At 37.7% G+C, this 127,252-nt stretch overlaps 7 protein-coding genes and 2 pseudogenes across 9 annotated transcripts; 5 read left to right on the forward strand and 4 right to left on the reverse strand.

The window, feature by feature from the left end:
* The first annotated feature begins 23,401 nt into the window (after positions 1-23,401).
* Positions 23,402-26,461, forward strand: LOC143552308 (uncharacterized). The gene is made up of 3 exons (XM_077042563.1): positions 23,402-23,620; positions 23,910-24,006; positions 24,733-26,461. Exon 3 carries the CDS (start codon positions 24,733-24,735, stop codon positions 26,404-26,406), a length of 1,674 nt encoding a protein of 557 aa, XP_076898678.1. The 5' UTR covers positions 23,402-23,620; positions 23,910-24,006; the 3' UTR covers positions 26,407-26,461.
* A 2,973-nt stretch (positions 26,462-29,434) lies between these two features.
* LOC143552291 (serine/arginine-rich splicing factor RS31-like) lies at positions 29,435-33,201 on the forward strand. The gene is made up of 5 exons (XM_077042552.1): positions 29,435-29,579; positions 32,078-32,190; positions 32,281-32,510; positions 32,601-32,846; positions 32,950-33,201. Exons 1-5 carry the CDS (start codon positions 29,474-29,476, stop codon positions 32,978-32,980), a joined length of 726 nt encoding a protein of 241 aa, XP_076898667.1. The 5' UTR covers positions 29,435-29,473; the 3' UTR covers positions 32,981-33,201.
* A 1,456-nt stretch (positions 33,202-34,657) lies between these two features.
* On the forward strand, positions 34,658-39,393 carry LOC143552309 (bifunctional fucokinase/GDP-fucose pyrophosphorylase-like). The gene is made up of 6 exons (XM_077042564.1): positions 34,658-34,967; positions 36,139-36,412; positions 36,495-36,856; positions 36,933-37,059; positions 37,148-38,134; positions 38,221-39,393. The coding sequence occupies exons 1-6, from the start codon at positions 34,668-34,670 to the stop codon at positions 39,339-39,341; spliced, it is 3,171 nt and encodes a 1,056-aa protein (XP_076898679.1). The 5' UTR covers positions 34,658-34,667; the 3' UTR covers positions 39,342-39,393.
* Positions 39,394-58,298: 18,905 nt separating this feature from the next.
* Positions 58,299-60,417, forward strand: LOC143552293 (protein LEAD-SENSITIVE 1-like). Its single transcript, XM_077042553.1, has 2 exons — positions 58,299-58,485; positions 59,585-60,417. The coding sequence occupies exons 1-2, from the start codon at positions 58,392-58,394 to the stop codon at positions 60,298-60,300; spliced, it is 810 nt and encodes a 269-aa protein (XP_076898668.1). The 5' UTR covers positions 58,299-58,391; the 3' UTR covers positions 60,301-60,417.
* LOC143552292 (aluminum-activated malate transporter 10-like) lies at positions 60,332-62,427 on the reverse strand (annotated as a pseudogene). Its single transcript, XR_013138626.1, has 4 exons — positions 61,817-62,427; positions 61,621-61,721; positions 61,388-61,531; positions 60,332-60,827 (listed from the first exon to the last, which is right to left on the reverse strand). The product of XR_013138626.1 is annotated as an aluminum-activated malate transporter 10-like (transcript).
* Positions 62,428-68,057: 5,630 nt separating this feature from the next.
* On the reverse strand, positions 68,058-69,246 carry LOC143552294 (dof zinc finger protein DOF3.7-like). The gene is made up of 2 exons (XM_077042555.1): positions 69,175-69,246; positions 68,058-68,984 (listed from the first exon to the last, which is right to left on the reverse strand). The coding sequence occupies exons 1-2, from the start codon at positions 69,196-69,198 to the stop codon at positions 68,349-68,351; spliced, it is 660 nt and encodes a 219-aa protein (XP_076898670.1). The 5' UTR covers positions 69,199-69,246; the 3' UTR covers positions 68,058-68,348.
* Positions 69,247-84,973: 15,727 nt separating this feature from the next.
* Positions 84,974-89,175, forward strand: LOC143552310 (exportin-2 pseudogene; annotated as a pseudogene). The gene is made up of 2 exons (XR_013138630.1): positions 84,974-87,955; positions 88,863-89,175. The product of XR_013138630.1 is annotated as an exportin-2 pseudogene (transcript).
* Positions 89,176-90,217: 1,042 nt separating this feature from the next.
* LOC143552311 (uncharacterized) lies at positions 90,218-93,167 on the reverse strand. Its single transcript, XM_077042566.1, has 3 exons — positions 93,086-93,167; positions 91,540-92,194; positions 90,218-90,862 (listed from the first exon to the last, which is right to left on the reverse strand). The coding sequence occupies exons 2-3, from the start codon at positions 92,160-92,162 to the stop codon at positions 90,391-90,393; spliced, it is 1,095 nt and encodes a 364-aa protein (XP_076898681.1). The 5' UTR covers positions 92,163-92,194; positions 93,086-93,167; the 3' UTR covers positions 90,218-90,390.
* A 25,416-nt stretch (positions 93,168-118,583) lies between these two features.
* Positions 118,584-121,036, reverse strand: LOC143552295 (putative protein phosphatase 2C 47). Its single transcript, XM_077042556.1, has 2 exons — positions 120,749-121,036; positions 118,584-119,657 (listed from the first exon to the last, which is right to left on the reverse strand). The coding sequence occupies exons 1-2, from the start codon at positions 120,863-120,865 to the stop codon at positions 118,710-118,712; spliced, it is 1,065 nt and encodes a 354-aa protein (XP_076898671.1). The 5' UTR covers positions 120,866-121,036; the 3' UTR covers positions 118,584-118,709.
* Positions 121,037-127,252: the final 6,216 nt, after the last annotated feature.

The raw sequence follows: 127,252 nt of genomic DNA on the forward strand, positions 1-127,252 counted from the left end.
CAAATAATAGTGATTATTCTGAGTTAGAAGAATATTAGAAGATTTAAAGTTGCATAAAGTGATGGTAGTGATTCTTACTTATAATCGTTGAAAGTAGGGTTGTCACTTTTACTTATAACATGAAACCCAACCCAAGAAAAACCCGTACCTGAACCCAAACTAACCTGACCCGAGAAACTCGAACCCAATAAAATACTAACCCGAACCTGAACCGAAGTAATTCGGGTTGGTTCTTGGGTCCGAATTCTAGGTTTCGGGTCAACTCGAAAATTTTTAGTTTTAAAATCATATGTATTTTTAGGTATCAAAGGCTAAGCCTTAGTCATTGACGTTATCAGGATTTAGTCAAAGTCGATTGTTTCCACATATTATGAATCGAATGTTTATTGTTTATTATTTTGAATATAAACCATAATAAGCACTTTAATTAAAACTTCAAAATTCACTAATCGTCTCTTGTCAATACATATGGAGATTACTTATTATATGTAGTAATGGATTTAGTTGGAATAAACCTAATTTTAATGTCATATATTGAAATGACTTAAAAGTTGGCATATATGAAAATTGGTTGAAAAAGATAAGGAAAGCTATGATATTGACAAGTAGCAAAAATGGTAGTCTTTTATTAGATAGATAGATAACACATACCCGAAAAATAAGTTAAGCAGATTAAAATTAATTTTAGATATTGATTAAAATTAAGTGATGACATTTATAATTTAAAGTCACTTAAAAAAAAGTATATTGAAAGTCACTTAAAAGGATATGAGGTTTGAATAACAAATAAAATGGGTGGGTAATGACCCATGTAGTATCCATATTTAAGAAAATGGGTTAAAAAATATGAGAATGGATGAGAGTGTGACAAGTGACATATAGTAATAGTTATTTATTAAAATAGTAAGATTTAAAGAAAGCTGTTTATATTTTAGTTCACAAGTAAAGTTTGATTATTTTGCAGTCCAAACTAATCTAGTTTGTTTTATTAGCATAGCATTCGATTAATACAAAGAAGTTGTTCACATATTTAGTTTATAAAAGGAAGTTGCTTGGATATTTTTTAGTTTAATTCATTTTAGTTTATTCGATTAGTCTAAATAAGTATAAGTTATACATATCTTCATTTATAGAACAAGTCGTTGGTATCATATTTAACTTTAGCTCATCTTTCTACACATAATAATCTATTGAAAGAGTTAATGTTGCAAATATCTTTAATAAAACTATAAAGAATTTCATTTTTCACCTCATGTTTTTTTTATCACTTTTAGTGATACCTATTCACTTAAGAGTTAAAGAGTTAAGAAGGGTCTACGAAAAAAAACATAAATGTAGTGCGCACAACATTAGAGTTGTTCATGAGAAAGTCGAGATGAGCTAAACCAAAAGTTTGTCCCAAATCATGTTCTCGATAATACAAGTTAATATATTTAAGGCGTAGAATACGAAATCAAACGTCCATTTTTTGCAGAGTGTAACCTTCGTTGTTCAAACAAAAAAATAGTTACATTCCTTTGATACATATAATAGAATAAATCATCCTTAATGGCTTAAAGCATATATACAAAACTCTCAAAAAAAAAAACAAATTATAAATAAAAGACTTATTCATTCAAAGACAAAAACTTAATTGCCGGCAGTGTGGAAACAATGTCATCTCATTTACACCGAAGTTGATATACAAAGTCTGTCATCTCTCAACAAAAATATATTAAACAAATATTGTATCCTCGTGACGTCATAAACCCAATTTGTGGTTTGAACTTGATAATAAACAAATTAATATTCAAAGTCAATAGTTGATATATATAACTTCAAGATATTAAAGTCAATCGTCAAGTCAATAGTTGATATATACGTCACGTTTAAGATGAACTATATTTTATTATATGTGAAATAAATGTATATTATAAAGTTGATTTTATCTTTAGTGTAAAAACTTAAAATTGTTATTAATGATTGTTTATTAATTAATCGACACTAACAAAAGAAAACCTCATACAAAAATTAAGAACATCTACAAAGTTACCAAGGGGTGACTAAACGACAACTTCAATGGTCATATGTGTGTTCGACTCACCCATGTCTGAAAACATGTCAACATATATTTTAAAGAAAAATTGGATTTTAATAATCCCAACTTAATGCAGTTGGCTGATAATAATCTCAATTTTGAAAGTAGCTGTCACTGGTCCCAACTTTCACACTATTTATTTTCATTGGACCTCCGTTAAAAAAAACTTAACGATGTTATGTTTTTTTTCCAAATTTCAAACTGTTATTTTAGGGCTTTTGATCGGAATGAGAATACGAGTCGATTGATGTAAAACTTAACTCGAAACGACGCTTCAAACAGCTTGAATTTTGTTAATTAAAAGTTTAAACACTGAAATTGAAGCTTCCTTTAATCGTTTGGACCACTGTTTGGAAGTAAGTTTTACATCAATCGACTCGTATTCTCATTCCGATCAAAAGCCCTAAAATATCAGTTTGAAATTTGGAAAAAAACATAACGTCGTTAAGTTTTTTTTAACGGAGGTCCAATGAAAATAAATAGTGTGAAAGTTGAGACCAGTGACAGCTACTTTCAAAGTTGGGATTATTATCAGCCAACAGCATTAAGTTGAGATTATTAAAATCCAATTTTCCTATTTTAAATGTAAAAATTTAACAAATAAAAACCAGTTATGCTCTTTCTTTTTAATTAAAAATTACAACTTTAGGTAAGATTTTATTATTATTTAAAAAGATTATATAGTATGTCGGGTTGTTTAGTTAGTATAACATGTATTCACGTGAAAGAAAATTGTGAAATGGAATGATGGAAGTACACCAAAACAATCCAACATAATATATTTTCATAAAACATTGTTTTAAAAATAATAGAATATTACTTCGGATTATAATTTTTTTAAGGTATATTGGTTTTTATCAGTCTCAATTATCGTCTTTTGGTCGCTCCTAATCCCAACTAACGAATTGGATGCTGACGGTCCCAACTTTTAACGTAGTTCTTCCCAATGGTCTGCGACTAACAAAATATTAACGTCGTTAGTTGCAAGTCGCCGGAAAAGTCACATTTTTTCCCGGAAAACACCACATTAACACCGCCACCACCACCAATTAACTCACCACCAACCGATTCCGCGATGGTTCTAGGTTACCATTGACCTCAATAATTGGGGCTTTTACTAGAAAAATATGCTTAAAGGTTTGATACAAAGTTACAAAGATGTTTGGGACAAAAATGTTGAGTTTTTAGGGAAAAAATGTGAATTTTCTGGCCAAAAACGTTTTTACGGCTGCCTACAACTACCGACGTTAGAATTCTATTAGTCGCGGACCATTGGAAACAAATACGTTAAAAGTTGGGTCCGTCAGGAGCCAATTCGTTAGTTGTGACCGGCATCGATCAAAAGACAATAGTTGGGATTAATAAAAACAAATTTTTTTAACATATAAGGTTGTGCCCTGATTTGTAAAAAAAAAAGATTTTAGTTCTTAATTAGTTTAAGTAATATTTATACGTGAAGCAGTGCAAAGGTAGTTAGGTATTATTAGTTAGCTTTGGGTGTTTCGATTTTAATATTTCCGGTTTCATCTCAAAACATATAATACGGGTTATTGATTTGTATGTTTTGGGCATTAAAAATACAAATTTAGGTTGGACCAAAGATGTATTTGACGGTCGTTTTAGGCTTTCATAATTGTAATTTGATTTTTCAATTTGTTATTCAAAACAATTTCAATGGTGGACCGAAGGACAATTATCATGGACCGATGACCCTTAATAACATTCAAACAAACATAAGAACTTTAAACATTCCAATCAATATTTCAATTTCCGAGAAGAATTAGAAAAACATATTCACGAAAAATGTCTTTGTTATGCAAATTTCCAATTCAATAATAATAATAATATTATTATTATTATATGAATCAAATAAAAATGATTTTTATCATGAGAAGTATATAAACAAAAACAAGTGAACAACTAAAGTAATTATGTTAACATAATTATTGTAGTTCAAAACTGTAATTAAACTAGTTATTTGTATATTTAGTAAGTTAATTATATTTATACCGGATCTCACTCAATAATAATAATAGTTTTCATTTAAGGCTATAATTAAAATGAATGGGTATCCAAAAATCCTACTATATATTAAAACAAATGAGTTTGCTGCCACATGGCCCTTGCCTATTAGACGATTTCCTATCCTTCCAAAAATATCCTCCACTTCTCTATTTTTCTTATAATTTAAATAAATCAAAAAGAAATTATATTCCTAATACTTAAAATAGTTAATGTATTTATTTAATTCAATATTCAATATATTCAATATTTAATATATTTCCGGTTTTTAGGTTTCAATCCTTTCCACTCTATTACACCCTTTCTTCATACTCAACCTTACCTAATCAACAAAATCAACCATCGGCTATTATTTCTCAGTTCAATCGGACAATGATAATTCTGCATCTCAATCGGACAATGATAATTCTTCATCTCAATCGGACAATGATAGTTCTGCATCCGACATATTCAATTTACACCGTCTTCCGTCTAAATAAGAGCGATTGTGGACAATGATAATACTTCATCTCAATAGGACAATGATAGTTCAATCGGACGATTCTTCATCTCAATCGGACAATGATAGATCCATGTCGATTGTTAATCAGATCTTCTGAGACGGTTGCCCTGCCGTCAATCGATGTTTTTTTTCCGGTTAGTATATTATATTGTTAGGATACTATGTTTAATTAACCTAGGTTAGTATTTTATATTATTCGTTAAGGTATGTGTAATTTACCTAGGTTAGTATTGTATATTGTTAATCTTAATCGTTAATGTTACTTGATATTTATAATTTATAATTCCTATGTTTCCTATGGTTATTAGTTAACTTATACTTCATTATATGTGTCATTGCAGATTTCAATTTCAATTACATAATATTTCATTGTTAAATTTTTAATGTATCATTGTTTCTAATTTTTAATTTTGGTATTTGTTAAATTTTTAATGTGTAATTGATTCCAAATTACAATGATATTATTTTGATTTGTATTGATTCGTATCATTAATAATACCTAACAACTTTTCAAATTCGAAATTTGAATTCGTAGTCAACTTAATTTCTAATTTTGTAAACATGAATTATATCAGGTATGACTTATGAGTTATTATGATTTGGTTATAAATAAATCCCTAATTACATTCTGCAAATTTACTATATTTATTAATCGGTTATAATATCGGTTATTATACAAATACAAATACAAATCTCTAATACATTCTTTACTTTTACTATATTTAGTAGTAGCAAAATAGTAGTACCAAAATAAGTTGATATCAATACTAATTATGAAATCCCTGATTGTATTCCCTAAATTAACTGTATTTAGACCTTTCCTTTTTTTTAACAATTCAAACTTTGTAACAAATACTGTTTATCAATATTTACTATCACCAGAAAAAAGATATTCACACACTTCTCACTTACTTAGTCTTCGTTTCATATTTTTATCATTGTCAAGGTTTTTCATTTTCTTTCATACGCATAAATATTTCTTTTCACTCATCTAAATGTTATTTACTGATTCTTGAATCTTTGCTTAAATTTTTTATTTGTTACACAGCAACATGGAAGCATCAAACATTACCTTGTTCAACGGTTTGGATGTTTCGAACAACGATTGAAAAGTTAATGGAAGATTTAATAAGACATATCTCAAAAGGTAGGTTATACAAAGTAAAGTTATTTAACTAAAAGAAGGCCAATCATGACATCATAATTATCGTTTACAAAATTTGCGGTCTTTTTTTTTTTCTAATTTTTTTCATGTCGGAGGACTATTTTAAAGAACGAACACGAGCGAACATAACACAGGCTTCATTCTTTCTGTTCGGTAAGGTCGTGTTTGTTCATTTATGTTGGTGAACGTCTAGTAACACGTTCGTTCTTTAATGTGTATTCATTTGTTTATGTTCTTTCAGTAAAGGCTTTTTATATTTTGATTATTTGTATTTTTTAATTTATTATCCAAGCGTTTAAACTTACAAGAACTTAGACCATTCACAGACACAAAGTTTCGTTAAGTTACATATTCCAAGTTATGTCTTTGGTAGGTAATGCTTTTTCTATACTGAGTTTTAAGAACTAATTTGTTTTATTGCTCTATTCTATGCATTTTTATTTTAATTTATTTATTTTTGACAGATGAAACACATTTTGGTTTGACCTGATGGTTTATTTGGTTAAAAAAACACAAGTCACTTGTGATGAAATTTCATCAAATGTTCATAACTTTATGAAATTGCTAATAGGTTACATACTCAGTTACAAATATTTGAAATTACTAATTGATATATTCGTTTGCTTTTTATAAAGATTCAAGGACATATCTCAATAAGTCTATGAAGCCATGTGGAACTCAAAGTTTGAGGATGTTGAAATATGGTGAGTAGCTAAAGTATTCAATTTTATTTGTATCACAAAATTACTAATTCTCATTTCTTTACCATCAACTTTTTGTAACTATAGGTATGAACTGTCTCATTGATTATATGGTTTCTTATGCTCCTAAGAGTATTGGTGTTTATGAATGGCCGTGATCCAAAAACTATGATGATGAAGTTCAAAGTTATTTCTTATTCAAAAGGTTGATCTTTATAGCAGTTACTTTTTTTATTTATTTTTTTTTGTATAGATTTGTATTTAAATTTCTCATTTACATGGTTTAGGGCACTCGGATTGATGACTTCATCTTAATATGTACATATTTTATTATTATTATTATTATTATTATTATTAGTTTTATTATTTTTTCATTTCATATTTTGTTAATTGTATTTAATCATATATACATAATTTAAATCGCAATGAGTGTAACCGTTTATATGTATTATATATTTACAGTATATGATTATCTTCCTTTATGTTAGTCCGGATATGGTGCAGCGACTCAATTATCGGACACGTCATAACCATGCTACCAAAACCATTCAATCGGGTCGTCAAACCCTTGGTATATCCCTCATACTTTCTACAACTCGATCTCAAGTTTATTCAAATGCACTATTGTTGATTATTGGTTGATTTTTGTTTGTAATAGGTGACAAGTTTATTTAATGTTTACATCTAACGAGTCTCTTTATCGTACCTTATTTACAATCTGCACTCATCTGGGAGTTTTGCGATCAACAACCTTGGCAGTTTAGTATATCCGAACTGTTTCGTGATCATCAACCTAAATTTAGGTTGTGTACTTATGTTGTGTGTAAATATGACTACAAAACGGGCTGTAATTTAAGATCAAACTTGACATTTCATTCCTTTTTGTGACATCTGTTGTTGTGCATTGCTGTCAATAATTTAGCTACTTTGTTTTTTTTACAACAGGAATGAATGTATTGAATATTACTGCTGCAACCAATTTATTTGTTGAATCTTACTATGATGTACCAATCCCAGTCCTTTTGTTCCTTAATTTGTAGTTAGCAGATGAATGTCTATGTTATGGCTCATGGTGGAGTTAATTAGTTTAATTAGGTACTATATTTTGAAGTAGGGACTTAGGTTGGAATTGTGTTCTTAGTTTACCAGACTTTGTTAGCAGGGATCTCTAAAACTGTAAGTTGACTTGACCAATTCCACCTCAAATAGGGCGTTTAAATAGGCTAAAAGTAATGTGTATGGTCTACCTTAACCTTGAGCACATTTTTTTTCTTTTAACCCTGGAGGGAAATTGGGCCAAATGAGTAATTATAAGAGCCGCTCTGGTTATCTTGCCATCGTTTTTAACATATATAAACTATTTTTCTTACAATAGTTCAAAAGAATAAAATATAAAAACATTTGTTATATTGTTGCGGTGACACACACTCTCATTCTTGGATGTTATTGAGAGGGGTGAAATTTTGTATCATATAATTCTCAATCAATACTAATATATTAATTATATTTCCAACTTTTTGTAACAGGGATATATTTGTCCAAGGTTTTGTGGAGAAGAAGTCAATACTAATCTTAGGGTTTTTGTCTACTTGCTTCCTTCTTTTGGTTTTCACCAATAACTAGGATTTGACATTTGAGATATTTCTTTTGTTAATAAATTTTGTTCTACAACACACTCTAAATTTTGTTCAAATTGTGCTTCTCAGTGAAGCTCAAATGATGAGAATTGAGAAACATGACGGTGGTCCATGGGACAACCCTTAAGTGATTTAAAGCCGTTAATAATCATGTTTTGAAGTGGTTTATTTTGTGGAATTAGTTGACTATGGTTACTCATATAATTGCAGGTAGGAGAAGATAAAGGATGTAATTACGAGAACGTGGGCGAAAACGGTGAAGAAAACGGAGTTGAAACGAGAAAGTTATGACGAAAACAAGGTGGCTTTGTTAAAAGCCACCGTAGCTTACGGTAGCCACCGTAAGCTACGGTGGGACCTGATGAAACTGGTCATCGTAAGGCAGTTTTAAGCCACCGTAGGGTTTTTGGAAGCCACTGGCCACTGTAGCTTACGGTGGGACTGACGCTGAAACTTGTAACAGCCGTATAAACTCGCTTTAGGGTTGGCTTTTGACAATTTAATCATATCTTTTCACCCTAGAGCAACCAAGAGGTGATTTTGGAGTTCAAGAACAATATTTTGAGTGTGGTAATCATTAAAGACTCGTTTTTGATTCATATGCAAACTATAATCGAAGGAATGATGAACTGAATCATGCTCGGCTAAACTCCTTATTGTTTTCTCTCGGATTGTAAGGTTTATTTATGAATGTTTTGTTGAATGTTTATGCAATTTCTGAGATAATAATTGATCTTATTGATTTCATTATTATGGTGTTTATGTATTGGTTGATAGATTGTTAGTTTATCGAATTTGTATTCTAAACCGTCAGTTCTTGGTGCTTTAAGTAATCGGGAGGGATTCGGGGTTGGATAAACTAATTGGTTTTTGAGTGATTACCTTGCGTTTTATAATCCAAGTACTTGATCCTCAATTATCGCAGTCGTTTACATAAACACGAACTTTATTTATTGTTCATCTCATTTAAACATTAACTTTGACATTCATAGAAACCTGAAACCGAGGGAAGGCATATTGTCTCATATTGATTAAAACTCGTTTATTGTTTTAGCTATTTTTGTTAATAAAACCAACAACCAAATCTTTGAATTTACTTTTTGCACTTAGTTTAATATAGTTTAATTATAAAACTACTTATTAATACATTTTCCACAAACTCCCTGTGTTCGATATCCGCTTACCGCTATCTAATTAGTTGTATTCGGTTTATTTTTGAGTGAGTCTTCGACCTCACATCAAATTTTGGCGCCGTTGACAGGGAGTAGTGCGCAACGTGTGTTAGTTTTAGTAGTTTTTGTGTTATTTTTGGGTTTACGCTGGTTGTGTTAGTGTGCAGGTACCTACAGGTGTATGCATACTAGAAGCTCCAACAGGTCATCACCGCTAGTTGTTGATCCCGAGATTGAGAGAACACTTCGAAGAAACAGAGTTTTACTTAGAGAGAACAAGCTTCTTGGCTCTCCAACAACATCAAACAACATGGATTCACCAGTTTCCACTTCGGGTCAACCAGTCCCGACTACACCTCCACCAAATCCTGGTCCACCGATCAACACTAATATACATACAACATCAAGTGAACTCCAACCACCACCCACAACTGAATCCATCAATGCTCAATTCACATATGCAACATCATCCACATTACCACCTATTACTAGCCTCTTTCCTAACTTTGGTGCGTCATCATCATCTCAACAATATCAACCACCACCCTTTCAACAATCACAATCAAACTACCAATACCAACCCCAACCGTTTATGCAGCATTCAAGAACACAAGGTGACGGATACGGATATGGGTTTGATAGTGAATTTGAGGAGTATGAAGTGGAAGGTCACTACATGGGAGGTGATAGAGGAAAAATGGTAAATCCGGGAACTTTTGGTTATGGTCAATGGCAACAACCACCACCGGTTATTCAACAACAAACACCGCTGGTCGTTCAACAAGCTCAACCACCAGCTCAACAAGCTCAACAACAACCACTAGTTATTGTTAATCAAGTTCAGCCACCACCAATTATTCAACAACCGCAAGGGCAACCTCTAGATCCACAATTTCAACAACAAATGCCCCAACCGCAGTTTCAACAACAATTTGCGCAGCTAAGGCCCGCTTATAGGCAAATGGGTCAACAAAGAGTACCAATGGGGGTACCAAGATAGCATGCAAGAGAGATGGTTAGGGGGATTGAAGCCCACTTCCGACCCATAATTACTAATAATCCATCTCCGGTGGTTATCCCTCTCAATCATCAAGGGAGGACATTTGAGGTAAGAACCAATTCCCTTCAAAGTCGTCCGAAGTATAAAGGTCTAGCAACGGAGGAACCTTACTTCCACTTGGAGGCATATGACTCCATTTGCAACACAATTGGGGGCAAGGTTTTACATCGGATGGTGTTAAGTTGGTTCTATTTTAGTTTTCATTGGAAGACAAGGCAAAGAGATGGTTTTACACTTTACCTTCCGCGTCTATTTATACTTGGGCCGAGATGCAACAAAGATTTTTAGAAGAATTTTACACGGCTCAAAAGACCAATGATGCGAGAAGAAGTTTGAGAACCTTCCAATAACAAACGGGGGAAATGTTTCATGAAGCATTCGAGAGGTTTAACACGATGATCAAGAATTGTGCTCATCATGGTATTGCTTTATGGGAATTGTTAAATGCGTTTCATGAAGGGTTAAGTATGGAGGATGAACGGGATTTGCGGTCGATCACTAATGGTACATTTGGTACCAATTATAAACAAGATGATTGGGCATATTTGGAACAAATGGCGGTTACCTCAAAGAGAAAGGCTCAAACCAGTAGAAGAGCGAGACCGGCGATCGGTAGACCGCAAGTGCAAGCCGTGGAAGAAGGAAATGTACAAACTACTAATCAAGTAATCAATGTTTGTACATATTGTAACGAGTTGGGTCATGCAATGGAGGTATGTACGGTAGGTCAAGCGCTGGTGGAAGAGGTAAATTCACTTCAAGGAGGAGGTGGTATAAATTACAACATGAAATCCAACACCTACCACCCCGGGTTAAGAAATCACCTGAATTTTCGTTATGGAAATCCGGCCACTCAATCTAACCCGAATTTTCAAGGAAGTCAAAGCAATTATGTCCCTCGCCAACAATACGATAATCAAGGTAATTTTCATGGCGGGAATAGTCAAAGGTTTCAAGGTCAAAGGGGTGGCGGTCAAAGTGGGTCAACAGGTCAAAGTTCATCAAGTGGAAATGAAGTCATGGACATATTGAAGATGATGCCACAAGACATGCAACGGAGAAATCAACTCAATGAAGCTCGAATGCAAAAGGATGAAGTTCGAGACAAAGCCATCCAATCATTGACCACTCAAATGGGTCAACTTGCAACCGATGTGGCGAATTTGAAGAAAAACAACTCGAGTTTAAAGAAGGGGAACAACGTGCATATCAATGCGGTAAGTCTTTTACCTAATTTTAAAATTCCTAGTGTTCAAAGTGATCCAACACCACAGTTTGTTGAGAAGGTGGTGGAAGATATTAGTGATAAGATTGAAAATGTGGGCAATTATGAAACAAACTTTCAAAATAACTCTGAATTACAACCGAATGAAACATTTTTTTGTGAAAATTGTTCTTGTGATAAATGTTTAAATGAAAAATTAACCAAAATAAGGGATGAGAGGGTTGTAATATTATTATCCTGAGTAAACTTCAAGACCCAGGAGTGTTTTTTTTATCAATCCAAATTGGTGAATTTAAAACTAATCGAGCACTGCCAGATCTTGGAGCTTGTGTTAGTATCATGCCTGGTAGTTTATATGATCAGTATGAGTTTGGTCCGCTACAGAAAGTAAACACCACCGTGGTATTAGCGGATCAAACCATGATATATAATGTGATGGTACATGTGGAGGATTTCTGTTACCCAGTTGACTTTTTAGTGCTTGATTATGCTAAAAATGTAACTAACACGCAACTCGTAGTCATATTGGGTAGACCCTTCCTTGCCACTTCACTTAATCACTTGCAGTGATTGATTGTGCTAAAGGGACATTGGGAATTAAATTTGGGAATCGTGATAAACGGTTATTATTATTTGAAAATACTACTGACACTCTTGTTGACAAGGAAAGCCTGAAGGTGGATTTTTTTTAACAAGTGTGTATCCTTGAGCAAGGACCACACGAAAGTGGAGTGTTTTGTGATTGACAGGTTAGTTGAGAAGAACGAGGCTGAGCATCAACAGAGTGAGAAGGTGGCAGAAAAAGGTGGCCAACCAAGGAAGACGAAAGTGAGACATCCACCTAACCTAAATGATCCAGGGTGGAGATTGAGGATGTTCGGGCCCGATCGTGGTTTGCCAGAAGACTGGCAACAATTGCTTGAAAAAGAGCGTGCTGATAACGAGAAGGCTGCACAGAAGTGAAAGTGAGACATCCAAGGAAGACGAAAGTGAGACATCCACCTAACCTAAATGATCCAGGGTGGAGATTGAGGATGTTCGGGCCCGATCGTGGTTTGCCAGAAGACTGGCAACAATTGCTTGAAAAAGAGCGTGCTGATAACGAGAAGGCTGCACAGAAGTGAGCCAGTCACCCACCTTGAATGTCATAAAGTTTCAAAACAGGTGGTAATTGTACATTTTGTACATTTTTATTTTTATTTTTCATTATAATTTCTAGTTTGTTTGTTATTAATGGTATTTTAAGCATACCATCTTAGCAAGAACCAAGTGTGGAGAAATTCTTATGGATTTCTCTTCGACACTGTCTTGGGGACAACGCGGGTTTTTCATGGAAGGAAGTGGAGTTTTACTTAGTGATGTCTTTGTTTTTAATTTTCAAAACCATACATTGGGGACAATGTATCCCAAGTGTGGGGATGAGGGAATTTCTTTTTCAAAAATTTTCAAAAATTAAAAAATTAGAAAAAAATTAAAAAATCAGAAAAATAGAAAAATTTTTAAAAAAATGTGTGTTTAAAAGAATCGGAAAGTGGTAAGATGGCGGGGAAAGGTTTTGATCCCTTTTCATGGTCACAATTCCCTAAATAACATGTGCCTAGTTATTTTTAAAAGGAGATTATGTAGTTTCTAATCAAGGTTAGCATGCTTTCGGTGTAATAGCTTGCATAACACGTTTGTTTACACTTGAAAATTGAGAAAGTAAGGCTTGGTGAAATGGTTGATATTCTCCGATAGAACTTGTACAATTAGTGCTTTTTGAGATCTTAGCTTGGCATGAGTGCAAAAGTGATAGAGGCACTTAGGTTAAGCCTCGTCTGGATGAGCGAGAGTGTGGGTTTTGGGGGGTTGGGGCCTCATACATTATACATATGAGGATGGTTATGTGAGGGGCGGGGTGTTGGTTCCTTTAGAAAACCTTATTGGGCCTATTCTTTTATTTAATCAACCCCGGTGTTATATTGTGAAACGATCCGACTTAATAGGTTTCTATGTAATTGTTTTAGTATTTATCAGTTAGAGATGTGAAGCATTATGTTTATCATGCTAGTATGTAATGTTAAGTATTATATTAGTTCAAAAAAAAAGAAAAAGAAAAAAAAAGAAAAGAAAAAAAAGTTTGTATTAGAATTGCAATGTTTATGTATGCAATGTTCAAAGCATTATATATTGAGTGAAAAAAAGAGAAAAGAAAAAAAAAAGAAAAGAAAAAGAGAAGTTAGTGATGTTTATAGTTGTTTATTTTATTTTTATTTTTCTTAGATTGTTTGTAATAAGTCGGATCGGATCGCTTGAGCTACTTTCGATATTCCCTTCCATACCCTTACACTTGGCCCCATTATAACCCGTTTTAAGACCTCTTGATTTGTATTCATGTCAATAAGCATTTACATAGGTGGAGATTTGATGATTGTACAAGCGTATGCGAGGAGAATTGATTAAATATGAAATGTATGGATGATCACCAATAAAAAGGTTAATGTGTAAATGTGTTATGTATAGGTAAAAACCGAAAGCATGTTAGGGTTGGTTAGAAATCTTCGGTTTAAATGGAAAGTCAAGTGAACTAGTGCACCCGATAAAAATAAGGGAATAGGGTATGACTTGGGACCGCAACTGAACCGGATTTGTGGTAAGATTGGTGGATACAAGTTGAAAATAATAAAGATTTTATGTTGAGATGTTGCTTGGGGGAAAGCAACGCTTAAGTGTGGGAATGTGACGGGTGGTCCATGGGACAACCCTTAAGTGATTTAAAGCCGTTAATAATCATGTTTTGAAGTGGTTTATTTTGTGAAATTAGTTTACTATGGTTACTCATATAATTGCAGGTAGGAGAAGATAGAGGATGTAATTACGAGAACGTGGGCGGAAACGAAGTTGAAACGAGAAAGTTATGACGAAAACAAGGTGGCTTTGTTAAAAGCCACCGTAGCTTACGGTAGCCACCGTAAGCTACGGTGGGACCTGATGAAAATGGTCATCGTAAGGCAGTTTTAAGCCACCGTAGGGTTTTTGGAAGCCACCGTACGGTGGGACTGACGCTGAAACTTGTAACAGCCGTATAAACTCGTTTTAGGGTTGGCTTTTGACATTTTAATCATATCTTTTCACCCTAGAGCAACCAAGAGGCAATTTTGGAGTTCAAGAACAATATTTTGAGTGTGGTAATCATTAAAGACTCGTTTTTGATTCATATGCAAACTATAATCGAAGGAATGATGAACTGAATCATGCTCGGCTAAACTCCTTATTGTTTTCTCTCGGATTGTAAGGTTTATTTATGAATGTTTTGTTGAATGTTTATGCAATTTCTGAGATAATAATTGATCTTATTGATTTCATTATTATGGTGTTTATGTATTGGTTGATAGATTGTTAGTTTATCGAATTTGTGTTCTAAACCGTCAATTCTTGGTGCTTTAAGTAATCGGGAGGGATTCGGGGTTGGATAAACTAATTGGTTTTTGAGTGATTACCTTGCGTTTTATAATCCAAGTACTTGATCCTCAATTATCGCAGTCGTTTACATAAACACGAACTTTATTTATTGTTCATCTCATTTAAACATTAACTTTGACATTCATAGAAACCTGAAACCGAGGGAAGGCATATTGTCTCATATTGATTAAAACTCGTTTATTGTTTTAGCTATTTTTGTTAATAAAAACCAACAACCAAATCTTTGAATTTACTTTTTGCACTTAGTTTAATATAGTTTAATTATAAAACTACTTATTAATACATTTTCCACAAACTCCCTGTGTTCGATATTCGCTTACCGCTATCTAATTAGTTGTATTCGGTTTATTTTTGAGTGAGTCTTCGACCTCAATTCAAAACATTATTATTAGATGTGGTATTTGGACCTCAGATAAATTGATTGATCCATGTTTTTATCTCCAATGAATAATAATTATGCTAACTCCACAAATCATTTTATTCACAAAAATGTTACTCCGTACAATATAATGTAACAATGTAAGTTTTAAATAATAAAGCTAGATTTTATGTGTATCGGGTCAACTCAACCTTTGACATTATGCATGCTGTTAATCCTAATGTAAATTTTTATTATTCTGAGTTGATGTTAGGTACAAAGTCTGTTTGTAAAACACTTTTGCAAATGGTGGCCTTGCTATCGGTAAAACTAAAGATTCATTTTGAGATCATGTTGCACATGCACAACTCCAATTTATAAAAGATCCACCCCCGTCCACCCAACACACACACACACACACGTAATGATACTATATAAATTAATTTATATTTCATTTAGGAAATTTCATTCTATTTTCTTTTCTACCTTCTAAGAGTATGGCATGAGTATATAGTATTTATTTTCTTCAAATTTAAATATGCATCTATCTATCTATTCTAATAAAAGCCTATCATTTTTGCCACTTGCGAATTCCATAGCCCTCCTCACTTTTTTTTCAACCAATTTTCATATGGTCCTTATCTTTTAAGTCACTTCAATATATGACATTAAATTTATAGGTTTATTCCAACTAAATCTATTACTACATATAATAAGTATTCTTCATATGGATTGACAAGAGACGTTTAGTGAACTTTGAAGTGCTAATTAAATTGTTTATTATGGTTTATATTCAAAATAATAAATAATAAACATTCGACTAGAAAATTCAAACAATTGTGCATACTGCAAGAGGGCAGGACACACAATAGATGAATGTCGAAAGAAGTTAGGAGTATGTTTTTCATGTGGAGAAACGGGTCACTTTAAGACTGAATGCCCGCAAAGAAAAGCTAGTCAAGATTAATGACAAGATTACATCAAAGAAATATCAAGATAGACTAGCTAACCTTTGTATATTAATTGTAACTCGTTTTTCAATCGAGAAGTTTTGTAATCAAAGAAGGGTGTTTAAGTCCCTAAGTTATAATAAAATATTAGCATATAGATCGTGTTAATACACAAGAATGCTTATATTCGTTACCTCTAAAGAACAATCAAGAGGTTTACATATTGAAAAGTTCATCCGAACTTATAACAAAGAAAACGTTGAAAAAATTATCATCTAGGAGGATGATATACCAAACGTTAGAAAATATATATGCAAGGGCAAGTATATTATCGAAAGGAGCTCATTCAAGAATATTATACTATCTACCTAGTAAGGTTAATCAAAAAGTCAAAGAAAAAAGCTCGAAGATATTCAAGAGATGTAATCGCTAAGTATAGCGAATGAAACTAAGCCAAGTGCAAGAGTACTGTTAGAATATAAAGGACGTTATTAATCAAGATCAAGGATAAGAGTGGATTCGATAGACTGAATCTAAACAACAACCTACTGGAAAAGATTCGATAAACCGAATCCAAACAACAATATAGTTAACATCGGCAAATGTTTAGAATACAAACGGTAAGGTAAATAGTTAAACACAACTGATCACTGTGTTTATCAATTTACAATTACTAATGACATTCTGAACCATTGACTGGTTACATCGTTCAAGGATGTAAGTTAGCAACAAAATAAAGACCCTAGCAATTCTGCAACAACATGAATAAGATTATATAGAATCTAATCAACATTTGAAAGGTAAGAACCATTCACACTTCAAACAACGAATCTTGAGGACGAGATTCATTCCAAGGTGGGGAGGATGTAACATCCCCAAAATTTTGATCCAAATTTGACAACTTAGGAAAGTTGAGGGATCAAAAATAATCTAAAGATAAGTAATGAGAAAATATTAAATAAGGAAATATAAGAAAAATAAGGAAATAAAAATATTTCCTAAGTTAAGTTTACATACATGAAATAAATTCCATCCCACATTGGAAGATGTAAGAAAGTGGAAGCATTCCACTAAGGTATAAATAAGGAATATGAAATCCATCCCACATGAAAAGTGGTAAAGAAATGGAAACTCTTTATAAGGAAGAGATTTTCCATAGTAATATTCTTTTAGGAATATCATGCACCAAGTAGTCCTAGCGGAACACGCGCTCGGGCTCGGGCGAGGACGAGGACGATGGCGATGGCGATGCGATGGCGATGGCGAAGGGCGTTGGGCGCAATGTGGCGCTTTGATGGCGCACTTTACACGCTCGCATCACCGCTTTAAAAGCCGGCTTAGTATTTTTGGACAACGAGAATTATTGGACAACGAGAATTAGACTATAAATGACAAGCTATCAAAGACGTGGGACTAAAAGTGAAAAATATTATTCAGGGACCCATCGCGCTACGCGATTAGTCTAAGGAGACGGCCATCGCGATACGCGATGGGCCGTGATGACTCAGGGACACGTGTCACACTCTGGTGACACGTGGCAGCAAGCCGGGACACGTGGCAGACGTGTCAGGCCACGTGGCGACACGTGACAACGTCTGATAACATGTGTCATCGCGATACGCGATGACCATAAGAAAGGGGAGGCCATGGACTCATTCCCTCACACCTTCCACACACTCTCTCTAGATTTACACACTCTCTCTACCTCGGTTTGCGTACCGAACATCGTTTTGCGTGCCACCGACCCGACAAATAACCTTGTAATCCGTGCCATAAACCCGGTGTTTTCCTCGAAGTGCGTGCCACTCAAGAAACCCGACATTCCGTCTCGAAGTACGTGCACGACCCAGAAACCGAACATTGCCTCGATTTGCGTGCTAAGAGGGGTTGATCAAGAGCGTCTCGATAAACGTGCGTATAGAGTAGAAGTGCTGCTCGTATAAACTTAGGAATATCTAACTCCAAATACCCGTGCAAGGTAAGGGGTTCCGCCTAAGTTATTATTTTATTATTATAAATGGCTTAGACCATAGTCGGAGGTATAGCCGAACCTTGATTACAATTAAGAATAAAATAACTTTTCTTAAGCAAAGGTTATAGTTAAAATATAGTTTCTTCTTGATTAAAGAAACGTAAGCAAGTTTATTCAAGGGATATGATTAAATAGTATTTATTTATTTTTAAAAAATATAAATATTCATACAGAAAGAATATAAAGTTAATGTTTTCTTCTTGAAGAAGAAACATAATATGAAAATGATAAACAAACAAAGGGACTAAAGGTCCAAATGCTTTGAATAAACAAATGTTTTTATCAAGGTTAAAGCTATACAAAACGGATTAAAGGTCTGAAGCTAGATCGTTGATCTAGTTATTTATACAAAGGTTATTCTCGTACTATAGGTCCGAGGTAACAAAACAAGAAGAAGGAATTAGAAAACATGAATCAGTATCAGAAACTGATTTTAAACAGAAAAGGTGAATACGCCCCAACCCTTTTATAATGAGTCTGAATGTTTAAAACTTTGTGTACAATAATAAGAAACGAACACTCTGATTAAGAGTATACATGTGTCTGGATCCAAACATACATGGTGACTCGACATTTCCCCGAGGCCATGCATATCATCAACATGCCTCTGAAGGTCTACGGAACTGTTCAGAGAAATGATATTGTGTATATAATTAATTGTACATGGTACTTAGGGTAATTTGATCCCAATTGAGTTGGGTGCCTAATGAGTAGTCACAAAGGTATTATTGTTGGTTCCACAAAGGTATTGAAAAGAGATTTTAGAGTCAGCGTTATTCACCAGCTTTGTGCTGACGTATTTTCCCCCATGTTACAGGGAACAAGAAAGGTTAGACAAGCAAGAAGGAGTAAAATATTGGAGTATAGTCATTAGATGCTATCTGATGGCTCAGATATTTTATTTCAAAATATTACAAAGAATTGTGTTTTCTAAAGAAATATATTTGAAACAATTGAACGGGTATTATAACCTGAGAGTTTAATAAGTTTTCAAAGTAATAATATTTTATTTAAAGACTTCCGCTGAAATAAAACCCGTAACTCTGATGTATTTACAAAACAGGTACCAACTATTGGTCACATGCCTAGGCCCTAAAGTGTGGTGTGACATTAGTATGTATTTTTCATTTTCCGGGCAATTACATTCATATAAAATAAACAAATCATTTTGTTATATTTAAATTTTCGGTTTTTATGTTGCTTGATTATACAATTTTTAGTTGTAAATATAAAGTCAATTAAAATTTGTCACACTCAGAATATTAATGACAACGAATTTATCATGATTAATCAATTTCAAATTGTAAAGATTCTAAGGATGATTATATATGGTTTTTGAGATAATCATGTTTTTTTGGATAAACATGAGCATATGTTCTCAAATGATATCATATTAATTGATTAAAAGGTATGATATTTTATGTGTATGGATAATTTTTTTAAGTATCATGGATATATATTATCATTTATTTAGAGTTGATATGTACTTGGAGAGCCTTTTTTTGCTACACGGACAACTATATATGGCTATATCAAAAGTTATAAGCAAGCTTATATGTTACTTTATTAAGAGTTACAAACAGACTTGGACTAAAGATTTTGATTTTTGATGAACAATGAATACCTACTAATACAATCACAAATGTAGTGTAAAAAGAAGTTTTTACCTATTTGTAACATATTTGTGTAATCTTAGTTATGTAAATTCTGTAATTTTAATTTTATTGTAATTGTATTAACAATATATGATCAATTTGTTGACAGTATTTCAATTAATGGTCAAAGTTTAAAATTTTCAACAATTACCCGTGTAATACACGAGCCTCAAACTAGTAAGTTTATAAATTGCAAATGTAACATCAATACATAATTGAAAATGTAAAATATTCAAATATAAATAAAATGTAAGTATTTATTATCAAACTTTTTAAGTTTTAGAATATTTTTTACTTAACCCGTGTATCATATGGGTTTATAGCTTACAAATTTTACATTTTCAACTTTCAATTATGTTTCTAAACATTATACTTTGAATGTTATTTGGTTTAACTTTGTGTTTGGCAATCATTTGTTTTCTTACCAGTATTATTTATTTACGACTAAATATCATGTTATCGTCCCAAAAAATATATTACAACTTATTTTGTCCTGTTAAATTACAGGTGTTAGACGATTTATATATTTCCACCCGTGTCATACACGGGTTAATAACCTAGTATATAATTATATAACACAAATAAAAAAAATCCGTTACAATAAGAAAATAATTAATTATCGAACTCAATATCAAAGATATACTATAAATTATATATATTACAATTTGAAACCTACATATGCATTATGGTTTGTACATTATGCTTTGTAAGTTGCATCTTACTTTGTTTTTTTCTATTTTTCATATATTTTTTATACTTATAACCAAATAGTTTTCATCTTTTACATTTAACCCCCTTCACTTTCAACTTTGGTTACTTTTCATCTTTTACAATTTTTTGGTTTATAAATCAATCTAAATTTTTCGAGTTAACACGTTGCGATGTGCGTATGTGGTTAAACGTTTTTACCTATATTTTTCCCGTCTAATGTCTGTGTTGTGTTTTACGTTTTGGTCTAATTTTTGCGCATTGACAGGCCAAACGGATTACATGGTTCTACGTTTTCAATTACGTCAACTTTTCGTTCAGTTATTTTTGCGTTCTTTTAATTGTTTGTTTTACGAACTTTTCCAGTGTTGATAGTTGTTGACGACGATGTGTCATTGATGCTACTTGACATGGCTTTACGCCCCAACCGCAACGCGGTGGCTCAATACTAGTGCTAAATAATTCACATTTAAATACTATTAAACAAAGACAACATTACATAGTTTTCTTTTTTTAATAATCAACACCTCTTATCTTGTAAGAGGTATTGAAAAAATTCATTCTTTTGAGACTCGAATCTTGACGTACTCATTGAGGTAACTCTTAGAAAAACGTCTATAAACACCTCTCCAAAGTGATAATGACTTACATAATAATTTTTTTTTGGGGTTATAAGAGTTCTATTAATTTTAAGATAGTGAGCAAATTAATATTGAACAAGTGGTCCTTTTAACAACACTATTTTATGCTAACCCAAAAGTTATTATATAATTATCCATCTACTTTATTAAGAGGCGCCATAAAATGAATAAAGAATAGGTAAGTACACCTTTTCATATACATAATAGCATATGTTAAAACCAGATTAATATGTGATTGGGTTGGTTCATCCACGCCTACGCCTTTTGCCCTTTTGGTTTAATTTTTATTTTAAAAACAATTATGACGCTAGCCAAACAGGTCTAGGATGTTTTTTTAGATAAATCAGGAGTGCATGTTGAAAGATGACGACTTATATGCAATATTATAAACAAAAAGAAGAAGTTATACGGGCCTAGGTTGATACAAAGAGATCTTACTCTTATGTTTTAGTCAGTCCTCGTCCAAACTTCGGGACAAGACATGTTTTGACAGAGGACTCTGTCGATTTCTCTTATTGACAATAGTGATACCTTATGTAGCTTATATAAATACGATAAATGTATAAATATGGGAGTGTATATGTGATTGAATGTGACAATATGTTAAAAGATTAAATCTTAAACTTAAAGAGAAGACCGAGAGTTAAGACTTATCTATCTTAGCCTCATGTAAAAGAAATATGTGAATATCTTAGATTTGAGATTATTTTAGATGATTTGGAAAAGCACGAAGAATGTAATGTGTCTAACTTGTTTCATAGAATGTGTTTATCATAGTTGTGATATTGTCAAATTAGTTTCTAGTTATAAACAATACCTTCTTGTTAAAATGTTGTCTTATCATCTTGAAATTAATTTCAAAACTTTGTTACGACATGAACATTAAAAATATGTCAATTGTCATCCGGATAACTCTTAAAAGTGGGTTTGCCCCAAGGGAATGTCCCAATAATTGTGACTACTTTTCACAAAAGTAATGGAAGATTCAAACATTGGGAGCGTCGTTTAGAAAAAGAAAAAAAAATCTAAAAGAGAGTAGCCTTAAGAAGTGTAACAAAATTTTATTAATTATGATTAAAAAACTCTATTATTATAATATTTATTTTGTTGTTTTATCATTAAAATCAATAAAATTTATTTGCTTCCAATAAATTTGTTATTCGTGAAGCTTAGTATTACTTCTATTTTATCAAAACTGTTAGTATGTTATTTATTTGTTTAATATCTTAGTTATTAAATGTTAAATATGATAATTAGGGTGTGTTTGTGACTTTGTGTACATAATTTGGCAATCTAAAATCTTTATTGTTTATGGCTCCCCAATCTGGATAAATAAATACTTAAAACGAATAAGGCCTTTACTTTTAAATAGAGATCAATCAATCAATCAATCATGCCCAGTAAAATCCCACCGACAGCAAAGCTATAAGTAGGGTCTGGGGAGGGTGGGATGTAGGCACACCGTACCTCTATCCAAAGGAATAAAGAGGTGGCTTCCAGATTGATTGATTGATACATCGGTTTCTAAATTAGTTTGTGTTTGGTACATCGGTTTCTAACCCGACCCGATGGTAAAAAAGAAAACCATTTTGACCTAAATTGATTCCAACCTGCCCCTACACGGCAACCTATATATTGGTTTGTATGTTCCCCTACACGGCAACCTATATATTGGTTTGTATGTTTGTTTCTTGAAACCAGTTTGAACCCGGCCCGATTTGAAAAACCAGTTAAATGGCTTATAGCAGTTGGACTCAAATGAGTCGTTAGATTACTGTTCATCGGCCATCTTTTTGTTTTTTTTATATACCCTTTTTCCCATATATGTTTAGCATAAATATGTATTAGTTTTGGTTGAATCACAACACTCAAAAACGATTCGTATAGGGCTAGAATATATGATATATCTACCCGAAACCGGTTTACATCGCAAATCAGTTTGGACCTAACAGATTTTAATTCACCCTTGACCAACCCGATTCGGTTTATAACCTTTTTGTACACATCTGTGGCTTTACCGTTATACATCGGCCCGTATATAATTCTTAACGCCCCGTTGACCAACCCGATTCGGTTTATAACTCGTTTTAAATGAGCCCAATCCAATACCCACAATCATCTCTCACTCGCATACCTCCAACACTCCGGTCAGTGTTTCCGGCGAAACATACGGCAGTTTCCGATCGCAATAGCCACCACCTGCCACTCGTGACCCGCATCTAAACACGAGGCTCAATTGATTCCAATAATAACGTATGATATGATATGATATGATACGATATGTGGGTAAGAGTTAATACTTGTTTTCATTCATGTACACCAAGTGTTCGATGAAATGCTTCAATGAAAATATAACTTTGTCACTTTAAAAATTATATTTTTATATCTTCTTGACAATCTGTTTAATTGTAATTTTTTTATTATCATATATTCATATGTGTCAACAAAACTGCATCATGGGTTAAAGTTAATTTATTGTGAACTGAGAGATGAAAACTGAAATACTAACAAAGTTTGTTTCTTTTGGTATATGAATGTGCAGAGCACCAAGAAATAAGCTGTTTTGGATATCAGCAGCTCGGCGTCGTCTCTACGCAACTTGTTTTTGTTTACAAAGTTCAACTGCAAAACATTATACGGTAAGTTGTGTTAATTAATAGTATTTTTTGCTTGCACTAAAGGTTTATAGATCATAATTGAATTGTTATTGTTAATATTCTAGTTTATAATTTTTTTGCCATTAAGATAGGAACTGCTTATGTAGAGTATAAAGAATGCTTATTATTTATGTATATGTTTGTCAAAAGAATTTTTTTTAACCATTTACTTCATTAGAATAGATTGTGAAATGGTAACAAACGTGACTGATTATACATTGTTCCATGGAGTCTTTAAAGGCTAGACTTGCATACCTTCATCCTATTCATGCTTTAGTTTTATGATAGCACCGTCTCTGTGGCTGTCTGTTCAATATGCTCCTTACCGTGAATTGTGAACTTTGCATGTTTTTTGTTGATTAAGTGTGATGGATGTTTTTAAGTCTCTCATTTATACGAAAGTTAACAAATGAATGAAAATGAACATGACTCGCAAAGAATGAAATAATGGTTTATGGTAATTCACTTATCTCTCCTCATAGTTTGATTCATCAAATGAAAGCAATAACGAGTATATAAAATAAGTGACGATGTTACCTTAAATCGTATGAAAAAAAGTGAATACTTTATGAGTACAAGTGTATATTTAGTTTTGATTTATATTATGAACGCGTAGGACTATATTATGTGGTGTTGTTCTTATACAATCTATTGTTTTCAAACATATGCTTCTATATTGTTTAATTTTATATTTGTTACACACACCAGATGGTTCAGCCAATGAAGATGATGATGGACTCACAAATCTCAAAAGCAGCTAGAAAAATCCATCATCTCCGCCACTACTCCACCACCAACTCCTCTAACGATCCCTTTGCCGCCCACCCGTCCCACCACCATCTCTCCGCCATCGAGTCCAAATCCCAACTTCTCAAATCCTACACTGTAACTCCTCCAATCAAACCTTGGCCGCAAAAGCTCTACCCTAAACGCCTTGCATCCATCATCACCCGCCAACAAAACCTTGACCTTGCCCTTCAAATATTCGACCACGCCGGTAAATACCACCCGGGATTCGAACATAATTACGAAACCTACCACTCCATCATCCACAAGCTCTCTCGTGCTCGAGCCTTTGAACCGGTCGAAACCCTTCTTTCCCAGTTACAAAAGTCGAACATCAAGTGCGGGGAGAATCTTTTCATCGATGTCTTACGTAGTTACGGGCTCGCTAGCCGTCCTAAGGATTCTTTACGCATATTCTTGCGGATTGATGACTTTGGTGTCACGAAATCCGTGCGGTCTTTAAACACACTTCTAAATGTTTTGATTCAGAACCGAAAATATGAGCTGGTGCATGCTTTGTTCAAAAATAGTCAAAAGAAGTTCAGTATCATACCAAATGTCTTCACTTGCAATATTCTTTTGAAAGCATTTTGTAAAAAAGGCGACATAGAAGGTGCACTCAAGGTTTTAGATGAAATGCCTGCAATGGGAATGGTACCAAATGTAGTGACTTACACCACTATATTAGGAGCGTACGTGTCCAACGGAGATATGGCGGGTGCAAAGCGGATGTTTGACCAGATTCTTGATAGAGGGTGGACTCCCGACGCCACGACATATACAATATTAATGGACGGGTTTTGTAAACAAGGGAGATTGATTGATGCGGTGAGAGTAATGGATGATATGGTGGATAATAAAGTGGACCCTAACGAAGTTACTTACGGTGTTATGATTGAAGCCTTTTGTAAAGCGAAAAAGCCCGGTGAAGCGTTAAGTTTGTTAGACGATATGCTTGAAAAGAAATACGTTCCGAATTCCGCTCTTTGTTGTAGATTGATCGATGTTTTGTGTGAAGTCGGGAAAGTTGAGGACGCGTGTGAGCTATGGAAAAAGCTTTTAAGGAAGAATTGCACTCCCGACAACGCGATATCGAGTACGCTTATACATTGGTTGTGTAAAAAGGGTAAGATTTGGGAAGCTAGAAAGTTGTTTGATGAATTTGAAAAGAGTTCAATTCCAAGTGTTATGACGTATAATACGCTGATTGGTGGTATGTGTGAGATGGGAGAGTTATGCGAGGCGGGTAGGTTATGGGACGATATGGTGGAAAAGGGGTGCGTTCCTAACGCGTTTACATATAATATGTTGATTAAAGGGTTTTGTAAAGGCGGTAATGCGAAGGAAGGGGTTAAGATTCTAGAGGAGATGTTGGATAAAAAGTGTGTGCCGAATAAAACGACTTATTCTGTGTTACTTACGGGTCTGTGTGAAGCAGGGGATGAAGTGCGAGTAATGAAAGTGCTTGATATGGATATGTGTCGAGAACTGATTGATTCGGATGTTTGGCAACTTCTTGTGACCAAGTTTGGTAGTAATGTTTGTAAGAAGAGAGAAGCTGTTATTGGTTCGATATCGGTCAACTCTGCTTCTTAGATGTCAATCCTACATGTGTTTTATATGGTAATAAGATTACTTCTGTTTTTAATATAGGGGTGTGCATAAAACCGAATCGAAACCAAAAAACCCAAATAAACCGAACTGAAAAAACCAAACCGAATTAGAAACCAGCGGTTCGGTTTTGAACTTTAGCAAAAACCGAAATATTGGTTTTGGTTTGGTTTTGTATATTGTTAAGAACCGGAATAACCGAACCGCACCAAAATAACAAAAATATCAAATTAAGTAAATAACCATAATATCTTAACCGTAACCGTTAAAATAAAATCTAACGATGACTATTTGTTTAGTTTTAACATATGGTTAAAAACAAATATATATGGTTTCTACATATGGTTAATAATTAATAATACTGGTATTTATAGTTTTGATTTTGAATTTTGAGTTTAAATGTATCTTTTATTAGCATTTTTATATTTGAAGTCCAAATATTCAATATTCTATTAATTATTAGTTTAAAGAAAAAAAATATCATGTCCAATTTCAATTTCTTGGGTCAACTTTTATTTTTTTTTTTGCCCAAAAAGTTTTGACTCGAGTAGCAAAACCGAACCAAAACCCAAAAACCTAAAACTGAACCGAAGAAAACCGAAACTGAACGGTTTTAAAAAATCATAAAACCGAAAGTTTGGTTTTCGGTTCGGTTTTAGTCAAAAACCGCACCGAGCCACACCACACAAACCCCTAGTTTTACATAGCAAAAAGGTACTTATATACATATCTATGCCATCTTTACTTTTTTGGTCCACTTTCTGCTAGTTGCAGTATTTCGCTTTAGGACAGTTGCACCGCCCCTACTAATCTGGATCAAGTAAGAGAGAATAAATGAATTTTCTCGGGCGGTATTCATCAAGAAGGTGACAACCCAAGGTGATGATGGTACAACACTAAACTCAGGCAATTTCGGGGGAGATTGGTGAGAAGATATGTAACGAGCAAGATGAGTTTCTTTGATCTTCGGTTGGTAACGTCTATGCAACATTAGTCTATTTGCTACGAAATTAATCTTGAAAGTTAATGCTCGCCAAACCATTGAACCGGATTGTAATTTTTTTTTCGTCATGGGTGGACATAAATGAAGCAATGACATGTCCTCTGTCATGCCTTTGCTTATGTACTATACAGCATGTTCTTTATGAAACTAAATGTTGAAATGAATGAAAAGATTTTATGAACTACTTTTGCTGGTTATGTAACAACACTTGTCTCATTTAGTTTTGACTTTCGAATAAGTTGTTAAATGCATGTAATCGCCGACTATTTAAGACAATTGGTGAGGTGGGTACAAGTAATTCCAAAGGACCCGACACGCTCAACAGGTCATGAAGCTTGTTTTAAGATGTATTTTTTTTAGCTGAGCATAAATTACAATATTTTTTTTTATGATTCATATAACTAAAATTGTTAAGGTTTTGCGTTCTCCTTAATAAGTTCTTCGCGACGAACTAAAGGGTGTCCTTATAAGCATACGCCGTGACCCATAATAAGCTAAATGAATGAGACTTGAAAGGAGAAAAAATGAAAACTTGTATCACATTGACGAGTGAACAAACTTTGGAGTGATATATAAATGCGAGGCTTCCTTAGCAATGGAAGACGCGAGCCAAAAGGATGCGAAGAGCCCTTATATGCATGCGCCGTGACTCATACATGGTGTTGCCTATGTACTATGTATCGAAATGAATGATAAGCATTTATGAACTACAACACTGGTCTCATTTAGTTTTGACTTTCAAGTAAGATGTTACTATGTTGTTGTACACTTTTACATACCTTTACATTTTACGTATGTAGCTTTATTGTTGTTAAGGCAAACTTGTGTATAGTAGTAATTTAGTAAAATATTAAGTAAAAATGTTAAGACGGTATGGTCGTTCCATGGTCCCCATCGACCACTTGAACATAATTTTGTTATTTATATATATCGTACGCAATCAGAAAATAAAATGTTTATGATAAGACCATTCTTTATGTGTGGTTAAATGGCGCCATCCTTGACAAGATGGTCTGTACACCACGCCAAAGAAATCAAGTGGGGTGCCAAAGATGGGGAGCACTATCCTCGTAACGGCATGAAACACATATAATAAGTAGGTCCACCCACTAACAACCAATCACATCTTTTTTTTAGTATACATGTAAACATAGATAGCCCATAACGTGTTAGTTAAAACTTCACTGCTTACGTGGCGTGACGGTAACGTGATTATGTAACTAGGGCTGTCGAAACCGCTCGTCGCTCGCTCGGAAAATGCTCGATTGAAAACGAGCCGCTCTGCTCGGTTCGGTTTGTAAACGAGCCAAGCAACGAGCAAAGGTCTGCTCGGTTCAGTTCAGTTCGAATGTTATTTATTTATTTTATATATAATTATATATGAACAAATAGATAAATATATAGACAAAACACATAAATATAAGCTTACAATTATTTTACCCCTTAAAATTTTTCATATTCCGTCAATTTTATAGTTTTATTTGTTCGCTTCAAGTTTTACCCCAAAAAATTACAATCTATTACACGTTTTTCTAAAAACTACTAATTTATTTATAAAATATATTATTTACAACTTTCAAATTTGTTTCTTCTTGAAAATTTTAAAGTGAAAAAGAAATAAATAATACTTGAAATCACTCGATGTTCGATCGAAAAATGCTCGACTCGATTTTAGCTCGTTTCAGTTTTTGCTCGATTTGAATTTCAGCCGTTCAGTTCGGATGCTCAAACAAGCTAAATCAAAAATCTCACAGGATCTGGTTGATAACTTGATATTATAGCAGGCCCACTATTAAACTAGAATTGAGTATCCATCCAGCCCATTAAAGTAAACTGAACCAACCAGATCAACGGCGAAGATACACGCCACGTGGTTTGGTAAACATCCATTTGCGTATATTAAATAACCTCCTTTCAGTCTCTCTCGTCAAACAAGGTATATTCTTCATCTTCAAACCCTAATTATTTCAATCAATCGTTCTACAATCTATAATTACTGATTAGTTGTATGTATGGGTTCATTGATAAGTTAATTTGTGCGAGAAGAGAATGAAGCCGGTTTTCTGTGGTAACTTCGAGTACGAGACGCGTGAGTCGGATCTGGAGAAATTGTTTGGAAGATATGGAAGAGTTGAACGTGTTGATATGAAATCTGGTATGTATGTCTTTTAATCGTTTATTTACATTCTATTCGGTTAGTAGTTTAGAAAATATATATTGCACAACGAGAATGCAAGTTAGGAGCATTTTAATTTACTTAATTTAATATTAATATTACTACGAGTTTACAATATGATGTAGTTTCTTTAAGACAAATGAATACTCCGCTTGTCGGAGTGTCGTGTTTATCTTTACGCGTTAGTATATTAAGAGCCAATAATTAGTTGGTGCCTACCGTCCACGGACAGAACTAACCTTATTAAATTACCTCTTAGTAGAGATAGAGAGAATTTAAGATGAGTAAAAGGATTGAAGATTATCCAGATATATTCCGGTTGTCGGTTAGGATTATGAATGTGCATCTATTACCGTATACGGCCAAAATCGGTACCGGTACTTGATTCTCATGTTTTTTGTTTCGGTTTTTTTTTTGTCGTTATTTTTAAGGGTCTGGATTGGTAGCAATCTTATTCCTAGATAGGATGAGTAACTAGTTTCTAATATTTTGTCAACTTAACTTTATGTTTTGACATTGTATAGTCATAAATTGGCATTAGATGGCTTCATATTTCATTGTTAAGCCTGTGTGTCAGTGTGTGTAGGTTAGATTTATAGAGTTTCTTTCTTTATTTGGTTCTTTATGAACTAATGGATTCCGATAGTTATTGGAATTTTCAGAGAACAATGATTATGAGCTTTTCCTGCTTATCTCAGTTTTAGGCTGGCTTGCTTTATGTGTTGGATTGGTAACTATCGTTGATGAATTTCATGCTTTAATTGGCCCAGTTGCAGTTGTAAATTAGACTATAATTGACTGTAAAACATAGATTTATTGATGCGCATCTGTCATTAGGTTGTTAATGTACGTTCCCTTTGGATAACTATTCGTAGGATTACTTTAAAACTAGAAATATCTATATTACAGTATTCGTTTCAAAAGAACTTTCATTTGAAAGTTTCAAAGCTAGTGTTCAAATGTATTTGTTGGCGCAGAACGAGATTGCAAGTTAGGAACAACAAAGTTTTTATTAATTTAATATTTTGATGTAAAGAATTTATTTTGGAATTTAATCTCCATGATATGACCTATTGTTAGACACTTGTGTTTAGGTCACATTATAAGGTTCCTTTCTTTATTTGGTTCTTGATGAAACTTATGGATTCCAATATCTATAGAAAATTTTAGAGATCAATGATTATGAGCTTAGCCTGTTTATCTCTGTTTGGGCTGGCTTGCTTGATATGTTTTTGAAACATAGTCAATGCAAGCAACCATTTTGTTTTTGCTGGTTGCTTGATTTTTTGGGTAACCGAATGATATTTGGATAGGTGACTATTCTTAATGTATTTCATGTTTTAAATGGCCTAGTTGCAGTTGTAAGACTACTCCTATAAGCAAACCATCCATGGCCACATGTCAACATTTTTATGGGCCTTTTATGATTTCTTCTTTTTTCTTTCACACTAGTTAGTTTTAACTATAATATTGTTTTTTTATTAACTATTAATAATTAATAATTAAGTTCTTAAAATAATCTAAAAACATAGTCTTGTACAGTTTTCTTTTTTTTTGTTAACACACTGGTATAAATTTTATTAAAAACAGAGTTTGTCAAAAAATATATTTTTTTAATACAAAATAAATATTAAGTATGTTTGAAGAATACAAATATTTTTTGTTTTTTAAATATTTTAAAATTAAATATATAATTAAATATAATATTATTTTTTATATTTCTGGTTACTTTTAATAAAAAAATCGAGAATTATAAATTATATTTATTTAATAAATAATATAAAGTAGTGTAGATTGGGTTGCGAATGAGTGTGGAAAGTTAAGTTGGGTTGGGTGGAAGTGAGAAATATATTTTATAATAAAGATTGGATTGGGTTGGTTTGTGAATGGGGATAGTCCAAATTAGACTATAATTGACTGTAAAACACTGATTCATCGATGTGCATCTACTTTTGTACATTGTATATTTGGGCATGATCCCTTGGGGGCAATAATGGGTAACCGCCAAGTTTAAATTACTATGGGGACGGCGTTTTTTAAGTGTTTATTTTGACGCAGGAACAGTCAACTAAAGGAAAAAGAGCTTGTATCATCACTCTCTTTCCACTAACGGATGGAATTCTTCCACCTTTCATCCATTCAAATCATTCAAATCACTTACATCATTGCATGTCACGCCTTCCATCACTTGTCCTAAAGGGCTCATGTTCTATCTTGCCATGTCTTCTATTTCTGAACACATGCTGTCTAAATGATGAAGCACACTTAGCAGTTAGCACTTGTGAAACGAGTTTAGTCTTAAATAGTTCCATGACCATCATCTTGATTTACTTGATCTTGCAAGGCCTCTCTACATATTTGCAGGTTTTGTAACTTTATTTAGTTAGTGATGGAAGAGATGCATATCGCTTGTGAAATCATTAAAAAAATATTATGTTTAATATTTCATTAGATGCCTTACTTTATTCTCCTTGCAGGATATGCATTTATTTACTTTGAAGATGAACGTGACGCTGAAGACGCTATTCATGCTCTTGATAACTCCTCGTTTGGATACGATAGGCGCAGGCTGTCTGTGGAATGGGCTCGGGTATGACATGAAACGCCATTTATTGTTGCTTTGTAGTGTTAGTACTTAGTATAACATAATGGATTCTGATATGAAAATGACATGTTGCAGGGTGAGCGCAATCGAAACCGTGATGGTTCAAAGTCAGTCGCGAACCAGAGACCAACTAAAACATTGTTCATAATAAACTTTGACCCGGTCCGCACAAGGGTTCATGACATTGAGCGCCACTTTGAGCCGTATGGAAAGGTTCTTAATGTTCGCATAAGGCGCAACTTTGCGTTTGTGCAGTTTGAAACACAAGAAGAGGCTACAAAAGCTCTCGAGTGTACACACATGAGGTTTGTACTTTGTACATTTGTTTTTAACTTTATTTTGATTCAAGTTTTTAAAAACCACCATTAATTAATAGTTTTTTTCGTTAATTGCAGTAAAATACTGGATAGGGTGGTATCAGTGGAGTATGCTCTAAGGGATGACGGTGAGAGAGGGTCCCGCTCAAGGAGCCCCAGAAGAGATTACGGGAGGCGGGGAGATAGTCCTTATAGGTCACCGAGTCCTTATAGGAGAGGTAGACCAAGTCCCGATTATGGGCGTGCTCGTAGCCCAGTGTATGATAAGTATGACGGGCCATCTTATGACAGGCGAAAGAGCCCGGCTTATGGGAGATACCGCAGGTAACATATTTTAGTTTTGTGTATTTTATTTGAAAAAAAAAAACATTAGACGATGATTTAGCGTAATAGTTGTGTGCTGAACTTGTTTATCTCTCTCTTACAGTCGGTCGCCTGTTAGAAGGTCAAGAAGTTGAGAGACCGTATAAATCGGAAATTGGCATGCGGATGGAGACTTGATACGCTGCATATTTCGACTTCTGTTCGTCTGCGTTAGTTTTATGTTTAATGTGTAGGTTTTGGAGTTGTTTGGTTTGGCTAGCCTTGTGTTTGAACTTTGTGGAGTTGGTGGTTGAATAGTGATTTTTATTTGTACCTCCTTCATATTAAGATTTTAGTTTTTTACTTCATAAGAATGGTCCATTAGTTGGTATATTTTAGGTTTTTGGATATGTTTTAAGTTTTAACAAAAAACTAAAGTGGCTTGTTAAATATAAACACAAAACATATAACAAACAATAATATCCAGTTACTTGATATAAACACAAAACATATAACAAACAATAAAATAGAATTAGTTTCTTTGCACTGGTGATACATTAGTAACAATAGTCATATAAAATGACATTATACTTGGTTTTGTTACTGTAGAAGGACTCAAGGTGTTTAGTTCAATTGTGAATGGATGGTCTTTTAATGCTTTGGATATGCAAATATTTTAGTTCTTTATTCTATATGGTTAAATATTATTGGTTTCAAAGTTGGAATTGTCATCGATAATATTTAACAAATAGTGTTTAATAAGAATGTACTAACATATAATAAAGTTGTGTCACTAGTCTTCTATTTCAAAATTTCAAAAATTAAATTGTATTTGGTAACACGTACACGTAATACAAACTTAAATTATTTATTAATCACTTTAATAAACTAAATCACATATGTTGAATCAACAAGGCATTATATTCTACGATCAATATTCAATACCTTATCTATAACAATAAACCCTCCCAACAAGAAACCCAAAAAGTAAGTAGGGGTGTGTATGATTTAGTTTGGTTATTAGCCTCAATTAAAATAATCAATTGATAGTTTAGTTGGTTAGTTTTTCAGTTTTTGTTTTGATTTGGTTAATTTTGATTACCTCCAACAAGAAACCCAAAAGGTAGGCGTGTGCACGGTTTGATTCAGTTATAAGCCTTTCGGTTTATTCGGTTAGTTTGTCGATTTTCGGTTTGGTTACTAACCAAAATCAACCTTGGGCTAAAACTTTTGCTTTTAAATACACGGAATGAGAATAAATGAAGTTAAAAAATAAAGATATATATATATATATATATATATATAACATAAAATGTCGGTGTAATATGAATGGTTTGGTTTAGTTAATTTCGGTCAACCGAGGGTACAAAGAAAAACCGATGACTGATTTTTGTTTAGTTTGGTTATTGTTAACCCCTAGCAAAAAGGGCACAAAAAGAGCAAAATACATGGAATACGTGTATAAAACATGAAACAAAGGTATAAAAACCTGAAAATATACAAAAATTATAATATAACGGTTCGTTTCAATTAGTTTTGTTAACCAATGGTATTAAAAAACCAATAACCAATTTTTGGTTAAGTTTTAGTTAACGGTTCGATTATTAACCAAAAGTCACAAAAAGATACTTCAAAGATTCTTATCACAGAGGTTTCGTGGTGTAGTTGGTTTATCACGTCAGTCGTAGGTCTCCGGTTCGAACCCATTTTATCTTTTATTTTTATATCCAGTTTCACTCTCACACAGTCAAACAAACTTGTAATCATCAATTTATCATCACTACCGACATTTTCCCCAATTCAAATATCAGCAATCAATCACTGAATCAAACCACTGAAACCATGAGCAAACAACAACATTTAGACTTGGAGTCAGTATTAAGAAAGTCATGGTACCGCTTACGCTTATCCGTTCGTTCACCGTCTAGGGTTCCGACATGGGACGCTATCGTTTTAACCGCTGCGAGTCCTGAGCAAGCAGCACTGTATGAATGGCAACTCAAACGAGCTGTACGGATGCGCCGGATCTCGGACTCTACTGTTACTCTTGCTGTACCCGACCCGGATGGGCGGCGGATCGGGTCGGGTGCGGCCACTCTCAACGCTGTTCTCGCTCTAGCCAAACATTATAATAATTCTCAGGTGTTATTATTATTATTATTATTGGTTTAATTAGGGTTTTGTTAGTGGTTTAATTCATTTCCAAATGCAATTAGTGTATTCGAATCGAATCTTAATGAATTCAGCAGTTGAATTCGAATCCAACTTCAGAATTTCGAATTCGATTTGAATTCAGTAGTCGAATTTGAATCGAATTAGAATTTAGCTTCGAAATGTCAAAATTCGACTAATTTGATTCGGTTCGAGTTCGGTTATCGAATTCAAATTCCGTTAGACTAATTGAATTTCGAATTTCGAATCGAATAAGAATTTGTGATTCGATTCGGTTTGAGTTCAGTAATCGAATTTTGAATTCTGCTTCGAGTTAGATTCTCGCTTCAGGTTTTTGTTTTCAAATTGGGTAATCGAATTCCGACTGGAAGTAGAATTAGCTTCGAGTTTTCAAATAATTCGATTAGAATTTAGAATTTAATATTCGATTAAATTGATTAGATTAAATTGAAATAATTTGATAAGTATTTATTTAATATTCAAATAAGATATATCAGTAATCGATTTTCGACTGGAATTAGAATTTAGCTTCAAATAATTTTATTAGATTAAATTGAATATTCGAATTCGATTCGTTGAACACCTCTAGAAAACATAGTAGATCTGTTGCAGTTGATATATGAATTATGATGATTGCTGTTGCTGTTTACGGCCGTTTATGTTTGTTAATGTTTGTTCATTAAAGCTTTTTAATGACTTTTCTAATTTTATCATATAAATTTAAGCAAAATTATTAGCTATGAAACAAAAAGTATACGAGTATTATGTGATTAATTTATATGTAAATCTAACATATAAATGTGAATGTAATAAAAAAACACCAACAGAAGCTTGGTAGCTGTAATGAACTGTTGGCACTAACTATTTTCGGTTAGTTAAGTCAACTAAAACAATGTTTGTGTTAATTTGTGTTCGTCCGTTTGTGTTTGTGAACCGAGCAAGTTCATATCCTTAGTGAGCTAACCGTTTTCTTGCCCGATAATACCTTAATGAACGAACATGAACAAGACCTTGTTTAGTTCGCTTCGCTTACAACCTGTCTTTTAAGTGCCTTTGTTCAGTCAAATTCCTGAAGTTTGATTCTTCATTCTTGCTACTGCATTGCAGCTGGCTTTAATGGGATAACATTTATACTCGGCAGGTAGCAAATGGCTGCGATGATGGATCTTATATGCCCCATGAAAGCTCTGAAACTGAAGTTTCTGCATCAATGATTAACTTTTTAAGGAAAAAGCATATATTATTGCTGCATGCAGGCGGTGACTCTAAGCGGGTCCCATGGGCAAATCCCATGGGGAAAGTCTTCTTGCCTCTTCCATATCTTGCAGATGATGACCCTGATGGACCCGTACCCTTGCTTTTTGACCATATACTAGCAATATCTTCTTGTGCTAGACAAGCTTATAAAAACGAAGGTTACTTTCTTGTTTATATCATAGCATATTATTAATCAACATAGTCAAAAGATTGTTTACGTTGGTGACTTATATAATCCAGGTGGACTGTTCATTATGACTGGTGACGTGCTTCCGTGTTTTGATGCATCTGCTATGGTTCTTCCAGATACATCCTGCATCATAACTGTTCCCATAACTCTTGATATTGCTTCCAATCATGGTGTTATTGTGGCATCAAAAACTGGGGATTCATATGAAAGTTTTTCAGTTAATCCTGTTGCAAATCTGCTTCAAAAACCTAGTGTACAGGAACTTAGTAAGCACCATGCAGTACTTGATGATGGTAGGACATTGCTTGATACTGGTATCATAGCGGTTAGAGGTAAAGCTTGGGAAGATCTTGTTGCACTTTCTTGTTTGAGCCAACCGTTGATCTCACAGCTTCTGAATACTAAAAAAGAGGCAAGATTTTAACTCCATTTTGGTCATTTTTGATAAAATTGACCATAATATCCTACTTAAAATGTCACCTTTTCAGATGAGTTTGTATGAAGATCTTGTAGCAGCTTGGGTACCAGCAAAACATGAATGGTTAAAGTCACGACCTTTAGGTGAAGAACTGGTGAAAAGATTGGGGAAACAAACCATGTATAGCTATTGTGCTTGTACGGTTAATCTTATCTTATGCCATAAAACTTTTAATAATATCATCACAATGAATATTATGAAGATTTTCTTAAAATGTCAATGCAGATGATCTGTTGTTCTTGCACTTTGGCACTTCAAGTGAAGTTTTAGATCACTTAAGTGGGACTGGTTCAAGACTTGTGGGCCGCAGGCATCTCTGCTCTATTCCTGCAACAACAATGTCTGATATTGCATCGTCTGCTATTATAATTTCTAGCAAAATTTCACCTGATGTATCAGTCGGTGATGATTCTCTTATATATGATTCATCAATTTCAAGTGGAGTACAAATTGGTTCACTATCTGTGGTAGTTGGTGTCAGTTTACCAGAAAAAACTGATAACTTTCTTCTTCCTGATCGGCATTGTCTTTGGGAGGTACCTTTAATAGGCTGCACTGAATGGGTGATCGTGTATTGTGGTCTCCACGATAATCCCAAAATTCCCGTTTCCGAAAACGGTACTTTTTGTGGAAAACCGTGGGAGAAGGTTCTAGAAGATTTGGGAATTCATGAAAAGGACTTATGGAGTTCTAAAGAAAAATGTTTATGGAATGCAAAAGTTTTTCCTGTTGTTGCATATTTTGATATGCTTCGTCTTGCAAACTGGCTTATGGGGTTAGAAGATGATGAGAAAAATGATGGATTTTATGATTTATGGAAAATATCTAAACGGGTCAGTTTAGAAGAGTTGCATAGATCAATTGATTTCCCACAAATGTGTTTAATTTCTAGTAATCATCAAGCGGATCTTGCTGCTAAAATTGCTAAAGCTTGTCTTAGTTTCGGTTTGCTTGGTAGAAATTTATCTCAGTTGTGTCAAGAAATTTTGCAAGTGGAAGACTCGGGAGAGAAAATATGTACAAACTTTTTGGAATTATGTCCAAATTTTGAGTCAAAAAGTTCCAAAATTGTCCCTAAAAGCCGATCTTATCAAGTGCAGGTTGATCTTCTTCGTGCATGCAACAATCATGAAAAGGCAATTGAAGTTGAACACCAAGTATGGGTTGCTGTTGCTGATGAAACCGCTTCAGCAGTGAGATATGGTTTTAAAGGTTAGCACAAATCTATTTTGACTTTTAGAGGTCAAACTTATATAGTCACTAATTGTTTTGAATGTTTTCCTGTCTTTGTTTCACAGAGCACCTCGTTCAATCCTCAAATCAGACAGCTTCTAATGGTGTGGATGGTCATGTGGGTCAAAGTCAAACTTTCGTCCACAAAAAAGTCAAAGTTGAGTTACCTGTTCGAGTTGACTTTGTTGGTGGTTGGAGTGATACTCCACCATGGAGCTTAGAACGAGCTGGATGCGTTCTCAACATGGCAATAACCTTGGATGATTCTCTCCCTATCGGAACAATTATAGAAACCACACAAACGCTCGGATTATTAATCACCGATGACGCTTCAAACGAGCTATACGTACAAAACATTTCCTCTATTGTACCCCCGTTTGACGATAACGACCCGTTTCGGTTAGTTAAGTCTGCTTTACTTGTAACCGGCGTTGTTCACGATACGATTCTGAATACCATGGGCTTACGGGTCAAAACATGGGCTCGAATACCTCGTGGAAGTGGGCTGGGGACTTCCAGCATTTTATCCGCCGCTGTTGTGAAAGGGCTTATCCGTCTTATTGATGGAGATGAAAGTAACGAAAACGTTGCCAGACTCGTGTTGGTACTTGAACAGATAATGGGCCCTGGCGGTGGCTGGCAGGATCAAATAGGCGGTTTATACCCCGGTATAAAATTTACCACCAGTTTTCCAGGAATACCCTTACGTCTTCAAGTTATCCCGCTTTTGTCATCTCCAAAATTAGTTACCGAGTTGCAGGACCACCTGCTTGTCGTTTTCACCGGTCAGGTTCGGCTTGCACATCAAGTACTCCAAAAGGTTGTAACTCGGTATCTACAAAGGGATAATTTACTAATATCAAGCATTAAACGTCTCGCTGAGCTGGCAAGAACCGGGAGGGAGGCTTTAATGAACTGCCACATAGACAAACTTGGAGACATAATGATGGAGACTTGGAGGCTGCACCAAGAACTTGATCCTCACTGCAGTAACCAGTTTGTCGATAATCTTTTTACTTTTGCCGACAGTTATTGTTGTGGGTACAAGCTTGTTGGTGCTGGGGGTGGAGGGTTTGCATTACTACTAGCGAAAAATGCCGAAAATGCCCTCCAGTTGAAGCGTGCGCTTGAAGAAAACCGGATGTTTGATGTTAAGGTTTATAATTGGAAGGTTTGTTTGGATTAGATAAAAAAAAAGGTGTTTTGATTCATCATAAGATGTTTTGTGTGCAACATTTGTAATCTTGTTACCTTATAGTATTAATTTATAGTGTGGTGGAAATAAAGATTTCACAGTAGCATGAAATCTTTTAGGCTTGTATTTTGTGATACCAATGTGTTTTCTTTTTAATTTGGGCTGAATAAATGGCTATTTAGTATTTACCAATCTTTTGTTAGTGTGGGCAATAATTAATGGCTTGAATATGAATATTTTTAATGGGTTTATAATTTTATATAGGCAAAAGTTAAAATAGGTAATGCCTACATGATTTTCAAACTGTTACAATCCTATCAAATTATCAGGTTTCCAAGTTAAGGACATAATATGCTTATATGGTTTTAAAAAGCTAAAAACCGTGTCATGCACACCTCTACTTATTAAACTAAGTCAATGGCTCGTGTATATCTTCTTTTTATTGACATTGAAGATTAAACATCATCACCGTCTTATTCCTTTAATAAAAAGCTTCATCTCTAGGCCTGTCATCGTCTTTGCCGTCCTCTAACTTCTTGTGTTTTGATCAATATAGCGTGTTTCTTTCTCTATTTCAATTTCGATTTATATTTCTCTCGAACTAACAAACCTATTCGCACTTTGATGTTGCAAAACTTTATTCTTTATTTCCTTCATGAACAGTTCTTGTGGTTATGTTCGTGTTGTTTCCAATTTTTCAAAAATTAAATAAGCATGACTACTGAAGAAACACTAATTGACCCCTGGCAGATTACGGATAATCTGGGGGTTAAATAGATGTTTCCCACGAGGGTCAGGTCCGGCAAAGAAGGATGTTCTTCAGATGACCTGCAAAACAAACACCGTGAGCTCGTCACTGAGAAGGGGGGGGGGGTTCCTCCTTGTGACCACCCTCCGGCGTGAGAATCAGACTAGATTGCTCTGAATATAAGTGTATATTAAGAGATTGCTAGAAAAGATAAGATGTGATAAGGAAATGTAATGTGTCCATACCATTCCAAGGTGTTGGAGTATTTATAGCCGAAGGTAGGTTTCCAAGCAGGTACAGCCAGCTGTAGAATTTTCCTGTTCTACCAACTATGGGCTACGCACGTGCCATGCTGGTTGGTGGGTAGGCAGCGGCTGATAGTGACCAGGCCGGCTGTGTACTATTCCTTTTCCACCAACTGCAGGCTATGTGCGTGCCACGACAAGGGTTGGTGAGTAGGCAGCGGCTAATAGTGACAAACAGTACTAGAGCATGCTCCTCGTACTGTTTGTCGGTGAGCTGTCACCCTGTGATTGGTTCATGGGCTGCTTTGGTCAGATCTTGTTTATTTTGTCCATACCTTGGCAGGTATAGTACAAAAGATCTTCCAGAAGCATACAGACTGGCTCATTTGGGCGGGAGTATTCCCCCTTGCTCATTCCTTCAGGTGACACTGAATTATTGAGTTAGTGCCTTGTGCGTGTAGCCTTGCTATTAGTGCGGGTAGCCTTCCCTGATGGCTTGTATCCGCAGCTGCGGGGACAGGCGGGATACTTCACCATTGGGAGGCTTTCCCTGCGGGAACAGCTGGCGTACTGCGCGTAAGGTCTTCATCTCTGAGCATGGTGGGTCTTGCGGAACCAGTTGGTCCTTGCGCAAACGTCCCTCTTCAAGGTGAGTCTTGCGGGTCCAACTGGGCTCTGCTGGAACCTACCTCTTCAACTACTTTGCTAACATGAATAAATTTGACTAATCGAATTAGATTAGATTGATCATTTTTAAAACGACCTATTCCAGTCTAAAGTTGATTTTGATGTTCTGATTTGATTTATTGTCTTTGATTATCATAATATTTAGTCATTTGATTGTTTTTAAAATTGCATCACAAAGAAATGAAAGGAGGTAAGGAAATAAAGAAATGAAAGGTTTTTAAAAGAAATAGAGAACTCTAAGAGCCTAAAGCCTACAAAACTAACATGCCATTATACTAGGGGCTGACATAAAGCATGAAAGACATGTCAAATCAAAAAACCAAAAATGCTGCAAACAAAAAAAAAGCCAAAATAGGTGGACCCATGAATTGTTAATAAGTGAGGTGAACTTTGGACTTAATCAAGGGGTTTTGAAAAGTATTTGGTTTTAAGGTTGTCCGTGGGGATTCTTCCCGCGGTTTCCCTAATGTCACGCAGAAATTCCCGACTTTTCTGCTTGATCTTTGGGTATGATGCGGGTAGGTGTGTAACCTTCTCGCAAGTCAGGAGCGTTGAGTTCCACTTGTATAGATTCTCCATGAGGTTTTGGTAGTTTTGAACATAGTGGTCAATTATGTTAAAACAACCAATTCCATCTTGGAGCTTCAAACAATCTAGTTCTCGACGATCCCACTATGCGGGGATGTTAATCCCGTTTCCGCAAGCATGGCCCAGAAGATCCTTCTTGGTTTCAATTCCCTGCGGAGTGCTAGGTATGTGAAAGGTTTCGCCTTGACACTGTACCCGCACTCGTCTTATAGTTTCTTTACTTCCAAGGTATTCCTGGCTTCAATTCCCTGCGGGTGCTAAGTATGTGAAGGGTTTTGCCTTGACACTGTACTCGCACCTGTCTTACAGTTACTTGGTTGCCAAGGTAAAGGGTATTTTCCCGCTTACTTTTGAATCTTTTTGAAATTCGAAGAGTTGGTGAAAGGATAAGAACAGTCCAAACTGTTGAAACGTTATCCGACGGTTTCTTCTGACAGTGTCAGGACGTGCAGGAAGTTATGGCGACGTGACAGTATATGGTCATTCCAGGCGCTTTTTCAGGCGCGTGGGCGCGATTTTTCGGGCGCGTGGCCGCGAAATTAATGGCACGCGTCCTTTCAACAGCTGTTGCCAGCTTACTCTTTGCCACGTGTCATAGTTTCATTGCACCTGCGATTTCTCTCTCTTCCGCATTAAATTCATCGCATTAATTGCGATGAGTATATAAAGGGCGAGAGGGTGCACCTTAGTCCACACTTTCACTTCTCTCTTCATCTTCTAAACGATTTCCGGCGAATACTCACTATTCTGTCGAGCATTCTTCTGAAATCGTTGTTCTGTACATCCAAAACATGTCTTCTACCCGTGATTTTGAGGCCACTGCCGAGGAGTCTGAGTTGTTCGTCGAGAATCCGACGTCGACGTCCGAAAAGGACGACAAGAGCACTGCTGGCGAGTGCCAGTGCGCTCTTCCTATTGACCTCTACCAGTACATCGTCCGGAAGTTCATGCTCGAGCCTTTCGAGCCTGAGTTTCCGGAGCCTCATCAGACGGTGTACGATGCCCCCAAGGGCAAGATAGGGGTGTACGTTGCATTCTTCGTCTATGGGAATCTGAGGTTCCCATTGACGAAGTTTGTGTACCGTGTTCTGGAGAGACACGGTGTACACTTGACGGAGGTACACCCAATGGCGATCGCGAAGATCCGCCATTTCGAGTGGGTGTGCCTCATTATGGGTGTAGAGCCCCATGTCGACCGCCTGATGACCTTCTACTCCTGGAGGTGCATCCAAGGGTGGTACACTCTGGTCAACCGGATCAAGGGTCTGAAGATTTGCGCCACCGAGCGCAGTCTTCGGTCTTGGAAGCGGGAGTTCTTCTACATCTCTGCCCGTGTCGTCCCTATTGCGATGACATTCAAGAACGGGAGAGCACTCCACAACCTTCACGCCTCCAACTACCAGGAGGCGGAATGGTTCTCCAAGATTTCCCGGATCCAGACTCCGGTTTACCGGTTTGCGGAGTCCGGGATGGTGATGCTCGGGATGAGCCGGGTATGGAAGGATGCCGGCTCTGAGACTCCGCAAGTGCCGATCGTCCTCGAATACGGTTTGAACTCTGTCCCTTACGGTATGCTTTATTTTATTTGCTAGGTTAGGGTTTTTGTTCTAACCATCTCTTTATTTTCAGAGGGAAACGACTTGCAGTCTCTCTTGCAGCCGCGGGAGGCTGGTCGTCCTCGAATACGGTTTGAACTCTGTCCCTTACGGAATTCCTCTAATTTTGTCATCTTCTGATGAGGAATCCGCAGATGGTCCTTTCTTGGCGAGGAAGAAGAAGGCTGCCGGCGGGAAGGGCAAATCGAAGGTTGCCTCCACTGCCGATCCGGTGAATCGGTCTGACTCAGAGACCGAAAGTGAGGAGGTGGCGGGGAACCCTGGTGGTGAGACCACTGTTCCGGAGGTTCAGACGGCTGTCACCTCCGAGCAGCCCCGGACGACGACGGTGACCGGCGTGAAGAGGCCGGCCCCATCGGGTTCGTCTCCGCCTGTTCGCACCTTCAAGCTCAAGAGGACTCGTAAGTGTAAACTTAATAGCTTTAACTTCATATCTTTCTGGCATTGTTTTTAATGTCTTGTCTTCATGCAGGCGTGGATGCAACTGCATTCCAAAGCGATGCGGGGATGAGCGGTTCTGGACCCATGAAGGTAGGTTTGGTCAACCTACCCGAGGCGATGACCCAGGCGGCTACGCCTGCTTGGAGTACTGGTTCAGTTGCTCATCCCGTTGAGCCAACTGTTCCAGCTGTAACCTTATCCCCGTCGGCTGTCAGTGCCATTTTCACCGAATCCGTCACTGAGCCGGCGGTGATTTCTCTTGCGGGTTCTTCCGCAGCCGCGGCCACGGTTGTGAGTTCACCTCCGGTGAGTTCACCTCCGTTGGTTTCCACCGCGGCAGCCTCCACCGTGTCTCCTCCGGCGCCTGCGACTACGGCCAGTCCTTCAGGTACGTTTGGGGTTGGGGCGTCTAGCCAATCCTTGCCTCCTTCCCGTCTCCTTGACCTTTTGGATGGATATCCCTTAGGTTCAGGTGATGGGTTTGGTGGCTATCGGCCTGTTGTCGACCCTACAGGTGCGTAGGGTTATTTTGGCCTATATCCCTTTCATCATTTCTTTCTCTTAACTGTTTTTTGTTTTATTGCAGTTCGTGATTCCAACGAGGTGTACGCTCCTCGGTGGAAGATCCGCCGGGGAACGACCCTCCGGACTGTTGAGGACTGCGTCGAATGGGCGCGTCACGCCGCCCCAAGCGGTGCGCTGGGGGAGGCCATGGCCAGCTACCAGGAAGGTAGGCTGTCCAACGAGCTCCGAATCCTTCTCGCCCGGATGCAGCCGCGCGTCGAGCTACTTTGTCGTGAAAACGACAAGTTGAAGACGGCGCGTAGCCTTGAAGTGGCTCAGGCGCGGGCTATCCGGGAGGAGAACGCGAAGCTTGCCGCCGTTGCTGCGGAAAAGGAGAAGGCCTTCAAGGCCCTTGAGGTTGACGTTCAGGCTCGTCTGGAGGCCCGTTCCAAGGCTGCCCAAGCTGTTAACGAACAGCTTCGGCTGGCCAAGGAAACTGCATGGAACGCAACCGAGAGGGCCACCAAGGCTGAAGCTGCTGCTGAGCCTCTACGCATCGAAAATGAGGAACTTAAAGCCAAATTAGAGACGCTCCAGCAGGCTCATGATGCCTTGGCCATGGAAGATGCTAAGAAGCTCCAAGAGATCTTGGACCAGAGGGGGGTGCTTGACCACACTGAGCGTAAGCTAAAGGGCGTCGAAGAGGCTGCAGCCAAAGATGTGTTGCTTGCCAACCTCACAAAGAACGAAGCCGAACGCGCCCGTAATGAAGCTCAAGCTGCCCTCCAGGAGGCTCTGGTTGCCAAGGAATGGCTTCTTCGAGAAGCGTTGTCGCAGGTATGCGCAGCTTCCTAACTTTTAACTTCTTTACGCTTTTCCTTACTCTTGAGTTTTTGACAAACTTCTGTTTTGTAGGTTGTGCATCGGGTGTTCACGAACACATCATATGACGATGCGATGAGCGCAGCCCTCAACGCTTCTCATGAGGATGGGGAAAAGGCTGGCTTCCTGCTTGGTCTATGGTTTGTTGAACAAGGCATCCCGCCTTCCAACTTCCCTCTTTACAATGTGGATACTGAAGCTACGTACGACCAAGCAGTGAATCAGTATGCTGCCTTCCCGTATCCGGTGGTGGAGAAGGTGAACGAGATTGCTGCTGCTGATGATGGGCTGGCTATCCTTAAAGCTTTCCTTGAACCACACACTCTACTGATGGTGCGGGTCCAAGTGGAAGTGGTCCTGAAGCTTGATCCTTTAGATCCCTTTCCACCATTAGAGTAGATTTTTAGTTTTGTATAGCTTCTTTTGTATGCGGGTATGTACCCAGCAATCTTTGTAATATTTGAATTTTGATAGAAAAAAGATTATTTGCTAACGCCTTGCCTTGTTTATTTCACGCATATTTTGATTTAACTTAGCAATTTCTTTAGTACTTAGATAAGTTAAATTTTCAACGTGGCAGGTAATAAGTTAAAGTTTTTGCTTCCTCTTTCGTGTTGTGCGGATAAGACCGTCACTTGCACTTAGTAGGATGGCCAAACTTTACCTATATCTGACCTGCGTGGAAGTTTTCCTCATCTTTTCCTTTGAAATTTTCTAAGTGTTTTGAATAAGTTAACATTTCGACGCGCGGTTGCCAATAGGTCAATGTTCAGTTCCCTTTATCATGATTGTGCGGGTAGGACCGTCACTTTCATTTATTGGGATGACTAAACTTTACCTATAGCTGACCTGCGTGAAGGTTTTCCTTAGATATTTTTACCGTTTTATGTGTTTATGCGGATTTTGCCGCCTTCCACACGCAACGACTTACTTCTTCCCATATTTATGCGGTGAATACCGGCATATCAGCGTGGGAAGTTCATAAGTATAAAGGTATGGCTATCAACACAATGTGAAAGGAGAATCATTTCCATTAGAAGTGGCTCTAGGCCTTTTCTTTACAAGTTTGGAATTGATCTACATGTAACATTTGCGTAATTGAGCTCCATTCCATGTTCTTGGGATAGGAGTGCCATCGAGCCTTTCGAGCCGGTATGCGCCTTTTCCCAAAACTTCTTTGATAATGTATGGTCCTTCCCAGACCGGTGCCAGTTTTCCTGGGTGCTCTTGGTTTGAAGCCTCGTTGTTACGCAATATGTAGTCTCCTACATTGAAGTTGCAGAGTTTTACCCGCGTGTTGTAGTACTTTTGCATTTGTCGCTTGTAGTTTTCTTCACGCGCTGCGGCTAAGTCTCTGCGTTCCTCGGTTAGCATAAGGTCTAACCGTCTTTCCGCATCATTGTCTTCTGGCTGAATCAAGACCCTTGGTGAGGGTAAACCAATTTCGACTGGGACCATGGCTTCAGTGCCATAAGTGAGGCTGAACGGGGTTTCTCCCGTACTGGCCTTTTTCAGCGTTCTGTTTGCCCAAAGGACGTGTGGAACTTCGTCTACCCAGCCGGATCTGTGTTCCAGGAGTCTTTTCTTTATGCCTTCGACGATGCTTTTATTTGCTCTTTCCACCTCACCGTTACCTTGCGGGTGTGCCACTGAAGTAAAGGTGTGGGTGATTTGCAGTTCTTCTAACCATTTTTGTAGCTTCTTGTCAGCAAAGTTGGTGCCGTTATCACTCACCAAAGTCTGTGGAAGTCCAAAACGACAAATAATAAATTCCCAAATAAATTTTTTAATATGTTTTGCGGTTGTTTGGGCTAAGGGTTTTGCTTCTATCCACTTGGTGAAGTAGTCGATGGCTACCACTAGGAACTGAACGTTTCCTGCTGCTGTAGGAAATGGGCCTGTCACATCGATGGCCCACTTCTGAAATGGCCATGAAGAGGTGACTGGAACAAGTTCATTCTTCGGACGATGCGTGTTGGGTGCGTAGAGCTGGCAAGACCTACACTTTCTGATGTATGCCAGCGCATCCATATGCATCCCCGGCCAAAAGTATCCCGCGTTGTTTAGCTTAGCTACGACAGCGCGTGGACCTGCGTGTACTCCACAGATGCCTGCGTGTACTTCCCTTAGGAGGTAGTCAGCATCTTGGTTGTCCACGCATCTTAAGAGTGGGCCAAGAAAGTTACGTCTGTAAAGGATGTCATCAATGAGTTGATAGTTTAATGCTTTACAACGTATTTTTCTTGCCTGTGTTTTTGACTCTGGTAGTATACCCGCTGCAAGATAATTTATTATTGGTGTCATCCACGTTTCTGTACCGGTTTGGATGACACAAATTTCCTTGTGCGGGACTGATGGTGCTTCAAGGAGTTCAATGCGGATGTCCTTTCCCAAATGGGTGAAGGCTAATGATGCAAGCTTGCTTAACGCATCCGCAGATTTGTTTTCGCTACGCTTGACATGTATGACTTTACAATCATTAAAATCGCGCATAAGGGTTTTTGCTTGTGCGAGGTACAGGGCCATTGTGTCGTTCACGGCCGTGTACGTTCCGTTTATCTGATTGGCTACTAACATGGAATCTACGTGGGCTTCCAAGTTTTTCACTCCCATTTTACGCGCAATTCTCAGCCCTGCCAAGAATGCTTCGTACTCGGCTTCGTTATTCGTACTTGGAAAGTCCAGTCGAATAGCGTAAGTGTATTCTTGGCCTGCTGGGTTGGTTAATTTCAGCCCTGCGCCTGAACCTTCGTTGCTGGCTGCTCCATCAGTGTAGAGTCGCCAGACATCATTGATGTCCTGTGCTGGGGAGGGTTGAGCCTCCTCCTGGCACTCTTTCTCCCGCAAAGCGGGGACTTCTGCAATAAAGTCGGCCAGGACCTGGCCTTTCATAGCTGGTCTTGGCTTGTACTTTATCGCATATTCCCCCAACTCAATTGCCCATTTGGCTAGACGTCCCGATAATTCGGGTTTGCCTAGAACGTTTGCGAGTTTGAAGTTGGTGAGAATGGTGATTGGGTGACCCTGGAAATATCGTCTCAGTCTGCGTGAAGCTTGTACAAGTGCTAAGATTATTTTTTCCAGGGTGGAGTACCGGGTTTCTACGTCTGTTAGGACACGGCTAACATAGTAGATTGGCATCTGGATGCCTTTCCGCTCTGCTAGCAGGACTGCTCCGGTTGCTCTATCTGTGGCGGAAAGGTATAGGATTAATTCCTCCCTCGCTTCTGGTGCTGTGAGCGTTGGGAGTTCAATCAAGCGTGACCGAATCTCCTGAAAAGCTGCTTCCGCTTCTGGTGTCCAGCGGAAGTGCGTTTTCTTTAAACAGTTCCTCAATGTTGACACGAAAGGAAACGACTTATCCGCATGGTTTGCCAAAAAAGCGGTTAAGTGCAACTAGTCGTCCATTCAGTGTCTGAGCTTGCTTGATGGTAGTAGGTGATTCCATTTTGATAATGGCTTCGACCTTTTCAGGGTTCGCTCTGAAGCCATCTTTAGTGACGATGACCCCTAAGAACTTCCCTTCTTCCATCCCAAAGGAACACTTGCTCGGGTTGAGCTTCATGTTTATCTTCCTGAGCGTGTTGAAAGTTTCTTCGATGTCTTTCAACATCGCTTCTGCGTCAGGGCTTTTGATGACCAAGTCATCCATGTAGACTTCCAAGTTCCTCCCAATTTGGGCAATGAACTCTTTGTCCATCATGCATTGATATGTGGACCCGGCATTCTTAAGTCCGAATGGCATCATTTGATAACAAAATGTGCCATCGGGCGTCCGAAAAGCGATTTTGTCCTGATCATCAACGGCCATGTGGATTTGATGATACCCCTTATACGCATCCAGGAAGCATTTAAGGCGAAACGGTGCTAACGAATCTACCTTAAGATCAATTTCGGGTAACGGATAACAATCTTTGGGGCATGCTTTGTTTAAGTCTTTGAAATCTATGCACATGCGCCATTGTTTGTTATTCTTCGGTACCATAACGGGATTTGCAACCCATGTTTGATATCTGCTAACGCGTACGATGCCCGCGTCAAGGAGTTCCTTGACTTGGGTTCTACACGCGTTAGCTTGTTCCGCCCCCATTACTCTGCGCTTTTGTATGACTGGCGTAAAAGCCGGGTCACACTTCAGCTTATGCTCTGCCTTACTTCGAGGTACACCAGTCATGTCAGCTGGTGTCCATGCGAAGATGTCAGCGTTTTTCAGTAGTAAGCGTTTGAGTAAGGTGCGCGTGGGATCAATGACTGTTGGGCCAATGGTAACGGCCTGGTCAGGGTATTTGCCATTGAAGGCCCATTCTTCTGGTTCGGTGATGGTTGGTTTAGCCATATTTGGTTTGGGTTTAGATGAGACAGATGCGATGCATACCTGGGGAATGCCGGTGATCATCGCTACACCCTCAGCTGTTGGCCATCCCATCATGCCGTGGACTGAAGATACCACGGCGTTGAATCTTGCCATCCCGTCTCTCCCGAAGAGAATGTCGTATGTGTGGTGTGGCTTCCTCATTACGACAAAGTCCACATCTTCTGTGCGGGAGTGTTTCCCGTCCGAGATAGTGACGGGGAAAAATAGGATACCCAGGGGGGTGTTTGTGCTGCCGTCGAACCCTTCCATCGAGGCGCAGACCGTTTCCAGGCGTTCCTTGTCTTCGTCATCTAGCTTGTCGAAAAACTGCCTTTACATCACCGTTGACGAGGCGCCGTTGTCAGCAAGAGTGCGTGAAGTGATGTAGTGCCCCAGCTGGCTTTTGATGACGATAGGGCCTTCTTTGCTGGGTCCTCCTGGCACTCGCGGGAAGCGCACCTCAGCTTCCTTCCACGCGCATGGTTCTGTCGTTCGTCTTTTTCTTCCTGTGATGTTAGTATGAACCATGTGGATGCCGATGTCAACGGGCTTTCGTCCATTGCCTTTGTACCGTTTCTCATTCCTCCCTCCATTCTTGATTGATGCCACAAGGTGTGCAAGTCTTCCATCCTTGACGAATGTTTCAACTATATCCTTCAAGGATGTACACTCCTCTGTACTGTGACCCTTTGTCCCGTGGAAGTCACAGAATTTGCTCTGATCCGCATTAGGGCGTTGCCGGATCATTGGAGCTTTTGGCCATGAGTTTTTCGGTGGCAAATATCTCCGTGACGCTTTTGGTGAGTGGCGTCCACCGGTGTTTTCGGCTTGAAGGGTGCGTGTTATCCCTTCCGCCAACAAGAGGGCGAGAGCTGGATGAGGTGTCAAAGTTTACCCTTGACTGCCAAATACCTAGCTTCCTCTTTTTGTTCTGCCGGGCGATCCGAACATTGTTTTCTCTGGTCCTCTGCGTGTAGAGATATGTACTCTGGGGAAGGTCCCTACCCAGTTGCTTCTCCGTCTCGGCAAAGCGCTTGGCCGCCGTCATGATGGCATCCCATGTGGATGGCATGCCGTCCTTACCCGTCAACGTGCGGATAAGCTCTGGGTATTCAGCACCCTGGATGAAAGCGGCGCGAACAAGATCTTCACTTATGTCGCCCAGACTCAGCTTTTTGGAGTTGAAGCGAGTGATGAAGTCTAGTAAAGATTCATCCTCCTCTCTGACGCAGTTGAGGATCGTCCACTGTTCTTCAGTATATTTCCTCTGTTGACTGAAGTGTTGGCTGAACTTGTGCTGAAAGTCCGCCCAATCATAGATGTGGTGGACCGGTAAACGATCGAACCACGCCCTGGCCGCTCCAACCAGCGTCATCTGGAACATATAACACCACGTGGGTTCCGTCCAGCTGCTGACGGTTGCCCCCGCTATGAATCTGTTCAAGTGATCATCTGGGTCGGACATACCATCATAAGTGCCGATGTTGGACATCTGTTTGGCACTTCTCGGGGCGATTGCTTCCGCAATGTCCCTTGCAAACTTGGACTTTCCCGCATTTTCGGCAGTTGGTCTAAAGGTTTTGGAGAAGTCACGTGGGTTTCCTCCCGCGTTCCTTGGTTTGAAGGTTTCTCCAAAATTCCTTCTTGGTTGGAAGTCCGTTTCCTTACGCTTCCCTTTCGCCCTGTGGCGAGGGTTTGCGTCGGTGTCGGATTCCTCCCGATCATCGTCCGAGTACTCGCACTCACTGTTCATGTTGAGCTGTTGTCGAGTACTTCCGAATTCGTCAGCCTGTTGGAGTGAACGCAAACGTTCATCCAACTCAGCTTGGAACTCTTTCTGACGTGCTTCGGCCCACGCCTTAACTTGATCGAGTGTTTGGCGAGGGAGCCTCGCCTGTTTCTCCAACTGGGCATCAGTGAACCCCAGTGAAATATTGTTTACTGCACTTGCCCCGGCTTGGGTAACCGGGGGTAGTGTTCGTAAAATTTGTATAACCGCCGGTGTTCCCCCCAGTAGCTGGGGTTGTGGTTACCGGGGTTTCTTGGTCACTTACTGGCCTTGGGACCGGAGTAACGTTAACCATTTCTTCAGAAATTTTGAAAAAACTGAGAATTAGTTCAAGCTTTTATGCACGGATGGCGCCAATGAAGAAACACTAATTGACCCCTGGTAGATTACGGATAATCTGGGGGTTAAATAGATGTTTCCCACGAGGGTCAGGTCCGGCAAAGAAGGATGTTCTTCAGATGACCTGCAAAACAAACACCGTGAGCTCGTCACTGAGAAGGGGGGGTTCCTCCTTGTGACCACCCTCCGGCGTGAGAATCAGACTAGATTGCTCTGAATATAAGTGTATATTAAGAGATTGCTAGAAAAGATAAGATGTGATAAGGAAATGTAATGTGTCCATACCATTCCAAGGTGTTGGAGTATTTATAGCCGAAGGTAGGTTTCCAAGCAGGTACAGCCAGCTGTAGAATTTTCCTGTTCTACCAACTATGGGCTACGCACGTGCCATGCTGGTTGGTGGGTAGGCAGCGGCTGATAGTGACCAGGCCGGCTGTGTACTATTCCTTTTCCACCAACTGCAGGCTATGTGCGTGCCACGACAAGGGTTGGTGAGTAGGCAGCGGCTAATAGTGACAAACAGTACTAGAGCATGCTCCTCGTACTGTTTGTCGGTGAGCTGTCACCCTGTGATTGGTTCATGGGCTGCTTTGGTCAGATCTTGTCTATTTTGTCCATACCTTGGCAGGTATAGTACAAAAGATCTTCCAGAAGCATACAGACTGGCTCATTTGGGCGGGAGTATTCCCGCCTTGCTCATTCCTTCAGGTGACACTGAATTATTGAGTTAGTGCCTTGTGCGTGTAGCCTTGCTATTAGTGCGGGTAGCCTTCCCTGATGGCTTGTATCCGCAGCTGCGGGGACAGGCGGGATACTTCACCATTGGGAGGCTTTCCCTGCGGGAACAGCTGGCGTACTGCGCGTAAGGTCTTCATCTCTGAGCATGGTGGGTCTTGCGGAACCAGTTGGTCCTTGCGCAAACGTCCCTCTTCAAGGTGAGTCTTGCGGGTCCAACTGGGCTCTGTTGGGACCTACCTCTTCAACTACTTTGCTAACATGAATAAATTTGACTAATCGAATTAGATTAGATTGATCATTTTTAAAACGACCTATTCCAGTCTAAAGTTGATTTTGATGTTCTGATTTGATTTATTGTCTTTGATTATCATAATATTTAGTCATTTGATTGTTTTTAAAATTGCATCACAAAGAAATGAAAGGGGGTAAGGAAATAAAGAAATGAAAGGTTTTTAAAAGAAATAGAGAACTCTAAGAGCCTAAAGCCTACGAAACTAACATGCCATTATACTAGGGGCTGACATAAAGCATGAAAGACATGTCAAATCAAAAAACCAAAAATGCTGCAAACAAAAAAAAAGCCAAAATAGGTGGACCCATAACCAAAGCTACTAAAAGACAAAGACAAAAGTACAAGTTGGACAACTCAAGCCAAAGTCTTGCATCGACCGACTAGGAGACTTGTAAGGGTAACACACCAAATAAACCGCATCTACAGTTACAAGACGATACATCTACCTAGTAAAGACAAGATAGAAGATTTGTCATTTTTAAACCTGAAAACTTGACCCGTGTTAAACTTTGTTATATTTCGGATCCATTATAATAATATTTTTCATGTTATAATCAAGTACCATACTTGTCTTGTTTTTTTTTATTATATTTTAACGGTGTTTAATTCGCTTATTTTATGCTCGAAACCAACCCAAACCAAAGTAAAATGACCATTTTTGTCCAAAAACCAAACTTTTCCCCAACCTCTAAATCATATTTTATTTATTAATTATTTTATTTTCTTTAATTTATTCTTATTTTAAAATCAATCAACCACGTTAAATGCAAAAGTAGTTATAAGACGGTTTATTGGCCAACCATCCATGTAAACTTGTCCCCTTCTTCTTGCTTATAAATGCCAATAGTTCTCAACATTTTTCAGCTGCTCATCTCTTTCTTTCTCTCAAATTTTGGGATTTGTTGTAGCAAATTAAAATGCTCCTGCCTAAGTTGATTTTAAAAGTCAAACAGAACATTTGTCTGTTTTTCATTTCGGGTAGATTTTTGTTGAGTTTTTTGTTTATTGACTTCTTATAACATTATAGGAATGATTTACTCTATTCAACTTCATTTGATTAAGGGGTTTACCTTCCATTAGCATTTTAGTGTTATAAAGATATTTTGGTCAAATTTGGGATTTTGACACATTTAAAGTTTCCATTTTCTATTTGATTTTTTTATTGATTCTTGGACCATGAGGATTTTTGTAATAAGATGTAAACATGTATTAACATCACATTATGAATAACATAATTGTTCTTCATAAAAAACCATTTTAAAACACCAATAACTTAGGTTTTAATGGTGTTTCAGTTCTGGACATAACTTAGAGGATAAGAAAATGAGTGGGCTCTATAAATAGTCTTATTATAACAATGCGAGATATATACATCAATAATATACATTTTTCACTTTTAATTGTGTGTTCTTATAGTTACTCAAGATTCCTCATAAATCTTATAATCTATTCCAAACTTAGGAGTCGATCATGACCTGATCCGGTAAGTTGGTTATCCACGCTTCTTGAGATATAGTAGCTTTGTTGCTTCCATTGTTGAATTGATCTCCCCATCAGAAAGACTTGATCCGGTAAGTTGGTTATCCACTTTCGTTACGAAACCGATTGCTATTACACTATTGTTCGGACCAAGAAAGCATACCCACCCCAAGGACTATGGGTATTCAGCAAGCGTTTCTAAAGCCATGAAAGTGTTAAGGGTAGGCACGATCCGAACAATGCCACACTTCCCAACGCTGAGAATTTCTACTTCTTTAATTAGTTTGCATAATTCTCCTAATATGTCTGTGTGTCCACAACTTGACATATTTTCTTGATCACTACCTTAGTCAATGCAAAATGGCACCACACCCAAGATTCATTAAACCCCGATCTAAGTTTCACGCTCGTCTGAATGGCAAGAAGTTGGGCCACAATAACCTTAGAATCTCTTGCTGGGTTTTAGAGTACGAAAGAAAAAAGTGCTCCGGGCTGGTAAGCTTGTCCATTAATTAAAGATCCCAACTTAACGTTTCTAAAGTAATTTCATTAACTCTTGTTGTCCAGCTGCCCAGAGTAAAAACAACATTACTTGTTGTAGCCAACTTACCATTGTTGCCCAGTGTTGTTGTTAGCCCACCTGTGGATATAAACCCGCAAAGAATTAGCATCCTTCTATGGAAGCCTAAGCCTTCAAACCCTTTCCAATAAATTTTGTGCCATGTAAGATCTTCCGACTTCTTCAATACATTTCACCATTCAACAGTGAAATCGGGACACATTGAACCCTTCTTCATTCAAACCTGACATGGGTCAAATGGTTGTGTATATTTTTTTTAAGGCATCGATACTCCTCCCTAGGAAGCGCTAGAAGATTCACCTGCAGCTCTGCAATAATATAAACTAGTAAGATACATGTCATTAAAACCAAAAATATAAACCAACTAAATGTACCTTATTAGTACATATGGTTAAATACTTGAAACCAAAATGTATGTAAGAAAACAATATCCATGAAAATTGTTGTTAGTGTAATCTTCTTTGAAATCATTCATGCAGTCCACCACCAAAATTACATGGTCGAAACATGACATCTCTTTAATAAGGTCTTCCTCCGAAAAGTCACCACTGCCAGAAAGATGTACTTGTTCCTCAGTCTACTTGTTGTCTTCCTCAATTTAGTTACAACCGTTGTCTTCCCATATTTTGCGAGTCCAAGAACTACTATTGTTATTTCATTTTCTTTTCTACTTTAAAGAAAGGGAAGCATTTATATAAGTTGTTAAAAGATGACAATTCAATCATTAGATTTATATAAAATCGTGTGATTTTTATCAGCTTTATCTTGTTCTTCCTCTTCAGCACACTATGGATTTGTAGGTCTTTTAGGGAGCTGATTTTCATGTACTAATTCCAAAAGGGTTGAGAAATTTGTTCTAAACAAAAAATAGACGAAAGAAGGGGGCTGCAAGGCTCTGAACCTTTTCAGAAGTTGTTCTCTCCCAAGGGTGCTAAGCAAAATTGTATAACTCCCTTTTCAAGATATTTACATACTAATGGAGACATTTTTTTTATTAGATATGGGATTGTGGACCTGCAAATCGTGTATTTTCATTACAAAACACAGATTTGAGAAAAAAAAACCAGATCTTTGAATATGTAACCAAAAAGTTATAGATCTAGACGTCGAGCCCGGTAAGATAGGGGTGTGTTTTTTAGACAAAATCCCAAACCCTCTTTGTTTTTGCATTCTATAACGAGTCGACGACTCCAGATCGGCAGATCTAGAACGACGTTTCAGATTTGTGAATATTTTTTGGAGCTAAATTGAACAGATCTAGAAGAATTTTCTAGATTTATGAATCTTTTTGGGCTTCCATGGAACATATCTAAGATCCGAAAAGAAAATCGAAGATGATTTTTCATTGTCGTTTCCCACGGATGGCGTCGATGAAAAAACAATGAATATATCCGAGTTGGATCTATGTCGATGTTCTTCGATTTTGAGCACGAAAGAAGTCACGCCTCGATCTATTTCTCAGGTTGCTCCGAGACTGCCCTGAGAGAGTGAGGGAGTGGAGGTGACTGTCAAGAATTTCTTCTTATTTACAGACACAAAAAGCGGTGGAGGCCAAAAGTCCCTTCAAATGAGAGATGAAAACCCCTTATATAGGGAACTCTATGGCCACTATTATGAAACCCTAACCTTAGTGGCCGAACCCGGTTAAGAGTTACCTCCATAACCAGGGCCTTATTTAATATATAATAAGAATATAACAAATACAACATGTAATGTAATAAGTAAGTGTCGTATCTAAAGTTTAGGACCTAACTCCACAATTGCTATATTTGTTACAATGAAAATGAAGGGATATATAATTGATTTAATAATGGATATGGCATGAAATCTTCAATGTATGAGTTATTAAAATATATTTTTGTTATTGTTACGACTTTGATCAAATGAGTTTTGACGAGTTCCAAGATATAAATTGTTTGAACTACAATATCTATTTTATTGCTATATTTGTTATGTATGATTAAACTTTAAAGTAAACATAAATTATTAGCTGAGTGCACGTGTGATGCAGCAGGGTATCTACGTAATATAACAATAAACGCGTAATCGGTGTTACTGTTTTCAGTAAGTGTATGACTTCACAACAGTATGTGCGTAACATGGCGATAGTACACCGGTAATACATTGGAAGCTTAATCGGTGTTAGTAAGCACGTCACACAACGAATGCACGCGCGCAATCAGGTGTCGGTGCACACGCAACCTACATTGAACGCATCTTGACCCGCAACTTGTTTCGCCTAACACTGTTCTAACACGAAATTTGTTTGGACTTGGCCCCTTTCGACCCGAACCCGTCACGACCCAAATCAAATTAACCTTTTTGTATAGACTCATTCCAACCTTAACCTTTTAGACCCATGACCCAAACGGCTGAACCCGCCCGACTCGTTTGCCAGTCCTTAATGGTAATCACGTAACACTTTAAAATTTTAAAATGAAAAAAATATAGCAATATCATACTCGAATTTAAGAGAAAAAAGATACTCGTATTTATGGTATAATGTTTTTAATTTTAAAAATATTAACATGTGAAAAAGTTATAAACGTTTAAAGGTCATGGGGGTATTTGGTTTAAAATAAGGGGTATATGTGTAACTATTTTATAAATTAACAAAATGTTATTAAGATTAAAAGACCAAACTGGTATTATTTTTGAATAAATTAAAATACATGATTTTGCTTAAAGACAAAATTATCAAAAGACAAAACTGCCTCTAAAATATCTTAATCTTAGACATTATGGTTTGTACTTAGGTAACACGTTTAGTAACTCTTAAAAATTAAAAGGTCTCTCACTCATAATTTATATATAATATAGATATAGATTAGATGACCTTCACGCAATCTTAAATGTTTTTATAAAGGTTTAAATAGAGATTGGTACCAATACTATGTAATGTTGAACATAATTTAATTTCCTCTCTAATACAAGTTATGAAATTGAGTTAATTAATTAATTTAGATAACATATTAAAAGTAATTATAGCTTGTTAGATTTGTAGATATACATACACTAATACACGTGTGTTTTGTTTATTGTTTAATTGAAAGTTCGAGTACATCTCTAATTTACCGAGTCATGGTTTATGTAAATAAGACATGGACGGTTTCAAGTAAACCTACGCAGGTATCCAGGGTAATTCAAGTACACAATCACTAGTCCCTTGTTTTTTCCTTTTTCTTGGTTGATGGAAGTCATGGAAGGGTGCCGAGATGAATCTTATCAACCAATATCGACATTTTCTAACCGCAAATAAATCAATTCTCTTTTTAACAAAAACCAAACTTATTTCTCAAACAAATAATCCAACTATTTTATTTTGGGGTTGGACGCAAAGCATATATCTTTCTTTTCTTTTCTTTTCTTTTCTTGTGTACCAAAACAGAATCAATTCTTTTCTTTTTACAGATGTTCAAAAACCGTAGTGCAAAGCTACTTGTAAATCGGATCAACACTTGTATAGTTGTATCCTAACAAATTCAGATTTGTAGCGAACCGAAAAGGCAAACCGTTATATTATTATATACATATGAACAAATTAATATATTAATTGGGACCATCATTCTTATTTTCCAATGTTCTTTCATTCTTAATTTTTTATATAATAACCCACCACCTACTACATTTGATCATAGTTGTTAGATCAGTGTCCTTGGCTACCCAATTTCATAATAATAATGTGGTTGACTCATGACTACTGATACACTTTAATTTAATTTGTCCCCAATTTCACTTCACAGATCAAAGAAAATAATAATGGGGCTTCTTTCCAACAGAGTTGAAAGGAATGAGATTAAAGCTGGGGATCATATCTACACTTATAGAGCTGTCTTTGCTTACTCTCACCATGGTACCAATTTATTACATCTTTCTCTCACTCGCACACACAAATTGTATGTAACAAACCAAGTAAACCGTGTCAAGATATTGTCTGCTTAGCCCCCAGATGCATTACTCATTCAGGACCTCATAGTTTTATTTTCACTCGACGAATTGCTCGCCCTGGCAAAAACGCGTCTTGGTAGAGAAGGTTTTCACCCCTTTATGTTCTCGGTCTCAACCCCCACATCGGTTGAGAACAAGTATACATTGGGGTGGAAACCTTCTCGACTGTGACGAGTTTTGACAGGACGGGCAATTTGTCGGGTGAAAATAAAACTATGAGGTCCTGGACGGGCAATGCATCTGGGGGCTAAGCAGACAATATCTTGACACGGTTTACTTGGGATGTTGAAATCACGTTAAGATACACGTTAAGATATTGTCTGCTTTGCCCCCGATGCATTGCTCATCCGGGACCTCATAGTTTTATTTTCACTCGACGAATTGCTCGCTCTGGCAAAACGCGTCTTGGTCGAGAAGGTTTTCACCCCTTTGTGTTCTCGGTCTCAACCGATGTGGGTCCCACATCGATTGAGAAAAAGTATGCGTTGGGGTGGAAACCTTCTCTACCGTGACGTGTTTTGCCGGGACGAGCAATTTGTCGGGTGAAAATAAAACTATGAAGTCCCGGATGGGCAATGCATCTGGGTGCAAAGTGGACAATATCTTGATACGGTTTACTTGGGATGTCGATTGACGATTGTGTTTTAATTTCTCATCAATTTAGAATGTAGGTTTTGTTGTTAAGCTTAATGACTTAAGTTGAATTTCAAATTGGCCTAACTGGAAGTAAGTGTAACTTTGGTTTATATAAACTTTCACACATACAAAAATATAACATGAAAAATAGACAAATACATATTTATCACAAAGCGAATCGCTGGTGGACCAAGACGTAACATGCCATGAAAAAATTTAAATTGTGCCCTCGGTAGACTTTTCGTGAAAATATCCGTCAATTGAAGCTCGGTTGAAACGAACTTGGTGTATAATGTCCCGGATGAGACAAGTTCGCGTATAAAATGATAATCCTAGTCTATATATAAAATGATATTCATATATTGCAGGGATATATGTTGGAGGTAATAAAGTGGTCCATTTCACTCATTTCAAACCTAACACTGAGACTAACTGGAACATCAACACTCCCTCCGGTTCGTACGACGAAATGACCAAAATACCCTCATCGTGTTCAACATATCCAGACTGCGGTTTCAGACAACCCAAAAGTGGAGTTGTTCTATCCTGCCTAGATTGTTTCCTTAAAAACGGGACCCTGTACACCTTCGAGTACGGTGTAACCCCCACCACGTTCCTAGCCAAGGTACGAGGTGGCACATGCACGACCGCCACGTCAGACGATCCCGACACAGTCATCCACCGAGCCATGTATTTGCTGCAAACCGGATTTGGAAACTACGACGTGTTTCAGAACAACTGTGAGGACTTTGCGTTGTACTGCAAGACGGGTATACTGACGGTTGAGAATTTGGGAATTGGAAGAAGCGGGCAGGCGTCGTCTTTGTTTGGTGCACCGCTGGCGGCCATGCTGTCGTCACCTTTGAAGCTGCTGATCCCGAGCCCGGTTGGCATTGCTACTGTGACTGCTGGTATGTATTGTATGAGTCGGTATGCTACTGATATTGGAGTTAGAACTGATGTCGTTAAAGTAGCTGTCGAGGATTTGGCTATTAATCTTTCGTGGATGGATGGCTTAAAAGAAGCACTCGAAAAAAATGAAGCGTCAAGCTCAAATAATAATAATAATAATCAAGGTAAATAATTAATCTTGATTTACCAAACATTATTAAGAAGTTTATTTGTTGATACTTGGAACTTGTGTTGTTATTTATGATGAAATGTGAAATATTATTTCTGTTAAAAAACCGTACAAACGCATAATTATACGTCTCTGATATTCTAGTTAGGGACGTATAATTACAAATTCTGCTTGTGCTGCCATGTTTTCCACTTCAACAACGATGTTTTCTACGCGCTCTGTAATTTCTATCAACAATGTTGCTAATGTGGCTATAGGAAAAATGGCCATAATTGGCACTGTAAGTGTTTCCTTTGACGTCTTTTCTCCACCTGCTTCGTGTTCGGTCAGTAAAAGTGTTTGCTTCGATAGAGTTTCGAACACGTTCTTGAAACTTTGAACCGCAAAGTTCATCTCTTGCACAAAAAGCTGTGTTTTGGTTGATTTTGTCATGTTTTAGTTGTTGTAGCTAGTTCTTTCAATACATTTGATGAGGTTGAGCTTAGTGTCATGCATACTTCTTTCATATGTTTCTTTAGCAACTCGGGCGCCTGTAAAATAGTGTCAAATCATATAAATTTACACATTTATAATCAAACTAGCTTTTATCCCCCGTACTACGTGGGTTTTACATTATACGTTTATAATATTTATATATTTTTTGGATTTTAATTTTATTTATTGTACACAAGTTAATAATATACTTAGTATTTGATTATGCAAGGGTTTCACAAATAAATTAGATGTTTAACCCGGTTTAAAAGCTATTTGGGTTTGATGAAACCCATGACCCGTTTATTTTTTTTACTATAAAATTGTTTTTTTATTATAAATAATACATATCTTTTTTTTAAAGAAATCAGATCTTAGTTTTTAGTATATCTCTATTTTATAGGATTTTCATATCAAATATTTATTGAGATTAATTTTTAATTTAATGAAATGTTATAAACCGTTTAAGGAATATCTGGGTTTGGTGAGATTCATATCCGTGAATTCGGGTCAAATGCATGAGAAACCTCAATTTACAAATAATGCAATCGAGAGCTTTTAAAGCGTTCATTTATATATATTATAGATAGGAAATGATATTATTAAGAGTTTTGCTTACTTCAACTTCCGAGTTAATGAAACCGCTTAGAGTTTCAATGCAGTAAGCACAACTACGCATCGAGGCTCCAACTTTTAAGTATTGTTTCCATGGATGTCTAAACTTGAAACGCCCATGACCGGGTTCCCATCTAGCCATATTCGCCTGCACAAGTTAATAAATAGTAATCTATACAGACGCTAAGAATAGACATATCTCAAGGCTAAAATGAATGTAACTAGTTATAAGCATACCATAGCTTCTTCACCAGCCTTTGAATTAAGCACAAATTTGTAACCCTCGTGTTTTCGGTTGAAACGTTCGTCGTTTTCTTTGAAATACTCTGTTACACATCCTGCAATTCACAAAACAAGCAAACCTTATGAGTCATACACTCGTCTTGCAAATGTTCAACGTGCTAATGCACTCGCAAACGAGTTTTATTCATACCGTCCAAGGACTCTGCGAGTCTTTCTAGGTTTTTATATACGAGGTTATGAAGCTCGTTGCCAGCCCAAACAGGATAGAAAAGCATGCTTGTGAAAATGCATATCGACGTTCCAATCGCAATGGTGGCCACTCGGTTTCTAGCTAGTTCCAATAGTTTATCCACTCGATAACTCGACACTGACACGAAGCTAAACGTGAGGATGAATACCATCACCCCGTAATCAAACCGAGCTTTTACAGATGGTATGAATCTTGAGAAAGTAGCTGCTGCAGCTGCATAAACTCCATATGGTTTACTCATTAGTTTCTATATCATTAGTTGTATAATGTATAAACTCACCTAGAATGGTTACAGAAGCTTGAAGAATCACAGGCTCAAGCTGTTCACTACATTGGTTAGCAATCCAGTGTACACCGACCCCGAGTGAGCCCGCTAGAAATGTGGCACTTGCTCGATTAAACGATTTAGCAATCGTTGCACCTACATTGATAAACCGAACTTAATGGATGCAAACTCAATAGTATTAATAGATGTTACAGTGAACTGCGGTTTTCGTCCCTGTGGTTTGTTCAAATATGCGGTTTTAGTCCAATAGTTTCAAATTTGCGATTTTCGTCCATGTAGTTTCATTTCACTTGCAACTAAACCCGGATTCATTAGCCTTGTTAAGTCTGGTCGTTAAACCCATCAGCGTGCCCCTCACGTGAGAGGCAGTTTTGTCCCTTTTTTCCCAAATATACCCAAGCCCCTCACGAGAGGGGGCTTGCGAATTAGAACTGGGATATATTTGAGGAGAAATTGACAAAACTGCCCCTCAAGCGAGGGGCACGCTGTTGAGTTTAACGACCAGACTTAACAGGGTTAATGAATTTCGGGTTTAATTGCAAGTGAAATGAAACCACAGGAACGGAAATCGCAAATTTGACACTATTGGACTAAAACCGCATATCTGGAAAAACCACAGGGACGAAAACCACAATTTACTCTAGATGCTATAACAATGGATGTTTTATGTTTACAGTTTACGTACCAACGGAGTACTCGAAAGCCACGACAATGGTCATGACTGCCCACATGGCATTCCCACTGACACCGTCATATAATGGTCTCATGTAATAGAAAAGTGAGACCAAAGATAGAGCATGCCTACTTTCACACCATGAATCACTTTCCTTGGATCACTTATTGCAATATTCCTAGCCTTCCCCAAAAATGTTACCATATGCATTAAGCTTTTCAATATTGTTCTTGTAGTTGTATGCACATTCTTTTAGGTAACGCGTGCTCTACGACTAGAGTATCCTCGGGCACGTTTACCTTCCATTCGGGCGCGCTGGACACCATTTTCTAACCCGTTTGCGATGTATGTCGAGTGTCGAGGATAGAAACTAAGATGATAGTTTGAAGATGGATACCTGATACCATATGTGGGTAGTGCTACATATATATACACACAACCTTAGGTATCTTAAAATGGAAAAATTAGTACTTTATTCTCTTATATTGAAATTGTATTATTTGTGACCATGTTTTCAAATACCTTTCACTAATGATGAATTAAGAAAATCCATGTTATTGTTAGGATGTATTAAACTTTTAAACTTATGTCTTAATGAATCAAACTTTGTAGGAAACTAATACAATATGATGGTTTTTTATATAAAATTATTATACTTTAGCCATCAAACACAAGTTATGTTAAAATGATCACAATTATATATAATTTTTAATTTTTAAGAATAACATGAATGTGCTTTATCATTTTCCTTAATTATATTGATACATGTCAAAAAGAGTTGTCCTATTCTGTCATTGTTTATATTTACTGGTAATTTATTAACTACCAAATTTTTGGTTGATTATTTTCTTTTTAAATTCAACCCTAACTTTCTTTTAAAATTGAGATGGGAACAATCTCTTTTATTTTATTTTTTTACCACAAAACATATTATTAGTATATTACTTTTGATTAAAAAGTATATGGCTACTCACAGGGCGTCTGGGATGGAGAGCCATGGAAGTCGACCTCCTTAGGCTCGATCATTTCAGAGGCCCGGAAATTTTTTTCTAGAAAAAAATTATATGTATATATTTACAAAAAACTGTATTAGGCTTAATAAAAAATGGTGTTTAAACAATATCCAATACATCAGACCGAAAATCCAAATCATATACAATACTCTGTTACTTTTTATATTTTAGTTACCGAATTTATATTTTACTTAAAACCCGAATCTTTTCTCGCTTTCGACCAATATTTTTTAACGATTTAAGAGACGGCTTGGCTACTAAGATTTTAGTTTTAGGTAAAGGGAATGTTAGCACATGTCATCATCCCATCTTCTTGCAAAACAAGTGGGCACTATATATTCAATTTAAATACATGGATATTGTTGGTAGTAAGTGTTGCATACTTTAAATTATAAATACTAATTTATTTTTGTTGTTTGTTTAATTTGGGGATGGCCTAAGTACTAAGTTAGGTCACAAGTATTATGTTTGGAAGAAAGCAATTCCACACTGTTTTTTTATTATCCAACTTATATTCAAACTCGTGCTCTAGTTAGGTCATTGCAATGCTTATTTTTTATTAAAGATTTATAAGAACGTATGAATGCATGCCAAGTTTTTGTTTCACATCGGTTCGAGAATTACACTTGTCGTAAGTTCAAGCAAGGTTTTGCTAACACTTGAATAGCGAATTTTGGAAATAATGACTTAATATTTCATCAGTGTGCGATAAAACATGTTGAAATTAAAAAACTGATGTAAACGATGTGTAAGTGTTGAGATTGTGAGTGAATAATTTCAAGCATCGTAGTGTTGAGACGGTGCTAAGTTGTCCTGCATATTGTAACTAGGAAGGTAAACGAACTGAATGTTCAGTGACCAGTTCGTGAACTGTTCGGTGGGAAGTTAATTATGTTCATTCATTTGATAAACGAACGAAAATGAACAAAATATTTGTGTTCGTTCTATTAAGCGAACGAACATGAACACATGTTTCGTTCGTTCATTTACGTTCGCTTATTTTCATTTAAGTGTTTTCATGTATGGTCGTTTATGCTTGTTTACGTCTATTCATTATGTCTGTTTATCTTTGTTCAATTATGTTTGTGAACTGTTCGTTTAAATTTGAATGAACGAACATAAACAAACACAAGCATGTTCATTATTTAAACGGACAGACATGAATACAAATATTTGTCCGATTAATTGTTTGTGTGATGTTTTTTCAAAGTTATATGAACGAACACGAGCATGTCCTTGTTCGTTCAATTCGTTTACAGACCCAATTCCAATACACTCAAATTCATATAAATTTTTCATAAATACGCTCAAATACCCATCGTACGCTCCAAAAACGTTTTTCGTAAGAACAATCGAAAAGTGATCGATTAACGATCAAGATATGTTTTATCATTGAATCGATGATTAACTGGATATATACAAAAGATTTCAAGATCATATGATACGATTTCATGGATCAACTTTTTGAATACATATATTTTTCTTCCAAAATCATCAGACTTGTCACCCCACTACACTTAATCTAAAATAAAAAGAAATTTATTATAGTCATCGTGTCACATCAATTATATAAAGAAATTTATTATAGTCATCGTGTCACATCAATTATATATTTTATATTACTTAATTGTTGGTACATGATGTTTGGTATGTAAAAAGTCACCGTTCCATTTGACATCTTTCATGAGGAATTCAAGTGGGCCTTTTTCCTGCATAACTCCTGTTTATAAGTCTTTTTATTACGTTTATGAAATGTGGATATTAATCGTTCACTAACCCACTCGATAATCTATATACTATGCTTAAAAATAAACTCACCGTAGATGAGCGTAAAAGTATATGTTCTAACTAATTAAATATATATATGGAGAACTTTACATAATAGTGCAGTATTTATAGACGTATCTTTCTTATGTAATTTTATATAAAGAAAGATAAATAATGGAATAACTTGAAATCATCACTATAGAATCAGTTGAAAACTTACCTTTTCTTTGAGAGGATTAAAAGATACAGAACGATTAGAAGAGCCGAGTGTAGAAACAAACTAGGTTAATTTTCTTTGAGAGGATATCAGAATTTGGTGTGTATAATTAAGATTTAAAATAAAATGAAAAAGTCCACTTCACCCATCAAGTAATCACCACGTCACGCGCCATGACATCAATAATTAACGGAGTTAAATGTTTTATTTAACTGAGATTGTTATTGCCTTATTGGTAATAAAATTGATAGTTGGGATTATCACCGGTCACATTGTTAGTTGGGATTATTATTAGTCAATAGTTGATAGTTGAGATTATAAGATTGTTAATATCCAATTTTCCTTAACTTTTGAAACTTAAATGAAAATGTTATTTTTCATGATTATGTTTCTAGGAATTTTTACAAAATATAAAGGTTATTTTGTAATAGCTTAACCAATGAAAAACAGTGTTTAATTGTTCATAAACCGTGTAGACATTTTTAAGGAATACAAGAATACCAAAGTTGGGCTCTATGACGACATCGTATTTTTGAGGCTTAAAGCCCAAGACATGTCGGCCTATCAATCATCATACTTTTGATGAATGATCAACCATGATTAAGTTGGGTATTATAGAGGTGTCATTTTGTACTTAATCCAAAAGTTTTAGTCAAATAATATAGTCAAATAAGGAATGATTGCAAATCATGACTATAGGTCCAGAATATATGTGTTAAATTAAAAATTGCCATAAAGATCTGGTTTATTAGATTTTAATAACTGATATTGGCCGATAACGATTCATATTCATTTGGTGGTCCTAAATTTAAAATAGTTGGCTCCAATGGTCTCTTGTTAAAAAGAACTTAACGTTATACTTTTTTCCGAGTTTCAAACTAATGTTTTAGGGATTTTGATATGAAGCAGGATACGAGTCGATTGATGCAAAACTTAGTTCGAAACAGTGCTCGAAAATGACGTAACAATGCTTCAATTCGGGTGTTTGAACTTCAAATTAACAAAAATCAAGACGTTTGGATCACCGTTTCGAGCTAAATTTTACACCAATCGACTTATATCATTCTTCCGATCAAAATCAATAAAACATTAATTTGAAATTCATAATTAAATATAATGTCGTTAAGTCTTTTTTAACGGGTGACCATTGGTGGACAAATTTTTTAAATTTGAGACCATCAGTGTCGATAAAATAAATATGGATTATAATCGACTAATACCAGTCAATATGAATTATTAAAATCCTAAAGATCTAGACAGATCGTGATCATGCATGTCTCTAAGAGACAAGTACTAAAATTGGTCCCTCGATTATAGTATTTGCTGATATTAGTAGACCTTTGAGGCAAAGGCACATGTAGGTTGCATAACTTGTTGACTTGAAGAATATAAACGTAAAACATAGTACAGTACAATGGTATGAATTATGATGATCAAAATTTCTTTTTGGTGGAACCAAGCTTCATAATAAGTACATGAGATTCTCTAAATTCAGAAGTGTGACAATTTTCTCATCATTTTGTCTCTGCACACCTCCTCAACGTTCACATGTATATATCTAGTTCATTTTATTCAACTTGTGCACGTGTTGTGTATCAGTCTATGTGACCTTGGCCGACTCAGGACGAACGCCTATCATGTTAAAGGGAACTGAAAATGATGGGAAGATACGTTTTAGGAAATGTTTAGTTAACACTCGAACGGGATATAAAAATTTGTCCATACTCCTTTTGACTCGATTAAACCTTTCAAACTGAAGCATTGCCGGTTTGCAATCCAAATGATTCGGTTCATGGTTCAGATTTGACGACTTAGAGGTTTTGAGATGGTTGGTTCAGTTTGTAACATGGAACTGGACGTACATTATTTATTGTTTATATATATTATATTATTTTTTTAGTATGTAGTTATGTGCGTTATAATCATGAACCACTACATGCTGCTTTTGTAGGAAATTCCAACAATTTGTCATCAAATTGTAACTAAGAAACTATAAAGGTGAATCACGATATTAAATATTTATATGTGACAGACTAAAAGATGGCATGCAATGATGCAACACGCGCTTTGCTTATTAAATGAAGATCAAGTGTAAATCAAATTCAAGTTAAGGTTTACTGTCGTTTTTCACGTATCTTTCACACTTCTACCGACACTTGTTTGAATCGATTAATTAGGTTATATGTCATCGTCATTAACTTTAGCAGGATTAATATATTGACCATATTGCTAATGTGTTAAATTACATAAAAAGCTAGTAGATATGACAAAGCATAAAGAAAAAAAAATTACATGGCCTAAACAATGATGTAGAAACTAGAAACAAATGAAGTACTTTAATTGTTTGAAAAAGATTGCTTATACCCATCACCCATGAAACTCAACTTTGGACTCCAAAAATACACACTAATGCCAGTTATGTAATTAATCAACCTCTAACCCTAAGCAAAACACTTGAAGAAATCCAACATGAGATTAATTATATCATAAAACTACAATACATGTTAACTTAAAACTTAATTGTATAATGTTGATGAACCACCACCCATAGTTCCATTCCAATATCCACTTGAATTCCCATTCTCCCTTGACGAATGCGCTCCGAAAGGGAATATGATCCCCTCATTATCCTGATCTTGATTCCCTTGAAAGTTTCCATACTTGATTCCATTCCCTTGATAAGGGAAACCCATGGTAGGCTTGAAATCTTGTAGATTGAACCTTGTTTCATTAAACATTGTATTCGATTCCAACTTTAAAGAAGACGATAAAAAGTTAACGTTTCGGTTTTCGACCTTTGGTAGCTTTAGGAATTGAGAGAAACCATGATGATATTCTTGTTGAGGTTGTCCATGGGTGGTGAAGTCTTGGGAAGAAAATTGAGGGAGATCAAGTGGTTTTGAGATGGATGGTGTAGACGATCTCGGTCGCTTGTTCTTTCGTGAACCGCCACCCACCGGAACACTTCTAAGAGACCCTCCTTTGGTCCAATACCTCTTACATGCCTTACAAAAGTATCTTGGTTGAGTTAAGCTATAATTGTTGTAGTAACAAAACTTGGTATTGATTGAGTTGCATCTTGGACACTTAAGTGGTTGTTCATGTTGTGGCTTTGCTTTCTTTTCTAGTACTTGGTTATCATTTCTAACATCCTAAAATATCAACAACAAACAAACAATCACTTTAATGGTCCCGAAAAAGGCGAAAAAGAAAGTAACTTGCTTTTGCTAGAAAAGAGTTGATTAACCGATACCCTTTTGAAAGTAAATTCGACTAAACGATCATCGATTAACAAAACTATTGAGCAAACAACAATAATCAAAAACAATACATAGAACTTACCTTTGGCCATTCAGCAGCATCCATGACTTGAATTAGCTAGGGGTTCCAAATAAAAAGAGGGTTTGAATAATAATAATAATAATAATAATAATAATAATAATAATAATAATGTGTGTGATTTAGAGCAAGAGAGAATGTTATTGGAAATGCTTGTGTTTTGGCTTTATTTGGTGAGTAAGATTTGTATAATGAGTGGTGACAGAAACATGGGATTTTCTTTTTGACTTACTATTGTGAAATCAAACTATTCTAATGCTGCTTTTTGTTGGTGGGTACTTTGTTTATATTTGTTAGTGTAGAGGTATGGTACTGAACCCGGTTTTACGACCCTAAATTTATTATGTTTGACTTATTTTATTATATGGACTAATACAATGTTATTGGGCTGAGGGGGTTTTGTGGAGGTAACCCTAACTGGGCTAGGCCCATTAGGGTACCATGATGGTGGCTATGAGGCTCTCTATATAAGGAGATCTCCACCTCCTTATTAAGGGTCATGCTCAATAAGAGCCACCACCACTTTTTTGTGTCTGTAAACAAGAGATCTTTGAGATTTCTTAGCAGTCACCTCCACACCCCCGAAAAACCATTGCAGGTCTCAAGCAACCGGAGAAAAGGATCAAGACGTGGTTCGTTCATCTCGAAATCCGTGGAAACATCGTCATGGATCAGGTCAGATTCATTTCGTGTTTCGACATTGGCGCCATCCGTGGGACGGCAACGAACTACCCTTCGATCTTCCTCTCGGTTGTCAGATCTCCTCCAGGAAAAACCCAGATCTGGAAGTTTACAGAAAAAGGCTTCAAGGCTTGTTCTATTAAAGCTCAAAAAGATCCATAGATCTAAAAGAGGCTTCCAGATCTGTGCAAAAAGAAACTGCCTGATTCGAATGATCAAGTCTCCGGATCTGTGATGGTTTTAAATCCGCTCCGAGCTTCAGATCTATCTAGATCTGATTTACAGATCTAGATCTAGATTACAGACCTGGATTTTAGGTTTAAAATTGCAGATCTAACTCTTAAATTGCAGATCCAAAAATTACCAGACTCCCGCCGCCATGTACGCGCGCCCGTGGATTCTCACTTCGCAGCCATGCATGTGCCGCCGCGGGAACCACCATGTGGGTTTTGCGCAAGAGACCTCCGCCACGCACGCGCGCTCGCGAGTCACCACTCCATCGCCGTGCATGCGCGCATCAGGCCACGCGCCAAACTTTAAGGTTGGGAATCCTCATAATATCCCATATGGCTACGCGCCAAACTTAAAGGTTGGGAATCCTCATAATATCCCATATGGCTACGCGCCAAACTTAAAGGTTGGGAATCCTCGTAATATCCCATACGGCTACACGCCATACTTAAAAGTCGGGAATCCTCATAATATCCTATATGGCTACGCGCCATACTTAAGGTTGGGAATCCTCATAAACCCATCAGGCCAAGCGCCATACTTAAAGGTCGGGAATCCTCATAATATCCCATATGGCTACACGCCATACCTAAAGGTTGGGAATCCTCGTAATATCCCATATGGCTACGCGCCATACTTAAAGGTCGGGAATCCTCATAATATCCCATATGGCTACGCGCTATACTTAAAGGTTGGGGATCCTCATAATATCCCATATGGCTACACGCCATACTTAAAGGTTGGGAATCCTCATAACATCCCATATGGCTACGCGCCATACTTAAGGTTGGGAATCCTCATAAACCCATCAGGCCAAGCGCCAAACTTAAAGGTTGGGAATCCTCATAAACCCATACGGCTTCGCGCCACATGCTCACACATATCACACAGTCTACGCGCACGCGCACGCAACATCTGCGCGTGGCGCGGGACATAAAGTCTACGCGCACGCGCATGCAACATCTGCGCGTGGCGCATAACACAAAGCCAGAGCCTATGCGCACGCGCATGCAACATCTGCGCGCGTCGCATGACGCGCAGTCTACGCGCACGCGCAAGCTTCATTATTATTATAGCTCGTAAGTCGCCTCACGCGCAAGCTTCATTATTATTATAGCTCGTAAGTCGCCTCTCGCGCAAGCTTTATTATTCTTATAGCTCGTAAGACGCCTCGCGCGCAAGCTTTATTACTCATACAGCTCATAAGACGCCTCGCGCGCAAGCTGTTATTATTCTTATAGCTCGTAAGACGCCTCGCGCGCAAGCTGTTATTATTCTTATAGCTCGTAAGACGCCTCGCGCGCAAGCTTTATTATTCATACAGCTCGTGAGACGCCTCGCGCGTAAGCTGTTATTATTCTTATAGCTCGTAAGTAGCCTCACGCGCAAGCTTCATTATTATTATAGCTCGTAAGTCGCCTCTCGCGCAAGCTTTATTATTCTTATAGCTCGTAAGACGCCTCGCGCGCAAGCTTTATTATTCATACAGCTCATAAGACGCCTCGCGCGCAAGCTGTTATTATTCTTACAGCTCGTAAGACGCCTCGCGCGCAAGCTTTATTATTCATACAGCTCATAAGACGCCTCGCGCGCAAGCTTTTATTATTCTTATAGATCCGTAAGCCGCCATGCGCGCAGGCTTTATTATTATTATAGCTCGTAAGTCGCCTCACGCGCAAGCTTCATTATTATTATAGCTCGTAAGTCGCCTCACGCGCAAGCTTCATTATTATTATAGCTCGTAAGCCGCAACTCGCGCAAGCTCCATTATTCTTATAGCTCGTAAGTCGCCTCACGCGCAGGCTTTATTATTATTATAGCACGTAAGACGCAACTCGCGCAAGCTTTATTATTCTTATAGCTCGTAAGTCGCCTCGCGCGCAGTTTTTATTATTCTTATAGATCCGTAAGTCGCCTCGCGCGCAGGCTTTATTTTTCTCATAGATCCGTAAGTCGCCTCTCGCGCAGGCTTTATTATTCTCATAACTCGTAAGCTGCCTCGCGCGCAAGTTATGTTACATTATTATCGAGATGCGCGCTCCATCTTTTATCAGGCCTCGCGCCACTATGATGCGTGCTATATCTTATTTATGCCAGGGCACCATCATTATCATAAGGACCGCAACATGTCACCATCATGAAGAAAACCTCCCAAAACTCAGACAATAAAGACAAGGCCGAAGAAAAGGGAAAAAACCGCCTCATGGCCTAACACACCTCATAAAGTCCAGCGCTCCACCTAGACGCTTGCGCGCCCATGAGCAACGCTGGACTTGGGGGGCTTGTAGGGGTATGGTACTGAACCCGGTTTTACGACCCTAAATTTATTATGTTTGGCTTATTTTATTATATGGACTAATACAATGTTATTGGGCTGAGGGGGTTTTGTGGAGGTAACCCTAACTGGGCTAGGCCCATTAGGGTACCATGATGGTGGCCATGAGGCTCTCTATATAAGGAGATCTCCACCTCCTTATTAAGGGTCATGCTCAATAAGAGCCACCACCACTTTTTTGTGTCTGTAAACAAGAGATCTTTGAGATTTCTTAGAAGTCACCTCCACACCCCCGAAAAACCATTGCAGGTCTCAAGCAACCGGAGAAGAGGATCAAGACGTGGTTCGTTCATCTCGAAATCCGTGGAAACATCGTCATGGATCAGGTCAGATTCATTTCGTGTTTCGACAGTTAGTGAAGGTAGAATTTTCAATTTTGAGCTATCATATTTGACCTCTAATGCAGTGGAGGAAAATGGTTGATTGATATTGCTCTTCCCATGTTTTCAATATAGGTTTTCTAGCCTAGTTATTCTATTAATATTAGAGAAAATTATGACAATATTATTGAAAGTAATCTAATTGCATAATATAGTCATAATATCCATTAACAGATTTCAGTACTATCATAAATCTCTCTAAATTTTGCTAGAACAAGTAAGATAAACACGTAAAAAGAAGTTTAGACATTTGACAAATATTTCATATATAGATTGGAAAATAGTAAAAAGTTCATCACTTTTGTATATTTCAAAACCTTTGTGATGATACACTATTTATTATAAGTTAGATATATGAAATGATTGCATATGTTTTGAAGTAAAACTTGTTTGATAGAAACCGGTGTATAAAATGTATTATGAATATAATTGCGGGCACCAGGAGTAGCCCAATCTTATGTACACAATTTGGTAGTGCCTTTGTGGCGTGTGTTGGTAATTGCAATTACATATTTGAGTGACTTTTACCAGGATGAGGTTTAATGTGGGAGTGAAAAATGACGAAACTTATTTTCATGAATTAACCAATAGTCTTTACGACACAATTACCTCTTATGCAAATTGCAAAGCTCCAATGACTTAGATCTTCTGAAAGAGGCATAGGGCATATTAGTATATCACTCGTTTAATACACGAGTCTCAAAGTAGTATACTATGTTTTAATGGAATACGATTTTATGTTAACATTAACAATTATAGAAAAAAATTCCCGGTTTCTCTCCCAACAAATGAGGTGTTATTAAAAATTTTTTGATGTCTTTAAGATAAGTAATTTTCTAGAAACTTTTTCAAATAACTTAATAAATTATAAAAATATATAATTAATATATTAGAATGGATGTTCAAATAACAACCAATAAGTACAAACTCATGCAAACCTCATTTAAACACTAACATTTTTATTTTTCTTTCATACTTTTTTATGTTGTATATAAAAAATTATATGTAGCTCATGAAAGTATATAAACATAGCTCATAATTTACATATTAATATACCTCGTATGAGATTCATACATGCACTTCCACTCTTTATATTTCTTATAGAAAAATAAAACATAGATTTTTAAGCAAAGTGTATTTTTTTAAAAAGTGGTTTGTAGGATATTTCAAGTTAAATGTCTAAATGTCCTCTTCCTATATTCATAAATATATACATTTATTTATTTTTACAATTGTTTTATAAAATATATAAGTAAAAATCAATTTTGAGTGTTGTTTTTGTCTTTTATTGAAGGAATATAATAGATAGAAAAAGAAGATGGATAGAAGTGAGAAGCCGACAAAAGCAAGTGTGGTGGGGGATTGGGCATAATGGTGTGTGGACTAAATTGACACGGACACCCACCTGCTTTGCTTTATTTCAAATTAACACAACACCCTTCCAATTCCTCAAATCACTATACATAATAAAGTCTTTCTTTTCATTTTTTATATACGGTACCTTAAATCAAGGGTTGCAGTTTATTGGGATTAGAGTAGGCATCCAAACGAGATGAGTGGTTCGTGAGTTACTTATGGAGCTTTTGTTGAGTCCAAGTTTTAATTAAAACTTGTTTAGGTATCGAGCTCGAGCCTTGCATGAAAAAATCATTAACGTTGTTAAGGCTTGACTTAATGGGATTTTAAGTTTTAACTCTTTCGAATCTTCTATGTGTTAACTTTGCACTACACTGCGAGCGCGAGCAGAGCTTTGACTCGTTTAGGGTATTGCACTCGAGCTCAAGCCGAGCTTACGCTCGTTAAAGTTTTTCTAAAAAATATATATAAATTATATTAGAAATAATAAACGAGCAAGCTTGAGCTTTAGAAAGTAGAAACACCTCAAGAGCCGAGCTCGAGTTTAAGAAAATGAGTTAGAAACGAGCTGAGCGCGAGCTTGTTCTCTCATAAGTCAAACGAGCTAAACTCAAGCCTAATCGAGCTCGGGCTCGACTCTTTTACATCCCTAGATTAAACCTATTACTAATTTACCCATTAACAGTTGGTTAGTTAATCGTTAACCTATTATGGTCGAACCCAATCTGAGGGCGAAATCAATGTTCTCTAGTTGTGGCGAATCCCCCTTTGAGATACGACTGAAAATCATTTAAGCATCATATACACATGTTCCATAAAACAAACAAACACCAAATGCTATATAACATATATAAACCTAGGAAAAAGTTGACGTACAAATTAAATTAATGTGCTAACTGTGAGAAATAAGTAGTGTAATTATGTAATTACATCGTAGTGTAATTCCACTATATTATAAATGACTTCTCGCATGTAACTTACAAATTAAACCTATTTGGTGTTGTATAACACCAGGCCATCGTACGTATATCAGTGATTTCTCGTATGTATATACCGTACAAAGAATAACCGAACCCGTTTTCCATTGATGAAGTGCACGCGTGAATATGTGTGTGAGAAAAGCAAGTAAAACGTCTTTGTATGTGTAAATCATGGTGAAATCAAATGGGTCCCACATCCGATCACAACATCATGATTCAACCCTCTTGGTCCGGTGTGATTAGTTTTGTCAAGGCATATTTGGCTGCAGAATAACATTCAACAAAACAGGAATCTTGTAAAATCAATATGTACACAGCAGACAATTACTTCGTGTACAATGGGTTATATCCATAGGAAGTGTAACAAGCCACCAAAATATTAATTATGTATTCGGTTACATAATCATATATGATTTATTTTTTTTGAACGGCACATAATCATATATGATTGCTATAACTGTTTAAAATCATATACCATGTTATAATACATGTATCATCTTTAGAAAACCTATAATAATATTAAACTCAAACTAAAGATAACTAAAATATCCTATTTTATCATGTTATTTATAAAAATATTGATAAAGTATATAAAAGTTATCCAAACATCAACAAGTGTGGTTATTTTTTTTCAGCCCTATTTTACATAACTATTAATTATGTTATTTTTCTAACAACGGTGGCAATTCAGGCTTAGTGGAACACCTCTTCGTAACCCAAGCATGTCCATACCTAATATGAGATTTCAACCGTCCATCGTTAGTTTGACGCTCAACTGCTCGAGGATGGGGCCAACCCGTTCTAGGAAGAAACCGACAACTCGTAAAACCCCTTAACTTGGCTATGCCTGAGAGCTCAATGACAACCCTGTTAATGCTAGTGCAGTGGATCAATGGATGCTGACTTAACTATTAATTATGATGTTGTCATCATTTAATCTTTATTGTAATAGTTTGATCAATGGAACAAACTCCTTTCCACGAACAAGCAAAGACTTTGGTCGTCTCGTAAAATTATAAAAAGCTAAGCTTTGTGGTGAATATTTAACTATTTACATCCACATGTCAATCAATTTGATTAAATAAATAAATATTTGGATCACTGTGAAATAAATTTATTTGATATATTTAGAGCTCAACTTTGTGGTGAGTATTTATATCCACGTTCAATATTAAATAAATAAATATTTTGATCAATGTCAAATAAATTTATTTGATAAAAAATATATATGGGAATCATGGGATTTTCCTATGTTGAAATCGGGATAAGGTTTGAAACCATTTACCAATTGTCGTACGATTTGTCGGGTTGGTTCTATGTCTAGTCAACAGCAGGCTGACATGAAACAAAGTTTTGAAAGTTTAAACCAACTACAACGTTTGGCTGATTGTGAAAGTTTTAGGAGTATTTAGAGCTAATGTGTTTATGACTTTAAGGTTTCATGCTATCGGGTTTTGATAAAATAATCTTGTTTAACTACTAATTATTGTTTAAAATGTGGTAATAAACCTGCCGGGTTTGTTAGATTCGTTGATCAGTTATAACAATTCGATTTTATTGTTTGAAAGATTTGAACACATTATATGTTTTTAAAATTTTTTGTTACTATAACAAAAGTGTGTTAAAACAGTAGAAAGATAAATTTGAAATGGGTTATTCGTTGAGCTTCGAAGAAGCTAAGAAAAAGAACATTGATGGTGGTAGGAAAAGACGAAGGGATAAAATACAATTGGTGGTAGGTGGTGACGGTGTTGGGCGCGATGGTTGTTGCCGGTAGTGGCGGTGGTGGGGGCGGTGTTGGCGGTCGGCGGTGGTGGCATGGTAATGACATAGCCCCATCACCTGCTAACCACCATACAATATCAAGCAAAATTGAATAACACCCTTGTGAAAAATTATTATTATTTTATTATTATTATTATTATTATTATTATTATTATTATTATTCTTTTTTTGCAAATTAATATATAGGAAATTGAGTAGATTTAAGTTGATCCGTTAACTACTTATAAAAACTTAAAAGTGACTTAAAAGTTGAACCATAACTTGCTAAGAATTGCCTCAAGGCCCACAAAAACACATACAGCTACCCATTTGGTTGGGCCTATATTGAAAAAAGGCCCTAAGAGTATGCCCCAAATGGCAGAATGAAGAGTTGTACCAAATCATTATTAGACTAGGTGGGAAAAAAAACCCGGTTCCTGAACCGACCCAACACCGAACCCAAACCGGTTTCCAGCCCGACCCGAACCATCGGTTCGTACACCAGTTCACATTACATACTTATATCAAGTTAGCGAACTCAGGAGGTATAGTGAGACGGACTTTTTATACCATGTAGGTACACAAAATTTTAAGACATTTAGCATATTGGCTTGGTGGAAAAGTGATATATCAATTTCCAATCCTATCAGCTATGGCCCGATAGTTGGTTTTCGAAATATGGTCCTTTTTTCCCAAAAAACCCAAACACCAGGATTCAAAATTCTGAAAATCATGATTAATATCCATTAGTTAATAGAATGGACAAACGATACAAAGGGTGCACGGTGTCTGATCAGTTAGTTATGGACCTATGGTGGATGGTATAATTTGTAGCATATGGAACTGGTTGAGGGTGCCAAGGTCCACTTTGTCGGGGGGGGGGGGGGGGGGGATTTGAGGCAACTTTTGTTACTTTGTAGAGATGTGGTTTTGGTGGAGGGCAAAGATAAAACATGGTATGGCGATTACAGTGGATAATGTAGCGAGTGACATTAAAAGGGCTAAGTTATCTTTTGGGTTAAAAATAGATCGGGAGGGTCTCAATTGTCTTGGGAGGATTTGAGTAGATTTAAAGTGTAGTAGAATAGTATTTTTGGTGTTTGCTCGTTGTGATGTTGGACTAGTTTCTTGCTAGTCATGTTTATTTCGTAATAGATGTGTTTTAATAAAATTTGCTTTTATTAGGCGTTCAAAAAAAATATATATTAGTTAATGGATCAGTTATAAGTTATTATCTTAGGTCACACGTCAAATCAAATTATCATTAATAATTATTAAATCTATTAAAAACCTTTAAAATTTGTGGCATCTGTATTGAATGCACCTAATACGCAAATTGCGTAATGATCTATGTGTACTATTTAACTAGGTTTTTCACAAGTTTTCTATTAGAGTGTTCATTCTTAGAGAGCTTGCTCTTGTGGGCGGACAACTCCTGTCAAGTGGCAAGGGACTCGAAATTTTCTCGTAGAACGCCTAGCCAAACTTGAATGCCAAGCGTGGGCCCGGTTAAGACAACATAGTCTTGGCCCGAGTAGAGCGGTTGGGGCTCTCTCCGAGAGCGGTGGCTGAATATTCAACCACTATGAAAGTCGTTGTTCAAAAAAAAAATATAGGTTTTTCACGGCAAATAACAAGATTTTTCTTGCAGAAATATGTGATAAAAGAGGCAACAGTTTGCAATTAACTATGTATATATTCATATAACATTCAAGAGCTCGAGTTTTTTTCTAACGCTTTAGATTAAACTCGGCTTGTTTCAAGCTTTTTTTTTCTAAAGCACAAACTAGACTCGTTTATTATGTATTAATTAATTTATACACCTTTAAATTATTTATATATTTTGTGAAAAAAAAACCCTTAAACAAACCTAGGCTTAGTTCAAGCTCATGTGCAGCTACTTAAACGAGCCAAAACTCGACTCGGCTCTAGAATGATAAAAATCCAAAAAAGTAAAAACTTAAAAACAGCTCGTTCAGGCTCCATGAACCTAGGCAATCTTCCCATACAAGACAGGCTTGAGCTTGGACTCAATAACTAAATAAATATTATTTGAGGCTCAGACTTAACTCACACTCATTAAGGTTTCGAGCCATTTATCAATCGACTCGGCCCGCTCACACCCGTTTATAAGTCACAATGAGGATGCATATTGTGTATAGTTGTATGCATTCATAAACTCATTCAAAAAAAACCAAAATTTTTCACTCCACAAAACACACACACTAACCTCAATTAAATCATCCAAACCTTAATAATAATAATAATAATAATAATAATAATAATAACAATAATAATAATCATAATAATAATAAAATCAGTTAACACAAACATAAAACAACAATCAGTGAATTACACATGCGAAAGCTTATCAGACTCATGGTTTGACTGGTCAACAAACATCATGGGTTTCGTAAGCATAAGCGGACGATCCTTAGCTTCTTCATCATCAAAATCATCATCTCCATCGAATTCATCATGCGATGTGCTGAGGTTGATGCATGAACATCGTTCTAAAGAGGTGAAGAAGGCTGAAGCCACGCTGTGTCCGATCCACTTAGCGACGCGGTCGAGTTTGTCGCAAGATAATATGCCGCAGGCTTGGTGGTTTGATGATTCCATTTGGGTTTGGGTTTTTACTAATTATGGAATGTGTTGAGGGTTATGAGGTGGTTGTAGGAATGAATAATTGAATGAATGAATGGATGGATTCTTTGCTTTTGTAGTGTAGATTCTAGAATGATTCCTTGGTAGTGGTTTTATGTTTTGTTGGGCCCAAATGTCTTGTTGGACAAATATATGTGTGTTTTATAATTTCATTTGTTTAAAAATAAAATTAACGGCTACTAAACAAAGAATTTGCTAGGTATCTTGTATGGGATTCTCAACCCATTCTCTACCGTATATATCATATAGCTACATTAAAAATCATTTTATTTTCTATCTCGTGTTTAATTAAATAATACATTATATACCTTTATCATTATATTTTCGCTCTCTTCTACTCACAGTCATTTTCAAAAAGTATTAAAAAATTATACGGTATGTGCAATGAATCCTCAAATTTAACTTTCTCATATAACATTTTTTTCTCTTATCTACTCACAACCACTCATAACCATATCATATAATTTACATGTCTCCCTCACATTATTTAAGGGAACGGATTGAGAATGCTCTAAGAGCTTCCAAGTTATCATCAGTTTCAAGGGAAACCCACTTATGGTAAAACCCGGACGCTCTCTGATCAACCCGAAGATTACAAAAATCTGGTCTTTTCTTATTGAGTCACTCATGTTCTTTCAAAAGTGTTGCCTGTAAGGATTAAAACTGAGTCTTCATTGAAGAACTCAGACTTTCTACTATTACAGATTTTACGTGTACACGCTATCCCGGAGATTAATAAACGAGGAAAAAATGAAATTTAGGGAACGGAAAGTGAGAGAAATGGAAAGTTATTAATTATTATTTAGTTTCGTGATCTTGAGTTTGGAAAATAAAAAAAGGAAAATAAGTTAAAAGAATTTTGAAGGAAATTAGGAATTGATTTTACTCTCTTCAAATACGTCAATATTAAAAAGAAAAGTTCGGATGAAAAGATATTAAAAGCTTTTATTTATTCTCTTTCCACTTCCATTAGAAAACTCGAAAACACAAATATTTTATACTTCCATTCTAAATCATTAATTTGCCTTTGCTAAATGAGACTTGTAACACACGGGAAATGGGATTCATTAATTTATTTATTTTTGTTTGTATAAGGGTAGATTAACATATAAAGATTGAAGTGATAATTGCCTACAAAAATTAAAAGTTACGTATAAAGTTAAATGATTACGCAATGTATAAAATTTTGTTATTATATTATAACGAATATTTTGTTTTATGAAGATAATTATAAATTCATGTTTGTAATGTGTTGGCAATTGCTATATGTTCAATTTAAAGTTATTGAAAATTAAACCAAAATGTTTTAAACTGTATTGAATTTAAGGCTAAAAAGTGCAAAGATTGAGCTTAAATGTTCAATATCCAAACTATGGAACTTTAAGGACCAGTTATGTCACATTGGATAATGAAATTGTCTACGTGCACTTGTAAAATCGAAATCTGACACGAAAAACAAACACAAAAAAGGTCAAAATTTAGATATTTAGCGTAGAAGTCTGTTTTGTGATCCTAGCCCAAATGCCCAATAACATGATGCCAACAGAAATTGAAGCTTAAATCTACAACATAAGCATAGATACAGGTGACTAGGATCATAAAAGATTTATAACTTAATGTTGCATTAGAAATATACACATATAAAAACATCATATTTCTATAGACGTATAAAACTTAATGTTGAACTTCATTTTTACTTATAAAACTAACTGTGGAGGCTACTCGTGGTCGTGGCCTTGCTTGTCACTAAGGTGAAGATGGATCGGATGGAGTTGAAACAACAGGACGAGCCCATGCTGCCATGCATAAGGGCATTGTCCGAACCACCAGGGGCGGCTCTGAAAACTGGAAAAAAAAAAATTGGGGCCGAAGGCGAAAAATATTTTGGGCCTAAAGTAAAAATAGTATTTTTTTTTTGTTTAAACAATTTAATATTTAAATTGACTTCCTTGGTTATGGTTTGGGTTGTTTAAAAACTAATGTGTAAAAATAGGCTAAAACATGTCTCTAATGAGACTAGAACCCAAAACCTTTTGGTTGAAAGTTATACCCCTTTACCACTAGACCAAGTTAGTTGTTATGTATTTTTGATAAAACATTAAGTATAGATATAGTTTTTTTATAAAAATATATATAATTTAAATTAAAAAAAAAATCCGGGCCTAGCGGGTAGTCGGGCCTATGGTCGTCGACTACCCTACCATATGCCATGGCCGGCCTTGCGAACCACATGTTATAGTTTTTGAAAAACTATTTAGCTTCGCAAATATAATGCATGGTTTTCAAAGATGTTTTCTATTGATGTTTATATATCACCTACTTGATTTAGATCAATATATTTGAACTTTATACCACATGCTTACCAACATAAAAACAATGGGTAGGAAAAAGTGATCAAACAAAACATTTGGCGTGTGTAAAACAAAACAAACGTTGATTTTTGTTTTAGTTATTTAGATAGTGTGTTTGAATACCGGTCAAGGTTAAATTAATTCCAATTCCACGATTTTGTTTGGTTTTTAATATGTTTGTATATTTTATAAATAGGCCATCCATATTGAATTTAATGGTCCTATTCTATATGTCAAAAAAAATAATTCAAAGCTAGGTAGTGAAAACTGAAAAGCGTAAAAGCATTTGCAAATTTGCAATAATGAAAAAGTAAAAAAGAATATACATAGTAGATATCGAAAGCTGTACTATCATCAATATAAAACAAAAATCTTTATAAATTTTGGATAAAATAAAAAATAAAGTCATAAATGTAAAATTAAGAAAAAATTTCATATAACTCTTTAAATGTGAGATATTTCAAATATGTCTCCTTATAATTGTTTTTACAAATTTGTCACTCTTTAACGCATCGCCGACGATGTGTTAAGTAGCCTGTCGACGAATTTGCTAACACATATACAAAGTCAACGATGTGTTAGACCTCCAAACGCATGACCAACGATGTGTTAGGCCTCCAAACATATAGTCAAAGATGTGTTAAGTGTTAATTTATGGTTGACGATGCGTTAAGTTTAATACTTAACGCATCGTCAACCATAAATTAACACTTAACGCAGCGTCAACCATAGGTTAACACTTTACACATCGTCAACCATATGTATTCCACCCCCATGAGTCGTTATCGGTTTACTAACTCATCGGCTGTATTTCCTAACACAATGTCTTGCAATGATATAGGTGTGGGACAGAAATGGAAACTTTAATTAGAAGGGACAAACTAAGAATCACTTTCTATAAAGGGGCTATTTAGGAATTTTCCCGTAAAATTAAGGTGGACGGGGTACTATTCGTGCACCCCTTCCGGGTACTAGCGTGACCATGTGAATACCGTCGTCAATCTCACGAGTAGGGCTCGCGGGTTGTGGACTTGTGACCACAAGTTAGATCACCGAAGAAAGAAGTCTTGCTTATGTGTGTGTCTGTGACGGAAGACGGCGTAGGGCTTCAATGAACTGTAGTTTTAATGCATACAACAGATGCATCAAGCCAGAAAACCATGACCCATGATCCTATTTAGAAATTAGAAAATAACACAATCGAGAGCTGAGGTGAGAACTGACGAAAAATACAACCACTTTGTAGCCTGTACCCATATTTTTCTACAAATACGATTGAAATGAATATCAATTTCTCATGATTTGTTCTTTAATGTTGTACTGGATTCTGAGATAAAGAAACCGCAGAGATATAAAACACTGTGGTTCACCGGATTCGTAAAAACAATATGGTCGCATATTCATACGATTAGTGTTTATTTTTAAATTAATTATGCATTTTAAAAATAATTATATAATTTCAAATAAATCGATCGGTTAAGTATGTTACGAATACAATTTATTAAGATTCTTTCGTACACTATGTATAAGTCATGGTACAATCCATGAATAGTATCATGTTGTGAGACAAAACTTATTTTTTGACAATTAAGTTTTTTAATAGCCAATGCTAAAAAACAAATAAATAAATTCGGTCGTAAGTCCCAAAAGCTGAGATTTCCATGCCAACTCCTTGGTTTTAGTACTTTAATAAATATTATTATCTAAATAGGTTACAGATTGGTTCTATGGTCTGGACATTGGACTCTGAATCCAGTAACCCGAGTTCAAGTCTCGGTAGAACCTTATGTTTTTATTTTTATTTATTTTTGTTCTGCAGGCTATAATTTATATTTTTAGTCCTCAAAGTTTAGCTGTGTTACATTATTAGACCTTGGTGAGGACTTAAGGAATCTTTGAGCATATTGCATTTGCAGTCCTTGTGTTTTGATTGTATATATTAGTTTGCGGTTTATAATCTTTATTCCTTCCTCTACGGATCTATTTTGGTCCCATATACATATGGCTAGCTAGAAACATGATTTTTTTTCTTATTAAAACATGTATTTATCGATGAATATAAATTAATTCTGTATTTAGCTAGCAACGTTTTAGTCACGAACATCAGTATTGTTCGATTTGTTGCTTTGATTGGTCAAGCCAACATGCGTTTTGCAATGTGACAACTAATTTTTTTTTTCATCTTTTTTGACTTTTATGGTACATGATTTAAAGTTATAGGTACAACATTAGAGATAGTGATTGTACATTAAGCTGGGACCGTGAAGTCACACGTTATTTGTATTTTTGTTTTTATTGAGAAAGAATTGGATCATTCATGAGTTTCTATAGTTTTTTTTAACAAATAGAGCCACCTTTGTTATGGTTCTATTCTAATTCAATTTTCTTCTAAAAAACTATAAAAACAGACATACTATATTGAATTACTTATAACTTATTATTATTTGTTAGTATTTAAAGTATTCATTTTACAATTTTTATTAATGTAAGTGCGTTTATAGTAGATATTATATATATACTAAAAACTAAAATATGTCAGTCTCACGGTTTCTACTATTCATGAAACTATCCTCTACTTGACTGACACCTGTGTTATGACTCAGCGTTGTTTTACTGTGGCTCATCATCATCATCATCACTATAACTCAGCGTTGTTATTAACGCTATTGTTTCCACCGTTCTCTCACTAATTCATCCGGCCGCCTCCCTGTTATTTGTTGTCGGAGCCTAGGAGGTTATGCGTTTCCTCACTGTTGTTGTCATCACTTCATAGTTTTAAAAACCAAAAGTTACAAGGAAAATCAGATCATCTCGCTTTTATCATTACTCCGTATTATTTATAGTTTTACACAACTAATTCTATAAATGCTAACTAGACAGGTAATGATTCATTTTATCAAACATTATAGGTCAAATAGTTTGCATTTTTAACGTATGAGAACTTGAGAAGGATCTCTCTAAAAAATGTCTTTGGGTACGCTTTTCGGGCTTTAAAGTTTAAAGCCCACACTCTCCCATCCTATTTCAACATTTCAAAATCCCAAACACGCTGTCGTTCTCACGCACTACTTGTTCGTTCACTCTCAATACTCAAAACCCTAACAATAACAATAACAATGGAGTGGAACGAACAAACCCTAAACCTTCTTTCTGAATCCTTCCGCAACACCCTCTCACCTCTCCCTGAACCCCGCCGCCACGCCGAATCCACCCTCGCCACCCTCGCCGACGCCGTCAACTACGCCTTAGTCGTCCTCCGCCTCCTCGCCCAACCAAACCTCGACCCTCAGATCCCTCACTCCGCCGCCGTCAACTTCAAAAACCACGTCAAATCCCGCTGGATTACGTCACCATCATCGTCACACACTCCAATAACCGATCCCGAAAAGGTACAAATTAAAAACCTAATCGTCCCAGTCATGTTATCCTCCACTCCCATAATCCAAGCGCAGGTTAGCGAAGCCCTGTCAGTTATCGGTAACCACGATTTCCCCAAATTATGGCCCGAACTCCTCCCGCAGCTTAAATCGAGCCTCGAAACCGCTTTAAACTCAAATGACTTTGTTTCGGTTAACGGTATTCTCGCTACGGTTAATTCGTTGTTTAAGAAGTTTAGGTATCAGTATAAAAGTGATCCGATATTGCTAGATTTGAAATACTGTTTGGATAATTTTGCCGCGCCGTTGTTGGCGACTGTGGAAAGTTTGTTGAATAAGGTGAATGCGGCGGGTAATGATGTTGCGAGTTTGCGTTTGTTGATTGAAGGGGAAAGGTTATGTTGTAGGATATTTTACTCGTTGAATTTTTTGGATTTACCGGAGTTTTTTGAGGATAATGCGGATAAGTGGATGGGTGTTTTTAAGGGGTATCTTGCTGGGTATCCGGTTGTGGAGGCGAGTGGGGCGGATGGGCTTGCGGTTGTGGATGAGTTGAGAGCGGCGGTTTGTGAGAATATTAGTCATTATATGGAGAAGGAAGAGGAGTTGTTTCAGAGGTATTTGAGTGGGTTTGTAGAGGCGGTTTGGGGGTTACTTGTGGCGGCTTCGGAGAGTCCGAGTAGGGAGCGGTTGACGGTGACTGGGATTAAGTTTTTGACGATAGTTAGTACGAGTGTGCATCATGGTTTGTTTGCTGGAGATGAGATATTGCAGCAGATTACGCAGCGGATTGTGATTCCGAATGTGATGTTACGGGATGAGGACGAGGAGTTGTTTGAGATGAATTATGTTGAGTTTATTAGGCGGGATATGGAAGGGAGTGATTTGGATACGAGACGACGGATTGCGTGTGAGCTTCTTAAGGGTATTGCGGGGAATTATAAGGATAAGATTACACAACAGGTCTCGGCGCAGATTAACGCTTGTTTAGCGATGTTTAAACAAAACCCTGCTGCGAATTGGAAGTATAAAGATTGTGCTATTTACTTGGTTGTCTCTCTTGCAACTAAAAAGGCAGGCGGTACTTCAGTCTCGACTGATCTTGTAGACATTGGAACGTTCTTTGAATCGGAAATCGTGCCTGAGTTGAAGGGTAAAGACGTGAATGATTTGCCGATGTTGAAAGCGGGTGCGTTGAAGTTTTTTACAATGTTTCGGGCTCTGATTCCTAAATCGGCTGCCTTGTCTTATGTCGGTGATGTGGTGCGTTTTCTTACGTCGGACAATAACGTGGTTCATTCTTATGCTGCTAGCTGTATTGAAAAGCTTTTGCTTGTCAAAGATAATGGTGTACAACCAAGATATACATCAATGGACATTGGTCCGATTCTGCTAGATTTGATGACGAATCTTTTTGGGGCATTGGGGAAGCCTGAATCAGAGGAGAATCAGTATATTATGAGGTGTATTATGCGGGTTTTACAGATTGCGGATATATCTCCTGAGGTAGCTTCACCGTGCATTACCGGGCTTACAACGGTTCTAAACCGGGTTTGTCAAAACCCTAAAAATCCTGTTTTTAACCATTGTTTATTTGAGGCTATTGCTACCCTTGTTAGAAGAGCGTGTGAAAAGAACCCGTCTCTTGTTCCCGCTTTTGAAGGGTGTTTGTTACCCATCCTTCAGATGATTTTGAGTAAAGATGTATCAGAGTTCTTTCCATACGCCTTCCAGTTGTTAGCTCAACTTGTGGATTTGAACCGACCTCCGGTCCCAGATCATTACATGAAGATATTTGACGTCCTGTTAACACCTGATTTGTGGGATAAGTCTGCAAACGTCCCGGCTCTTGTTCGTTTGCTTCAATCGTTTCTGCAACAAGCTCCCAATGAGCTTAATCGGGACGGGAGATTAAGAAACGTTCTTGGAATATTCAACAAGCTCGTTAACAAACCAAGCACAGAGGAACACGGGTTTCATGTACTCAACCCAATTATTGAAAATCTTGGATATGATGTCTTGAAGGAATACATGAGTCACATCTGGTCTTCGCTGTTTACTCGCCTGCAGAACAGTAAAACACCAAGACTTGTTCGATGTCTTATTATACTCATGTCTCTCTTTCTGGTCAAGCATGGTATACAAGCTCTCGTCGACTCGATTAACTCCGTTCAGCCGAATTTGTTTCACATGATTTTGGATCAGATTTGGATACCTAATCTTAAAACCATAACCGGGTATACAGAGGTCAAGCTGAGTGCAGTTGCATCAACTAAACTACTTTGTGAATCACCTTTACTGTTGGATCCCGCTGCTGAACAGTTATGGGGTAAGCTGCTCGATAGCATTCTTACACTTCTTTCACAGCCTGAAGAACAAAGAATCGAGGATGAACCTGAAGTTCCTGATTTTGGCGAAGCGACTGGCTACCAAGCTACTTTTGTTCGTCTTCACAATGCTGGTAAAAAGGAAGAAGATCCGTTGAAGGATATTAAGGACCCGAAACACTTTTTGGTTGCTTCGTTGGCAAATCTTTCTGCTCAGTATCGTGGGAGATTCCCACCGGTTATAGCCAGATATGTTAGCCCTGCTAATCAAGCTGCACTTCTTCAGCTCTGCACCGCCTACAATCTTGCCATTGTTTGAAAACAGTCGTGTTCAGGTAACATACTTTGTTTTTATTATATGCTGTGGTTTTTACTTTTTAGTTTGTTTATTTGATATATATTTTCACATGCTTGAAGTTTGTGATTCAACATGCAAATCCAACAACAATTATACCAGTTATCGAAATTGACATATAACTTATGTTTAAAAAAAGAGTCATCCCGCTTGCCTGTTTAACTCAGATAACGATAAATACAGACCATATTGGTATAGCTGTGTAACGTTAAAGTTTTTATGTTTGAAGATTGTCGGGGTTAATAACGGGTTGAAAATGCACTATGCAACGATAAATATTTGTATATTTAGGGGTGACAAATGTGACCCATGGGTTGTATTAAAATGTATATAATGGGTTAGAATGGGTCAAACTAAAAAAAATGATTAAAACGGGTCAAAACAGGTTGACATTTCTCGAGTTTTTTTTATGGAACGTGAAAAATAGAGAACTTTTTAGTATATTTACATTTTTAGTTTTTGATTTATATTTCAAGTTATTTTTTTTATTTAATTATATTTTTTGAATTTTTTAATGAGGGTTTTTTGAAATCTCAACCCATTTGACCCATTTCAAAAACCCCTCACTAAAAAATTCAAAAGACATTTATAACTCAAAACATAAATCAAAAACTAAAAAAGTAAAAGTAATAAAAAGTTTCCTCCGCTTTCTCATTTCATATAAAATAAAACTTTTAAGAAATGCCAACCCGTTTTGACATGTTTCAATCATTTTCCTTTTTTAGTTTGACCCATTTTGACCCATTTTATACATTTTAATACAACCCAACGGGTCACATTTGCCACCACTAGTATATATAGTTATAAAAGGTTCACTAGAATATTTGCTGCAGTTGTTTTTTAGTTTAAGTGATTTGTTTTCTGATTCCCAGTGAAAATTGGTGTAGGTGGTTCATGTGTCGTTCAACATTGGAGTTTCAGCATTGGAGTCGAGTCAGTTAAGGTTGGTGGGTTCAGGCTGGTCATGGGGTGGTTCGTTTTGCGGTTCGTGTTTCATACAGTTTTGAAGATGGCTGGCTACCAGGGTGGTATTTTTCGGCAAGAGGGGTTTCCTTAGTATGTGTGTAGCAAGTTTGTGTTGTTTTTAAAGAGTCATTGAGATATAAGTGTTATTGTTCTGAACATGAAGTTGTGAAAAAGATTGATCTCATTTTGTGTCAAATATTATATACTGGGCGAATCTATTCCAAGTTTTATCATCATTAAGCCCATTTAATCAATTTGTGTTTTACATTAATATCCTATTTTCTTATGGGTGAATGATTATGATTGATTATATTAAGATTTTTTCTAGTGTACTATTGTTTAATTTGATTAGGTAATTGTTAGGCAAGAGAGTTGATAGTGATAAACTGATAATATATCTCTGAATATAGCTTCTTTAACATCTTATATTACTATCATATTTTATGTTTTTTGTAAATTGTTTAATGAGTCTTGTTATTTGCCTTAAATGCTTAAAATACCAAGATATGGAACAATTGATCTATAGTCAAGATGAAACAACATCATGATCGAGCTCGACATAGCGAGCAACTTGGGGCTCAGATCGACCAATTCATTTTTTTCATGCTCAAGCTTGATCGAGGGTCGTAGTTTTTAGTTTGGATTGACTGACCTAACATGATTATAACATAATTGGCATGAATGTATAATTATACTTTTTTATTCTTGTATACACAATACCCATTAAGTCAAACTTTATTCATCTTATATACCAAATTGTTAACTAAACATGCTAGAATGTTAGGATCCGAAAACACAATTCTTTACTTTTACTTGAAATCTTTACGCACCCGGCAGTTAAAGCAACTTATCATCACGAAGTGCCGTGTCAAATAGTGATTCTACACACGCTGCTTCAATGTATCGTTAGCGTTTGATTTAACCTTGGGGGCGAATTGTAATAATACTTTTAGCACATATTTTAGAACCCCAAACCAACAAAACTTGGACAAGAGTGAAGGCTTGCAGGTAAAAAGGTGACAAAGGTGGGGACTATGTTATCACTGGCATGGTGGATCCATGTCTTGTGTAGTGGGTAGCAAGACACACTCACAAGTCACAATCTAACATCATATACAAACTTATAATAGTTATAATAGGTCCCTTATAATTATGTTCCATGATCCTTAGTATATTATATTTTTACATCAAAATTTCATTTTTTAAACTACTCCTCTCAGTTTATCTATTTAATGGCATATACTAAACTGTAAAAACCTTTTATATATTTCAAATTAAACAAAGACCAAACTGCATTACAAGAAAAATAATAAAATTCCAAATAAACAAACTATTACATCATGGTTCACAACTAAAGATACCAAAACTATACACTGCTAGCTAGCAATTTCACAATACACCTTTGTACACTACACGTTACAATCGTCTCAAACATACCCGCAATAATAACTAGATAAACATCCAACCGACAGTCCACCCGAGAAGCAAACCCGCGCCAACAAGCCCTAACCCAACAGCAAAAGCCACAGCATACATACCTAAATCATGCTTGCAACTAGGAACATGATTAATATGTTTCTCTTGTGTTCTTTTCTTGGAAGGCAACTTTCTGCGTGTTTTTTTGCGTGGATAAGCTGGTAAAACGGGGGTGATCTTGTTGGTTTTGATTTGGTTATAAAGATTCTCGAGTTGTAGAAGATACACCCATTGCTTGTATGCGAATAATTGAGATGCTTGTTTGAATATTAGCTTCACGACATGTTCTTTCTCCTCATATGCTTGTTTTGCTGCCTTTTCTGCTTCTCGTGCTCGTGCTTGAGAGTGGCAGAGCGCTTCTAGAAGCTTCCGTTTGCTCGGATCCATCTCTGGAGTTCTAGAACTTTCGTGGACTGTACCATCACCACTCTCTGTGTTTACACCACTGGTAAGAAAACACGATAAGTAAAAAGTTAAGATTTTGAGGTCTAAATGGTGTCATATACTGCAAAGTTATATATAAAAATTAATAATAATTTGAGTGTTAGCAAGAAAACTTTAGCATAGTCATCGAAGTTTTCAAAGAAACTAAAGAGTTGTGAATTAACATTGCTAGAAAACATACACCAGCATGCATATCTGCTCATGTGGGTCATATTCATATAACCCGTATGACTTTTGCAAATCACAAACTTTTCACATGTCACACTATACGTGCCGTATACAGCAAACTTTTACGTCACACGGCCTGTATGACTTCTGACCAAACACACCACAATCACACTTGTCAGCTTCATTTTCGCCTATCATACAGCTCGTATGATTTGGAGAAACTGGAGGCCCATATAACTTATCAGTGGTGTATGGATAGCATGTCGGTGGTGTGCGTATAGCTGTGCCCATTAACATTTAAAGGCAAATGTGAACCGATGACTTTAGAAGTCAGTGTATACCTAACTAGCCTAAAATATTAGAGGTAAAAAACATTGCTAATAATCCAATTTGCATGTCACATAATGCAAACTTCAACATAGAAATCAATGTTTTCACAAAATCCATAAAGTTTGTAACTTACAACGGAAGTCAAACATGACCGGATTGACTTTAGAAGTAAAAGCATACCTAACTGGCCCTGAACTGGCATTTGGGCTAGCTGCATTCTGTTTATCTTGCGATCGATCATCACCATACGGGTCCCTCTTGAAACTTGCGTTCTGAGGCGACGGTAAATCACAATTCTCAATGAAATCATGTGACCTCTGTGCCACAAAGGATGCCAGATCATCTTTATCGGCCATTCGCCACCATGGCACCTCGTTATTCTTCTCACTCTCCATCCAATGAGGAAAACCCGAGTCCAAACTGAACTCATCGACATCTTTATTAACACAATCCATCTCCACAAACTCGTATGATTCTTCTTCTTCTTCTCCTAAACAGTCAACCTTCACAGTTGACTGACAATCCATCTCCTCCGTGTTACTTAAACCGCTTTGGTGTAAATAGTTAGGCTGCAACTGAAGCCACCATCTTGAATCTGGAGAAAGATTCGAGTACAACGAGTTGGCGGTTGGAGGGGCAAAATCGGTAACTCCATTTGTTGGAGGTCTCGTGTCGACTTGTTTAGACATTGATGATGATGATGGTGGAACACATGCTAATTTGGGAGCTCTTTTTGCATCTTCTTGGACAAAATAACGGTTTGCGGTTCGTTGCCATGCGGCTCGGGCTTCTGCTGCAGCCATTAATCTTCTATTCCATCAACAACTGATAATTCCTTAAAAAAACACATAATTTTAACAGTCAGTAAAAAAATTATTAACATAAAAAGTACAAAAGGAAAGTGAAACACGCAAATGCCTCAAATCAACAACAACCGCACCAAGTAAATCCCACTAATAGCAAAAAGCCGTTTGTAGGGTCTAGGGAGGGTGGGATGCAGGCACACTTTACGCATAACAAAAATGTACCAATAATAATGGTGAAGAGTAACATGTATTATATGCAAAATACACATGCAAAATACAACTAAAATGTAGGAGAATCTAAGCCCTTAAGACAAAGCTAAGACACAAAAGTACCATCCCCTAACCTTAATCCTACGTCTCCTCAACATTCTCATCTCTACTACCTCCATCTTGCGCGCATGTGTTTTCTTGATGACCCAACAGTGTGCCTCACATAACACAACAGGTCGGTCTAACTGCAACCTATAAAATTTGCCCTTTAATCTTTTCGGAAACCAACCACCTATCGCGTGATAATTGCTTAAGAAAACACATAATTAGTTCTGTTTCAAAAGAAAACTAAGAAACCCTATTATCACACTAAACTAATTAAACCATAAACAGCAAGATCTATAATCAGAAGAAATGACTTAACAAATAAGTGTAACAAATTATTTATTTAACTAATATTTGTAGCAAACTATTTATTTAACAAACTTTGGAGTTAACAAATATCTATAACAAACTATTGATCTAACAAACATATGTAGCAAACTATTGAGTTAACAAACATATGTAACAAACTATTGATTATGTAACAAACTAAATATTTGTAAGAAAGTATTAATTGATTTAAGTGATGAAGAACAATACTGGAAAATATCTTAAGAAGATCAGATCAAAGAGAAGAGTAAGAAGAAAGTGGATGTAAAGAATCTTACAAGCGATTGATTGGAAAAGTTGGTTGGGTCTGACTGCGAAATTATTAAGAAAGAAAGAAAGATAGATAGTGGATTGAATCTGGTAGAATTTTCATTTGTGTCCCGGTAATCAATCCCATTGATTTTACCCTTTTACTTTTTTTAATTTCTATCTTTTTTATTGGTATTTATGTTATTTGTTATTTTGGGTGGTTATTGATGTGACTCAATGGTATAACATTTATTTTACTAGTGTAGTGAAATGTAGGGGCATAAACCTTACTATCACCAATTTATACGGGAGATAAGAGGAATGACTCTAACTTGACAGGGTTCAGGTCCTGATCTCACCCGGTTTTACCGGCTTCTCGATGTCATTCCGTTTGGCAGACGTGGGGGTCGGGTTTTATTCAGGGAATCTCTCAATAGGTGGACCGCTAAGGGCTCCGTCCGTCCAAGCTCATTGTCGGCTCGGGCTACCTTTAGCCAATGGGGGCAAGGTATTCCGCGTTACTTAGTTGGTCGTTCCAAGAAAAAATTAATAATGAATGATCTGAGTTAGGTCTTGTGAGGTTATCAGTTCGGATCACGAGCTCACCCAGTTTTTGTCCCCCATGTATTACGCCAGAGAGTTCGGGTATTGTGCCGGCATAACGACTGTCAAATGATAGTTGACGGTATGGTTTTTCAGGAAAAAGCTTAAGCCAAACTCTAAAGCCAGCATGTGTCCAGTTAAAACGATATAATCTGGTCAGATTGAGACAACGAGACTCTCAAAATTAGAGAGGCTAAACATAATAAAGTAGTTCGTGGTTTTAGAAAAACAATATATGTTATTTATGTTGGATTTAATGGTCGGTTCGGGTCAAGTCAACGCAGACCAACCCGAATATGACCCGGTATGAGTTACACCGGGGGTAATGAAATATAAACTCACTTAAATGTTAATTGGGCCCGACACAATCAATTAGATGGACCGGATGATGAATTAAGGCTTTGTTTTGTTAATTGGGCTCAAGCCCAATTGGTTTAAATTGTTTAAACCCGAAAGCTTTACTATATATATATAATATATAATATTTAATATATATAGATGTAGTTCATCACCTTCATCACGTAGCAAAAAGACGGCAGCCGCTTTTCCGGCCACCGGACCTCCGGCTCCCGGTCTCCTACCTGTGCCGCCATCCTTTGACCACTGCAACCTCCATCGCCGCCCTTCTCTGGCCGTCGGTGGTCTTGCTTGCATAACCCACCAGCCGCAGCCTCCTTTTCGGTGAACCCGTTTTTCCGGCGAGGTGATTTCCGGCTATCTGGTTTTCCGGCAGCCCCTTCTCCGGCCGTCTTATTGCTGCAGCCTTGTTGCTGTTGTTGTACACTGCCAAACTCGCACCACCACCGCAGCTCACCACCACACCATCGCAGCCACCACCCGAGCGCCGCCGCCGCTGCCGATTGTGCACCGCCGCTGCCGCCACTAGCTACTCTTGTTGTGTGTTGCTTGTTGCTGCTGTGTTTTGTTGCTACTGTTGCCGTACACCACTACCGGAATAGCTCGGATCTCGTTGATTGTGTCGCCGTCTAGCAACGTTTGTTATCTCTCGGTGTCTCACCCGGTTTCGATAACCGAGGTATAAAAGCTTTAAACTTTATCTATGGTTTGATTTGTTTATTCGTGCTCGTATTTGTTGTAACCGGATCCGGGTTCGGGTTTCGGTTTATGGTTCGGTTTACTCGTTATTGTCCGTTGCGTTTTTAGTTCGTTTATACATACATATATTAATATTGATTAATATTTATCGAAACGAAATAATATACTAAAACGGGTTAAAATAGTTTGACCGTTTTCGTTCCGAACTACCGTTGAAACCCAACAGTGGTATCAGAGCCGCGGTTACAACGTACGAGTCGATCCCGGTTCGTTAAACCGGATCTACATCTTAAACTTTAAATCGTTTAAAGTTTAGATCTAGATTTTTTCCGGGTGATTTTGGATTTGGTTAAAGTTTTGTTTATTTTATTTGACCAAGTCAAAACGACCCGAAATTTTATTTATTTTGAATATGTAAATCCGGCCCCGACCTATGTGTTTGTTTGGCTGTGTTTGGTGTTTGAGCTTGTTTTGGCCATATGGTTGGTTCAAAAGTTGTAAAAAGGTTATTATTTATTTTTCGGTTTTCTTTTGGCCATAAAGATGGTTCAAATTTGTAATATGGCAAATAAATGTTAGTTTATAAATTTGTAATTAAGAAGACGCGAAGATAACCGAGGACGAGCTCAAGGATTTCTTGGAGTTAGCGGGAGTTCAGGCAAGATGACGGGATGCGCGAAGAAGTCCATCCTTGTGGTTGTTTTGTGTTGTGAACCCCTTGACCCGATCGATCTCCCTAATTGGCTCTAGCGAGACCGATCACCTTTTGGCCATAAGGATTTACATATTATTATTATTATTATTTGCTATTGTGATTGTTTGGATTGATTATAACAGGATTATAATATCACCGATCTAATACCAAATAAATTTGAAAATAATCATTTCATTAACCGATTTTGTTTTGCAAATTAAAAACGTTTTGATTTCCAAAACTAATAACTTAATAGATTTTCTATTAACTTAAAATTGGTTAGTCATATCGCGACAAAATTAGTTTTTAATAGGTTATTTAAAACTAAGTGTCCTGAGAGATGAAAGGGTTCATCTATTCGTCCCGGTAATAAATACAGTAAAATTTGACTTTTACTCTATTTGGTAATTTTAAAATTAACCCCAATTTAAAACTAATAGTTTATGTGAATCCTACTACAAGTCACACTTGAGGCATACTGCGAAATTTCGAGTGTTTGGAGCTACAGCACCGCACTTGTTTTCTAGCCTATCCCATCAAGGTGAAAACGCTTCGTTGACACATCCGGCCCTTTCACACGTCACGGTACTAGGACAACTATTACTTACTCTCCCGTTACGTGCTAAAGTTGTCTGGAGACTTAAAGTGGACAAAGATGAGGCTAAACATATCTATACAGACAATCGTTATCTCTATAGACCTCATAACCGAGAGTTGTGCTCTATTTACAATTGGCAATCGTTGTCAGTCTGCCTAACCACTTATTAATGTTGTGTGCTACAACTGCCTTTAATAACTGGAAGCCAGATTCTCATACTCCTAATTAATTAATGTTATTAGGTCATTAATAATAATAATAATACTACAACATCGAAAATACTAATTAAATTTACTTTTGCATAATTAATCAGATGTCGTCAAACGAAATTTCACCCTACGCCCTTAAGACTGTCCTTGAGAAGGATAAACTGAACGGTACCAACTTCATCGAATGGCACCGCAACTTGACACTTGTTCTCACCATGGCAAAACGCATGTATGTTCTCGATGGACCTGTTCCAACCGAGCCTGAAAACAACACAGCCGCTGCTCGAAAAGTTCTTGAGAAGCATAAAGATGACTCGGCTGATGTCTCCTGCATTATGCTAGCCACCATGACTTCTGAGCTTGCTAAAGGCTTGGAAGACTTTGGTGCTTATGAGATGCTTGAGCAACTCAAGGGCATGTTCCAGAAACAAGCCCGTCAAGAACGTTTCGACACCATGAAACAACTCATTAGTTGCAAGATGGCAGAAGGGTCTCCCGTCAGTGCGCATGTTCTTAAGATGAAGGGGCACATCGATCAGCTTAAGAAACTTGATTATCCCCTGCCCGATGAGATGGCAGCTGATTTCATTCTCAAATCTCTCCCCAACTCTTACGACCAGTTCGTAATGAATTTCAACATGAATGGTTGGGTAAAGACAGTGCCGGAGCTTCACAACATGCTCAAGACGGCTGAGATAAACATTCCTTCTAGGACCAGTCAAGTTCTGATGATCCGATCTGCTGGTGTCAAGAAGCCTAATCCCAAGAACCGGGGTTATAAGGGTAAAGGCAAGAAGAATGTTACCATTGCTGCCCCTCGTACCACAAATGCTAACAAAGGGGTTCCAAAGATACCGTCGCCGCCCCCTGAGGAGCGCCAGTGCTACCGATGCAACCAAATGGGACACTGGATGCGAAACTCTCCCGAATACCTTGCTGAGATCAAGATGATGAGAGCCAATGGTGAAGGCTCTTCTCGAGGTATTTCCAGATACGTTATTAAACTTTTCACTGTCTCTAGCAAAACATGGGTATTTGATACCGGATGTGGTTTGCACATCGTTAATGTCTTGCGGGAGCCTGAGAAGTGGAGGAAACTGAATAAATGCAACATGGAACTCATCGTTGGAGATGAGAAGAGAGTACCAGTTTTGGCAACTGGAGTATTTCATATTACTTGTCCATCTAGCCTAGTTTTTCTTTTGAATAATTATTTGTATGCTCCTTGTTGGACCAGCAACATCGTTTCAGTTTCTTTACCATTTGAACAAGGTTTTAAGTACGTGTTTTAATGGCATAGCTATTTCTGCTTACTTAAATGACATCTTTTATTTTGAGACTAAACCTTGAAATGATATATATAAGATTGATGTTCAAACTAATAATAACGTATATATAATCTTTCAAAAACGTATCAGATCTGGCATCAATGATACATTTCTATGGCATTGCCGACTTGGCCCCATAAGCAAGACAAGAGTTAAAAGACTCCAATTCGAAGGGATTCTTGAATCCACAGGACCAGACACTTTTGACAGTTATGAGTCTTGCTTAGCTGGCAAACTCGCCAAAGACTCATTCACTCATAAAAGTGAACGAGAAAGAGATCTGTTAGGACTCACACATACTGATGTATGTGGACCTTTCAGAACCATGCCTAGAAACCATGAAAGATACTTTGTTTCTTTTATCGACGATTATTGTCGAGATGCTTATCTCAGCTCAGAGTTCATCAGTCATCTAAAAGAGTGTGGAATTGTTTCACAGCTCACTCCACCTGGCACACCCCAACATAATGGCATGAGCTAGAGGAGGAATCGAACCTTGCTAAACATGGTTCGAACGATGATATGTAGAACTAACTTGCCTCACTCCTTTTGGAGTTTCGCCCTTATAACCGCCTCCCGCATTCGTCAAATACTACCACCAAAGCGGTTATTACTTCTTTCATTCTGATACAAATATGATTTCTATCAAGAGGAAAGACCAATTCATCGAGAAAGAATTTCTCGATCGAGGAACTGGAGATAACATTGTCGATCTTGAAGAAATTCAAGAACCACAATCAACCGCTGAGGAAGTTGGAGCGTCTGATCAACAAGTTGTTGCTAATACATCAAACATGAACACGAGCGTTCGCAGAAGTAGTAGGACTCCCGTACCAAACTCTAGATACTTATTGCATCTAGATGGTCCCAGACTCTTATTAGTAGCCGAGTCTGGCGACAAAGCTACTAACTATATATCTGCAATCTTGGATCCAGAATCCGAGAAACGGCGAGATGCCGTGAACGCGGAGATGCAATCTATTCATGACAATCAAGTCTAGAACTTGATTGAGCAACCCCCCGAAGGTCGGACAATAGGGAGCAAGTGAATTTTAAGCAAGCATCTCGAAGCTGGAATCTTCACTTTGATGAGAAAATCAAAGAGTTTGGTTTTATCAAAAATGAAGACGAGCCTTGTGTTTACATAAAAGCTAGTGGGAGCACTATATCATTCCTCATCTTGTATGCGGATGATATACTGATCATTGGAAACAACATTCCTATGCTTAAGGGGGTTAAGCACTGGTTGGAATCTTGTTTTGCAATGAAAGGTCTTAGAGAAGCCGCATATATTCTGGGAATAGAAGATCTACCGAGATAGATCTAAGCGACTTCTAGGGCTAAGTCATAGTACATACATAAGCAAAGTCATGACACGCTTCTCAATGGACAACTACAAGATAGAAGCTGTTCCATTGCTAAAAGAACCGTTTTAGCAAATCGCAATCTCCGACAACGGACATTGAAACAAAGCACATGCAAGCAATTCCATATGCTTCAGCGATTGGCTCTGTCATGTATGCTATATTATGCACTAGACCTGACGTCTCGTAAGCGTGTTTGGAGGAGTGGAAAAGGAGCTCACTGTAAGGTGTTACACTGATGCTAACTTCCAGAATGACCGAGATGTATCTCGCTCATAATCTGCTTGGATGAAAAAATTCATAGCCAACCTCGATCTGGTTCCATGTTTAGGAAAAGGATCGACGTAATATGTGATAACACATATGCTATTGCTCAAGCCAAAGAGCCCAATTATCATCACATGGCCAAGCACATTTTTAGTTCCACTATGTACGATAATTACTGGAACATAAAGACACCGTGATAAGCAAAGTAGACACAAATCAAAAACTAACTGACTTGTTCACTAAGCTAATTACTCAGGACAAGCATAGAGATGCTATCGGGCTTAGACTTGTTAGTGATTTATTTTGATTTAGTATTTGGATGTATGAACGTTTAATCAGTTGTACTTCTCTCTTCACTTTTGATTTAATGGTTAAATGCAAACGTTGAATAATACAAACTGTGTTCATTTTAATACGTTTAATCCGTGAATATTGTATTCTAAATTATCCGTAGTCGGTCAGACTCGTGGGAACGATTCTGAATTAAGACTATTCTGACTTTGGACTCAAGCAGTTGACTTCCAAACTCACATACCTCATTATGAATGACGTTGGATGTAACTCGCATCAAATCATCTTCATGGATCTTGATCATAATATGTTTTGATAATAGTATGCTCATTTTGTATCCTTAGACCTGAGATACATATTGGAACTTTCGTTTACCGAGGAATATTCTTTGATTATGTTAACCGCTGTTGCGTAACTGCCAGCCATAAAGGCATTGATTGGGAATGTTCTGGAGTTCAGTGGGAGTTGTATGTAGTCAAGATGGGATTATGTACTCTTACATTAAAATGTAACGGTTAGACATATTGGCGCCCTTGTTGATTCAAACTGGTAAAGTGTGAGGCCTCACCCAAACTTACTGTGTGTTTGATTGGACCACTTTGACTCTATATCGAGAACTACAATAATTGAACACTATATGAGATTGATTTGATCCATGTCTCATTGTTCAATTGATGTCTTATACAGAAAGGATAGATGACAACGATTACTATAAATTCATTATCTTGCAATAAGGTATTCTAAGATACTTTGGTTATGAATTTAAAAATGTCATATTTGGTTGGGGACAGCTATGTGTAGCTAGAACGCCTCTAGCTGTTAGCGTTGTGATACTTGACCCAAATCCGTCCAAGTGGGAGACTGTTGGATTTAATGGTCGGTTCGGGTCAAGTCAACGCGGACCGACCCGAATATGACCCTGTATGAGTTACACCGGGGGTAACGAAATATAAACCCACTTAAATGTTAATTGGGTCCGATACAATCAATTAGATGGACCAGATGATGAATTAAGGCTTTGTTTTGTTAATTGGGCTCAAGCCCAATTGGTTTAAATTGTTTAAACCCGAAAGCTTTACTATATATATATAATATATAATATTTAATATATATAGATGTAGTTCATCACCTTCATCACGTAGCAAAAAGACGGCAGCCGCTTTTCCGGCCACCGGACCTCCGGCTCCCGGTCTCCTACCTGTGCCGCCATCCTTTGACCACTGCAACCACCATCGCCGCCCTTCTCTGGCCGTCGGTGGTCTTGCTTGCATAACCCACCAGCCGCAGCCTCCTTTTCGGTGAACCCGTTTTTCCGGCGAGGTGATTTCCGGCTATCTGGTTTTCCGGCAGCCCCTTCTCCGGCCGTCTTATTGCTGCAGCCTTGTTGCTGTTGTTGTACACTGCCAATCTCGCACCACCACCGCAGCTCACCACCACACCATCGCAGCCACCACCCGAGCGCCGCCGCCGCTGCCGATTGTGCACCGCCGCTGCCGCCACTAGCTACTCTTGTTGTGTGTTGCTTGTTGCTGCTGTGTTTTGTTGCTACTGTTGCCGTACACCACTACCGGAATAGCTCGGATCTCGTTGATTGTGTCGCCGTCTAGCAAAGTTTGTTATTTCTCGGTGTCTCACCCGGTTTCGATAACCGAGGTATAAAAGCTTTAAACTTTATCTATGGTTTGATTTGTTTATTCGTGCTCGTATTTGTTGTAACCGGATCCAGGTCGGGTTTCGGTTTATGGTTTGGTTTACTCGTTATTGTCCGCTGCGTTTTTAGTTCGTTTATACATACATATATTAATATTGATTAATATTTATCGAAACAAAATAATATACTAAAACGGGTTAAAATAGTTTGACCGTTTTCGTTCCGAACCCAACAATTTATTTATTATATTTGTTTTCTTTTTCTTTTACTCTAGTGACACGATGTCGTTGTTTGTTCTTTTTCCGTACACTTAATAATAAACAAGCCGGCATGACCCCATAGGGTCACCAATAAATTATGAAACTTTTACTGTGTTGGGCTTGTCGTTTAATCTTGCTGTGAGTTGTGTGAGTATTGATAAATTGAAATAAACTTTTATTTAATGATTAACATGACCTAGATTACTTTGTAAACAATAACATGCTAAATAAATGCTACAATATAATTATACTGTTTGAGTGTGTGACATTAAAGTGGGCTACACTTTTTTGTTTGTTTTATTAGATTTTTAAAAGTGGCTTATGGTTATAACTTATAAGACTCTCTACATAGCATCACCCCTTGCTCTATCTGTGGCCTAGGTGGCAGCCGCATGTGGGAGGGGCAGTGTATCTTTCGAGTTTCGTTCGCGGCTATGTGTAAACTATGCGTGTCTTAATTTCTTTTCTTCTCACACAATTAATATTAGATTATTAATATAATATATATGTATAATGTGAGAAGAGTAAGTATGATAATGGTTGAAGGTAAAAACGTGTTTAAGTACAAGAAACTAATATGGCATGCTAATTAAACATGTATGTTGGATGAATAAGTTGTAACGTTAATAGATAATCCAACCTTACAAGAATAGCCAATTAAGTGTAACTTTTGATCAAAATATCCATAGGCACGTGATATTGTGGTAACATGTGAGGTGGACCATGGGTTTGTAGACTTGTAGCCTAGTAAGGATAAGAATTATAACTTTGCACAAATACTATTGGATTGTTTGGTTTTAAGTTTCTTGTTCTTGACCTTTTAAAAGCCTTAAAAGCCAATTGTCTCTATTATGGCTCGGGTCAGATTAAATTGTACATGGACCATGTAACGTTTGTAGTGTGACAGGTTTCAGCAATTTTGAAAATTATAACCCACTTAGCGAAAATTGACCGATTGACAACTCAAGTTATTTCTCTAATGCCACATTATGTTAGTCATTTACATTGTGTTATTGGGTTCTTATTTATCAAAGTTGATTATGTGTATTAGTGTAGCCCGTAATTTAAAGGTTTAAAGATGCAATCGTTGAAGTAGTTTAAATTATGATATACTGTTATTGTTTATATTTTTCAAGGATAAAGTGTATGAAAACGAAATAATCTTCCCATACTTGGATGGTTGTATGTGATTAGTTTTTAAACTCATCATTTAATTTAATGTAACAAAGTGTAATTAATTATCATTTAATGTAACAATTTCTTTTAACATTACATAACCATGGTTTTTTTGCTTGAAAAATAAAAGCCTTTGATGGCCTTGAATGAGAAGATTTTCTCGTCAATACAGAAAGACTACACATTCTATAGAATTTGACTTTTATTTTAAAGTGCATATATCAGTATATGTAACGTTAAGCTTGTAACGTTAAGCGATATAATTGAGTTTATTATATGCTATGATAAGTTATAACTTTATTATAAATTATTGTAATTATGATTAAGAAGAGAGATGATATTAATCATAGTAAAATAAGTAGTGAATATAAGTTTTTTTTTCAAGTTTTTGTTATATATCGTCTTTTGTTTGTTTAATTTATTGTTAACATCAACCGAGAATTGTCGTATAGGATATTTCTTGGACGGTATATCTTTTGACTTTGTGGGTAGCAAATATATTATTTGTTGAAATTTGTTTAATTTGTGAAAAAAAATAGATTTATTACATGTTATAACAAGTCATTTATACCAAATGATGATGATAATGCGTCATAACTTCAAGTTATTAGTTAGAAACTCTAACTGTGTTCTCGAGTTTCACTTATGAGGAGAAAGGAAAGAAAATGAAGGGAAAAAAAATAGACAAAGCGCGTCTCTGAGTTTTTTATGAAGAGAAAGATAGTTTTGGTGTGTTCTAAAGATTCATTTAACAGAAGAAATGAAAAGTAAATAGTGTGTTTTAAAGATTAAAATAGGATGGATAATTTTCCTTCTAATTTGGAAGGAATTGAAAGAAAAAAGAAGAGAAAGGAAAGGAAAATGATTCTTTTCCTTTCCTATCTTGAGTTAAACGAACTCGGAAACACAGAGATAGTTTATTACATATTTATCAGTTTATTTCTTCTAAGTGAACAAATTTTAAATAGTTAGTATTTATTGCAAAAACAACATTACATGATTAGTCAATAGTTTCTTTTATAACTCGGAACAGTTATCAAATAATGTTTGTTTAAAATTTGTCTTAGTTTTTTTTATTTAGACTTTAAGTAATATTAAGCTGAGAGACAATTATTGAAAGGAGAAAAAGATAAACTAAACCACCGGTGGCCCATCAGAATCTTAATTATAGGTGAAAGTGTGATTGTGAAACAAACAAAAACAACAAAAGATTTTGAATACCCTAAAGTGCTATTGTACCGGCAATTTAGCAAGGGCCTAAAACACAGTTATATAAAATATTTTGTGTGTAATGTTTTCATAATTGGATTTAAAGGGGCCGTATGAGTGTATGACTATTTCGTTAATTAAATTGATAGCATCCATATCAACAAAATTTCACAAACTATCACATAAGCAATGTTATGATTTAAAAATGAAAATGTGAGAAGAAAAATTAGAAATAGAAAGAAAGATATTAAAGTGTAGCACAAAGGCAATGACACAATCTCCGTTCACTTTGTCTATTTATGTAAAAGAAACGAGAGATGAAGAAGAAATGAAAGATTGAAGCACTAGTGAAGATTTTATAAGCACGAATGCATAACATGAATCAATGTTGAATTCTCTGATTTCTTGTAATAATTTATCATTTATTATATTTTAAACAAGTTAAATATCGAATTGAAATCAACGCTTAGTACTGAAGTAGTGTGTAGTATCTAAAGTTAAACCGAGTATATTTTCATTTTCTTGAGACACGCAAATACAATTTCTCATTGTGTAACTTTCTTATTACATGTCAATAAATAAATGGAATCGTATCACATATCTGATCTCTCCTAAGTAACCACTTGATCAAAAACTTGTCATTTTTGGCAAATTTTATATAATATGAGATCAAACGTAACACAAATCAATCCATTTAGAAGTAAGCCACCTCTTATGATCATGAAAGAATTGAAGTAGCATCAACAAAAATTTGTTTAGTCAAAATACTAAAACAAGAATAAACTATTAACAAAATATATGTTACCCTAAACCGTTGCATCTAGAGATGTTCAAAACGGTTTGGGACTAGGAACCGGAACCGGTTCCTAACCGGTTCCTATATTCAAAACCACCTTTTAAACCGGTTCCAGGCTCGAACCGGTTAGGGAACCGAACCGGTTCTCCCACCCTCGGACCCCTAACCTATCTAACCGGTTCTTACCGGTTCCTAACCCGGTTCCTGTACCGTAACCGGTCAAAAAAACGGCTATTTTTGACCCCAACGGTCAAAAAACGGCCAAAAAAAACGGTTAGGAACCGGTTCCGGTTCGGTTCCGGTTTCTACCCGCCCCCACTCAGAAATGCAAGAACCGGTCACGGATCATCGGGTTGAATCAGATAGGGTCCGGTTCCTACAAAAAACGGGTAGGAACCGGTTCGGGTCCGGTTCGGTTCCAGGAACCGGTTTTGTTGATCATCTCTAGTTGCATCTCATTCACATCTAAAATTCTACTGTAGAAACAAGATTGATATTGGTGCAATCGCCCATTTGAGTCGCAATTTTCCACTTCAAATGAAGGTTTGTTTGTTTTTGACCGCTTTTTATCATGGATTTGCGGGCTTTGTACATGGCACGAGAAGAAAATGAGAGTATTGACCATTTATATGGTTGATTTGTGGGCTCTATACATGATGCATATGGAAATAAAAAGCTGGTTGTGACATTCTAAGCAAATCTTACAGTGTTCGTCTACATGAGAGATATTAGATCGTAAGTAATGGCCGTCTTCGAAGTACCACTAACGCGTTTTTGGTGCTGACAATGGATAATTAAAAAGTTTGTTTATTTATTAGTGAACTTCTTGAAATTAATCTCCACTCCTGGAATCAAAACATAATGTGATCGATATTGTTGATCAAGAGGTGTTTTGAACAATATGTTTTTATCTTGTTGAGAATAACTCGACTGACCCGAACACAGTGGTCCAGTTCATCGATTACCTCTTCAGATCTGGGCGTTGCGCCAGGGCAGGTTGGTAAAATATGGGCAATGGCAAAACCCAAGCGTTATCAGTAGCAAGGTTGAGGCGGTAAGACGACGGGGAATCGGCCGGTTTTAGTCATTTGTGTTATTATACCGGAACTAAAGCCAAAATACAAAAAAATAAAAAAAATTTGAGGTGGACCAATTGGCATCAGCCGGCAAAACTCCGTCATTGGTAAAACCCTACCGTTGTCAATCTCGGGCGTTGAGACGTGAGTCTACGCAGATTTGGTTGGTTTCTGTCACGTTTGTTACGGTATCGGAACCAAAACAACAAAATCGGCATTCGGTCGGTTTTAGGTACGTTTGTTACGGTACTGGAACTAAAACAAAACAAAATTGATAATCGGTTGGTTTTCGTTACGGACCAAAACTAAAACAAACCAAAAAGGACCAATAAGTGTTCGACTGGTTTTCGTTACGTTTGGTACGGATCGAAACTAAAACAAACTTAAAAGGTCCAATCAGGTGTCACAAAGTTGCCCAGTCGGGACTTTGCGGCACCAAACTTTATATAATAATTAGGGTTTCGTTAAATTATTATTAATTACTATTATGGGGTGTTTGGTACAGAGAATGGAAAAGGAGAGAAAATAGAAATGGAAATGGAATTGTAGAGAAAGAGGATTGGTATGGAGCATGAGAATCATTTCTCTTGTTTGGTACACGAGAAAATAAACAGAGAACTCTACCATACCTAACCCCACCTCCACCCAACCTGACACCACTCACCACCGCAGCCCCACCACTCACCACCACCAGCACCACCACCACAGCCCTTTCTTCAACCACAGCCCACCACCACCGGCTGCCGCAACCAAATCCCCTTCTTCAACCACAGTACACAAGAAATTAAAAAGATTCAAATTTTTGGAACATAAGATATAGAAAAAGGAGGCTCAGATCTGTCATCACTGTCTCTTTGGAGATTTTGTGGTGGTGGTTGTGGTGGCGATGATGATGATGATGATAATCAGAAGCCACCTGCGACCACCACCGATTTCCACCACCACTGTCACCCACCTGCAACCACAATCACTCGACCATCTGAAAACCCTAACCTACCACGAACCACCACTTGAAACCCTAATCTCCGTTCACCCGTACCACCTACAACCTACAACCGGTTACCATCTCTGTGTTCACCACTGCGAACGGCGGAGACGGGGTGGTGGTTGCAGACTTGGAGACGAGGTGGCGGCCGGAGACGAGGTGGTGGCCGGAGACGGGGTGGTGGTCGGAGACGAGGTGGTGGCCGGAGACGAGGTGGTGACATGCTATGAGGAGGCTGCTGAGAAATGGATTTCTCTTTGTTTTAAAGAGAAATGGAATTCTCTATTTTTAGATAAATAGAAAGAGAAATAGAAATGAAAAGTGGAAAACAAACAAAAGAAATATTTCTAATTCCATTTCTCCCCAATCAAATCCCTCTACCAAACACCCCCTTAGTTTATTTGATATTAAGTTCTAGAATTAATTCATCTTATAACCAATGTTTTAAAAACCGGTTCAAACCGATCGCTTAAATCGGAATTCACATAGCAGGCCGGTATTTTGCTTATAACATTACAACAAAAGTCAACGCATGGCTTTTTATATAAAGTTTTGAGGACATTTGTCAACTTATTATTAAGTTAGAGGTTAAGTGATAGAAAAAATATATCTTTGTAAAAGATAAAGTTTCTTGACTTTGTTTGTTTATTTTAGAGCATTCTCATTCCCTCCATTGAAATGCCCCCTATCCTTAAAATTTAGAAAAATCAGCCAATAATTCTCTTCATCCCCTTCCCTATCTTTATACCCCAACTCTAAAATATGGAAATATGCTACAATAACTCTTCATATATAAAAAGCTACTGTAGCACCCCATCTCAACAAAGTCAGTACTTTCACCCGCCCTCTCATTTCTTTCCCGCTCATATTTCTAGGGTTCATCTACCATCTTTAAGCAAATAGAAGAAATCGAAGCAAATAGAAGGCAATTTGAAGAGGTAGGTCCCAGCAGAGCCCAGTTGGACCCGCAACACTCACCTTAAACAGGGACGTCTGCGCAGAGACCAACTGGATCCGCAGGACCAACCATGCTCAGAGACGTGACGTCCTTACGCGCAGTACGCAAGCTGGTCCCGCAGGAAATGCCTCCCAATGGTGAAGGACTCCGCCTGTCCCCGCAGCCTCGGATACAAGCCATTAGGGAAGGCCACCCGCGCAGCATGGCTACACGCACAAGGCACTTAGCTCTCGATCATTCAGTGTCACCTGAAGGAATGAGCAAAGCCGGGAGCAATCCCGCACAGAGGCGGGAGGGGGAATACTCCCGCCCAAATAAGCCAGTCTGTATACTGAAGGATCTTTTACTGTACCTGACGAGGTATGGGCGAAAGATCTGATCAGGGATACGACAGCTCACTGATACAGTATGGCGAGCAGCATGCTCCTATACTGTGTCACTATTAGCCGCTGCCTACTCACCAACTCTTGTCATACCACGTACGTAGCCGGCAGTTGGTGGAAAGGGAATAGTATATAGCAGGCCTGGTCACTATCAGCCGCTGCCTACCCACCAATTACCAGCAGGGCACGTGCGTAGGCTACTGTTGATGAACAGGAACACTGTTGCAGCCGGCCATACCTCCTTGGAAACCTACCTTCGGCTATAAATACCCCAAATGGTATGATCATCTCAACACATTACATTATCTTATATCATCATAATATACCTGATATCTGCTCTAGCAATCTCTTAATATATTTTTATATTTAAAGAGCAATCTAGTCTGATTCTCACGCCGGAGGGTGGTCACAAGGAGGAACCCCCCCCTTCTCAGTGACGAGCTCACGGTGTCTGTTTTGCAGGTTATCAGAAGAACCATCTTCCAAGGGTCTAACCCCTCGTGGGAAACAGCTATCCAACCCCCAGGTTACCAGTAATCTGTCTGGGGTCCGGTTAGTGTTTCTTCATTGGCGCCATCCGTGCATAAAGCTAGAACTACAATTTTCTCCAGTTTTTTCAAACTTCTACAAAGATGGTTAGAGAAATTCCGGTAACCACAACCCCAGCTACTGGGGGAAATACCGGCAACAGTTTTTACGAACACTACCCCGGCTACCGAAGCCGGGGCAAGTGAAGTAAATTTTGCGAACACTACCCCACTTACCAAAGCTGGGGCAGGTGCAGTAAATGATCGACTACTGGGATCCACCGATACCCAGTTTGAGAAACGAAGACTCCCCCGCCAGACTCTCGATGAAGTTAAGGCATGGGCGGAGGCACGACAAAAGGAATTCCAGGCTGAGTTGGACGAACGCTTGCGTTCCGTGCAACAGGCCGACGAATTCGAATACTGGGAGGATGACTCGGAGGAATCCGACTCCGACGCGAACCCTCGCCATAGGGCAAAAGGGAAGCGTAAGGAAACGGAATCCCAACCGAAAAGACATTTTGGACAAGCCTTCAAACCAAAAAGCACAGGTGGAAGTCCACGAGACTTCTCCAAAACGTTCAGACCAAACGTTGCAAATGCAGGAACGTCCAAGTTTGCAAGGGACATTGCGGAAGCAATCGCCCCAAAGAGTGCCAAACAAATGCCTAACATAGGCACATATGACGGTTTATCTGATCCAGACGATCATTTGAACAGATTCATAGCGGGGGCAACCGTCAGCAATTGGACGGAACCCACGTGGTGCTACATGTTCCAAATGACGCTTGTTGGGGCTGCTAGAGCTTGGTTTGATCGTCTACCGGTCAACCACATCTACGACTGGGCAGACTTCCAACAGAAGTTTAGCCAACACTTCAGCTAGCAACGGAAGTATACCGAGGAGCAATGGACAATCCTCAAATGCATACGAGAGGAAGATGAATCTCTGCCAAACTTCATCACTCGCTTCAACTCAAAGAAGCTAAGTTTGGGCAATATCAGCGAAGATCTTGTTCGCGCTGCCTTCATCCAGGGCGCACATGACCCAGAGCTCATCCGCACCCTAACGGGTAAAGATGGCATGCCATCCACATGGGATGGCATCATGACAGCAGCAAAACGCTATGCGGAAACGGAGAAGCAACTGGGTAAAGATCTCCCACAGAGCACAAACCTCTACACCCAGAGGACGAGAGAGGACAACGTCCTCACCGCCCGACTAAATAAAAAAACGAAAGCTAGGCATTTGGCAGTCAAGGGTAAACTTTGACACCTCATCCAGCTTGCAACATCGGTTGGGCGGAAGGGATAATGTACAGTCACACCGAAACTCCAGATGGACGCCACTCACCAAAAGCGTCACTAAGATATTCGCCACTGAAGAGCTCCCATGGCCAAAGCCTCCAATAATCCGACATCGTCACGATGCTGATCGGAGCAAATACTGTGACTTCCACAAGACAAAAGGCCACAACACTGAAGAATGCATAGACGTAAAGGACATGGTCGAAGCATTTGTCAGGGATGGGACGCTCGCGCACCTCGTGGCTCAATAAAGGCTGAGCAGGCGGATGCGTGTAGAACCCCAGCTGGGGAAAACACGAATAAAAATTCCAGCTTCAATGTCGAAACTACATGCTGCGAAAAGAACGAGATCCCGAACCAGGTGCGTATCGGCTCGATGGCACTCCCATCCCAACAACATGGGAGTTCATTTACACAGTTTGCATGTAATCAATTCCAATTTGTAAAGAAAAGGCCAAGAGCCACTTCTAATGGAAATGATTCTCTTTAGAACATCGAAGCTGATGATTTTACGTTTATACTTTTATGAACACTAATATGTCGGTTTTCACCGCATAATTACGTGAAAAGTCGTTGCGTGGGGAAGGCGGCAAAATCCGCATAAACAAAAAAAAAACGACAAAACCTTCACGCAGGTCAGTTGAAGGGGAAAAGTTCAGCCATCCCAATAATGAAAGTGCCGGTCTATCCGCACGAATCATAACGAGGAAACTGAACAATAACCTATTAACAACCGCGCGTCGAACGGTTAAACTATGCAACACTGGTGACGGCATTCACATTACATGAAGTCGTTGCGTGGGAAGGCGGTCCTACCCGCACGAACCCAAAAACGTGACAAACCTTCACGCAGGTCAGTCATTGGTAAACATTGGCTATCCCACTAAATGAAAGTGCCGGTCTTAACCGCACAAATCATGAAAGGAAACCAAACCTATTGACGACCGTGCGTTGAACGGTTAATCTAAACTAAAAAAAAAGGATGAGAAAAACCTACACGCAGGTCAGATATGGGTAAAGTTTTGCCATCCTGCTAAGTGCAAGTGACGGTTCTACCCGCACAATCACGAAAGAGGAAGCAAGACTTCCTGTTATCAACCACGTTCAAAGGTTAACTTATCCTCAAAAGATGAGGAAAACCTACACGCAGGTCAGATATAGGTTTAAAGTTAAGCCATCCTACTAAGTGCAAGTGACGGTCCTATCCGCACAATCACGAAAGAGGAAGCGAAACTTTAATCCATTATCAACCACGTTCAAAGGTTAACTTATCCTAATGCCTTAGAAATTTCGAAGAAAGATAAGGAAAACCTACACGCAGGTCAGATGAAGGTTAAAGTTTAGCCATCCTACCAAGTGCAAGTGACGGTTCTACCCGCACAATCACGAAGGAGGAAACGAAACTTTAACCCATTATCAATCACGTTCAAAGGTTAACTTATTCTAAACACTTGGAAAATTGCTAATTTAAACTAAGTATGCAAGTCATAAGTTTATAAAGCAAGGAACCCAGAGAAGGAAATAACAATCTTAGCAAAAAGATTAATATTTCAATAATATATTACAAGAATGGCCGGGTAACTACCCGCCTAAAAGAATAAAACTATACAAGTCTATCTTAGCAATGGGAAGGGATCTTCAGGATCAAGCTTCAGGGCCGCTTCCACTTGGACCCGCTCTGTCAGAAGAACGGGGTGGTTCGAGGAACGCTTTGAGGACGGCTAACCCATCATCAGCAGCAGCTACTTCGTCCACCTTCTCCATCACTGGATGCGGGAAGGCGGCGTATTGGTTCACTGCTTGGTCATAAATGGCTTCGGTATCCACATCGAACAAAGGGAAGTTGGAAGGCGGGACGCCTTTCTCAACAAACCCTAGACCAAGCAGGAAGCCGGCCTTTTCCCCATCCTCATGAGAAGCGTCGAGGGCTGCGCTCATAGCATCATCATAAGAGGTCTCTGAAAAGACCCGACGCACAACCTACAAAGAAAATACAAGTATTAGAACCTTTTCTTACAAAAGAAAAGCGTGAAGATAAAGCTAAACATACCTGAGGCAACGCTTCTCGAAGAAGCCATTGGAGGGCAGCTTGAGCTTCGTTATGGGCGCGTTCGGCTTCGCTCTTGTTAAGTTTGGCAAGTAAAACTTCCTTTGCGGCAGCCTCTTCGACGCCCTTAAGCTTCCGCTCGGTGTGGTCAAGCACCCCCCTCTGGTCCAAGATTTCCTGGAGTTTCTTGGCATCTTCCATTGCCAAGGCATCATGAGCGCGTTGGAGAGCCTCTAATTTGGCCTTGAGCTCCTCATTCTCCACACGCAAAGGCTCAGCAACGGCTTCAGCCTTGGCAGCCCTCTCGGTTGCGTTTCGCGCAGTCTCCCTGGCCAGCCGAAGCTGTTCATTCACAGCTTGGGCAGCCTTGGAGCGGGCCTCGAGTCGCGCCTGAACTTCAACCTCGAGGGCCTTGAAGGCCTTCTCCTTGTCGGCGGCAGCGGCCGCCAGCTGTTGGTTCTCCTCCCGAAGAGCCCGCGTTTCAGATACTTCCTTTGCGCGAGCTGCTTTTAACTTGTCATTTTCACGACAAAGCAGCTCGACGCGTGGCTGCATCCGGGCCAGGAGAACCCGAAGCTCATTGGTTAGCCTACCCTCCTGGTAGCTAACCATGGCTTCCCCCAACGCACCATGAGGAGCAGCGTGGCGAGCCCAGTCCACGCACTCCACAGGAGTGCGAAGGGTTGTTCCTCGGCGGATGTTCCATCGTGGAACATACACTTCATTGGAATCCGACACTGCAAAAGAAACAAAGGCAGTAAGGAAAAGATGATAAAAAACATAAGGGAAAAAGAAAGGAACCCTACGCACCTGTAGGGTCAATGACAGGCCGATAGCCGCCAAACCCATCACCTGAACCTAAAGGAAATCCATCCAACAGGTCAGGCAGACGGGAAGGTGGCAAAGATCGGCGGGAAGCCCTGCGCGTACCTGATGGTCCGGCCGTCGGTGCTGGTGGCGCGGGCATGGTGGCAGCCGTTGTGGTCGCCGCCGTGGTCGCCGCCTCGTAGTCAGCAGCAGCAGTAACCGCCGGCTCTGTGAAGGATGCTGTAAAAATCGCACTCACGGCCGGCGGTGACGTCATCACGGCTGGAACAGTCTGCTCAGAGGGAGCAACTGAACCAGCGGAAGCAGGCGCAGGCACCTGGGTCGACGCCTCAGGTAGGCTGACCAAGCCGACCGTCATTGGCGGACGGGTACTCCTCTGCGCTTCACCTCGGAATGCGTCAACATCCACGCTTGCACAAAGAAGTGTTAGATAAATTTATAGTGATAAATCTACAAAGACAAATTATGATTGTACTTACGGGTTTTCTTACGCCTGAACGTACGGACGGGCGGGGAGGAACCCGATGGAGCCGGCCTCTTGGTACCGGTCACCGTCGTCTTCGTTGGTTCTCCGGAGGTAACGGTCGTAGCCTCCGGAGCAGTGGTCTTCTCACCACCGGGGTTCCCCGCCACCTCTTCACTATCTGACTCCGAGTCAGATAGAACCACCGGATCAGCTGTGGAGGCCTTCTCCTTCCCTTTACCGCCGGCAGCAGCCTTCTTCTTCCGCACCAACGGAGGAGCATCTGAGGATTCCTCAGAAGACAGGTCAGGAATTCCAGCAGCGGGTACAGCATTGAGAGATTGAGGAAAGAATATCGCCTTACCTGGCCGCCGGTGGCTCAGGATCTCGTGGCCCAGCGGATAGACCTCCACAAACCGATCCGCCGTTTGCTCCAGGATGGGCAACTCGCCCTCGTCCAGAGCACGAGTACCCACCCGCGCGGGACCGTCGGTTTCCCGCGGGTACAGAAGCGACTCCAAATTATTTCCCTCTGAAAGAAAAGAAACAGTTAGAAGACAAACTCGTATCAAAAAGAAAGACAAGACATACCATAGGGAATAGAGTTCAAACCGTATTCGAGAAGGATGGGAACCTGAGACGCATCCTTCCACACCCGGCTCATCCCTAACATGACCATCCCGGACTCCGCAAACCGGTAAACCGGAGATTGGACCCGGGATATCTTCGAAAACCATTCCGTCTCCTGGTAATTGGGGGCGTGAAGGCTCGGTATCGCTTGGCCATTTTTAAACTTCAAGGCAAGGGGGATGGCGCGGGCAGAAATGTAGAAGAATTCCTGCTTCCACGCGCGAAGACTGCGCTCGGTGTCGCAAATCTTCAGACCCTTAATACGGGTCGTCAGGGTGTACCACCCCTGGATGCACCTCCAGGTATAGAAGGTCATCAGGCGGTCCACATGGGGCTCGATGCCCAAAATCCGGCACACCCACTCAAAATGGCGAATCTTGGCGATCGCCATGGGGTGCAGCTCGGTCAAATGAACACCGTGCCTCTCAAGGACACGGTAAACAAATTTTGTCAATGGGAATCTAAGATTCCCATAGACAAAAAATGAAGCATAAACCCCGATCTTGCCTCTGGGGGCATCGTACACGGTCTGGTGGGATTCAGGAAACTCAGGCTCGAGATGATCGAGCATGAACTTCCTGACAACATACCGATACTGATCGCCGGGCAGAGCACACTGGCACTCGCCAGCAGTACCCCTGTCGTCAGCTATAGCTTCAGCATCACGAGAAGACATCTTGCAGAGGAAGAAGAGAACGATTTCGAGAGAATGCTCGATTGAATAAATGAGTATTCGCCGGAAATCGCCTTAAAGATGAAGAGAAGAGTGAAAAGTATGGATTACAAAGAACCCTCTCCCCCTTTATATAGTAATCGCAATTAATGCGGTGAATTTAATGCGGAGGAGAGAGAAATCGAATGTGCAATGAAACTAGGACACGTGGCAAAAAGCAAGCTGGCAACAGCTGTTGACAGGACGCGTGCCAGTAATTTCGCGGCCACGCGCCCGAAAAAACGCGCCCACGCGCCTGAAAAAGCGACTGGAATGACCATGTACTGTCACGTCACCATAACTTCCTGCACGTCCTGACACAGTCAGAAGAAACCGTCGCACGACGTTTCAGAGGTTTGGACTGTTCTTATCTTTTCACCAACTCTTCGAATTTCAAAATTCAAAATTCGAAAATATTAAAAAGTAAGCGGGAAAATACCCCTTACCCCTTGGCAAACAAGTAACCATAAGACGGATGCGGGTACAGTGTAAAGGCAAAACCCTTCACATACCTAGCACCCGCAGGGAATTGAAGCCAAGTAAACCTTGGCGAACAAGTAACCATAAGACGGATGCGGGTACAGTGTAAAGGCAAAACCCTTCACATACCTAGCACCCGCAGGGAATTGAAGCCAAATATTCCTCGGCAACCAAGTAACTATAAGACAGGTGCGGGTACAGTGTAAAGGCAAAACCCTTCACATACCTAGCACCCGCAGGGAATTGACGCCAGGAATACCTTGGAAGTAAAATAACCGTAAGACGAGCGCTGGTACAGTGTTAAGGCAAAACCCTTCACATACCTAGCGCTCCGCTGGGAATTGAAACCAGGAAGGATCTTCTGGGCAATGCTTGCGGAAACGGAAATAACATCCCCGCATAGCAGGAACGTCGAGAACTACGTTGTTTGAAGCTCCAGAATGGAATTGGTGGTTTTAACATAATTGATCACTATGTTCAAAACTACCAAAACCTCATGGAAAATCCATACAACTGGGACTCAATGCTCCTGACTTGCGAGGAGGTTACAGACCTACCCGCATCATACCCAAAGACCAAGCAGGAAACTCGGGAATTTCTGCAAAGTGACAAGGACTTCCGCGGGAGGAATCCCCATGGAAAACCTTAAAAAACCCTTTTCAAAACCCTTTGCTTAAGTCCAAAAGTTCACCTCACTTTATTAAACACGCATGAGAAGAACATTGGACTGGGGGGACTTGAAGAGGTAGGTCCCAGCAGAGCCCAGTTGGACCCGCAACACTCACCTTAAACAGGGACGTCTGCACAGAGACCAACTGGATCCGCAGGACCAACCATGCTCAGAGACGTGACGTCCTTACGCGCAGTACGCAAGCTGGTCCCGCAGGAAATGCCTCCCAATGGTGAAGGACTCCGCCTGTCCCCGCAGCCTCGGATACAAGCCATTAGGGAAGGCCACCCGCGCAGCATGGCTACACGCACAAGGCACTTAGCTCTCGATCATTCAGTGTCACCTGAAGGAATGAGCAAAGCCGGGAGCAATCCCGCACAGAGGCGGGAGGGGGAATACTCCCGCCCAAATAAGCCAGTCTGTATACTGAAGGATCTTTTACTGTACCTGACGAGGTATGGGCGAAAGATCTGATCAGGGATACGACAGCTCACTGATACAGTATGGCGAGCAGCATGCTCCTATACTGTGTCACTATTAGCCGCTGCCTACTCACCAACTCTTGTCATACCACGTACGTAGCCGGCAGTTGGTGGAAAGGGAATAGTATACAGCAGGCCTGGTCACTATCAGCCGCTGCCTACCCACCAACTACCAGCAGGGCACGTGCGTAGGCTACTGTTGATGAACAGGAACACTGTTGCAGCCGGCCATACCTCCTTGGAAACCTACCTTCAGCTATAAATACCCCAAATGGTATGATCATCTCAACACATTACATTATCTTATATCATCATAATATACCTGATATCTGCTCTAGCAATCTCTTAATATATTTTTATATTTAAAGAGCAATCTAGTCTGATTCTCACGCCGGAGGGTGGTCACAAGGAGGAACCCCCCCCCCCCCTTTTCAGTGACGAGCTCACGGTGTCTGTTTTGCAGGTTATCAGAAGAACCATCTTCCAAGGGTCTAACCCCTCGTGGGAAACAGCTATCCAACCCCCAGGTTACCAGTAATCTGTCTGGGGTCCGGTTAGTGTTTCTTCACAATTGATTCCCTTTGAAGAAAATCACCGGCCCTCTCTACTGTCTTCATTCCCTTTGAAGCACCAAAATCAAAGAGTTATTGTTTAAATCGAAGCAATTGTGTTCATCGATACAACCTGCAATAGGTACTTTTCTCTCTTTATCTCTCAATTTCGTTATGTTTTAAAAGGTATTTTAAGATCTATGTAAGAGTCTACAAAATATGCACAACATCAAATTTTTCTTGGATCTGCATATTTTTTTATTTTGGGTTATGGGTCATTTATTGTGGTGCCTTGTTTATAAAGATTTCTAAACGGGCCAGGTATCATAAAGGTTTCGTGTTTGATAAAGATGGGAAATGGATATTACAAGGATGGAAAGGTATGATATTGTATGCGAGTTCATGTTGGGTACTTGCTTAGAAGCTGAAATAGTCATGTTTTGTCATTGTGTTTGCATTGTTATTTTAATATCTTAGTTTCTTTAAAATTGTGATTAGATGTATAAATTATGTAGTTGGTTTTTTTTATGGTGTAGTTAAAGTTGTGTTCATGTGGTTTTTTTGGTTGTTGTTTGCCCTCTCCTGCACTAGTTTTTGAATGACTTTGACTGGGATCAGACGAGCACATACACATGTTTAATTATTATGACCTGTGTTATTTGGTAGGAACACAAAGGGGTTGCAGGTCATGACTCATGAACATGTGACATTCGGTACGGTAACCCATTCTAACCGAATAACATTAACGTATTCAATGGATTAGAGTGTTCCCCTGCTTGCACTATCCTCTTAATGAATATGTGGTGCAAGTTGAATTTGTATTAGTCTTACACAATTATTGATTATATTAGTTGATATGTGAATGATGGGATCGGAATTGGAGATGTCAAATGTTGTTTTAGTAATAATTTCTTCATCCACCACCTGATGTGTTTGTTGCATTTCAACTTTTTTTTATTTGTCGTTTGTTTTGCAGGTCATAAGCGGAGGTTCATAAATATTCGCTCACAAGTTTCAATCAGTGTTTGTTTTATGGTCTTATCAATTAGTTCTTGACATTCAAATGTATGATATTGAGTTCCCTGGAAATACATATACTATTCTGTTTAAATTATGTGAAATCAAAGTACTAATTTGTCCATTTTACTTAGATTTCCTTTGCTGCGAATTTGCAAACGGGTCAAAGTCAACATAATAAATGGAATTAGGGATGAGCAAATTCGGTACTACTACTGAATCAGTACTAAAGTTTCGACTTTCGGGATCGTTACGGTACCGGAACCGGTATTTCACGAATTTTTACCTTCGGTACCGGTATTATCCCGGTACCGTACCAGTACCGAACCGAATATTTCGATACCGGTACCAAGAATTCGCGATTTTCGGAATCGATATTTTTGGTACCGGTACAGTACCAAGCTCATCCCTAAATGGAACTCAGTTGAAGCGTTGTTCAATGAAGTGCTATTTTGGATGAAGTTAATTGGGACCTACGAAGAAATTTAAACGCATATCGATTATAATGTTTGGTTTAATATACTATATGAGTTCGAGCCGACTTTAGGCTTGCATAACGTTTAACGCAATTTTTCTGAAGGTTATTAGAATTATTTTAGACGAAAAGTATAATAAGACAAAATAGTCTTTAGTTAAAATTGTAAATGAATAGAAAGAGAAAAAATAATAAAAAAAGAATGTAGAGATAAATATAGAGGTTAGGATGTGTGGTGTTTTTTAAAATGAGAGGCATATTTTAAAAAGTAGTGAATTTTTGTTAGATTATGAGGTTAAAGATGGTGGATGGGATAAGAATGCTCTTATAACATATAAAAGGTTTCTCTTGATATCTGAATATTCCAGTAATACATTACATAAGCTGAATAAACTATAAATCAAAATAAACAATCTGACATGTTGGTAAAAAAAATCAATACATGCAAAACTGTTAACATTCTTTATAAACACTCAATGTGTCTTACAAAGTTTCTGTTACATCAAAAATATTCTAAATCCTTTCTCACTAATAAATGAATCCAAAAATATCACATCTCCTAAGTAACCACTTGATCAACATTTAAGGGTTTCCTCTTAAAAAGCCGAGAATTCGGAAACCGAGTCTGAGCAGCAGCAGCAGGAGCGGGTGAGGGTGACGAAAAGCAGACCACAATCGCCGTAAGATTATCAGTAGCATCCAGCCGTAAAGCCCTGTTGATGAGCTCGTTAGCACACCGTTGCGGGTCGTTATGCAGCCTTAGTTGACACCGAACGAGACCCACCGCTTCTTGGTTCGACATAACATCCCAAATCCCGTCACACGCAATAATCATAAACTCGTCATTATCGGTCAACACCATTTGTCTCACATCCGGTTCAGAAGTTAAAACCTTATCATTCTTCATGTGCCAGTCTCCAAGGGCTCGGGTCACGCCGAGTTGCCCGTTTAAGTACCCGTCTTGGTCGAAATAACCGCCTAACCGCTCACACCTTTCCTTTTCTTCGCAAGTCGACCCACGGTGGTCTTGAGTTAACTGTGTCGCAGACCCGTTTCTACATACCACCGCCCGAGAATCACCCGCATTGGCGGTGATCACATGTTTTCCCACGATCAGAACCGTTAAAGCTGTGGTCCCACAATCACATCTCACGCTGCATTCATCAGCAAGGGCTTCGTCCGCCTGTAAAAACGCCTTGTAATGAGACCGCTCCACTTGTTTCAAGAACAAATCGTTATCCAGAACGTTTTCTGGTAGATCAGAATCTTGAAAGAACAACCGCTCGGCGTGTTGTTTAACGTAAGATGAAGCTTCGGTCCCACCATGACCGTCGAATAGAGCATAGAAAGAGCTCGGTAGGTCCCACTTGTAAGCTTCGCCAAGATGCTTTGGCAGGTCGTCAATCGTGATATGTTGGTCTTCGTTTAACCTGCGCAGTCCGATGTCTGAGTGGCTTCCTGATTGGATACTAGTCGAACTCTTAACAACAGCAGAACCGCTAACAGCCTATAAAACAAATCAAACGCCGTCAGTAAACCGTCATCAATAACCGAACAACATATTTTAACTTGTTCCAACTAGTAATACATGCAGCATAGATATACAGAATATACAAAACATACATGATGCAAACTTAAAAGCTGAACCGAAAACCAAACTTTCGGTTTTATGATTTTTTAAAACTGTTAGGTTTCGGTTTTTTCGGTTTCTGGTTTTAGGTTTTGGTTTGGTTTTGGATGCGGTTTTTTCGGTTTTGCTAATCGAGCCTAAACTTTTTGTGCCAAAAAAAACTTGTCCCAAGATATTGAAATTGGGCATGATATTGTTTTTCTTTAAACTAATAATTGATAGAATATTGAATATTTACACCTCAAATATTAAAAGCTAATATAAGATACATTTATATCAAAATTGAAATTCAAAACTAAAAATACCAGTATTATTAATTATTAACCATTATGTAGAAATCAAATATATTTGTTATTAACCATATGTTAAAACTAATCAAATAGTTATCGGTAGATTTTGTTTTAGTGGTTACGGTTAAGATATTCTGGTTATTTCGATTTTTTTTGTTAGTTCGATTCGGTTCGGTTTTTTACGGTTAAGTTTCATGCTTTCGGTTTCGGTATTCTCAACAAATCAATATCGAACCTAAACGAAGATCATAAACTTAACCCAGGTATTTCCAGAATAATCCATAACCATATAAACCCTAATTAGCACAATTGATTCATAAACTCGAATTAACACAATCGATAAACATATAAACCCTAATAAACAAAACCCAGAAGCATCTAAACCCAAATCAACCGAATCAACCCATAAACCCTAATTCCCACAATCAACCCATCAATTGCAAAAACCAAAGCAAACCCAGATGAACAAACACCAAATCAAACAAAACCCAGAAGCATAAACCCCTAATCGACAAAACCCATAAGCATTTAAGCCCAAATCGACCCACAAACCCTAACTACACCAATTCTCTAATTCACACAATCAACACATCAATCGCAAAAAAAAAAAAGCAAACCCAGATGAATAAACACCAAATTAAACAAACCCAGATCAAAATTAGCAAAAAAAAAACTTACCAAATTATCAGCAGAATTAGACTCCGATGAAACGGCGGCGAGTTTTAGCAAACTGAAATTGAACTGATCACACATTATCTCTGTTGGTACGGCAATCATCTTCTGATCCAGAATCATAATAATCGAAAGTACGTAAGGATTATTTTCGTAAGCAATAGCAAGCAATTTGATGAAATTATTAAATTAGAGTTTGGTGTGTGTTGTGTGGTTATTTATATAGTTGATGGTGCGTGGAACTCAATCTAACTAATTTACGCGCTATTATTATTATTATTTGAATAATTTGAATTTGTGGTCAGTAATAAACCAAACTATTATCCAAACTATAGAGATTTTATTTTAAAATATCTATTTTTTTTATTATTGTATAAGTGTTGGAGTTAATCGTTAAATTTTATATTTTAAGGGATTAGTTTGAAAGTTTGTTTTATTCATTTAAGTTTACTTGTGGGTCAAGGAAACAATCCTAATTAGTATGAATTTGAGTCTGTTTTGTTTTAGTATTTAAAGGGTCATAGTTTATAATTTTTTTTAATTAATTCAAAGTTTGCTTTCTTGTTTACAAAACTTTCATGCAGTAGCTAGCCTCAAAAGTTAACACAAATTTACTTTTCATCTTTTTTTCTTGTTCGTAACAAGTTGAAGTTGTTTACTCTTGATCAAGGCTTTTGATATCCATTAATAAGTAGTATTATGATTTATGAGTAATATTATTTATTTTCTTACGTATTAATTAAGTATTAAATATTAAATAATTTTGATGATAAATTTCCCCATCTTGTTGTGGGGTTTGGTTTCGTTCCGAGGACTTGTGAGTTTAAGGTCGTTGAAATCGCTTATCGTTGTCCTCAATGGGAGGATGAATCCAACGCTGTGTTGGTTTATTCACTTAGTACCGGCTCATGGAAGAAAAAGGAAGATACAATCGCACCTTGTTATCTGACTAGGGAACATCTAGTAACGTATTTGTTAATGGCTTCGTGAATTGGTTATCTTTAAAAGAAGCCACTCGGGGTGACTCTCATGTTATCATGGCATTCGACTTGAACCATGAGAGGTTTCAAGTTGTTAAATTATCCAAGAATATTATTATTAATGCCCCTAACTATCATCAAATAAGCATGCATTCATATGGAGATGGGGAGGATTTTGTCATTGTCATTTTGGTATGTTGCAGTCATATATATCAGTTAGTGTAGATGTTAGAATATTGGTGGTGAATGCTAAAACACAAATGTTATCAAGTACATAGGGGATGATGATTGTGATTAATTGGGAGTGCCTATTCAAAACATGCATATTATATATTTCGCTAAAATCAGTGGCGAAGCTTGGAAAAGTTTGCCGGGGGCCGGGCTCAAATTTTCGGTCAAAAACGGGTAATGTATTGTGAAAATCATTAACTCGGGGGGGGGGGGGGGGGGTGGGGGGGCTCAAATTTTCGGCCAAAAACGGGTAAATTTACACTACGTATACAAATTTTCGGCCGAATATCGGAAAATATACACTACTAAGCGGAAAAACGGGGGGGGGGGGGGGCACCCCTGGCCCTAGTGAAGCTGCGCCACTGGCTAAAATCATATATAATCATTAAGGAGTTTTAGTATTCAATCCCAATATATATTAGTATATCTTACACAATGTATGAGATTTGTAGGGTTATAAAAAGTTCTAACAAAACAAATACTCAAACAAGTTTTCAAATGTGTATTCGTGGTTAACCATAAGCAGAGATGCTAATTAAATCCGAACCCTATATATTTGAGACGGGTAATACCCGTTTCTTAGGGTATACGACGAGTTTGGGATTACCCGATCCGGTTACATGATTAAATTACCCCATTTACCCGAATATATAACCCAGCAAAATATATCTTAATTTAGTGTAACTAAAATATCATTAAATTCAAAAGAAAAAATGTATTGAATAAAAGAACTCAAAAATACTATCTAAACTATGTAAGTTAATGGAAGTAGAATCGGGCTCCACTTTACTATATCTTGACTTGTGGCACGCAATCGCCGGGGCACTTGTGTGGGTAGGCGTTGTGGGTTCTTTATCACATGGTAAACCCACCCCTATATATATGGGTAATTTGTCAAATAACAATTTATGGCAAAGGTTTACCGTGTATATACTACTTTTGAGACATTTGAAGAATTAAAAACACTCATTAATAATCAATTAATTACACATGAAGTTTTAGGGTGCTTGTGGGTATGTGTTGCCAGTGATTTTATGGTTTGTGGGTACTTAAGGGTAGATATGAAATAAGGATGTAAGATTGACCGATGTATGGGTAGTACCCATGAGTGCATCTTTCTCTCTTAGACTATGTATGTGTTTATTAGTGACACCAGGGTTGGGTCGTGTGCTTTTTGGCAAGAATATATATATATATATATATAAAGAGTTTTTTTTACCATTTTGGTAAAAAAACTCTATATAAATTATATCTAAATGTACAATCGGTCGTTTACATATATAGTCTAAATTAATGAGTCTAGTTAGACTATGTTTGTCAGTATTCTTATATATAAATCAGTATTTTCATTTCTATTTGCTTACCGATACTATATACAAGTCACAAAGCAACATAATGAACAAAAGACTTAAGATGAAACTATTAAGTAAAGACTAACGCATGTCATTAATTCAAATAGTTACTCAAATAATTGATTATTTTATGAGTCGTATTTTGTCAAAACCCGATGTATACACGGTGGGTTTGGTCCGAATATACAATAATTTTAGTAAACTAACGAGTATATCTGAAATCTACAGGTATGCATGATATAGGGTTGGGAATACCTAAACAAGACTCGTTGTCATCACTAACCATAATCAATATTTTTAACCGACACGAGATGGTTCTCAGGTTAGGGTATTGAAACGACACATAAAATATAAAAATAAAAAATGGACATAACTTTTATTAATGTGTTACATGTATTACATTATTTAATAATATTATAAAACATAACAGTCATCACATCCTCTCCCCTGGCCCACCTCATCTCTCTCTCTCCCTCACAAGAAAATAATCTCGTCAAAACCTTTAAACCTCACCACTAATGGCTTCCCAACATAAATTTATCCTTCAAAAGCAACAACTGCTTGAAAAACTAGCTTGTTTTTTAAGAAGAACAAATAAATTTCTCTTACCTTTTGTGCCAAATGATAACGAAGATATAATAGATGCATTCTTCAGGCCATGGGAGTCAGAAGACGTTTGCTTTGAGAACTTGAAGACGGTGAAAGAAAGACTGCATCACATGCAAGATAAGTATATCTCTGAGGTTGTTAATGGGGATACAAAGATGGAATCCGATGATATCAGAGGCAGGATATTTGAGTTGTCTAAGTTTGTTGGGGGGGGGGGGGGGTAATGGTTGTTGATTTGAAATATGATATTGAACGTTTTCATGTTCACAAGGATCCATATATATCTTGTTTGAGTTGAAAGATTTTATTGAAAAGAATAACAAGAATGGAGATAGAGGTGTAGATGTGGATGTTGATCATGGTATCTCAAAGGAGTTTAATGATCAATGGGCCGATAAGACTGTTGTGTAAAACAATTTGTATCTGTTGAAGAGGAGCATTCAATTGATCAGGTGTAACTACTTCAAGAACAACACTAAAACAACAAGGAATGAAGTGTTGGATGAATTGATGTTAAAGCTGGACGTTTCAATTTGGCATGATTATCCCAGCGTTGGAGCATAGTACAATTCGGGGGGATCTTGTTGATGATTAATTGATGTTTTCCGGGATTGTGTTTTGTTCTACTATGTTCATGTATCTTTTTATTTTATGATTAATGTTTGTTGTCCGATGAGTTTTTTATGATTGACTTGATTAACATTTTTGTTGATCTGATCTGATGATGTTTGATTGATGTTTTTTTGGGTTTGCTTTGTTTTGTTCTACTATACTATGTTCATGTCTTTTGATTGTAACGGCCCGCACCCGGTAGCCCTACTTTGACGCTGGATTTACTCATAAACCCAGTTTGTTAAAGCGGAAGCACATACAATTTGCAGCGGAAACCAAAACTCTTTGCATAACAACTTCTTTCTCTAATATAATCTCCAATATGAATAGTCTCGTACACACATCAAGCTCGCCACATCCTCAACAACACCTGCATGCATGCTAAAAGTCAAACAACACGCTAAGTGAGTTCTAACATTTCTTTGTTTTCATAAAATACGATTTATAAAAAAATCACATCTTTTGAACATTCATACATAGCATAGTCTTTCTCATTCATTATTTACTTTCTCTATGATTGCCTATCAATCATTCCATAACTAGGTTCATACATGCTTGCTCATAACCGAGCCTTCTATTCTTCCTCATAACCGATTCTTATCCATAAAAGGAACTATATTCATATCCATAAAAGGAACGTTTACTCATATCCTTAAAAGGAACCGTAGTGTCTAAGCACGTAACGTTAGCTCGTATCTATAGAAAGAAGAGTAAACACATAACCATTTAAGGAACACTTATCACATAACCATATAAGAAACACACATTATTATTACCGAAAAAACAACGCATCAACTATCATTCTTACTATCCATAGGAGGAACGCATGTATATCGTATAAGCCAACTATCATTCTTGCTATCCATATATAGAGGAGGAACACATGCCTATCGTATAAGCCAACCATCATTCTTACTATCCATAAATAGAACACATGTTTGTCGTATAAGCTATCATTCTTACTATCCATAGAAGGAACACATGTCTATCGTATAAACACTCGCATACTGCCCACGGGCATTTGTGATGTGGACATGTTTAAGGTACCACGACCTCCCTGATGTCCACGTCATGACATACTCATGTTTTTTATACAACTTAACATAAGAGAGTTGTGTATACTTATCATTAAATTACTTGCCTTTCCATTCTCATTACTCATTTACTTTCTTATATAAACATGTCACATTCATCTTTTAAATTCTTTCCTAAGTATGCATACAACCCAAAAACGTTAAAGGTAAAATGGGGGCTAAAATGCACCTAGGTCTTGTTCCTTTCTGAGTTAATTGCAACACCATTTCTCAGTTGGGCATGACTTACTGTGTAACAATCATATGTGTTAATTAATTGTCTTTCTAGCTGATTAATTTTATATAGTAACTAATTCGACTTAGTCACACATATTATTATCCTTTTGAATCTCATCGCATATTGGAAACCAATCGCATCGCTGGTTAAATGAATCGCATCTCATGGTTAAACCATTCGCATCACATTTTAAGCAAACAAATCTAATTTTCAAACGAGTCTCATCTCGTTTTCAAACGTATCTTATTTCATACGAATCTCACCCGATAACACTTTTGTCACCAAGTTTATGTTTTTTCTACAAGTTAGGGCGATTTACTATCCTACCACGTTTCATGCAAAACTGACTTCGTTTACACATTCTTTTCATGAACCGAACACTATTCGTTTTACCCGAACCGAACCAACTAACCCATTTACGCGCAAGTTCGTTACTTCATTAATTATCGTGACCTGATCTATCATCCTACCAAATTTTATTCAGTTTCGTACACGAAAAGTAAACTTTATGTTAACAAAAAAGTACCTCTGAGGTTAATGTTCGAAATCACTCGAATAACCTAAAACCATATCAAACGAGCTCCATTTACGGAATTCAAGCGGACATGGAATTGTCTCGCCAAGATCTACGAACTCCTATGCTCTCCATTGCCGGAAACTGCCGCTACAGCCGCCGAAAACTGAAAAAATTGCCGGAAAATTCAGTTTTCACTATTACGGTTTCTTTCATAAAAAATGGACTTCCCGACCTCTGAGCGAAGATCCGATTGGTGAAAATCTTTATATGCTATGAACACTCTGTTAAAATTTGAGACTGATCTGATGGTTAGATCTTCAAAAATTGTCGGGTATATGTGGGTTGCTCACTGAAAAACGAGAATTTGGGTTGGAATGAGGTTAGAGGTGAAGATCTTGATATTTTTCTTGTTAGTTAACTATTAAGGAGCTCAAATCTTCTTCTTAAGCTTCTAGATCTAGGGATTTTAGATGAAGGGTGGAGTGTGTGTATCTTGACTATGTGAAGGCAAAGATGGAAATGAGAGATTTTAGGGTTTGTGGAGTTTAAATACTCCAAACTCATGGACCTTAGGCCCATAACACCCTTAGTCCATATATTTCTAAGTCCATCTTATATATGTAAGCCTACCACCTAACTCATTATTTATTTAAAATTAAAATAATAAGTCTCCATAATAATAAATCCTTATTATTATTTTACAAAAAGTTCGGATGTTACAAGTCTACCCACCTTATAAGAGGTTACGTCTCCGAGACCTGCTTAATTCTTGTCAAAAGAAAACTTCCTGTATTCACTTATCTTTCGTACACACATTAACTTGTAAGTGACCCACCTATTTCCCCTTATACTACTTTTCTTATTCCAAATTCATAGTCATCGAAAAATGTTTAGTTCT

The sequence above is a fragment of the Bidens hawaiensis genome, unplaced genomic scaffold (genome assembly GCF_021521415.1).
Source record: "Bidens hawaiensis isolate Kalapana, Puna unplaced genomic scaffold, B.hawaiensis_p1.1 tig00016838_1, whole genome shotgun sequence".
NCBI classification, from domain to species: domain Eukaryota; kingdom Viridiplantae; phylum Streptophyta; class Magnoliopsida; order Asterales; family Asteraceae; genus Bidens; species Bidens hawaiensis.

Coding starts and splice junctions, on each gene's coding strand:
- LOC143552308 (XM_077042563.1), top strand. CDS start 24,733: ATGGTTCAGCCAATGAAGATGATGATGGACTCACAAATCTCAAAAGCA.
- LOC143552291 (XM_077042552.1), top strand. CDS start 29,474: ATGAAGCCGGTTTTCTGTGGTAACTTCGAGTACGAGACGCGTGAGTCG. Junction 29,580..32,077: donor ACGTGTTGATATGAAATCTG/GTATGTATGTCT, acceptor TTCTCCTTGCAG/GATATGCATTTATTTACTTT. Junction 32,847..32,949: donor GCTTATGGGAGATACCGCAG/GTAACATATTTT, acceptor TCTCTCTTACAG/TCGGTCGCCTGTTAGAAGGT.
- LOC143552309 (XM_077042564.1), top strand. CDS start 34,668: ATGAGCAAACAACAACATTTAGACTTGGAGTCAGTATTAAGAAAGTCA. Junction 34,968..36,138: donor AACATTATAATAATTCTCAG/GTGTTATTATTA, acceptor TATACTCGGCAG/GTAGCAAATGGCTGCGATGA. Junction 38,135..38,220: donor AGTGAGATATGGTTTTAAAG/GTTAGCACAAAT, acceptor TTTGTTTCACAG/AGCACCTCGTTCAATCCTCA.
- LOC143552293 (XM_077042553.1), top strand. CDS start 58,392: ATGGGGCTTCTTTCCAACAGAGTTGAAAGGAATGAGATTAAAGCTGGG. Junction 58,486..59,584: donor CTTTGCTTACTCTCACCATG/GTACCAATTTAT, acceptor CATATATTGCAG/GGATATATGTTGGAGGTAAT.
- LOC143552294 (XM_077042555.1), bottom strand. CDS start 69,198: ATGGATGCTGCTGAATGGCCAAAG. Junction 68,985..69,174: donor ATGCTGCTGAATGGCCAAAG/GTAAGTTCTATG, acceptor TTGATATTTTAG/GATGTTAGAAATGATAACCA.
- LOC143552311 (XM_077042566.1), bottom strand. CDS start 92,162: ATGGCTGCAGCAGAAGCCCGAGCCGCATGGCAACGAACCGCAAACCGT. Junction 90,863..91,539: donor GCCAGTTCAGGGCCAGTTAG/GTATGCTTTTAC, acceptor TTTTCTTACCAG/TGGTGTAAACACAGAGAGTG.
- LOC143552295 (XM_077042556.1), bottom strand. CDS start 120,865: ATGATTCTGGATCAGAAGATGATTGCCGTACCAACAGAGATAATGTGT. Junction 119,658..120,748: donor CTAATTCTGCTGATAATTTG/GTAAGTTTTTTT, acceptor TTTGTTTTATAG/GCTGTTAGCGGTTCTGCTGT.